We start from the raw sequence: 144179 nt of genomic DNA, 5'->3' as shown, positions 1-144179 counted from the left end.
TAGATAATAACCTAACAGCACACGACTCAAGCGCTCCGCCATAGGAATGGAATCAATCAAAAGGCCTTCTTCCCTAAACATCCTGAAGCCTAATGGCAGAGAAAACCTTTTGGAGGTACAGAATGTTCTACCATGTCCCATCTGATCCTGCGGGTGTGGTGGGATTTCTTGAGGAGAGTGCCGATCCACAACTTCAGATGTTTTTTATCAAAGAAGCATTTGGTTCTGGTATGCTCAGCAGGCCTTTGAATCAACAGTACAGATGCACGGCCTACTAGAGACTGGCAAAGTTTGCTTTTTGAATGTTTAATTTCTTTGTAGTAATAATACTTAACCATGTGAAAGACAAAAAAAACATGGACAGATGCTCTCCTGTGGCTTAATGGTCTAAGCCAGGGGTGCACAGCTCCAGTCCTATGGCCAGTGTCCAACACATTTTAGTGGTTTCCCAACTCAAGCATGTTTGATCTCCGGCTATGCCACAGCCATCCGTAGCTGGAAATACAAAAAAGCACCAAAAACACCCCTCCCCATCACTCACTGTGATTCTGGCCAACATAGGTGCCTGTTAGTTGACACGACAGAATGAGCACACACTGTTCTCATTTAAGCATGATAAGCTCCCCAGTGCAGTTTGGATAATATGTGTGTCAACTATGAGAATTTTTGGACTAAGGACAAAAGACTTATTAGGACTGCAGTAAATTGACTGTAACGTTGTCAAAACAATCTAACACAGGCCAAGTTTACAGAAAGGCGTGATGGTGTGCTCGTCAGCATTGTCCAACCAGCAAGTCTGCCCATGAGCATTGATAAAAAGTAAGTGTAACACTTTACCATTCAGTACTGTTCATATGGCTATATGACACTTACATAAGCTTGCCATGGCAACTGATATAACCCTACATAAATGTTTATTCCTATAGGCATCATCTGTCATAAAGGCTACTTTAGCTAACTGATCAAAATTGGCAAATATAATCTTTATTCCGTATGATGTCCATTGGCAAAAGCATTTATACATATTCACGTAGTGTTATGTTAGTTGTCATGACAAGCTTATGTGAATTCTCATTACGAGATTTTGTCTGCTCAGATGATACTATGCAGTAATATTTTCAGTTGAAAACATTAAAACTTACAAATACATACAGATGATTTATTTCCCTTTTTACATGCGCCTTATTCGAAATACCTTATAAAATAAGAAATACTAAGATAGTTAGCATGTCCACTTCCATCGCTAATGCTTACTACACAGATCATTTGAAACAGCGGTGCTTACTTAAGCAACAAACACATTAAGCGTCGTTATCATGGCAGCACACATGTTTCTTTAATACGACTGTTTTGAAAAGTACCGAAAAAAGCAACCAAGCCTTGAACATGACTTCAATATATTGCTTTTAATCTTGGCAATTACCATAATCGAAAAAGTAGTTCCACCATCTAAAGCAGAGGCGGGGAACTCCAGATTCCTGTGTAGTTTGGTGATTTTCCTTCTCAAATGCACTAAATAAAACTCTGATAATTCCCTAGCTTCAGTGAACTAATTGTGATTGACTGTGACCTTTGAATCTCCACTCCTGATCTAGAATAAAGTGACCACTGCTGGTTAGTTAGCAACCTGTGATTAGTGGAATGATACAGGCATGACGAAAGAAATCAGGCAGCTGTTAGATATAAGAGTACAGGTAGAGCGCTCTTCAACAATCAGATCGCGTGGTCAGAACTAACAGTTGCATATTAGTCAGTACTAGGCCTGGGCGATGGAGTGATGTAATCGGGTATCATCAGTGACTGACATTGAAGTGACCTGATGATTATGCGTAAAAGGTGATAATCACCTTGGAAAGTGACAGAGAGCTAGACAGGACTGATTTCCTGTTAAACAGCTTGCTAAACATTGGGAAATTGAGTTTTTCTTTCCTTTGAGAAGTATGTGGTCAATAGAGAAAGAGGCGTTTATTAAGAAGCTGCTCGTTAGTTCTCTGCGCTACACATTGTACTGCTGGCTTTACCAACCCAACTGCTCTTCTCTTTCTACTCATTTTACTTTACATTAAGTTTAGCTCGAGAGCATGGAGCTGAAAAAAATGCCTACATGCTTGGGAACTTCAACTTGCTCCAGGGTGACTCACTGCAGTAAAACAAGCTGAAGTAACAGGTTATATTACCTTTAAACGGCTAGTTAGTTAGCTCCAGCCCTGAAACTTAGAAGAGAAGAAGTTCCTCTGATCCCTGTCTACAGCCAGGAAATGGTGCAATCAGTAATCCCATTTTTATTTTATTTTATTTTTATTATATTAATGCTATTTTCAGATATTGTCCAGGCCTACTCAGTACCACTGTTGTCCTCTATTCTAAACAGAAGCAACAAGTAAGCAAAATGGTTGAGCAGTAGTTTCAACCATTTGGCCAGGTCTCTGGGCGAGTGTAGGGGCCGAGTGGGTGACAGAATGATGTCAGGCTGACACTTCAGTCACCAGGGAGAATTCCTCACTGACATGCTGTACCAGAGCTGAAGTGTAACATCCTTCCTCCAGGATAAATAAAATGCTTGCTGACAAGTGGCAATAGATGAACGAACACTTCTTGGCAAAAGGTGAGGCTGCTGTGACGTTCACCGCTCCCCTGGAGCTTGACTTCTTGTGCCAAACTCCAGCGATACATTCTCTGTTTGTTTTTGTTAGCCTGACAGCAGGACAGTGTCGGGATTAACAAGTGTGGAGCCCGAAAGCACCCAGTCTGGAGATGGTTGTGCAACCAGGCAACTGCACCGAGTAATACACAGACACACAAGTGAGTGCTCCACAGGCAGTCCCTCAAGGACTCCCTGGAAGACAAACACAGTTCTGTATATGGTCAAGGGTTATGGGTAACGCTCCAAGTAGGTGCACCGGTGCCCATGTCAAACTTGTTTACAACGCAAATTAAAACCATCTATATTACACTGTTGGTACAGCCAGGCATGCCAGACCAAATGATATAAATGAAGACTTTTTGTTTAGTCGTTATATCCTATAGTTTAGTGAACAACTATGGAACCTTGTCCCACCAGATAGAGGAGAAAAGAAATGTGTTCCTCTCTTTCCGGCAGCAGTATGTCAACATTTTCACTTGTTATCTTAAAACATTGACTATGTTGGTAATTTGAATTAGTACTTTGAAATAATGACGTACGTTCTGTAATTGTTGACAGAGTATCTCAAAATAATGATTTAATGACTTGATATTTCAAAATTACTTACTTTCTCAAAATTTCAACTTAGTATCTTGAAATTGTGACTTAATACAATAATGAAATAATGACTAAGTTCTTAATATTTACAACTACTGATTACTTATCTCAAAAGTATCTCACAATTATGACTTTACATATCAAAATGTACATATCATCATTTCAACATAGTAAGCCAAAATGTCAAAATTTTGGCATAGTTAGTATTTCAAGATACAAAATCAAAAATGTAAAAAGTAATAACTTTGATATAGTGAGATATAGTCAATTTTATCAATACTATGTCAACATTCAAAAAAATAAGTCATTAATTCGAGATAGTAAGTTAAAGATTTTAAGAAAAGAAAATTATTCTAATATAATAAGTCATTATTATAACATAGTAAGTCATTATTTCTAGACAGCACGTCAAAATGTTGACATACTGCTGTCAGAAATAGCGAAGGAGGAAAAAAACAGCAGGTGATTTTTCAGTGGTGGGAATGGGAATCCAGAATCAAGAGCAGAAAGATTAAACATAATTCGCCCTTCAAAGTGAACTATACTTGCTGTGGGAATATATTAATGTATTGCCAACAGGAATGCCGCTTCAAACTGTCATCAGGACAGTGCTTGATTAAAGCTGTGTAACCAGGTCATTGGTTAGACTGACAGTACAGTTTGTGCTGAATTGTCTTGACGGAAGCTAGCTTTAGTCAATGTTTGCTAACAGGATTTTCTTCTCTAACATCCATATTCCTCTGTCAGTTAGCAAGGGATCAGGTGACCTAATGTCTCTGGCCCTTGGCCTACAGCACAGATGCTAACATCTTCACCAGCCGGAGCGTCTGCTATTACGTTTGCGTGTTGCAGATGCATTCAGGCCTGTGCTCAAACGTGCTCTCTAAGATTTATTGACCCAGAGGCCCTGTGCAGAACTGCAGAGAAGCCTGGGAGGCCAGTGTGAGGGAGGTGGAGGGAGTGTGCAGTGCGACGAGGCCACGAAATCGACAATGCTACCACTCACAACTTCCTTATGGTTTATTTTTTTATTAGTCTCATCCATTAGGACTTGGTAGTACAACTTGCTATAGAACCATAGGAGGTGACTAGTGTATGAAAAACAATAAGATTGAGGAGGTTGAGGTTGCAAGTGAGTGGCTAAGAGTGTTGCTAAGTAAAAAAATATGATCCGTTTTTACAGTACAGTAATAAAAGATGCAGGTGCATCTGTTAACTTTTGACATTCATTCAGTGTGTGATACTGGGTATGGGAAGCACATGCTGGGCAGCGACTGAAATGTTTAGTTTATTTACACCACAAATCAAGGAACCAAACAAGGTCCCTTAGAATGATTCCATAGAATAACCACCATACCATCACTACATCTGTTGTAAACATGCCTACTTACATTACAGTGGTGCCACTGTAGTCTCTAAAGCAAGATTTTTTGTCTAGAAAAAAAACCTTTCCGATGATGCGCCTTGAAGGTGGGAGGAACTACAACGGTGTTGGTGCAGTTACTTAAGGCTGGGCTGTTTAAATCACTTTATTTTTTCATGCTAGCTGACTAATGCAGAAAGAAGTCTGGTTAACTTTACTGCTGGGTAGCCAAACATTATAACTGTGATGGGGGGGGGCATATCTGCATAATACATTCTGGGTATTGTAGTAAGAGAACACTGGTAAACAAAACCACAAACAGCAATTATGAATTCTGTGAAATTAGAAACCATCTGAGAGACGTAAGGCTGCACAGAATACTGCATAATATGACAAATACTATTTGTTACTGTACCTGTTTTGTACCATGTAAGTTTTTTTGTTTTATCTAAAAACCAGTAACCAATTAGGACCTCGTTTTTGATTTGCATGTAATTTTTAGGCGTTTGGAGACCTCACTGGTGGAAATGTGTAACTGCACAGAACGTGTGGAAGAGCATTTTGTATTGTCAGTTGCGCTCCGGACCCCTTCCTCGAGTGGATGAATCCCATGACTGCGCACGTTTAAAGAGTATTCCACGAAAATTCAGTGAAAACTTGCTGAAGAATTTGTCTTTCAATTATGTAACTAAATGATCTATTACTTATCGTCATATCTTCATCAGTATTAAATTGATTTTGAATTTCAGGCCTAAAAATTGAGCCAGGCCTTCATTTTGTGCCTGTGCATGTGATTTTAATCAACCTTTAAGTAAACTCATTTGTAATGCAGCCGAGCATTATTAAAAAAATTACAAAGGATTGGAAGTAATAAAGATACATTTGTGAAAGCAAAAGTATAGCAATTCAACTAAAATAAGACTATGAATTATTATTAAAACAGTACAAAATAAAAAATAAAAAATTGGGAAACAGGTAAGATTAACAATCAAATAAAATAACTAAGCAGATTCATGTATAAATACAATATATAAAAATAAATAAAATCTAAACATAAATAAAACTGAGAAGGGTAAGAAAAAAGAACCAATGAAAAACACTAATTAAACAATAGCAGTGATGATAAAACAGTAATAATGAAGAAGAAGTCTAATTGGCTAAAATAAACTAAAAAAATAAACCAAAATCAACTAAAACCATTGCAGGCTGAGTGGAGAGATTAAAAGTTAGGGTCAAGTGACCATATCATACATGAAGACGTGACACGGTCCAAAAAAAACAGGCAACTCCTGTGACCCCAGCCTTGGCTTCTTCACAATACACCACAGTCTACTAATACACTTAGTACAATGCGATGTCATTTGAAGAAGTCAAGGTTTGGGTCACAGGAGTTGCCTGTACAAGGTGTTGATGGCCAGCCAAGCAGAAAGGACCTCCCCAGTTTAGCCATTAACATGCAGCCTTTGACCTCCCACCTCCGACCCACTGGAATGGAACCTTAATGGAGGCCAGACACCGAACCAGGGCAGTGGTGCGGCCCACTGGAAGGAGGGCTATCTTCAGCATTCGGTCACCCACTCGTTTTTCCACCCTTGTCAGTCTAGCAAGGAGAAGGAGAGAGGGAGAGGAAGTTTATACAGCCGACTTTGGAGGGCTGCAGGAGTACGGCTATTTATAAAACTAGCAATCCCTTGCTAAAATTAATAAATACGCACAATTGAAGGCATCCTGTTATTTTGTGGTCAGGACTGAGGAAGTTATTTTGTGGTACACTGATAATTTTGGTTAGAACACCAGGCTATAAATACTGTCAGCACTGCTCCCTCCCAGAGTTCCAAATGAAAATCCGGTGTTTAGGAAAACAACTGTGAGGGGTGGGGTAGGTGGGGGGGAGCTTTTCAAGCAGGACATTTTACTCTCTTGACTGAGAAATACAGGGAGCAAAGTTTGTGTACGGCTGACTATCCTGTCAGAGTCATTGTCACAACCAAACGAGAGAGGATCTTAGAAAACCAATGTGGTCACTGTGCAAATACTGCCAGGAAATAGTTTCAAGGGCACACTAATATTCCAGATGCTGCTGCATATAAACAACTGGAAAACAGCTCTGTGGAAATTCGATTTGGAGGCTGCACTGCGCAACAATGCTGCAATGTCTATCGCTTAAACATATCTCTGTTGGATACTGGCAGGGGCCACTGAAAGCAGTTTTTTGTGGACTACAATCCAGTGAAACGTTCCCTCAGTGTCTCAAAATGAGCTCTAGTTGAGTTACAAGACAGGGTAGTTAGCGTTAGTTAGGTGAGAGAAACTCTGGGTCAAGCTCTAATCAGCCCTTGCCCACCTGCCAGCCTTGTCCGCTGGTCATCGCCTGTCTCCGGACAGCCATCAAAGCGATTTGGAGTCACTCTTAGAGGTCATGTGTTCCCAGGGGAAACTCAAGTGGCATTTCCTACCGAGGGCAGTACCATAAAACCCAGACGAGGGGTAGAAGACACAGAACGGCTTTTATGGCTTAATGGACATTGTTTTACAATAACCTCCACCAAAGCCTCCACTCAGCACATCTCATGATGGGATCCTCCGCTTTTAGGCTTGACAGTAGGCCAAAATTTATGTACAAACTGGGTTGTTCCACTTAAAAAATGATATAAACTTTGCCCTCATGTTCTGCTAAATGATCTTCTCAGGTGAATTTTGATGGTACTATTTGACATAAATAAATGTTCCACATGGTTCTGGGTAAAATGTTTAATTGGTCTATGAGGAGCCTCTTTAAACTTAAAAGAAAGGTTCTTAACACTTGTACATCTCATTTTCCGAAAAGGTTCTTCAGACCATTTTTGGTACCATTATTTATATGCTTAAATAAAAATTTTAAAAATATCCGGGAAAATGCAAACTTTATTTGAATAGAAAGTAAAATTAAAGAAGTGCTTTTGTACTAGTAGATATGGAATAACACATTATTCCAAAAAGTCATCATGAGAGCTAATGGCCATGAGCTGAGGAAAAGGCTTTTTTTCTTCTGTGGTATGCAGGTTGCTTCCTATCCCACTAAATAACAAACCAATGTGACCAATAAAAAGTGAAGCGAAGTGCAAAAGCAATACTCATTACCACTTTAAATCTCTGAACAGCCCTCAGTTTGCATTATAGTTCAGCAGATGTAACAAATTAGCAATCCTCGGCATTCCAGCAAGAGGTAAAGTTGGTCTCTAAACATAAAGAGCCCCCATTCAATTCCGGTGGTTTCTTCCATGTCGTCACCAAGTCCGGGCCTCCGACGGAGCGGGCAGGCAGCAGGGGCCACCATGACCCCAGCCCGTTGCCGTGGGATATGAGCTGGAGCCAGCTTGGCTTGTTTAAGCCTTGTTTATGGCCTCTGAAAGGCAGGAAGTGCCGCTAGGGATTCCTGTCGGACCTGTCTTGTAGTTAATTTTACAGCCACATTTTATTTACTGATGGTTATGCCGGGGCCCTTGTCATTCATGGGGGAAACAAGCAGAGTCTGAGCTTGTTACCACCACCCCCCACCCTCTTCACTCCTTGAAATCCCTGTGTCTTCTAGTTTTCTGTCGGCAACCCCGTTTCAGTTATGATGTTATCATTACTTTCAATCAGCATGCTTGGCCCCAGTGGTTATCCTTGGGCATCAGAACCATTTGTTTATTCCTCTCATAATATAATTCCACAGAGGATGTTTTGATTTGCCACCAGGTCTGTTTCTGATTGGAGCTTGTAGAGGAGAGGGGCTGCAAACCGCTGCCCTGCATGTGAGAGAATGGAGGGAAGCCTGGGAGGCCGAGCTGGAAAGAGAATGATCAGCGTCATTAACGCTTAAAAGCCGCAGTTATCACCAGTGATAAAAGCATGCTGTAAATTTATATTAATGACGTCTCACTCATAGTGGCTTGAAACAAGTGGGGACATTCTGCTTAAAGTGCAGTTTCTAAACTTTTAATTGATACCACATTTGTGTTTGATACCATAGCTGTGGATTATTATTATTATTACTATTATTATTATTCTTCTTCTTATTATTATTACTAAATGTTATTGTTATTTGCAGTCAGAAAGATGGAAAAACCATCCAGTTTTTACATTCTCTGTCATTCCTGACACAAAAAAACTGATACAGAACGTAAATTAAATGTGAAAGTAATTTATACTGCCACTGAATATTATACAGAACCTCTACAGTTACCAGTCAAAACATTTTTCAGCATCAGGGAAAAAACTTAAAACATTTGTTTAACAGAAAATTACACCATGACTAACTATAATATTCTTCCTCTTTTGCCTTTATTACAGTTTCCAGCCTTTTCAGGAGGCTTGCTTTGAGTTTTTCTGAAGAAATCTGCAGGGATATTTTTTCCACATGTCCAAAGCTCAGTCTTAGAAACTGGTTGCCTTTACTTCTTCTCACAATCTAGGTAATGCCTAATGCATGGTTGTGAGAAAGTCCTAATTATTCTATATTCTTTAAAGATTTTCCGTTCCAAAACTCCCTTTTTTTAAAAGCTCTTTTATTTGACGTTCTCCTTCCTTATGCAAGTGGATCATTTAATGACTAAATTGTACTTAATCGCTGTTTACACTGGAAATTAAATAAATAAAAGGTGGTCTCTGACTTGCACAGCACGGTATAATTACATTATTACATTTTGCACAGTAAAGCAACAGTAACTGAATCTGTAAGGCTCAGTCACCACTGCTGATGTGTAGCAGTGCTCTAGAGATTCAGGATGGATTTTTTATAATATTTTTAACAAGATCCAATTATGCATTCTCCTTTAAGGACTGGTGGACACCACAGTGACACTCTGGTCCAGTATCAGCATATCGCTGCTGTCTGAACAAAACCTCGTATCTCCATTTTTGTCATTTTTCAGTTTTTGACATAATTTGAAAATGCCTGTTGCTCTTTACGTTGTCTGTGAATTTCAAGAATGGACCAAAAGAAACAGCCCAAAATTACTTGGAAAATGTCTGGTTCCATCAACTTACATTAACAGTAATGTAGGTTGTTTTTTTCTCCTGTAAAGTTACCGTCGATACGAGGTTTTGTTCTGACAACGGGGGTAAGTTCCTTTAATCATTACATCCAACAAATGAGGTTAAAATCTTATTTGCATCTATGAACCATGCTTTATTTATCTGTTTTATGCAAGTTATTTTTTCTTTTCTGGAGAGGGGCAGTGCTCCTTCATTCACGTGGCACTTGGCGCTATCCCAGGGTGCAATGCTTCAGGGCCATGTTTATGTGGCCGGGCAGCCCTCATGTGACAGATAAAGGCAGGCAGAGCAAACAGGAGCTGATATAGTGCACTGATAGAGTGTTCCTGCTCCTTCCGGTGTTGCATATTTGCCATCTGAAACAAGTAGGCTATAAGTGGTGTGTGAGTGTGTGTGTGTGTGTGTCTGTGTGTGTGTGTGTCTGTGGGGGTGGGTGGGTATCTGAGAGAATAGGTGGGAGAGAGAGATTATTTTGGCTATGTAATGGGGCCAGAGCTCTGCTGCACCAACCACCCTTTAACCTTAGAGCTGTAATTATTGTTCTTTCACTGCTATTTATGTAATTCCATAATGAATTACATGGTTATTTATATAACATCACATTTTCATTCATTTTCTATTGCGCATCAACAGGCTGAGGTCTGCATTTCTGCTTGATTTGCACTCAAAACAAGACTCACAAACACAAATGTGGCATCAGTTGAAAATTTGGAACCCAGACTTTTTACAGAATTTCTCTGCTTGTAAGAATAAGCTGCATTTAAGAAATAGTTCATATCATATTAGACAATGCTTTTGTTGTCACCGGCAATGACTGGGTTAATAAACCTGACTGCCGCTGAGGCCTGCCTGAACCTGAAGTACAAACATTGTCGAATACACATCAAAGAGCGTGCCAGGAGTCAAACTGTGACATTCAATGCCCTTTTCTACTCAAACGTATTGCCTGAAGAGGAGCTTTTCCACATCCAACGCAGCCATCAATCACATCGCCAGCAAAGACACCACTGATATTGGAGCTGCTGGTAGCCCATCAAATGGGAGCAGTTAATTAAGTGCCTTGAGTTGAAGTGTGGGCTAAAAACACTGGCCATCCACCTGAATAAGCATCAAGAGTCAGAGCAGAGGTGAGATATAGAGCGTCAGAAAAGGGGGAAGAGAGAGAGAAAGAGATGGACAGACCCAGACAGAGGCCTCATTCAAGGATTGAGTTACTCCACTCAAGGGAGGAAGCTGTCCTCTATCTTTCCAAATTCCAACTTCCAGTCTCCTTATACCTCGAGGACAGGAAAGAGAGGGGATGACAGCTGAGGCTGCTACTTAGTACTGTCTGTTACTTCACTGGATCTCAAGAACTCCAAAAAAGGCTTCATCTCCATTTCAAGTGATGATTTGGCCACAAATGCAGTAGATCAGCTAAGACATGTTTGAAGTCTGATGTTCACTTCTTTTGTTTTGAACTTGAGCTGGTGCTCCTCTGGAGTGCAATAAACATCTAATCAAATATCGGTTTGAAATATCGGTCAAATCTAAAGACCTGTCTGATGTTTTTTTTTTTTTTTTTACAAATGTCTGTCCATACTGATATGGTTCTCATCTCCTATGACTGATCCCAGAAAAGGTGAGCACTGAACAGTTCCAGCAAATCATCTAATATCAGATTCAGCTCAATCACACAGTCAGCTCCCCAAGAGCGAGTGTTGAAACCAGCCAGGCTGACATGTAGCTGGGACGGGCTTTTTGGCACGCAGCTCTAGGTAAAAGGGGATTTTCTTTCTTTCACACAGAACCAGCAGCACCTCCATCATCACAGCTCTCCACTCTTCCACATTCCATCCACCCTCAGTAGTGCGTGACAGCCAAGGCGTGAAGGCTAGGCACAAAACAACATGGTTGGTTTCACCGCAGAGAGATGCAGAGCGTGGCCTTTTGTGCCCCACAGCACTTGCAAAAGCCGGTGGCAGCAAGACGGCAGCTTTTCAAATCCCTATTACATTTAGAGCACTGGATGAACTTTTGTGGAGCATTGTGGAGTGATTTTGAAGATATGCTAGAAGGTGGATTCAGAGAAAACATAGCTGTGCTTTCAGTCTGTTATGGGCAAGTCTTTGTTTGACTGCTGAGGTACGAGAAGATATATCATCATTCTTTGAGTCTTCCTCATGAGTAATAACTCCTTGGCACCTACATTGATTTTTCAATAAACACTCCATTAAATAATTCCAAATTTATTGGGTCTTAAATGCATGTAAACACACACTTTCAGATATCATAGGCTGGGCTGGAGAGATTTACAATTTAGAACAGACAGTTCTGGCTTTAAAACCTGATTGGCTGAGCAACTTTCACAGCCATTGTGAAACACTACACAAACTCATAAACCAACCGAATTAATGCACCAAATTCTGAAGCATTGTGTTTAATGGAGACTATTCTTATCAAACTAGAATTGTTTATTGTGTTTATGGAATTAATATATCATATATTAATAATTATTATCATAGCATATCACACCCCTTAAAGTCAACGTGAATTGAAAATCCTGATGCATTTTCTTTCCCTACCATGACATCTTTCTTAGTGAACTATAGTATCTGATCTAGCAATGCTTTTCTTTTGACCATACTTTGGGGTGGGTAGTTTTCCCATTCACTGGTACATATAATCAAAATTCTTAGGACACTGAAGGAGGCGGACTTCGATTAAAGATAGACTAGAAAACAAGAAATTTGTCTTTCAAATGGTATGATTTGATTAATCATCCTTAATATGGTAAAAGGTAAATAAAAGCTAGTTTTTATATTAGGTTGACTTTTGCCAAATTACTGCAGCTGTCTCTTGTTGCTTAATGCCGTAGTATGTACTTATTTCTAAACATCCATTGTACACAAATGATTCTATAATGCCGTGTATGCGTTTTCTGCATTTGCCATTTCAGTGCAGCTCTAACACAGTGTGTCCATGAAAGAACCAAAGTTGAGCCAAGCCCAGCGGAAAGGTCTTGGTTCAGTGTGGGAAATTGGGAATGTGCAGTATGCCAGATTAGAGGAAATCTGTTGGCCCCTTCAACTCCGTCATTTTTTGCAAGAACAAAACAAGGAACTCTGCACGAGGAAGATGGAAGCCCTTCAGAAGAACATTTAATAAAATATATGATACGCGTCCCACTTTTATCGAACAGTGAGGTGAAGGTGAAGAAAACGGTTAGAGAGGCTGAGAAGCTTATTAGTATTAGGTAATTATAAGAGGCTCTGGTGATTCCCACATCTCTTGTTGTTCCTATCAAAATCCACCCCAGCAACAGTGTACTAATTACCATCTGAACATGCTGGCAATTCATGACAATAATTCATTCATATTTTGTAACATATTGGCAACATATATTTTCATATGGGTCTACACAGACTGACCACTAGCCCGGCACACTGACTGCACACGTAGACACTAAATGTCACAGAGTCAGCAGGAAGTGCTGACAATACAGAGCAGGCTGAAGGGGTTAAATGTGTTATTCATTCTTGCTCAGGGGAGAAAAAAGAGGAGAGAAGAAAAGGAGGGGTGGAGGGAAGGGGAGGCAAAAAAAAAAGAAGAAGACAAAGAAGTAGGCACAGCCCAGCCACCTGCCACATTCCCCGACAAGCATCGAGCCAGCGGAAGGAGCCATTTCTGCAGGAAGCCACAGCGGCTCAGGAGACTCTTAAACCCATTACAGCGGCCAGAGCCAGCACGCTTGACTAGAGCGTTTCAAAGCAGGAAAGAGCTTCAACCATAGCCCATTGAGGGGAGGGGAGAGAGAGAGAGTAAGAGAGAGAGAGAGAGAGAGAGAGAGAGAGAGAGAGAGAGAGAGAGAGAGAGAGAGAGAGAGAGAGAGAGAGAGAGAGAGAGTTGAATGCATTAAATAACAAGCATTACCACCAGCAGCAGGTTTCCTTACACCTGACTTCACCAAGAGATAGCAGTCAGACCTTCAAGCGGAAACCATTCACTGACTGGGTGGAGAGAGAGAGAGAGAGAGAGAGAGAGAGAGAGAGAGAGAGAGAGAGCGAGAGAGAGAGAGAGAGAGAGAGAGAGAGAGAGAGCAAGAGAGAGAGAGAGAGAGAGAGAGAGAGAGAGAGAGAGAGAGAGAGAGAGAGAGAGAGAGAGAGAGAGGACAGTGTGGCTAGCAGAAAGTGTAGGCGTAACCCTAAAACGAACGCAGTGACTGTAAATGGCTTTGAGTTTGGAATGATGCCAGCTCATGCATTTTACACTCTATTACTCTGACCCAGTTTCCCCAAACACAGTCCGCCCCATTCAGGTGCCAGCAGGGCTTTTTCTAAATATTTGGGGGTGCATCCACCCCACCATCCCACCACCCTGCCACCCACCACAATGATATTCTATAGTATGTAAGAATGAACAAGAAGGAATACATTATTAATTTTGATCACAAATATGATTTTAAAATTTTGATCTAAACCCCCAGGGAGCCTTAATCCATGTTTTCTTTCTAAGTAGGTTAATCTCACTTTTACAGGCTCACAGTGTACATGTATAAATTTCCAATATTCATTAAATGGTTGATGTACTTCAACAACATTCTGTAAACTGTAAAATAATCTTGGGTATAACTTACATTAGCAGGACCCTCACCAATCACAAGGCTCACGTGGGCTGTTCCACCTACACAGCTTTAACAAAACTGTGTCCCCCATAGTTTTTCTGTGTCAGAGTCAAAAAACCTAACTGAGAAAAAGCTAACCATCAAGCGAAAGCAAACCTAGCAAGCAAATCTGAGCTATCAAGCTAGCTCTTCTGTCTGTCTACTGTCTGTTCTTCATTCAATTGTTTATTTGTCCATCTGTCAGTTTATATATCCATCTGTTCATTTATTAATTCATTCGCTCAACAGGCCTCACTATGCACATCAAGCAGTAAAAGTACATGAAAACCTTATAAGAGAACCTTATGAGACATGAACACAGTGGTGCCGCTGTTGTCAGAAGAAAACCTCGTGTTTCCAACATGGTAACTTTACAGGAGAAGGAAAAAACCTGCTTTACTTTTAATGTAAGTTAATGGATTTTGGGTTGTTTCTTTTGGTCATCACGGAATTTATATATATATATATATATATATATATATATATATATATATATATATATATATATATTGCAGTTTTTAAGTTTTAAGCTACTATTTTAGGCTGTCCTTTACAATTAAAATCATTGTGGGTTATTCCTCATTTCTGCTCTCATATGTTTAAGAGCTAAAGACAAAATGTATGTCTTCATAATATATTGCGCTTCCAATATCATGATTGACACAAGTTATAGTAAAAATGATTCTCACTCCGAGAAGTGCGAGAATCACAAGCAAAAATCGGGCCTGGGTGCATATTCAGCATATTGAAGGGTTCATATTCGAAAGCCGTGGTGAAAGGCAGAATGTCAGAATGGGCTTGTGGAAAAACAAGGCCCGGCATGGCGCACGGTCAGCGCAACCGCAGGCAGCATGTGTCCAGCTGAGGCCCACACACTCGGACCTGTCGAAATCCGTCAATCTCCAGGCTAACATCTCAGGGGCCCACTTGTGGCGCTGGCCTAAAATAAGATAACACAGCAAAACACAAACACAACGAAAATCAACACATACGGAGGGAAGCGGCGGAACTTTCCGTGGAAGCTGTGAAAACACATGGCTCTGGCATGTTTGAGAGACCCTCTTTTCCTTCTTGTTATTCTATGTGGGTTTTTTTTCTCTCCATGTCATTGGCCTTCACTTCCAGCCATTAAAAGCCACTCCAAAAACTCAAGCTTTAACTTTTAAGATTATTACCTTCTCCCATTTACCACCCCTCTAGACTTACATCAAGGGGGGGTTGCGTGGGTAGGAAGGACTTGCTGTGCTGCCTCCCTCCACCTTTTTCCATGGCAGGAGGGAACAATATAATCATTCTGCTTCACACCGAGGGCACTACCAATTAGGCCCAGCCTTCAGTCCCTAGTATGCATCTGCCACTCTCTTAAAAACCTTAAGAATGTCAAAAGGAACAAAAGGCAAGCCTGTCCTATAGCCTCCTTCTGCTAAAACTGCAACCCAGGTGTTTCAAGCTAGTGCTAGCAATAGCTAGGCTCTAGATTTTTCTCGTCTCTTGGTTCCTCTCCTCCTCCACTGCCTTGCTCCCCTGCTCCGCCTCCAGCACCTGCGTCCCTCCGGAGGGGGAGGTTCTGGAGAGGAAGCCCTGCAGGCATCTCCCAGATGGTTCCCAAATTGCACCTTCATTATGCTCCCCCGCCCTCGTTCCTGCTCGCCAGTGCACCGCTGCTGCTTCCTCCCTAGGCCGCCACACCTCACGCTGATGGAAGGAGCCAGCATTGGAGACGCCTAGCTTTACTCTCTAGCCTGCACACTGACAGCTCCAACAGCAGAGGGCTTGGCTGTAGACTGACAAGCCTAGGAGCAAGTATCGGTAACGTATTAAACAATCATTTGTAAACGTGCTGACTCTGCATGAGCATTGTAAGACTTTATCTTCTTAAACCTTTAAACAGTTTAAAGGAACCAGTAGGTGGGCCCATATTTCAGTTCACACATTTTGTGAAGGAGGGGTGGAGGCGTGGCTGCTATGCAGGGGGATTCCATCAAACATCCAAATTGGCAAAAGAGAAAAGAACCTATTCTTTTTAAGTATGTCTTTTCTGTGCTACCCAGCAAATACTACCATACTAAATACTGTGCTCAGAATTGTAATGGCACCACCTGTGGTGTACTAATGTAATGTATGTAGTACAGTATATGTGGTTTGACACTGGTTGCAGATGCAGACTGCACCTTCCAGGCCAATGAAAACCCCTACTTGCCCATATGAAAGTGTGTGTGTGTGTATATGTGATAGGCCTGGGACACAACAAGACAGTGTTTAAGAACTATGTCCAACTGACGATCTCCTTCTGTCAGCTCGCCACAGATACAATTTGCACATAGTCTCTTGGCGACTTCCTTGGCGGCATCCAGAAAATTTTGCTACTGCTCCTGTCCGCCCCCTCCCTTCCAACTGCTACTCTCCAACACCGGAAGATTGTGGAGGAGTTGATGAGAGGAAAGGCAACTGGGAACGAGCAGTAATAAGGGAAATGGGACAGCTCATCCACTTCAATATCATTATATCCTATGTCCTATCCTACACTGTTCGCTCACGAGCCAATCACAGTTACTACGCATGGCCAGCACGCTTAAACTTGTGCATGGCCTTCTACTGCATGTTCTTCATTTGGTTTCAAGTGAGACCAAAAGAAACAAAGCACATAATGAAAAACACATATTGTCCAGTCTCTCTGGATGTGCATGCAGTGATGTCACTTTGAGTTCTGTAAAAGACTTCCTGGGTAGCGTACACTTGTGTATCCTCTATTGGAAGTCGCTTTGACAGGCGTTTAGAGTAGCTTTTCTTGTCCCCTCCAGTACTTGAACAGCTGGTAAGATGACATCACAAAATCAGTTTTGGGGTCATCGGTAGGAAAAAGCAATAAATTGGAGGGTTTCTGAATGCAGCCTCAATAGCAGAAGCTGGCTGTACCCTAAGACTGGAGAGCTGCAGTGGATACAGTGAAGAATATATAGTTTGAATCTATTATAAACTTCAAATGTCTGTGTCTAATCTAAACCTAGTGTGTAAAAATGAAAGTAAACCACTATTAGCTTGGTGGGTAAAAAGGCTACTTAAAAGTGATCATTTGTACAGTAAAAAGAATGAGTATCCCATGCTCATTTGCAGGTTTGTGTGTTACCAGAGAGCCTTCTCATGCCTGTTGTTTATAACAATATTAATGCTTTTCTTGTTGGGAATATGATTGCTAAATACACTGTAGTTTGTAAATATGATGCTCTTCTCTTTGTGTGTCCTCTAGCTACATTGCTTTCATCCATGCTTTCATTTTTCTCCTCATTCGACCTCTTTTATGGCCAACTACTGACACCAATGTAGCATGCTCAATCAGGCATAAAAGTGATAACAAGGGCTGACTAGTCAACATGCACACTGAACTGATTATAAGTGACAATCAACCACCAACGCCTGGAAGTCGAGAGTCAGCTTGTCCTGGGACCTGAGAGAGCAAGAGAGGATTGGAATGGTACTTTATCTACTTAAACAAATGGAGTACATTTAAAGTGAGAAGTTTTAACCTCCAGTAGACATTACCAACTGCACAACGGAGCACAAAAACAGCCCAAATCTGGAAGCAGCCTTACTGCTTACACTACACCACATTGCTTGCTTTCAATCTATAGTCTTGTAAACATTGCGCAATCTTTCACCTGATCTTGGCATAAGGCTTCAAACAAAACTTGTTTAGATCTGACCTTCCTGCCTGGACAGTTCATATTCATATTTGTAAGTGGCCCATATGTGTCTTTAGATGGAACACACCTCTGCCCTGACAGGACCTATATTTGCTTATTTTACATTAGCCACTGCCAATACACTGCTGACACTGGATGATATGTACAGTGATATGTTAACTTGTCTTATATCTGGAAAAAAAAGATTAGTCTTTAAAGTGAATGTAATAGTGCCTGTCTCATAAAAATAAACAAAAGCCGTATCTAACACAGAACAGAAACAGAAAACAGAATCTGGAAAGATTTCTGTAGTGATTTCATTTAGCAATACTGATCCATGTCTTCTATTTCTCAACCTGGCTGTGATCATTTTTGGACGTCATGCTCTTGGCAGAACTCTACTAGCCCTCCTCCATTTTCCTGGTCCACACAATGTGAAGTGGCCTTCACCATAACCTGTATCGCTCCCTGTATTATCATAGGCTATTTCTCATCACGGTTCTTACTGCTTGTTACAGACGTGCTCATGTTACAATATTTATCACAGAAAATCGCTTCTAAAAAAATCCCTAAATGGTTCTCAGCTTTGATATAAGGTTTTAAGAAAATGTTTTGAGGGCCCATTTCATAGATAAATGAATGTGGAAGTAATATGGAAACTCTGTTGAAGTTTCAAAATGTACCCTTTACTCCCTAATCTATCCGGTCCACATGTGGAAACTAAGCTGTAAACACAGCCTGTCTTGAGTTCATAGTTTCTGTGATGTCACAAGAACTGGCACATTTATATATATCAGTAACAAAAACAGCCTGTTTAATTCTGAGACATAGAGAGGTTGGAAAATGTTCGTGTACATATGAAATTATGACTACTTTTGAGGGAAAACATAAAATCTAAAAATCTGTAGGTTGTAGGCCCTTTAATTGGTAAGCAAAATTTACATTACGGCTACATTGAAAGGCCCTTTGGCGAACCAAATATAGCTGTTCCATGTAGGGGCCGACCAGATAATCAGTTAGCCAGATAATTAGTTAATATGACAACCCACAGTTGTATTGGTAACTGGTAATATACAACCAGTTTTTGGGTCAAGATTTGCCCACTACTATTGTAAATACTACTAGTCTTGTATTACAGTTGATGCTCACCTGTGGAGTGGCAGTACAGCCAAACATTGGTTGGAAAGAAAGGCGCTATTCCATGAAAAGAATCTGACTAACTTAAAGTCTGCTGATTCTTTTGCTTAGATGCTGTTTACATTCTGAATGGCGACCACTGAGAATCATTTTAATTTGACAATCACTGTAACATTATTACATTATTGGACTGGCGACCTGCCCAGGGTGTATCCTGCCTTCCACCCAATGACCGCTGGAATAGACTCCAGCACAACCCCAACGCGACCGAGAGGGAGTAGCGGCTTAGAAAATGTGTGTGTGTGTGTGTGTGTGTGTGTGTGTGTGTGTGTGTGTATGTGTGTGTGTGTGTGTGTGTGTGTGCAACATTACTTTGTCAGTTGCCTATTTGAATAATTGAGCAAAAGCTATCATATAGAGCCTAGCTATAGTATTTCATACTTTTCATACCGTCATGTCCGTCCCATGTTAATTCACTGATGTTTAATTAAAAACACTACCTAGAATGTACTTTATTAGGTCCACCTAACTGTACCTACACTCACTGGCCTTTTAATATGGTACACCTACTAATCACTGATTAAACTACATAGTATGTTGCTAGGATGAAGACTGAGATTTAACTGTAGTATACGCGATAATCTTTTGTACAATTTCAGCCTTTTTCAGTGTCAACTTTTGACATTTACAGTTCAACATCAGAAGCTGACTCTGAGAGAATCTTGCACCAACTTTTTTTTCACTTGCAACCTCCTGGTAACATTTGCTGTAGATGCAAAAATGTAACTGAAAAAAAAATCATGGCTAAAATCATAAAGTGTGCACACATCCTTAGAAGCACTTAGAAGTGCAGGATGTGAGACGACTTACTCCTGTATAGTGCAGAGATGACATCACATGCAAAAGTGCACTATTTTGACAGAAGGTTCACTGGAAGTGCAGTCATTGGAATTTGAATTAAAGTGATTGTGATTATTAATGCCAACAGACATAACTCATTAGGCAGCAATAGACATCCTTGTGTAATTGTTCATATAATAGGGTTATGCCTCCCAATGAGAATATTGTGCCCTTTGCCACAAGCTGTCATGACATATTAGGTCAGCTACCAACTCATTTTTATAACTGCCTTATAAAGTCCATAGTAAGCTCTATGAGACTAGAGAAGACGATAGATCCCCAGGCTTAGTTTGTGTGGGCCACTAGGATGATATAGTCTCTGGTCAGTGGTAAGTTATTGCAGAGGAATTTGGGCCGAAAAAAAGATCTATAGGTTCCATATGTAACTCCAGCTGTAAGCTGCTTTCCTGGAAAGGACAGCAGAGTGAATGCTAATGCTAAGCTAATGCTTATGTCTTCCAACCTTTGAGAGCTTCATTACAAACCCAGTTCCAAAAATGTTGGGACGGTATTTAAAATGCAGCTATTAACTTCATTGATTTTTGTTAATATTCCACATTTGACGCCTGTAACGCATTCCAAAAATGTTGGGACAAAGGTAAACAGGTGAGTAGGTAACAGGCGACGCTATCATGAAAGTGTATAAAAGGAGCATTCAAGAAAGGCTCAGTCCTCACTTGTGGGGAACTGCATAAACAAACAGACCAACAGCTTAAGTGCAAGCTTTCTCAAGGCATGATTGCAAGGAATTTAGAGATTTCACCACCTGCAGTCCATAACAGTATGGAGATTCTGGATGAACTTCAATGCATAAAGAGCAAAGCCCGAAAACCAGTATTAAATGCCCATTAACTTCGATCCCTCAGATGGCACTGCATTAAAAACTGACATGCATCTGCAATGAATATAACCACATGGACTCGGGAATAAATCAGGAAAACCTTGTCAATAAACAGTTCTTCACTGCAACTACAAACCCAAGTGAAGACTCTACTGCGCAAAGCAGAAAACATCAAACCAACATCCAATAATGCTTCCAACTCCTCTCGGCCAAAGCTCACCTGAGATGAATGGACTCAAAGTGGAAGTCCGCTTTTCAAGTTATTTTTGGGAATAATGGACATCATGTTCTCCGGCTCAAAGAGGAAAAAGGTCCATCCCGACTGTTACCAATGCAAAGTTCAAAATCCAGTGTCTGTGATGGTGTGGGGGTGTATTTGTGCCAATGGCGTGGGTAAATTTGTGAAGCCACCATTAATACTGAGGGGAACATACACAGTTTGGAGCAACGTATGCTGCCATCTAGATGAGGTCTTTTTCAGGGACTTCCCTGCTTGTTTTAGCAAGACAATACCAAGCCACATTCTGCACATGTTACAACAGCATGGCTGTGTAGTTAGAGAATGCAAGTGTTAGACTGACCTGCCTGCAGTCTAGATGTATCTCCCAATGAAAATCCGTGCTGTATTATGAGATGAATTATATGAGAACAGAAACCCTGCACTGGTGAGCAGCTGGTGCATTATATCAAGCAAGAATGGGAAAATAGTGTAACACAGTGGTAAACATTTCCCTCTCCCAACTGTTCTGTAACACGCTGCAAACATTTGGAATATATATACACACCTTTTTGTTCATTTTATCAGTTACACTTGCCATATAGTTTACTTTGTAATTCTACAATTACAGATTGTATTACAGCAGCACTGCTGTGTCTGATCCACTCGTACCAGTATAACACACACTAACACATCAGTGTCACTGCAGTGCTGAGAATAATCCACCACCCAAATAATATCTGCTCTGTAGTGGTCTTGATCATTGAAAAACAAGTTAAAAGGGGGCTAATATGCAGAGAAACAGATGGACTACATCTTTATTCTGATATGTATAAATCAATATGATGTGCATGAGTGATCTGCAGAAACTTTTGAAAATGAAGTAATATACCTCCCTGACTGATTCCAATGGTTATTGTATATACTACATTTACATCATTGCATCATTATGTTTGCTCTTGTTATTAACTGACTTACAGCCCTTTCGCTCCATCCTTTTGTTGGATGTATTTCTGGTTGTTGTGTGCTGTCTTCTTGGCCAGGGCTCACCTGTAAAATAGATGTTAATCTCAATGTGACTACTGTCTATTATCTCAAAGTACATCTGGCACAGTTATGGGCCACAGTCATGACAACATTATTTGTTACTAAGCTACCACAATACATCTATAATTTTTATAACCTGCCTGTAGAACTATTCTCATCTCTTGTTCTTCACTAAGCTTAAAGTGGTAATTCAGCAAAAAGTCAAATTTATCCAGTTTGCCTCAAATGTTGCAGATCAGCTGATATGTGTTTGGTTTCTGAAGTATGCTTTTTCATTTTTTTCAAAGGAGCTAATGCACCAGTTGTACCAACTTTACTAGTAAGCATTGCCTAAATCATCACACACAAGCCTCAAAATGTTAAAAGATAAAGATTTTGGCCTAAAATGTATTTTTGTATCCATTCATAGCAAAAAGGTGCTGTAAAGCAAAATAATCCCCAAAGAAAATTGATTTTTTTTCTGATTTACTAATATTTTAAAATGATCTACATCACATATAAAGGCTCTAAAGGCGTTTATAGATTGACTGATCATTTTGGATAGTACATAAAATAGTGACTCCTGGTTCCTATCAACACCACTAAATAAATCAGAGTCACAAACGTTCTCTACAGCACTCCATTTCACATCAAACCACTCTGAATAACATTGTTTACATTTCAGTGCTTGCAATAAGCAGACTACTCTTTAAGTACTCTCAAATACACTTGCTTATGTTGTTTCTGATATTGTTATCCTACTGTTGTTTTCAGCTATGCAACATGCATATTAGCCACCTAGCGCCAGTGGAAACTAATTTACCAAACATGTTTTGCTGGATTGACCATGTTTGAAGTAAAATAATACTGTGTAAATCTGATTTTTCATTGAACTATTCCCACCCAGTGTCTGCGGATCCATATTCTAAATGCATCCTGTTCAGTATTCCATATAAACCTCTGTATTCTAATGTATTCTGGATGACGCACTGTGGCTTCCTGTCCTGCCAGCATGCAGTGGAAGGGGGAGCCCAAGCTCTGAAGGGGGAGCCAGGCGAGAGCGAGTGATTAGAGCATGGGGCGTTGAGCAGAGATCCCGTGGCTGGCAGAGAAGGCCCACGGTGGGAGGAGAGTATGAGTCACCGGCTGTCCCGGAGACTTCAGTGATTCCGCATGACGCCTGAGCCTAAAAGCACTGATACAGCCATGTAGAAGCTCTGCAGTCGCGGTTAAGACACGGTTCCAAGTGATATCAACTGAGAGGACCCGAGAAGGATGCAGGCACACTGCTTGGATATCACATGCAGTGGTGTACCACTCACAACATTGACTCACAGGGTCCAGGCAAATTGACAATTCAGATGTTATGTTAAAAAGTCAGAGCCCAGTGCTAGACAGACTCCACATTCTGCAGTGTTTTTCACACCTTCTTGACCATTTCCAATTCAGGAAGGGCTTGTTAGGTAGCTGATTAGTTAGTCTACAAAACTGGAGGTCTGCCTGTTAGCACTAAATCTGAAACCCAAACCTGCTCTCATGCACTAGCAGAGAATGACTATTGCAGACACGGTTTTAGGGAACGATTCTAAACACAAACTACAATGTCACGTATTAATAAGTTTCTCATAATTAGGAGATGCTGAGTCATTATGAGAATTATGAGAAAGTCAGATGCTAAGTGATCATTTTGAGATGTAAGTCATTTTAATATCGTAAGTCTTTAGTACGAGATACTAAGTCAATTATGAGAATGCAAGATTATGTAGCTCAATAATTATACAGAAATACATAATTATGAGTCAAATTTATGAAAACAAAACATTTCTCCATACTATGAGATCATTACTCATTACTATAAGTTCATAAATCATAATTACGACATGCGCTGCTTTCATGGTTTTTTTTTGTTTTTTTTAATCCATCATTCTGTACCTCATAGCAGTATGCCACCAACAATGGCATGAAGCCACGCAAGCATTGCCATGGTGACAGCATTACCAGTAAAACTGGATGGCTATCTGAGGAGAGTTTTAGCACTGTCGATTGTTTATTTGAGGAATAGGCTGAAGCTCTGCACTCTTCTGTTTTGTAATTCAACAACAAGACTTTTTGGCATCCACGGCTTCAAAAAAATCAACATCCAGTTTGATTCACTGCTGCAGTCGATGGCAAAAGTTGGGAAAATTGAGCCAGCTCTATTGAAAACAATGGAATATCAAGTGTGCCGTCAACATGGGAACACAAAATAAATCAGAATTATGTGACAGGATCTCATTATTGTGAGATAACAAGTCATTATTTTGAGATGTTAAGTCGTAATTATGACATACTAATTCATAATTATGATATAGGATCTCACTATTGTGAGATAGTAAGTCATTATTATGAGATACTAAATACTTATGAGATAAATCACGATTATGAGATATCACCTCACTATTATGAGATGGCAAGTTATAATTATGAGATGATATGTCATAAGACATACGTCATATTTATGGGACACGTTTTCATTATTATGACTTACTAAATTTTTTCAGTGGTGGGAACAGACTTTCATAATAGAGAGCTAGAGAAAGAGATCCCGCAACAGAGAAAATACATAAGATTATCCAGAATTTATGTAGGTAAACTTTTCAAATGAAAACAAACCTACAACAAAAAAAAAAATCACAGGAGCCCAACATGATCACAGCGCTGTATGTAAAAAATCTGACCAAACCTGGTCGGAAACCGACCAGCAATATTTTGCTGGGCTCTGTTGGGCTTGGGTTTGGTAGCAGAGCGAAAACAGCAGGGCTACTCCAGGACCACGGCTTGGTACCTTGCCTGGGCACTTGAACTTACACTGACAATATTCCAGCAAAGGCATATTCACAAATATACCATCTTGGTCATTTCAGTTGACGATATGCATTGGAACTCGAATACTTAGTTAACCAGTCAAGGTGTGATTATTTGAATACTGCAGTCACTGTTCAGGTGATCGTTCTGGTTCATTGCTGACTAACAATTCAGTGAAATTCATTTAGCATTGGTAGCACTAAACTTTTAACATCTTTAGCACTAAGCTAACTTGGTGACTGAATAGACATTCAGTCAACATTTTAGTAACACTTGCATCTGCCCCTTTCAATAAAAATGAAACTTAAAGCCTGTAACTGTAGATTTTTGAAGGAATTAGCCTGTAAGGCTTTTAGCAGGTCAGCCTACTTGAATGTTGTATGTTTTTCATGAAAGAAATAAAGCATAATACTTTGAATATGATGGCATGATAATTTATTTTATTGGTAATGTGTGGCAAAGCTAAGTAGCTAACAGGGTGCATTGTGGGAACTTTCAGGGGACAAAAGTTCTAGTGCACTACAATGATTTTTGGGACATTCTAGAAAATGGCAGCTTCCCTGGGCAGCACCCTAAATACTGGGGGCTCCTTGAGACACATCCTAAGCCTACAGCTGAACATTAATGTGCCCTACGCCTTTTTTGGCTGGCTTCTCCTTGCCTGTGATAAACCAGATATCCATTCATTACTCGGATTAATTAATTAATCACAGACACTTGAATATCAAAACTCGTCAGCATGCACATCCCTAATCGCAACACTGCTATTTTTATAAGATCATTTGTAAACACCAACTGCTCTTTACACTGTGTGCATGATGCATGCACCAATACAAATGGTCCACACTTACTAAAACTGTTAACATATACTGGTCTGAAAGTTTTTTTCCTTTGTCTACAAAGTTACTATTTCAAAGATATAAGGTTTCCTCATGACAGCGATTAAATCAAGCATCAACTTAAAATATACATTCTTGATAAATGAGCTGTGTTGATAGTTTGCCTGATGATAACGTTTAGCCAGCTTCATGTAACTTATTGGGCTTTCACAGTAGTGTAGAATAGTTCGACTGATGGTTCGCCCCCTGATTAATTGTCAAAACGAATCAGTAGCTCACTCGATTGCTAATATAATTCATAGTGACAGCCCTACATTGCGATACTGTAGTTCATAAGTAACAGAAGTGTGCTACATTCTACTCAGGCTGAGTCCTAGTTTTCAGTAGAGACCCCCAGCCACCTTCTCTTCTTCTCGTCTCTCTTCTTCTCAGAGTGGTATTGGTTAGATCATCGCAAGGCCATAAGCTGTGCAGGCGGCTAATTATAGGCCACGCTGTGGAGCCGAGGGCCGGATGTGACAGCATGCAGTGCGTGTGAGTGAGAGAGAGAAGGAGCGAGAGAGAAAAAGAGAGAAAGAGAGAGAAATCATGCTTTGCGAGAATGTTTAGCAGGGCTGGCAGCAGGGCCCCTCCCACAGAGTACTGCAGCACTGAGTCATTCAGGATCAAGGCAGAGCCAGCCAGGGTCTGCACACGCAAACACATTCCTCCAGCCCAGCACTGGCGCTCACACGCACACACATATAGAGCTACGGCTCTCCACCATACTAACTGACATACAGAACATATGCTGGAGAGTCACTCACAAAAAGCACAAACAAACGAAATGTGGTACAGTCATTAATATTCCTGACACACTGGACGCAGTCCCACTAAAACATTAACCTGGTATGAGGACATGTTTCTATCAGGGGACGAGATCATTGTTATCACCTAGCAACTGGTTGTTAATGAAAGGATATACATTACAGTGAGAGAATGCTTGCCATTCAGGGTAGGTTGAAGGGCCTGAAAGTATTTTATATAGCATTTAATGTTATTTGGCATGTAATATTGTGCACTGTTTCCCTCTGCCTCATCAATTTGGGAGAATTCATGATTCATGACCTCTTGTGCAGTCTTCTCTCACTACAATACCCAGCATGCGTTATGCAAATATATGAGACCCCTAACTAGCATAGCCACTGATCTAGAGGCTAATAAATACAGTGGACTTGTGATGCTGGGGTTGCCACCTCAGCACTGTAAAATTCCTTGACACTCGATCTGTGGCTTGTTTGTTTTTTTTTTACTAAATTCAGCAGACAGTTAGCTGTGCTCATGACGCAGTCAAAGGTAGATAGATGACGATTCAGCTACATAACCTAATCCTCCCCATTAGCACTGGAGTGAATGTGTCGCCAGCAGGGCACCTTTCCCAAACAACTGTCACTACATTGAGGGAAGTCTGGAATAATCAAACCCTCTCTTTGTATACAAACGGTTTGACTGGATTACAAGAAGCAGTTCATGAGAAATATACTAACATATGAAAATGTCTGGCAATATTAACATATGTATATGTAGGTGTGTGCAGCGCTACAACATTAGTTACTAGAGTGGGTTTAAAGTGAGGTTACTGGGATATCCATAAAAACATTCATAAAAAATGGCGATTACACACATATTCAACCCAAAATGGATGCCAGAAATCAATTTTATCCTTTCAGGCAGAGAAAAATACACCAAACTGAGGTAAGGTAAGCTATCTAAGTAGCCAGGAAGCTAACTTGCTAACTTAGCTACCTTTCTGCTTGTTGTCCTCTTGAATTATATTTTATCGTTTTCGGTGCTAAAGTAATCCAAGCTGTCCATTAGAATGATTTGAAGACAGATTCCACAATTAGCTCTATGACTGCAACAGCATCTTCAGCTTCCCAGCAGTAACATAGCCATCTCTAAGTGGCGCTTCCATCCTGGAGTGAAGGGAAAACTCTGCTAAAACTCCTCAGAACAATCCTGCAATGAGAACGACAGTGGCAATAAATTAGAATTACTGGGCTAAGAAATGGAAGAAAGGTGTTATTTATTTTTACATACAACCCCAATTCCAATGAAGTTGGGACGTTGTATAAAACATAAATAATGCGATGATTTGAAAATCCTATTCAACCTATATTCAATTGAATACACTACAAAGGCAAGATATTTAAAGTTCAAACAGATAAACTTTATTGTTTTTTGCAAATATTCACTCATTTTGAATTTGATGCCTGCAACACGTTCCAAAGAAGTTGGGGCAGGGGCGTGTTTACCACTGTGTTACATCTCCTTTCCTTTAAACAACACTCAATAAGCATTTGGGAACTGAGGACACTAATTGTTGAAGCTTTGTAGGTGGAATTCTTTCCCATTCTTGCTTGATGTACAACTTCAGATGTTCAACAGTTCGGGGTCTCCGTTGTCGTATTTTGTGCTTCATAATGTGCCACACATTTTCAATGGGAGACAGGTCTGGACTGCAGGCAGGCCAGTCTAGTACCCGCACTCTTTAACTACGAAGCCACGCTGTTGTAACACGTGCAGAATGTGGCTTAGCATAATCTTGCTGAAATAAGCAGGACGTCCCTGAAAAAGACGTTACTTGGATGGCAGCATATGTTGCTCCAAAACCTGCATGTACCTTTCAGCATTAATGGTGCCTTCACAGATGTGCAAGTTACCCATGCCATGGGCACTAACACCCCCCCATACCATCAGAGATGCTGGCTTTTGAACTTTGCGCTGATAATATTCCGGACAGTCCTTTTCCTCTTTGGCCCGGAGGACACGACGTCCATGATTTCCAAAAAAATTTGAAATGTGGACTCGTCAGACCACAGGACACTTTTCCACTTTGCGTCAGTCCGTCTCAGGTGAGCTCTGGCCCAGAGAAGCCGGCGGCGTTTCTGGGTGTTGTTGATATATGGCTTTTGCTTTGCATGGCAGAGTTTTAACTTGCACTTATAGATGGAGCGACAAACTGCGTTCACTGACAGTGGTTTTCTGAAGCGTTCCTGAGCCCATGTGGTTAATATCCGTTACAGAATGATGTCGGTTTTTAATGCAGTGCTGCCTGAGGGATCGAAGGTCACGGGCATTCAGTGTTGGTTTTCTGCCTTGCTGCTTATTTGCAGAGATTTCTCCAGATTCTCTGAATCTTTTGATGATATTATGGACTGTAGATGATGAAATCCCTAAAATCCCTGCAATTGCATGTTGAGAAACGTTGTTCTTAAACTGTTGTTGCTCACACAGGTGTTCACAAAGTGGTGAACCTCGCCTCATCCTTGCTTGTGAATGACTGAGCCTTTCAGGGATGCTCCCTTTATACCCCGTCATGACACTCACCTGTTTCCAGTTAACCTGTTCACCTGTGGAATGTTCCAAACAGGTGTTTTTTGAGCATTCCTCAACTTTCCCAGTCTTTCACTGCCCCTGTCCCAACTTCTTTGGAACGTGTTGCAGGCATCAAACTCAATATGAGTGAATATTTGCAAAAAACAATAAAGTTTATCCATTTGAACATTAAATATCTCGTCTTTGTAGTGTATTCAATTGAATCTAGGTTGAAAAGGATTTGCAAATCATTGTATTCTGCTTTTATTTATGTTTTACACAATGTCCCAACTTCATTGGAATTGGGGTTGTATAAAATATATCATGAAAGTTGTGGTCCTCAAGAGTCATGTCACTGGTGTTAATGCATTAAAAAAATCTCTTATTTTGAAATAACAATCACACTGATGACATCACTTGGCTTCCTTTTACCTATTTTCTGAGGATCTCTGAAGAAAAGCACATGGTAAGTCTACTGTGTCTTTACAGCTATTTTACAGAAATTGTATCATTTAGCTCATGATTTCATATGAAACTTATAGCTGACATCACTGGTTCGACCTACATTAATCTCAGGTCATTATGAAAATGGAATACAAATGGATTAAATTACATATTTTATTAGATTTTCCATCATTGAAAACATGTGGTTTGCTCTGTAGTAGCCTTTTTGTAAAATGTATTTTTCATTTAAATTGTCAATGGTGTTACTGTCTCTGTAACACCAGTGACACCTAGGGATAGATAGAAAAGTGGACATTTCCGCAGAAGGATCCATGTGCTATGTATACCAGGCGGCCTAACCGGAACATTTGACAGACATAGCAACACTAACTAAGAGAGGACTCTTGCAGAATTTTGCAAATGTTCAATTATCAGCCCCAAAGCTAGTTTACTTTTATTAAAGCTCCCACCTTCAAGACAGAAGGGGGTCTTTAAACAGGAGAATCAGTCTGGAGACCACTGTACGAGGTGCACATTTTTATAACAAAGCATTTTATTTTGGTTTTATTTTATTTTGTACAGCTGATGTACAAGAAACCGGGACTCATCAGAGCAACTGACCTTCTACATTTGCTCCAAGGTCCAGATGTAGGTGCTTTCAGTGCTGGGCATGGGTTAGCATGGGCACTCTGAACTCTTGTGTTATGACATATTTCTCCTGTCCGTAGCCCTTGTGTTGGTTTGGACCAGACAGGATTTTCTTCATTGCCTTCACACATCAATGAACCTTGGGCATCCAACACCCTGTCGCTGGTGTGTGGTTTGTCCCTGCGTGCACCGCTTACAGTAGGTACTCTTCACTGCTGGCTGTGGACGCCCCACAAGCCTTACTGATTAGGAGATGCTCCAAGCCAATCATCTGCCTATAACAATTTGGCCTTTATCAAAGTCTTCACACCTGCCTATTTTGCAAAACATCCAACATCAAATACGACAACTGGCTGTTCCCTTACCATCTAATATACAGTGGGGCAAAAAAGTATTTAGTCAGCTACTGATTGTGCAAGTTCTCCTACTTAGAAAGATGAGAGACGTCTGTAATTTTCATCATAGGTACACTTCAACTATGAGAGACAAAATGAGAAACAAAATCCAGGAAATCACATTGTAGGATTTTTAAAGAATTTATTTGTAAATTATGGTGGAAAATAATTATTTGGTCACCCACAAAAAAGCAAGAGTTCTGGCTCTCACAGATCTGTAACTTCTTCTTTAAGAAGCTCTTCTGTCCTCCACTCGTTACCTGTATTAATGGCACCTGTTTGACCTTGTTATCTGTATAAAAGACATCTGTCCACAGCTCAAACAGTCAGAATCCAAACTTAACCATGGCCAAGACCAAAGAGCTGTCGAAGGACACCAGGAAGAAAATTGTAGACCTGCACCAGGCTGGGAAGAGTGACTCTACAATAGGCAAGCAGGTTGGTGTGAATAAATCAACTGTGGGAGCAATTGTAAGAAAATGGAAGACATACAAGACCATTGATAATCTCCCTCGATCTGGGGTCCATGCAAGATCTCATCCCGTGGGGTCAAAATGATCATGAGAACGGTGAACAAAAATCGCAGAACTACATGGAGGGACCTGATGAATGACCTGCAGAGAGCTGGGACCAAAGTAACAAAGGCTACCATCAATAACACGCTACGCCGAGAGGGACTCAAATCCTGCAGTGCCAGGCGTGTCCCCCTGCTTAAGCCAGTACATGTCCAGGCCCATCTGAAGTTTGCCAGAGAGCATATGGATGATCCAGAAGAGGATTGGGAGAATATCATGTGGTCAGATGAAACCAAAATAGAACTTTCGTAAAAACTCAACTCGTCATGTTTGGAGGAAGAAGAATGCTGAGTTGCAACCATACCTACTTTGTTTTTCTGCAAAGGGGACAGGACGACTGATCCGTGTTAAGGGAAGAATGAACGGGGCCATGTATTGTGAGATTTTAAGCCAAAACTTCCTTCCATCAGTGAGAGCATTGAAGATGAAACCTGGCTGGGTCTTCCAGCATGACAATGATCCCAAACACACCGCTCGGGCAATGAAGGAGTGGCCGTAAAAGGCATTTCAAGGTCCTGGAGTGGCCTAGCCAGTCTCCAGACCTCAACCCCATAGAAAATTTGTGGAGGGAGTTGAAAGTCCATGTTGCCCAGTGACAGCCCCAAAACATCATTGCTCTAGAGGAGATCTGCAGGAGGAATGGGCCAAAATACCAGCTACAGTGTGTGCAAACCTGGTGAAGACTTGCAGGAAACGTTTGACCTCTGTCATTGCCAACAAAGGTTATGTTACAAAGTATTGAGTTGAACCATAATTTACAAATAAATTCTTTAAAAATCCTACAATGTGATTTCCTGGATTTTTTTTTATAGTTGAAGTGTACCTATGATGAAAATTACAGACGTCTCTCATCTTTCTAAGAAGGAGAACTTGCACAATCAGTGGCTGACTAAATACTTTTTTGCCCCACTGTATCCCAAATCATGAGTGCCATTGTTATGAGATAACGATATATATAATATTTGCTTCATCTGTGGGTGGTCATAATGATTTGGTTCATCCGTGTGTAAAGTCTTATTTCCAAGGCTTGAAATTTTGCACTGTGCATTTGGCATGAACAAAATTTTCCAGTGAACAGCGCACGCATTGTAGACATATTGATCACTCTGAATCATTATTCCCAGGATCATGTAAACACACAATACTGATGTGGGGGGCACTTATGTGGTCAGTCTCTCCCTCTCCCAGGGCGATGCATCAACACATATATAGCCTCTTATTCAGCTCCACTTGCTCATTCATGACTAAACCGGTGCACACACATTGTCATCCGTTGCAGCTCTTTGCCTCTGGGAGAAACGACCAACACTTGTGTCCACACACACACACACACACACACACACACACACACACACACTCCATACACACTAGTGTGTGATAAACAAATGCTGCCTACGTGTGTGACAAAGACTGAGATCAGCACTCAAGCTCATTTCAGCTCTATTCAGAGCAGCTGCCAAGGGAGCAAAGCGGCATCACTGGCTTTTTCCTCAATGAACGAGTGACGTGCCCCCTCTCCCCTCTCTCCCTCCCCTTCACTTCCCATAGGAAACAGTGCAGTCCATTCATAGGCCAGGTCAGCCAATCAGCTGGAAGGAGGAGAGTGCGTGGGCGCGCTGTGACGAATAGGTCACCTGTATTACATCACTGAGCTGTTGAAGTCTGCGGGGTGGGGGTGGTGGGGAGGGGGTAGTCAGAATCACTTTATTGGCCAAATACACTCGCATGCATGAGGAATCTGTCATGATGAAATCAGTGCCTATGATAACAGACATCACAGAAGGCAAATAGGCATAGTAAATACAAAAGGTATCACGAATATATAATATGTCTAAAAGGTAATGTACCAGTCCAGGGTTTCAACAGTGTCTCAGATGACATGTCACTATAGCAGGTACAAATGTTCAAGCATTCGGTTGAAATAGATTGATGGATGCTGCTATGCGTACCATATTAGGCATATGTGGTAGGTGGGCCATGACAAACGTGCATGCAAGGTGTGCAAAATATAGAGAATTAAAGCTCCCCCATCCCCACACCACCCATCTCTCTCTCTCTCTCTCTCTCTCTCTCTCTCTCTCTCTCTCTCTCTATTTCTCTAGTATGAGTCAGAGGCAGGCTGATTCCCTTGATGCACTGCGGAAGCGTAGCGTGACGTCTCCCTCCTCTTGCTTGGTGTGTGTGTGTGTGTGTGTGTGTGTGTGCTGGGAGGATGGAGGGGGTGGGGATGAATGAGCCTCTCAGCAGCCAATCACAAGCCGGACTCGCTTCCATTCATGATGCTCATCTCCCATTCATGAAAAGACGAATGTGCAGCCAGATAGATGGGCGAGCTGTTCTATGCTTCATTCTCCACTGTCATATGTAATACAGCAACGGCACCATAGAAACAGCAACATCAGACCACAGTGCTGGTCTGTTTCAATGCTTTCCAGCTCTTGTCTCTGCATATATTGGTGGTTTCTCTCTACTAATATACTTGAACAGATTCTGGCTGTTTATGTGCCACATGCAGCTGTACAATGATTTTTCTTATCAGCAGAAATATCAAATATACAATAGAAAATATTGCTCTAAAATGAAACAGATGTACAGTGAATATAATCCAGCTACATAGCAAATTGACTTAGACATGCTCCACCCTTAAATGAGTTCTTTTGTAACAACTGTAAGCTACAAAAAACACAAAAACTAAGTAACATTTTTTCATTTTTTGACATAATTTGAAAAGATCCACTGTCTTTTACATAATATGGAAGTTTCGTCATTTATGGGCTGGTTCAAAATTGCTTAGATTTTTTTTTTTTACTTTTACTACAAGTTAAGGACGTTTTCTCCTTCTGAAAAGTTACCATATTGGAGTGATGATATGTAAATGCAGAGTGATTATGATGGTGTATTATAATAATAATACTGTAACCGTGTCGCAGCGTAGCATTCTATTCTGGAAGCTCAGCATTATGTGGTGAATATAAACTCCAACCTAAATGTATTAGGGTTAAGTATATGAAGTAGAATGTATTACATAGAGTACATACAGAACTGATAGTTGTGGTTCTAGAGTCGGATTGGCTGAGCCACATTTAGCCCACATAGGACTGCATACAGCAATTGACTTCTGTGTTCTGTAAATGACTGGCCCATTCATGCTCCACCCACAAATGCATTCTTTCCTAGCGACGGTTGCCAGGTTGGACAAGCTTCACAGAACGTCAACAAAAACTCCAAATGTAAAACTGCAACACATTTTGTTTACAGTTCAATGCTATGCTACCGAGCTACACTGTGTTGAAACGAGACGTGTCGCTTGGAAATAAGAACAACCAATTTGCCACAATGCTAATAAGCTTGATTACATGACAAACGAAAGCCTACATCCGATGTACATCCCTCACGACACGACCTTTAAGCATGGTTTCAAATAATATTGCAGAACAACTTGAGTGCAGTTGTGCTCTACATTTCCTCTTTAGGTCAAATGGGATTTCTTCTGCAAAGCTTGCCCAACTCCACAACACCCACTGTGAAAGAGCACATTTGGGGACAGAGGATGGACAAGTCGATTAACAAGGCATCGTGCTTTGACCACTTAAAGCAGAGAAACGTTTTTTTTTGTAAGGTTCTGCTGGAGAGAACTAATAGCAAAAATGAAGGGTGAAAAAACTAAGCAAAGCGCCAAAGGCGCGTGATGGATGTGATGAACGGAGGGATGAGGGAGAGAAAGAGCGGAAGACGGTGGCTCTGAGTGTCCTCCAGCAACAGCAGTCTGAGGATGAGTCACCAGCCGCCTGGCCGTCACGCCGGGGAAAACGGCCCGCCCTCACCACGGTAACCGTCCAGCCAGAGTCCTCCCACTGTTCAACTGACCTTATCAGCACAGAGGCAGCTACAACCCCCAATACTCACACGCACACACATCAAAACATTGAAGGACACGGGGAGGGGAAGAGAGCTGGATGAGTCATAGAATTGGAAGTGACGCCCTAAGCCCCCCCCCCCCCCCCCCCCCCCCCCCCCCCCCCCCCCTCCACCACCACCACCACTACCACCACCACCACCATCATCACCACCACACATACACACACCTTCTCACCCGAACACTGTACCAACGTTTCCTTTCCGACCTTCCTTCATCACACACATTCAACATGGCATGGCGCATAGGAAGCCTTTAACTGGATTTTAAGATGGTGGTTTGTGTGTGTTTTGGGGGTTGGTAAGCAGCAGTGTGTGTGTGTGTGTGTGTGTGTGTGTGTGTTGTTATTAAATGCTAAGTGCTTCCCCCAGGAAGTCACACCAGGAAGGGGAATGAGGGCGGCTTCACACCTCAAATGGAGCACACAAACACGCAGCGGCGCGAAAAGGAAAGAACAGGAGGCGCGTTGCAGGCCGGAAAGCTGCGTCACACACTCTGTAGATGAGCCTTTATGAAAAACACTGCAGATGGCTGTTACAATAAAAGCATAACACTTTCATTAAGACATCAAACCACAGAAGGACATGTGTGATTTAACACACGACGGTGTTGTTAAGCAGTCAATCTATCCATGTCTATAGGCATCCTTTCACAGCTACTGCTGGACAAACGCAGTCGGATCAACAAAGTTGAATTCTGATGCTTCCAGTTGAAAAGCAAGTATGCTATGTGTGTTAAACTCAGTGAATAAACTGTAGAGGTGTGATCTCTGTAGATGATGCGGTAACTTATTTTAACTTAGAAAATGAACAAGGGCTGCTCAAACGTTTACATATGACTGTATTGGCTTACATCAAACTGAAAGTGCATTTAGTGCTGAGAATAAGGGGATAATCCAAGTATATAGTGATGGGCCTCAGATAAATTTCTTGAAAAACTCTTTTTTTTTTTGAAGAGCACAATTTTACAGTAACTGGTCACTCATGTAGTCTTAGACGAAATCTCATTGTAGAAATCACAAAGACTGTTATGTTTGCAAGACTTTTAAAAGCATCTGCATTGGTATTCAGATACAAGTCTTTATAATAGGGATGCAAATTTTGGCGAATTCCTTTGATTAAGATTATCAACCGGCAATAATCAGCGATCAACTGTTTACCAGCAAGCCCAAAATGGAGGACACAACCCATCAAAATATCAGTTTTAAAACTAGTAGGTCCAGTTCTAAAGTCTCACTGGCTGAGCCAGGTTCTAACTCATTCTAAAACATTGAACTGTGGAGAATGGTGCTGATAAGTGGGGCCAGGCATAAGCATGTACACTCTCAGAAATAAAGGCCTGAAACTGTCACTGGGGCGGTACCCCTCTTGTCTCTGGGGTGGTACCCTCCAAGGTACATCTCAGTATCTTTAATTAGGGAACATAGCTGTACCATAATCCACTGAAATGATATTTTCTAAGCTGTACTGACTCCACACAGCCTGTCTCGTCTCCAGGCTTTTTATTTTACTGCTCTGGTTTAAAACATTAGGTTATGAAAAAGTGTGTAATTGTACTTCTCCACTGGGAGAAACTTACATACGGTTCACAATTGGACCCTAAAACCTCTGTTGTACCTTTTGAGGGTACATTTACATTGATTGTACCTTGATTAACAAAAAATGTACCTGCAGTGTACCTTTATTTCTAACAGTGTATGTGAAGTGATACGGCCTGAAACCGTATTAAACATAACCTATATAAGAGCAGTGGTGGGCCAAAGACTAAAATGTGATGAAATGACTGTAGGCCCCCGCGACCCTGACGGAGAAGCGGCTTAGAAAATGGATGGATGGATGGATGGATGACTGTAGGCTACTGAAAGTTGTGTATCCTAAAGTTCTAAAGTTAGATTCACCCCTCATGAGTAGCCCAAGTTAGACCGAACATGAACGCTATGACTGGGTGCTGCTTTGGCTCAGTGTACCTCAGTAGCTTTGGAAAGCAGTTGCCATCCACTATGTCCTTCTCAGTAATTTTGCACACGCGTGTGTGATTTCCTCACCGATATTTTTCACTATTGTGCATCGCAACAGCTTACTGCTTGTGGAAGTTTGCCTTAGATATGGTGCATCATTGTAGTAATCATTGTTTATGGTGCATCATTGTTTGTATTCCCAAAAAGTCATCAAGAAAATCATTATTTTTAGTGGCGTGCTCAGGTTTTCAGTGAGAAACTTTTCAGAACTATAGCCAATTCACAAAAACATTCCTCTACTTGAACAACTAACCTGCCTATTGAAATACAAACTGCTGTTTGTTGTACAAGGACAAAAAAAAATCACATTTTTTACCAACAGCATTGATTCATTTTTGGTTTATTTGTTAGTTAATGCCCACGACCCTGAGGGAGAAGTGGCTTGGAAAAGGTGTGTGTGTGTGTGTGTGTGTGTGTGTTAGTTAATGGTTAATCAGTTCATCATTCACATCCCTACTTTCTATTCTTTGAGATCAGAACTAAAAGAAAATCCGTGGCTGGCCCTCACTACTGGACTAAGCTTTACAGGACTTTAAAAGAAAACCTTTTCAACATAATGATACTTTTTTACTAAATTGTGTTTCTGTAAAATGGGTCATACGTGTTCAACGCTCAGTTATATCCTACAGTAGGCAGTACAGGAGAGATAATATTGGTCCCTGCATAACCCATTGAGGAATCAGGTCAGACGAGTCCTTTTGCTTTGCAGACAGGTAGAGAGATGTGACTGTTAAAAACAAGGTCTTGCATAACAGATGGAAGACAAAGATAGCTTTCAGTCCCTTCACAATAGATCATATAGAGCAGCAAAATCAGAAAATTGACAACAGCGTGGGGTATACAGCCAAATGCAGCATGTGGGTACATTGTGGAATCAGCTTAACGTGCTCTAGACTTTTGTCTCAAGTTTAAAAACCTATACAAAACTTTATCATAACGCTGATTATGCTATATTTGTACATACTGCTTTGGGTTTCATTATGCTGCTTTTCATGACGATACTTCAGCATTCGAATACTGTCTAAATAAATGGTTTTACCCATCATAAAAAATGAGCATGGTGAGTAGAGAGTACAATAGACATAAACACAATTTTTAAGCAGCTTTTCCTCCTGGGCCCTGGGTGGTGCTGGAGCCTATTCCAGTGCTCACTGGGCAGAAGGCAGGAAACACCCTGGATAGGTCACCAGTCCATCACAGGGAAGTACAATAAACAGTACCATGCATCTGAGAAAGTTCTATGTAACGCTGTTTATCTGGAAAGTAAGAATTTATTTGTTAAAAAAAAGAAAAAAAGAAAAACACTAACATTAGAATTAATACAAATAATCAATACATTGTGATTTGATGCATGTTAGCTTAACCATTTCTAAACCTCTCCTCCAGGAAGTCCAGTATTTGAAGCCACTATCCTTCAGCAGCATGATTCTTCTAGGTTCTTATAGGCCCAAGTGCAAAAAAATGATAATACAGATACATATAGAAACTTACAGCCTTACTAAACTCCGCTAAAGCCTGAGTAGACTGATAAATCAATGTGATGAGCCATTTATTAATCTCAGCATTATCACTCATAAGAAAGATGTTAGAAGTGAAGTTTTCTTAGTAGCTGACGTGTTCATGAGTGACAAGCTTAGCACTGATGTTCTACTGTTTCATGGCAGGTTTCATACATCAACTGAACTTCGTGTAGCTACCTGCTTTTTTTTTTTGCAAAAATAAATTTGCATTTGTTATTGGGAGACGGCAAAGTATTTGCTTGTTTCATGAGATGGCAGCATGATTACGGGAACAGCTGTGGACAAAAGCCAACAAAGGTTGAGAATTCGGCAACTTCATTTGAATAAATGATTAACAGAGGAAAACCACCATTCAGTGAGGAAGTGTAAATAAAATGTACATAAAAATAACATTAAATATAAATTGCAACAGCATTTTTTCCTATGTAACATATTTTGAATATTACTTATGTATTGTAATGGAACACATTACTGAATTCGTTTAAAATTCAAGCCATCACTATTTTTACAAAGTATTCTGCCCAACACTTGCAGTACAAAACATTTCACTGAATTTTGAAAGTAGACAGTAACTATGAGCCTCTAGTTTATCACAGCATTAAATAGGCTACACTAGATATAAAAGGCCAGCTTTATTTGACAACAATGAGGCAAATGGGTAAGACAATGCTTCCTGTTCATCCACTCTACAGTAACATCGATTGCTCAATCCCACGTCTAACTGTCACAAAGAACAGACATTTCAGCCAACAGTTGCAACACCAGAGACTTTAATAGCAATGACTTATTTACAGGCACGTACATGTGTACATCCATCTGCATTCGAAGGCTGTCCGCAATGTTGTTTGGGGAAAACAAAGGGTACAAAAGAGCCGCTTCCTACTCCACAGATGATCCCCCTCTGTGACAAGAGCAGACAAGTCACGCACACACATACAAAAAAAGTGCACGAATAAACCGCAGGAGATCAAAGAGGCCCTACGGTGGTCATGTTGAAAAAAAGGTGGGAGATATGTCCCGAATGAGGGTGTATTCACCTAATCAAAGGAGAACTCAATTACACAATGCTTGAAGAAAGAATGGCATGAGAGGAAACTGTTTAACCTGCTCTGATGGCAAAAACAGGGGTTTTCTTCACAGCAGGGAGGGAAAAAAAAAAGTGTGCTCCTGCTTGTCCTCTTTACCGAACCAAACATGGGCTTTGATGCACATTCCTTCATACTGTCCAAAAACAAAAAATAAATAAAAAATAAGGAAAACCAAAAAAGCCCTTATCTGTCCCGCTAACCAGGCCCATCATAAAGTGTGCTCTGAAGATATCCCTTTGATGAAGGATGATATGGGCCTCAACTTAAACAAAGAAAGAGTATTTACAGCGTATTTTAGTTTAGTAGCTCTAATCTCATTACCAAGCCTGTAGAACATATGTACAAAGCATTCCATAATATGCACTCCGCCGTTTGCTGGAGGGTTTATAGGGCTTTTCTCGTGTTTAAAATAAATATATAGACAATAAAAGCACATACTGCTCGAACCACATCAAATGGAACATTTTAAAAAGAGCAACTTTAATTTCATGTCATGTAGAGAGAAAGACAGAAAGCAAGAGAGAAAGCGTGAAAGAGAAAGAAAAGCGCTGCTTTAAATTCAATTCATCCAATGTTACCATTCACAAGTATCCTTTCCTTTTTGTGAATGGTGACCAACAGCGACTGGCTGTTTCCATGTCAAACGTCATCGAAGGGGAAAAAAAAAAAAAGAGAAAAAGAAAAGAAAGGAAAAGAAAAACAAGACTGCCCCCTATTGGTTAACAGGGCACAGTGCATGCCAGTATTACAAATACATCATAAGGCATTAACATACGTATCACGGACTTGATTGCAAAACGCACTTGACGTCAAACCACTAATGATTTTTGCACGGTTACAGAGTTTTCAGCATCCACAAGTTTACAACTAGAAACATAGAAAGAGTTTATCGCTGACCGCCAACAGAGCGGCACTATTCAAAACAGGAGGTGGGGTGGGGGGTTGTTAAATGGTAAAATCACTGCCCTTACATCATGCCGAAAGAAAACTTCGGCCTTCCTTTGAGATTTGTAGATTACAGATGGAAGAGTTTTTATTTTTCTCTTTTTTCTTTAAATATGCATCCCCCACTGTGTCCGTGGCTCAGCGCCGGCCAGGAATCCAGGATCAGTTTCCAGTAAGCAGCTAGAGAAGACAAGAATCCGTCATCATTCATGCACTTCTATGACTGAAGCTCAAATACACTTGCATCCTACACTTCGCTCCCAAGCTTCCTCAGCTGCTTTAATGCTAACGGTAGCGATCTCCTTAGATCACTACGTTTTCATGGCAGAGAGTATTAAATAAAAGCATTTTTACTTAGAACATCAAAACTATTGAGTACTAAATGTTTACAATCCAATGCTACTATACGTACAGAAGGCTCCAGAACATGAACCTTTAATAGATGAAGAGAACTCTTGTTCGAGGGAGAGTAGAAAAGGGGTCTGCCATTTTGCGAATCTTGGCGTAGTTGATGAAGCCCCTGAGGAAGAGCAGGAAACCTGGAGGACATGGAAATGCATTATGGAGGCTGTACTCCAGTCCAAACAACTGCACAATCACCACAAATAAACAATGATAATCACCACATGAGGAGCAGCCAAACACAAAGATAAGCAACCAGATGTAGTGTTTTAAAAACACACGCTAGCAGTCAAAAACAGGTATAGAGTAAAGATGTGACGTAAATATTTCATATTTCAAAACACTATTCTTTTTTGTGTAGGACACCCAAGGCCAAGACTTAATCCACTTACCAAGAACCAGGAACACCCACCACAGCCAATACTGGCCATCAAAATAGCCAGGAAAGTATGTAGAAAACTGGAAACACAAAGAAAGAACAGTTAAATCCCATCGAGTTCCCCCTTTTTAATGAGGTCCACATCTTACCGTTTCCTCCGATTTTATTTTGTGCCCCTGAGCTCCCCACTTAGGACATTACTGTTGGTTTATGTACCACAAACATCCTTAACTCACTTTAAACAAACATTTTCCAACCTAATTATCCTTCAGAATTAAACAGGCTGTTTTTGTTACTATGCCTTTGGGACCTATATACAAACGTTCTCTGTTCTGATTGGCTGCCCTGTATTCGGCATCTTATAACTACAATGTAAACAGACTGGCAATTTGTGTAGGCAGATAATGTGGATATACGTAAATGATTTCGTTTTCTTAACATCACAAAAACAATGAATTCAAACAGACTGTTTTTGCAGCTCAGATTCCATGCACACTGAAACATTAATAAAGTTTACATTCTACATCAAAATTTGGTTTTACCCTTTAATGTACTGTTCTATGCACTAACAGCAGGGAGATTTCACTTTGTGAAAAGTTATGAAAAGTCAGATAAATGTGGATAAATTCAGGAAATTGTCATACCCGGACAATCAGGATCCACTTGATGAGGGACAGGCCGAAGCCAGAGATGGCACCGTAACGGCCGGCCGCCGAGGTGGTGAGGCAGAACGACAGGAAGAAGCCGATCCAGTTGAAGAGGAATGCCACTGGGAAAAGACAGAAATTAAGGATCACCAACAGCTCATGTGCCATGCACAAAACATTGCAATGCCCTAGCATATCTGATTCAAGCTGAAACCACACCTAAATCACAGTAGAACAGCTTTGAGAATATGAAAAGCAAGGAATTGATGCAAGATTAGCAAGACTACACAGGTTTTCAGTTCAGATACTCCTTCAAAGTACAGTACAAAAAGTCAATCTTTTGGCCAGATCTGATTTGATTTAGGGCAGCAATTATATACATTATAGTCAGTAGTAGTAGTTTTTGGGTGAAATGTGTGCTTCTAAAGTAGGATAAAACACAAAGCATTCTCTCCCATAGAAACGCACAGGGCAAAGACCAAAATTCCTTATATACCACTAATGCAGTGACACAGTAACTCTACAACAGCTGTATCTCCATTGCATACTACCTCAAATTGCGTATAATCTCATAATTTGCCTGCAACTATTTTACTGATACTCATTTCTCTGAATGCTGTGAGTAGTCATGCGGTTGTATAGGTCATCACTTTCCTCCATCTCAGGCAAGAAACAAGAAGCATAAGGAATATATTGGTCTTATGACCTCTATATAAATATTGTAAATGGTGTAAATAATTATATTGCCTATGCTCATAGTTTACTTTAACATTATTGTTTGTCTGCACACACGGCATATGAAAAGCTAGACAGCTGGAAGCCATGTCTTGTTTCTCATTCTCCACACTTCACATTTAAACCATATGTTATTGACCCCACTTTCACCCTAGATCGCCTATGGGGTTAAATACCAGAATACTAGAGCTTAAGGTGGGCTATATGGCAAATTTACAATATTACCATAGTTCAATATATTTTCTTGATGCACAATATGCAGCACATTTCAGTTTTCCTAAGGTTTGGTAAGTCAGAACAGACAGAAAAAAAAGAACTATTTAAAAATACTATCAAAAGCTATGAATACAAGATTTTTTTTTATGTTTCACAAACTGTGCTGCACGAAATCCACTTACAATGAAATATGTTCTGTTTGTAAAGACACATGTTGATCAGTGCCCTTTTAGCCTGGCTGACATCTGCGATATGCTCAGAAAAGCATATTGTGAATTAATGAGCTGTAAATTATCATTATGATGACACGTTCATAAGTAACATAACCCAAGGACATACTTGCAGTTATACACGTTGATTTTGAACCTGAAAATTGGTTTGTGTGCCCAAAAGACTATGGGAGATCATTTTTGTATTTTCTCTTACTTTAGAAATATGCATTTCTCTCTCTCACACACACACACAAACACACACAAAAGTATTGTAATTAGGCCTCGAGTTAATGTATCACAAAGATGAACTGTAGCTCCATTTCCTGGCTAGTGTAAAGCCATTTCCTGAATCGAGCAAAATCTTCATTCAGAATGTCTTGTAGTCCAGGAACAGATTTACTTACAATCCCAGAAGACCCTGAATATTACCTGCTAACATGTCAAGGAGGACAGGATGTACTACTGTCTGTCAGGAGCATTTTATTGTCTACTTACTGAAGAAAGTCAACATGAAAATGCCATCATTGCCTATTCGCAACTGGTCTGCGTCCTCAAAATCATCCCTGGCCACAAAGTCCTCATCCTGCAGGAAATGTGGAAAATTAGGAGTTAGCGATATAAACTACTGAATGCAAAGGGGACAGGAACTCTGTGGGATCTTTTTATAACACAAAAAGGTAACAGAACGTCCACATCATAATAAAGGGTCAGATTTCACTTGGTGCATCATTTTGTGGCCTGGACCTATATTCTCTAGACAAGAGGACCACAAAACACAAGAAACAGGCTCGCTTTGTAAGCATTGACAAAACAAAGTCAAGCAAGAAACTCTCCAAACACCAATCCTCCTCTTTCTTGTTTCTCAGAAGTCTATGACCTCAATGGATCCTCAAGAAGCCAAATATTGCAAACTTTCAAAGAGGTACCACAAAAGGGTTCTTTGAGTGAAGCCACAGAAGAGCCACTTTTGGTTCCCTGATAAACCATGTCTGAAAAAAAGATTTACGATGAACTTTTTAAAGACATTCAAATAACAAGAGGTTCTAAATCAGGTTGAGGGACCTTCAACTGTTCAGAAATCCTGCCCTCCAGGACTGAACTTCCTCACCTCCGTTTTATAGCATCCCACAAAGGACCGTTTTTGATACTCTTATGACATCACACCAAAAAATCTTTCATACACCAGTGGTTTTCAAAACCGTCCTCAGGGAACCCAAGATTGTCCAGATTTTTGCTCCAATACAACATATTGAGCAAAAGGTATGGACTGTCGGGGGATGTCCCAGGAACAGTTTGAGAACCACTGGCATACATCTGACTGGTCAATAGTAGAAAATGGGTTCACATTTACCAGAAATTCTGTTTACCCTAACAATCTAGCCCTAAGTTCATTAACTTTGTCATTGGCTTGGGAATTTACAATCAATGTAGCAGAATCAAATCAGACTTTTTATCTGTCATTTTATATGTTTTAATGTTCTGAGGCAAACATCTCATGGAGGACTGTTTTTATTGGCTTGACTGGGGTCACAGAGAAATCAAGTGATCCCCATACTTCCTTTTCCACAGGAATACTTACCAACATGGCAATCTGCACAAAATTTATTTATCTTGGTTATTATTCCAGTTAATTATATAGTAGGCAAAAGACGCTGGAATCTTTACTTACATGTGAGGGTACAGTCCATAAAAATGATAAATGACAGATTCAGATGGAACGAAACTCGCTAAGAAGCACCAGTAGTAATTCCTCCCCCCCCATTTCCATTACCTTTAGACAGCCAACCTCCTGAGGACCAAATTATGCCTCAATTCCCAATGACTAACCAAGCACCAAGCATACACTCCAAGAGGGTAAGGATTTGATTCACCACCAAGGAAACTACGTATGACTGTGCAGGAGCTATGTTTATCACAAGTTCTAATTACTGTTCAAAACGGAGACTGCCAGCTGTCTCCTGTACTCATTTTTGGCATTCAACAGTGCCCATCAAACCTCATCACATGGCACCTACCAACAAAGACTCCAGGAGCAACATTTTCATGGTCTGTCTGAGACAATGGTCTCAGTTTTCATTACATGGAATGTCTTGATTTGAGAGAGTAATCTTTTTGAATAGAATGTTACAGTGCATATCAAAGGTTTACAGGCTTTCAAGTATAAATAATCCACAAGTGTAAAAATTTATTTTAGCATCTATCTGAACACCCTGCCTTTCAACCATGAAAGCTGACGCCTGGGGCCTCTCCAAGAAGGATGCCACCTGTACAGTTTGACACACTCCCACTCTTGTTACTGTACCTCCAGTGCACGAGTTACATCATCAAAAGTGTCCAGACGTTCCCTGTGCTGTGCGCAAGCAGTGAATGTGGGGAGGTTTAAAAAAAGAACAAACAGGGACAAAGGGAAGTACAAACGTATGAAATAGGGCTGCACGATAGGGACAAATCCGTGATTCTAATGCTACATATTGTGACTGCGCTGCGTACAAAACACTTTGGTGAATCAACAATATGACACGGTAAAGACTGGCTATTATTTTCACCAAAATAATTTACTTTCGTTGAATTAAATTAATATCTTAAGTCAATAAAACACCCAACTAACAGGAACTGGTTAGAATATCATCTGGTAAAAAAAATCATTGCGAGCTTGTCGCAAACTGCAGCCTTCCGCAATATCAGCACTGCAAAGGCCAATAAGCAATACACTGTGCAGCCTTAATACTAAAACAAAAACCTAGTTACTGAATCAGGAATATGTCTCAAACTTGTGTCTAAGTCTTGGCTATGGATACTATGGACAGTTTTGTTATGCTAGCTACAGCTTTAAATGGAGAGTTGCGGTACTTACTCGTCCTGCCACCAGAGGAACAGAAGCCTCTGCCTTGCTTCTCTCAGCCTCATCATATGATGGCAGTGATGTGGCTACGTTGTAAGAGGGAGGCTTAGGGAATGCAGCATCATCTTTGTAATCAAAATATGCTAGAAGGGAGATAAATAAACATACAAAAAATGTATACAATTTTAATACTTAATACAACAGTCCTCTTACTGGCCTAATTTTAGGCTAATATTTGCAGGTTTCAGATAAAAGTGTTACCCATTCATGTTTATTATGAAGGTGGATAACATAGTTTTGACCTCCACAGTAATTTCTGCCTATGTACGTTTAATATTTAAAAAAAAAAAAAAAAAACACACACAACAAAAGAGCAGACACCTGATGTATATCAATAATTCACTTTTTAAAGTTAATCGCAAATTATTAAGTGATTAAGTGATACTTTTTAATCCCACAAACGGGGAAATTCCATCTCTGCATTTAACCCATCCATGAAGTGAAACACCACATGCACACTAGTGAATAGACACACACACACACTAGGGGGCAGTGAGCACACTTGCCCAGAGCAGTGGGCAGCCCTATCCACGGCGCCCGGGGAGCAATTGGGGATTAGATGTCTTGCTCAAGGACACCTCAGTCATGTGCTGTCGGCCCTGGTGATTGAACCAGCAACCTTCTGGTCACAGGGCCAGTTCCCTAACCTCCAGCCCACGACTGCCCCATTATTATTATTATTGTTTTGTTAGTTTATGTCCCTAGACATATTAAGCAAGATTCACCATATCATACCATTTAAAAGACAAAATTCTTGTTCTCTTGTAATCTGCAGTAAAATATAATGACCGCTGCCCAGCTCCAAGACTTTTGCTATTTTGTATATTATGCAATAATATAATTTTTCACCATCCCCACCTATAGTCAAGTGAAACTGGTCAACCACTTAAGAGACCCTCCCTGATATCTAGTTTCAATAACTCAAAAGAAAAACAGCTTCTGATTTTGATTTGGAGACGTCCGATTTCAAAATTTTATTATACGATAAGCACACATACCTGCATTATCCGAGGCGATGCTGCTGTAAGGGGGTGGAGCATCATTAGCCACCTGAGCTCCCTCTTCTGGCTCCTCTTCATTGGTCAACTTCATTTGTGGGGGGGAAAAACAGCTTAATTGTTGACATGCATTTTTTGGCATTCATCCCCTAGAAGGCAGCAAGCTTAGAACGATGAACAGTCAGTGGTCTTTTTTTTTTTTTACATTCATTACTTTTACCTGAGACTGAAAATCAACAATGATGCACTGATAAAAAATTCTGTCTTTTATTATTATCATTCACCTTTGGCCATAGGAATTCCTTGGTGAAGTGGTCTTTCTAACAACATAACAAGAAAACTTTGCTTTTATTCATGATGAGTATAATCTTTAGAGGCGTTTCCCCAAAACCTTACAGCACTACATGAGCAAGATCTCTATAATTAATTAATTAATTAATTACTATTTATTCTTCTATTCATTCTGTAATCTCGCGGTGCTCATTTCTTTTAAACGCTGTTCTACATGCTTCTGTGTCATGTAATATAATAGGCCCTACATATACAACACGGCGTCGGGCATATTGAGTTACACGGGATCCACTACAACCGCTGATTCAATTAACAGCTTTAAAGGGGATTAGCTGCAAAGGCACCACCACTGTAGTGTGGGCCTGTTTCTAATAACTAGGGCACCCCTTTCACAATCATGTATAGCACACAACACTGTTCATTTTTCCACAGTCAGGCGTGAACATGTCTTTTTCCAGCCTTAAGCATCTCTGACACATCAACGGCGTTTGCAAGGCAAGTAACGCTAAGCTGACTCAGGAAACGAGCATGGAAAGATTAACAAGAACTGAAACCAAAATGTCAGCGAACGAAAATGCTCTGCTAAACAAATTCAACAAGCAGCGGGAAACAGGCCAGGTCAACCCGATATAACGTCTAGCTGATCCTGGGGAAAAAGTAGTTAGCGTTAGCACGAGTTAAACTGGCTGGCTGCGTGAACGAGGCGAGTCTGACCAAACTAACGGAGGTCCGCTAAGCTGGCTAGCGCTTCGACTAGAGAACACAAACACCCACAAAACGCAGACACTTCGCGTCCTAGCCCATCAACGTGAACGTTCAGTAAGTTACAGCGTGTTCCGGAAAACAACCAGGGACAAAGTGTGTTACATTACAGTAAACAGTAGCTCTTCCCGTGTGTGGTCGTTTAAAATGACCTGCGACGCGACCCAAAACAATAAGGCCTTGAATCGGAGCGACCATCCTCGGTGTTTCCTGGAAGCGCTCCCGCCGCTGACGACTCTGAGGCGAATCAGTTTTCACTCAGTCACCGACAACATTACCTCTCACTCACCTGCTGATATCTGCCGCTCGATTCTGCCATCCCCGAGGAGCTTGACAAGCGGAGGAGGACTGAATTCAGAACCCAAACAAATCCGTCCACAAAATGTCTGTATAAAATTATATAACCTAACTTTGTGTTCCCACGTCCGCCTCTCGGTCCTCTCGCACTTCCCGTGATGTCAGTTACACAGCAGCGCCACCACACGCCGAACCACTGATGGAAATATCTGTTAAAGGAACAGCCCGGCGTGCTCCAGAAATTGTTTTTTTTCCAGTTGTCAGTTTTGTGTCAGTGATTTTGTGTCTTCTAAACGCCGAAACAAAGAAAAAGCCCCTAGGCTTCACGGGCCCACAGTGAAACTACCGTTAGACTAACACGGCGCTCAAGCGGCGACGGAATGTTCTCTCATATCTGAGCTGTTGTTTCCATGTTTGTGGTAAAAAACACGCGCCTAGTCTCATAACTCGCCTGGGACTCTTTCACTGTCCTGCACATTTGAACACATTTGACATTTTTTGGCATTTGGCTGACGCTCTTATCCAGAGCGACTTACAGTTTGGTCATTTTACACAGGGAGGCCAAGGTGGTGTTAGGAGTCTTGCCCAAGGACTCCTATTGGTATAGTGAAGGGTTCCTGCCCTGGTGGGGGATTGAACACCAGTCTACAGCGTAGAAGGCAGAGGTGTTAACCATTACACTCTCCCAACCACATTATAGAATACAGTAGTTAACTTAGATATTAATGTACTCCATCACAGGCTGAGGAGCACTGATTACTACAAAACTACCAGGTAAATAATAGTTTAATGCAGAGGTGCCCAGTCCTGGTCCCGGAGACCTACTACCCTGCAGAGTTCAGTTCCAACCCCAACCTAACACACCTGGACCAGATAATGAAGGTTTTAGGGGCATCTGAACATTAGAGCCAGGTGTGCTGGATTTGAAAACTCCAGGGTGGGAGATCTCCAGGACCAAGGCTGGGCACACCTGATTTAAAGGAACACTTTGGCCAAAATGAAAAACGAAGCCATCTGTTGTAAACCTGCTTAACCTGGTCACTGTGCTGCACAGACGCTGCAGTGAGATTTTCTGGGTTAATTACCAGTTTTGACTATTTTAAAACCTACTTCTTTGAGGTGGGTTTCATTTTGTTGTTTTTCATTAGCCGGTGAGTGCAGAAGAAATGCAGATAGTTAATGTTACACACAGGAATCTTATAGTATACTTATTTATGTTATAAAATTATTATTACAGTGAGAGAATGGAGTACTTAAAGGACAGAGCCCTGCTGAAAAAAACAGTACCGACCAGCATGAAGTCTGTGCTGGTTTATGTTGGTCTAATGCGGATTTAACTGGTTTAATCAACATGCAAGCCATGGAAAACAACATATGCTGGTTTTGCTGGTATCCATGCTGGTTGTTCTAACAGGAAAATGACAAATGAGATGTAGAAGCTAAAGGCTAAAGTTAGTCATGTAGCTGGCGACTCAGCTTGTTTGCTATTAAGCTGTTTCACTTCACTGTGAGAAATAGCAAATAATGCAATACTGATACCCATCAATAGTGATGTGCCATCACACACTGGAAAATAACAATTTCACAGTATTTATTGTTTTCTATTTTGGATAAAAATATAAAAACAATACTCATAGCCCTTAGCTATGAATTTTTTTCTCATCGTTCTGGTATCTCACAAGGACGGGGTAAGTGGTTCCTATGTGCTTCTGGTTGTAGTGGTGGCAGACGATCTCCACGTCGTAAAGGCTGAAGGACACTCGGACGCGCTCGTTGGGAGAGGTAAGGAAACACAGTGTGTAGAGGGCAAACTCAAACTCGGGGCTGACACCGATAAAAATGCTGCCTTTGGGTTTGATTCCGTTCTTCCAGCTGAACTGCAGAGCCAAGATGTGTTTGTTCTCATCTGGCTGCAAAAGACCGACATCACACATGAGTGGACATTACATGTTTTGGAGGCAGTGCAGGGCAACAATATCCAAGCCATCAATACAACAATATACAACAATATACACGTCCAGTCAAGCATAGAGTTGCTGTCAGAATTGAAAACCCATCTCAAACTAGACTTTCGCTTTGAATGACCCATATTCTGTGCACCAGCGGGTGAGGGAAAAATAATACTAACCAAAAATATCACCCACTCCCACACCCTCACTTCATCAAGTGAAATGCTTAGCTAGCTCAGAGGCCTTCCGTTAAGCCTTTCAGATAAATCTCACAGTAAGAAAGGAAATGCTCTTATGGTTTCACATTGACTTCATATACTACCACAGCTCCTAAATTGGTCAGACTGATACAAATACGTTTTTATATCTTATTGGATGGTGTTGTTCCTGGATGGTGAGGAATTAACAGCTCAAAATATGAAGACCTGGAAAGTGTAGCTTGTAACTGGCATTTCAAACTAGAATCTTTCCAGGCCACAGCTCTGCGGAGTTTTCCCTCTTCTAAATGTCCAGTCACGCTAGCGTTTGTAAGCAAACTTTTGAAAATGTAATTATATTCATTTTATTGTCATTTAGTGCAATGAGACATTCTGTGTCGCAGAACTTTGACAAACCAACTCGCATCCTCAACCAACAGCATTACTGCTTTAGTGTTGACCTCTGAGGCAACGAGGCTTCATATAGCAGCACTGAATATCCAAATGGGAGGAAACACTAATTTAACCAGTATCTAAGCATTTCTTCCTTTCATTACTTTTGTGATTTTAATGCTTGTGGTAGGTTATGTTAACCAGCTTTGTTACCCGCAGCTGCATTTATGGACTACTGGCAACAACCACGCCAGTTATCTATATATTTTTGCTAAAGATCAGCTTCAGATGTCTGGTTCCTGTCACTACCACTGTGAACAATTCTGACTTGGGAAGTTTCTCTGTATCAGAGCATTTCACATAAAACCAATTTGGAAGTCCCCTTTAACATTTGAATTTTGCCATCTTTCAAATTCAGCAGTGACATTTTGTTACTGAGTACAAATGCATATTAGGTGAACAGCATTTTGCATTAGCATTTTGACACCATTATTTCATAATCACATCAAACACATTAATCCAGTTTGAGGAGCATCCAAAGTAAGCACATCTCTGTGTAAATGAAATATCAATAGCAGTATACCAAACAGCATGTATGAATGGGAAATTGAAATTCCTTTTTTGCATGTTACATTTTCATTTTAATTCTAATAATGATATGTTACCATCCACAGCAAAGAAGCACAGCATTACAGTTTTGGGCAGAATACACTCCGTCTCCTGAACACAGCCAAACGCTCAATTCATCTCATGAGGGTCATGCTAATCAGCTCATGAAGTGAATCAGGTGAGTTTAATGCGGACAAACATTAAACTCTGTAGAGCTGTGGCCTGGAAGGAAACTGCTCTGACACTCCTGGCTTATACTGTGCATATACTCGCAAATTCTTGCAAAGGCAAACGGATTCTCCTGATTACTGGTATATTCATTTCTCGCAATTCAACATCTCTGAGTTAGTTGTCATTCTCAGCCTCTGAAGCAGGGCCTTATCTGTAGTATCAGAAACTTACCTGGGGGGAGTTTGCATTTACGCTGTAGCCTTTGTAGTCGATGTGTCCGAGCTTCTCTTGCAAATACAACTGAATCCAGTTGTGGAAACCAATGACGGTACGTCCACCCCTGGTTTCACCCACAAAGACGTGCTCAAACCCTGAAGAGTCTGGTCTTGAGAAGAAAGAGGTGAACAGAATGAATGAGTTTGTCCGTATATGATATTATAATGTCAGATCAAAATATTCATTCAATTTGTTGCTTTTATTCTTTTGAATAAATGTTAAGAGCGTTTTTCCTTCTGAAAATGTACCATTCTGGAGATACAAGGTTTGGTCTGACAGCAATAACGCACTCTTTCGAATTGCTGTAGGTCACAGTTGTAAAATCCCACATGGCCACAGAACAGCATTAAATGTGGAATTTTAACAGTTGATACTCAGTTATAATTGATAATAATGGTAATAATCCATGAAGTATGCCCTCACTATATGGCAAGACTAAAATTCTCAGCCTAGGCCTATCACAATCCTGAAAATATAGTTGATGATTAATGACCATATCGCTGCTGTCAGAACAAAACCTTGTATCTCCATTTTTGTAGATTTTCAGATTTTGATATAATATGAACAAGCATCTTGGCTTTTATATTGTGTGTAAATTTCATGAAGGAAATTTAACGGCCAAAAATGACTTGGAAAAAACTCTGGTTCCATTGACTTACATTGAAAGTAATGCATGTTTTTTCCTTCTCCTGTAAAGTTACCGTTTTGGAGATACGAGGTTTTGTTGCAACAGCAACGATATACATAATCACAATAAAAAATTGATTGTCTTTTTTGATTATTTGTTTGCAGCAGTTAAAGTACAACCCTAAATGGGATAAATTGGCCGATTAGCGATCTTGCCTCCTAGCTGTTGATACTTAGTAGGTTTTTATCTGATGGCATCAACAGCTAAAACTCAAATAAACAAACATCACTCACTGCTGCCCTCTAAAGGTGCTGTAGCACCTTTCAGAAGTTGGAGATTTTGCTGTTTTCCTGACGTCCATCAGGTGCCAGAATAAATATGGTTTCTGCTTTGTTTATTTGCTTGTACTTCACTGTTGGCAGAACAAAACCTTGTATCTCCAAAATGGTAACTTTACAGGAGAAGGAAAAACATACTTTAGATTTAATGTAAGTCAATGGAACCAGACATTTTACTAAGTCATTTTTGGCCATTTCTTTTGGTTCATTCATCATGAAATTTACACACAGTGTAAAGGGCAACAGGTATTTTCAAAGTCTCAAAAACTGGAAAATGACAAAAATGGCAGCGACTTGATTCATGCAGTTAGATAAAAGTGTAAACAATTCACATTCTGTTTATTGCGTCATAAACTTAAAATAATGGTGGTCAGCTTAAATAGTTACAATCAGCTTGAATAATTGTGATAAAACAAATATGTAATAATTGTTTTTAAACAGAACATCTATATTCCACTACTACTGATGTACTGTTAAAAACTTTTAGGATGAGGAAAAATTAGTTATTATTTAATGTTTCATATACTGCACTGAACTAAATCCACTTAATTATGCTCTTTGTAATGAGATGCTGCAGTTGGTCACTGTTATTTAAGCTCTAATGAAATCCACAGATATACTCACAATGTGCTCAGAAAAGAATATTGTAACAATGTCATGTCATTTTTTAATGATACCAATAAAAATCCTCATGTGTCTTATTATGGAAACAATGATAAACACAAACTGGAAATGGCTTGGGATGGATATTTAGACTTCTATATGTACTTGCTGGATCCTCTCCTGGCGTACAGCTCAAACCAGATGCGGTACAGCTGCTCTTTGAACTGCGTCATGTCCTCTGGAGAAAGCTTCTTGGCCACTAGATGTTTATGGACAATCTGAGGCAGATTACGAGAAGAAACATAAGAAAAGACAAGATTTCAACATGATAAAAACAGGCTTCTGTTTCTTGTAGTGCAGATACAAACGAATCTGTTAATGTAATGTTACTGTACATGGCTGTGAATATGAATTTTCCTTAAGGCTGCTCTATGCAAGTTGTTTTTTGTTATAGTCATTTAAAAGTCATAGGCAGGGTTGGATATCACAGTTTTCTGGACCACGCCATGTGTCCTTACATAGTAACGGCACTCGCACAGACTCAAAAAGAAGCTCCGGCTCGATGTTTAGGCCTCAAATGCAAAATCAGCATTACACCGATCAAGATATGATAATAGTATAATTCACCTACACCCTTGGAGAACACACCATTCACCAAGTTTCAACTGAACTCTTCTTAAATACTACTAATGTACTCGCCAACATCAGATTCATTTTCCTTGCCTTTTTGATTGGGGATCTTTACAATTGCTTTAGCCACCAACACTAACCTTGTAACCTAGTTATTACCTTCATTGCAGGAGTTTTCACCATGGAGTCCAGAAACTTGTGATTCTCTGCCTCCTCTTCTGGGGTCACAACCTCTGGCACACCAGTATCGCTCTCATAATTGTCCAGAAGGGAGATAAAGGCTGAAAAATCACAATAATATCATGCAAAGGTGTTTTTTACTTTATTACTATTTCTCTGTCATTATAATCAGTATAATTCTTCAAGATGTGAGACACATAATTTAGCTTCTTGTGTCCTGCTAATAATAACTTTCAAATACTTTCAACAGCTCAGACGCCACACTGAACTGACCGAACGTGTATTCTGAAGGGCCCAAATCATGAAAAACTGATTTTTCCTCATCGTTTTGAAATAAGTTCAACGTAGTATGTAAACACTGTTAGGTTTCTAAATGTATAATTCACTCCCCACTCCATATAGTCCATACATGCAAACTAAGCTGCAAAAGCACCCTGTCCAGAATTTCCTGATTTTTGATGCCATGAAAACCATGCCAACCTATTCAGCCTATACAAGTTTAGCCCTGCCCATTCATACAGTCTCTGGCCTGGACTGCTTTTTGAATGAGACGTAATACAGAGCAACCAATCTGGGCAGAGCTTATTTACACATATCAGCAGTAGGAAAAAAATTCTAAGGAATAAAGAGAGGCTGGAAAAATAATTATGATTGTTTTTGGTTACAAAGGCATAAGTGGATGCCAGGGTGGAAATTAAAAACAAGAAAAATGTTAATATTTCGACTCTTTTATTAGAGAGCTACAAAAAACCCAACTTGGTCATTCCTCATATTAGATAAGGAACATCCGTTTTAGGCCAGTTGTTATGGTCAATAAATGGAAAAACATGTAAAGTTAGCCAAGAACTTCTTACCCAAGAACGTCTCCTTTTTGAAAATGCTTTCGTCAACGTATGTGAACAAAGGCAATCCAGCTGCGTCATTACCATCATTCATTAGTGACAGGTTACCAGCTTTGCCCTGTGAGAAACAAAGGAGAAACAGAGGAGGTTACAACGCTACAATACTTACTATGACCAGCCACATGAGCTAAAGATGGTGAATTTTGATTACAGGCTGACTTTAAAGCTGCAGCTGCGTTTTTTTTTGCTATAAAAGAAGTAACAACATGCTAATATATGCCCATATATATCTTTATATATTAACGTCACTCAAAAAGAAAGTCCTGCTGAATGTTTAGGCCTAAAAACGCAAAATCAACATGAATTCTCTTTGTGTACTCTTTCAACACGCTCACAATCATCAGATTCATTCGCTTGGAGAAGGGGTCTCTAAAGCACAACCATAGTTACAAACGTTCATGCAACATGCATGCAATTGCACATTTCCACCAGAGAGGTCCCCAAATCCCTAAAAATTATATAGTGCAGCTTTATAAGGGATAATAAACCTTCAGACGGACTAATATCTGCTAAAATCCATCATGTTGTATCAACAAAACCTGGCTCCCTATTGACTAGGTTAAGATTAAGATCATCTTAAGTGGTAGAGAGAGTGTTCAGTGTGATGCTCTCTCCACCATTTGAGAATGAGCTAAGATGCTTTTGAGATACCCAGTCCAGGACTGTTCCCAAGTGCCTTGTTAGTTCAATGATTTAGAAAACCCATGATCTTTAGCCCAGAAGATGTCTGTGAGGTTTGTTAAGCAAACAGTGTCAACAAGACGCTGGCCTGACAATAAAAGCTCTTGCTATTGTTATTATTTGTTTTTATCTAAAAAGATTTCTACGCTAAATAAGCACAATAGTTCAGTCTCCCTGACCTGATGACCTTAGTGTAAATGAACATTCAACAGGCAACAGATGAAGGCTGGACAAGGCATGGTAAAGCAAGGATACTGTAGCAGGCAAAACAAGCAACAAACATGTTCAATAATCACCATTTTTAAATGGTTTCCACAAGACGAAGAAAAAAAAACGGGAGGTTATTACTTGCAGAGATATGCGATAGTCCGTCCCAGGCCTCAGGCGATTGATGTCGTTGTCCCAAAGCTTCTGCACCATAGCTGAGAGCTCTCGGTCACTTTCAATCATGGTGGGTATCCAAGAGGGTCTCTATAGATGCCAAGAGGAATCTGTCAAGCTGAGAAACCAAATGAAGTTCTGTCAATACACAATCAAAACACTACAGGTTTCCTAACCAAGGAACCTAAGTTAATAGAGAAGACCAATCAGGGCGGCTTTTCCAAATACTGCAATTTGCTTGTTTCACAATGAGTCCTTTAATCCATTTTAGCAAAAGCCAATTTTTGAATGTTTCTCAACTTTTAAAAAGTGTTAGAATCAACACAACAAATTCCACTGATTTTTAAAAAAAATTCACATACATTTCATTTTACAGAATAACTTTCTGTAAAGTAGATTTTAGAGGCAATAAGCTTTTCAGACATCTGGTTCCCATCACCACCAGTGTGAACAGTTCTGACTCCAGAAAGCTGCGACTTTGTGTACATCTTAACCATTTAATTGTGCAGAAATTTCACCCTTTAATCAATTTAGTCCATTTAAAACCTATTTGTGTTGAAACCTCCATCAGTATTTGAGTACGGCTGAGCTGCTGCTCCATAAGCCACTGCACAGCTCCAAATGCACCCACCTCGATCTGCGCGCGAGTGATGTAAGCGGACGCTTGTGGCTGACCGAGGAGCAGGTGAACGATGACAGCAGGGTGGTCTAGGTAGCGGTCCAGGCGTGTAGGCTGGGTGGGAAAGACATTGCTGCACCCTCCTACAGCACGAGGCCGCAGCACCGAGAGGGCCCATTCGAAAGGGTTAGCCCATGTCAGCAACTCTAGCTAAAGGGATTATAGTGTTTGTGAATGTGCCACTACAATGAGGATGGGGAGGTCTTTGTACCTTTTTTTTTTTAACCACCAGTGCACATTGTGTCTGTGTGTTATCGCTTCCCAAACCCCCATTACTACAGCCTATGGGTGGGCAATATGAAGATATGTTATCATTATCATAATAAATGATGTCACTCAGTACTTTTCTGAGTATCATGGTATCATCAGGACTACAACACTGAAACGCTGCATAGTTGATAAAATAAAATACATGTAAAAATAAATTAAAAAGACAGATTTTTAACAATGACAGTGTCAACAACCACTGGATTAAGTTAACCTGTATAAACTGCACATTAACAGAATGATTGGATATGGACTCGTCACTGTTATTTTCACCAGTTCTGTGGTGAACCTGGCAGACCTCAGGAAAAAAGCCCAAAACATGGTGATGTATACTATATATTGTGAAAGCGTCTGCGAGTATTACGATGTTATGTTGTTGCCATTACTGTTACTATAGCCAACTTATAGCCAAGTCCTCAGCAGACAAACAAGGGCTGGACATTTTATGATACGTGTTTCATACACAGGCAGCATTAACTTCATCATACTTAAGAAACTCCTCTTCCACAGAAAATGTGATTCGGTTATGTCTACGGCTCGTTTTATAGAAGGTAAACTGTCGGTAAAAATGCCTGTCGAGGCTCATTCGGACGGGACTAAAATCACTGAGAAACGCTGTTAATAATCACGTTACCCACCTCCTCACGGAAAACTAATCCCAGATTAGCTCGAAGCTCAACTGAGCTCGCCAGGCTAGTTTTCACCCCGTGGTTAGCTTCCTTTCACTGAGCTTCTCTCACTTGAACACAGAGAGACTGTAAGGGAGCAACGGTCAGCTAAAGCTGTGTGGGCGCTTAACGTCCATGAGCTTTGTCACAGGTAAGATTACTGCTTATGTTAACTTCACCCAAGATTAGGCCCGGTTTACTCTAAACCCAACAAATGTGACTGCGGCTGACTGTCACACAGCCGGAGAACCACTGAAAGGAGCAGATGTAAATAAAGTCACTCAGAGTGGTTTAATGTGAACCGCTCACAATGGAGGTGATGATGGGAACCAGATGTCTAAAGCGTTTAATGCAGCTGAAAGGCACCTCACAGGTTATTACACGAAAGGGTAACAAATACATTGAACAACGCCTGAGACATTGTTTGACGATAATTTAGATTTTCTTAACCCATTCACAGTGGAAAGATACCTGCAGGGCTTTGTAAGACATAATAGTCAAAAATTGACCCGTTTTACCTTTTATCAACATTACACATGAGCACTCACATAAAGGTTGTTTTGGATAGCAAATAAAATGGCTATATGTGAGATTCCTGGTCTGTATCTTCTGTACTACTGTACAGAAATTTGACTCTGTAGATTCACAGAATCTACAGTACACTACTTACCATTAAAACACTCTGAATGACTTTGATTATTGCTCCACCCTGATTGGTCCAGGAGCGGTCACCAATCTGTACCTGTGAACTTGACCTGCACCAGAACAGTTAAAGAAATCTAATTTTTAAAAATTTCTGTAAAAGTCAATCATTGATATTTTTATTCAGAGTGGTTTGACGTGAAATACTGCATTGTAGTTGGTAAACTCAGGTTTCTTTACAGGGGTGATGACAGGAACCAGGGGTTGTGTCTACAACACAAACACAGCCATTTTATTTACTGTCCAAAACATTCGCATGTATTCAGAGTTTTTACACGTAATGTTAAAAGTGATAAAATGTAGTAAATCTGGGGGAAAAAAGGTTTGATTTTAAGAAGGAAATCTCTGCCATGAACGGATTTAAAAAAGTACGTTTTGGGCCACAACATCTCAAAAGTATCATAGAACAATGTCTCAGATGTCAGACATTCAAGGCCATTCATTACATTTACATTTATGGCATTTGGCTGACGCTCTTATCCAGAGCGACTTACAATTTGATTGTTTTACACAGGTAGGCGAAGGTGGTGCTAGGAGTCTTGCCCAAGGACTCTTATTGGTATAGTGTAGGGTGCTTACCCAGGCGGGGGATTGAACGCCAGTCTACAGCGTAGAAGGCAATGGTGTTACCCACTATACTACACTACACTAACCACCACCATTCATGTAATAACTTTATGTGAGGGAACTTTTAGAGGAGGATGTCTGGTTCCCATTACCAGTACTGTCTAAAAATCTGGGCCAGTTTCTCTAAAACGAAGCATTTCACTTTCTCAACCATTAAAAAATGCAGAAATTCTTACGAAATGGTGAAATTCCCCATTAAATTGCCACTGTGATGCAGACTGAACCAAGTTTCATGTTACCTAGTAGCTAAGCAGTAACCCCTGCTTTGCGAAATACACCCCAGACGGTCAACCCTATCAAGCACATTGACTGCATCGCTACCTACTGATAACAAAGCTAGTCCACCTGCAGCACATTCTTCAGGCCTTAAAGCATGAAAAAGCCAGTTATTTGGTGTTGAGATTTCAGTTTACTGTAGCATGTACAGAACACTTCCAAACACAAGACTAGCTTGAGATTTGTTTTGTTTGTTTATGAATGAATAGTTCTACACAGGTCATTAACAGAAACTTTAAGTGGAACATAAACCTACTCAACAAAGCTTTATGAAAGCCCCCCCCAAAAGAATATTACTGAGGTCAAAATTAATTCCATAATTGTACCAAACATGGTAACTCATGCATGACAATGAGGTGTATTTCAGAATACACCCCAAAGAAATGACAAGAAACTCTTATGCAAGTCTTAACCTTGTAAACAGGCCATAATCAAATCCATCTAGCTTCCTTCAAGATGACTTGCTTCAGTGATACAGGAGAACCACGTGATCAAAAATAGTGAAATTGTTCCTTTTAGGGGATGCCAATTTTTAAAAAAAATATTCATCACGGCCCTTTCTAAGCATGAAAATACAGACAGGTCTTCAAGAAGACCCTCTAAAAAATCTTTCCAACACAGAACACAAGCATCACTTTGCTTGTTAGCCTTGATATGATGATGATTATAAGTCTCCTTCACCAGCAAATATATCCTGATCTTCATTTCTGGCTGTATGGTACATTTTGAAAGACTTGTTTGAGTAAAAACAAAAAATAAATAGTGATGGGATGCTCTCCTTAGGCCACTAAGAGCCACACAGCAGGTAGATAAAGTGCTCTGGGTGAAGTGCATTCAGAATGGTGGGCTACAAGCTGTTTTCACTCGTCTTCATCACTGAAAAATTCATCATCTTCTTCTACCCCTTGGAACAATCTAGAAAGCAAATAAAATGTATTATGAACTTGAGAAAAACATCTATCCCTGATGCAATATTAAAGAAAAACAAACTATAACCCTCTACACACATTTCAACCAACTCTAGTTAAAGTTATGGGTGTCTAAACCAGTGGTCTCCAAATTGATCATTAGCCCCCCAGCAGTCTGCATTTTTACAGGATAAATGGTCATGAACAACTAGCTGAAGGTTGGAAAAAGACTGGGAAGCTCAAAAGTGGTAACGTATATGATGATGGTGCACATTTTAATTTCTACTGCTGGTCTCATTTTAAGTAAGTCACAAAGCCTGACTGACAAACTCATTCACATGCATTTGTTTCTTTGTTGTTTGTTTTTTTGGGTTTTTTTTACACTTTTTATGTTAATTTATAAAAGAATGAGTTAACGACAGTATAATTGCCAATACAATTCAATCACAGAAAAGGTTTCCATAGGCTGGTTTCATGAACTAAACTGCAATGTCAATAATGTTTCACCCACAGACACCAATATGCACATTAAATAAATAAAAAAAAAACAGAATAATCAAAGAGTACATCTACTCGCTGGGCCTGTGTTCCTTAGCTAGCAGTTCACAGTAAGTCTTTAGCCTGATGCTAAAAATGTCCAGCAGTCAGTCAAGACCCTCTCAGTAAGGAAATTTATAATTGACATTAGTTTGTCATCCATGGCCTGTAGGTGGAGCCATTCAGCAGCGTTTGTATGCACTTGTAAAAAAAAATTCTGTGTTTCAAAAAAGTTTATTTCTTGTAGCACCACCCTCGTAACAAACCCCTGGGACCCCCCTGGATATCGATCCCTAGGTTAAAATCTCCTGCAATAGGATATTAGACGTCTCCCTTATCATTATAACTGCCTCCTTGCTCATTACTTCATCAACTTCAGCCAAGATAGAAGCCTAAAACATAGAATCTAGAAGAAACAAGACCGTGGAAATGCCTGAATGCCTGAAAATGTTGGATTTTTAAATTTAAGTAAATGCTGGATTTTTGCCCTATGATCTTCCCTACTGTATTGTATAGCACAGTGTCAGTTTTGTGAGATTTTATAGAGAGTCCAGAGGCACATACTGATTGAAGCAGGCCATGTTGGGGTTGTTGAAGTGTTTATAAGGGTTGACTCTGGAGAGAGGTGCCAGGCAGATCCAACAGAAGTACTGATGGCAAGAAGAGCAGGTCATCTTATTACAGCCCTGTGTCTTCTGCAGAGTCAGGAGAACAAAGAGGAACTCAAAAAACAGTTTACAGTAGGGTTAGTGGGATAATACAGGGCCATATTTATCAAGGCTTTCAAATGTAGGTCCACCAAAACGGAGCTCCCCAACAGTTCATTTGAACCTGAATTAAATAGCACACAAAAGGAAATGTGATCATGGATCAGTCAATAAATAAATATGGGCTACAGTCATTAATAGTTAGAAGTCATAGTTATCAATGACAATAGCAAAAGCATTTTGCAATTTGATAATTTCTCACTTGTAGCTTATGGGGACTATTGGAGAAAGTCTGAACATTCATATATGATATAAAAAAGGAGGAGATATTTTATTGTGATCTGAATTTGATGAAGAGTAACCATGGCCGTAGTCCTGTTTTGAAAACTATCCTTTATGTTTTTGCCATGTTTGTTTTTACTGTTTGATAACAAACTATCAGTACAGAGAAGTGCAGACTTGAATCTGTTAAAACAACATTCTATTTAAATAATTACATAATGTAAACTGATTTTATACAAATTGACAATACTCTAGAGACGTTAACAACATACACTATATTGCCAAAAGTATTCGCTCGTCTGCTTTCACACGCATATGAACTTGAGTGACATCCCATTAATATGACATTAATATGACGTCGGCCCACCCTTTGGAGCTATAACTGCTTCAACGGCTTACCACAAGGTTTAGGAGTGTGTTTATGGGAATTTTTGACCATTCTTTTAGAAGCGCATTTGTGAGGTCAGACACTGATGTTGGACAAGAAGGCCTGGCTCACAGTCTCCGCTCTAATTCATCCCAAAGGTGTTCTCTCAGGTTGAGGTCAGGAATCTGTGCAGGCCAGTGAAGTTCTTCCACATCAAACTCGCTCATCCGTGTCCTTATGGACCTTGCTTTGTGCACTGGTGTGCAGTCATGTTGGAACAGGAAGGGGCTGCCCCCAAACTGTTACCACAACGTCGAGAGCATGAAATTGTCCAAAATCTCTTCGTCTCCTGAAGCATTAAGAGCTCCTTTCACTGGAACACTGGAAGGGGCCAAGCCCAACTCCTGAAAAACAACCCCACACCATAATCCCCCCTCCACCAAACTTTACACTTGGCACAATGCAGTCAGACAAGTACCGCTCTCCTGGTAATCACCAAACCCAGACTCGTCCAAAAGATTGCCAGTTGGAGAAGCGTGATTCATCACCCCCAGAGAACACATCTCCACTGCTCTAGAGTCCAGTGGTGGTGCTTGGGCCACCTGAATTCAGTGATTTTGATTGGTGAGTGAATATTTTGGAAATATAGTGTAGCTCTTTTCAAATATTATTCACTTGTAATAAATGGCAAACAGTAATTCCAGTTACTAGTCAAAAAGTTGGCAAAGTCTAATCAAACTGGAGTTCAGTTCAACCTAATTGTTTTCAGTCAAGTTATATGCAATTCTTGCTTAGTAGGGCTGGACAATGACAATACATACCATTATAATATATTACACAACAATGCAACACTGTACATATCATAGACACCATCAGTACTTGTGAACAGTACGGACCAACTGCATGTTTCATTATAAAGAGAGAAAAAATTGTCCTGTTTAACTGGATTTAGTGAACCATATTGAATAGAAATTACTCAGTTCAAGGTTTTGGGTAATAGTTTTTTTTTAATGTAACATCACTGGTGCTTTTCTCTCTATTCCAACTGATCAGATGTCTGAACAAATAAATATCGTGATACGCTGAAAATATCTTAGAGGATCGTGATATTTTTGCTATTTCACCAACCTACTACTTACAGCACATGTCCAGACCTGATTCAGCTCATCAGCTAATTAGCAAGGCCATCATGAACTGAATTCAGAGTATTAGATAAGGGTAAACACTAATCTCAGCAGCACTTTGGCCTGTAAGGTCAACAGTTTGACATGCCTGGTTTAGAGTCATTTTTTATGTTGGAATGTTCTCCTCTAGACTGTGAGCACTGCTGAAACTCTTCCCTGGTGATGGCAAAGCTACTTAGAGTGCACCCTTATCAGTAGACAGCGAACACAGACATATCTTGTATATTACATCTACTGTATTAGTCTTGGTTTTAACTAACCTGGATGTGAGTGCCACAGCAAGGGCAATTTTTTGAGTTCTCCTCCAGCCACTGCCTGCTGAAGGACTCCTCCACTGCATGCTGGATGACCTGCTTCCCATAACGCTGCTCCAGAAATCTCTGCTCCTCCTTGCTGGCAGACAGGTATTCTTCCTGCAGGTTGCGGAGCTCATCTAGGAATGACAAACAGAATTCATGAAAGGCTCAAAAACGGCTAATTATTGTACTGCTTAATTAACATATGCTGATTCTGCATATACTATCAGACCCACACAGCAGCACTTAGTACAGGGCATGTTTTCAGTTCAGTTATCTGGACCACCACCACTAGCTAGTATCACTTCAGAAGCTATTTAAAATCTCTATTTCAATGGGAGGGTTACAGTCACCAAATCTCTTAAGCAGCTAGGTTTCAGCCTGCACTACTATGAATGATTAAACAGCCTTTTTAATTATTTAATTTGAATTTTATATTTGATAAGATAAAATAAGAAACTCAGGAAGCTTGAGTTTATTAACTTTAATTAATATTTAAGTAATATCACCTGACAGCATGATACTATATGTTTAAAAATACTGTGGTACTGAATTTTATCAGTAACCATCCAGCACTAATTTAACACATATACAGCTGTTTAGAGGAAAAGACCTGCACATCTAAATTATAATTTAATAGTTAAATATTATTAGCAAATAAGTCAAAATTAAGTTTAACTGGATTAACTGCCAGTGAAATCTACACCATGTACAGATATCTAGGTTTAACACTGACCTCTAAGAACAAATCTGTCATTTTGCTTAACACATTGTTTCATAATTTCAGAGCCTACATATTTTATTTTGACTCCTCAGTCATGCTGTCAAATGCAAACATCCTTTGGTTTTGTTTGTAAAGAGTAGTTTAGCATCTCACCATAAAACACAACACAGATGCGTTGTACATGCATGCACATCATGATGAAGTGGACATTGTTATCCGTTTCATTAAATTTAAGTTAAGTGATACTTTATTAATCCCACAAACGGAGAAATTCCACCTCAGCATTTAACCCATCCGTGAAGTCAAACACCACATACACACTAGTGAATACACAAACACTAGGGGGCAGTGAGCACACTTGCCCAGAGCGGTGGGCAGCCCTATCCACGGTGCCCGGGGAGCAATTGGGGGTTAGGTGTCTTGCTCAAGGACACCTCAGTCATGGACTGTCAGTGCTGGTGATTGAACTGGCGATCTTCTGGTCACAGGGCCAGCTCCCTAACCTCCAGCCCATGACTGCCCCCACTTAGCTCCATATGAATCAAAATCAACCAAGTTAATACTGACAAAGACACATTTATTTAGCCAGTGAAGCAAGTTATCTGAGGGTCAGTTTGGGAGTAGGGTTGCAACGGTATGAGATTTTCACGGTATGATAACCGTGCATTTTAATACCGTGGTATACCGTGGAACCGGTTACCGCTGCAACCCTAATCTGAGCCTGTGTGCGTGTCTGACCAACTACTGTTGTAAACGTCCGTTTTACTGCCAAGTTAATATAACCAGAGACTGCAGAAAGAGGGGACTATCTATTTTATACATGATCCTCACAATAGAGGCACGTCAGATTTTAAATATAAACTCATGCAAATTAATGGCGTCTTTCACGTTGAGTCCGACTCCGGAAAAATCCAAATTAGTCTGTGAGGACCTGAACACGGACACGCGCATCCACCACAGCACGCGCTTCATAGCCACGGGCATAACGTTACTTCCAGCACCTGCATGCTCATAGTTCGGATGACTCAGCACTTTTGCGGCGCTTAACGCGTGGGCTGTGCACGAATACAAAGATAGGTTTTATAGTCGAAATTTCACGCATTTAGGGTCGGACTGAAATTATAAACGAGCACAGCGGGGTGGTGTTCTCGGAGATGGGAGAACAGGTTAGAGGTATTCCCTCCTTTAGCTGCCACTTTCCTGCCACATTGATTACAAATCGGATTCCCATCCTCGCGTGCATTTGGCGGGTATCCGAAGTAGTCCCACACTGCTGACTTTAGTTTAGCCTTTTTTTTAGGGGGACGGAGATTTGTTAAGTCTGTGGCACTCTCTGCCATTCTCACTGCTGTGCGCTTGTGTGACTGAAACGGAGCGGAGCTGCGCATGCGCGGGTGAGTTTCTGAGCTGGGTTGTGTTTTACCGGTAATGAGCAAATGCCCACGGTATGATAACCGTGCATTTTAATACCGTGGTATACCGTGGAACCGGTTACCGCTGCAACCCTATTTGGGAGGGAGCAATTTTTCATAGTATGGGAAGGTAATGTATTTATTAGGCTGCCATAGTGATTTAGTCAGCCTAAATCTGCAATGTCAGTGACTTTCAAAGCAGTTTTTACAGTACTTAAGAGAGGGATGAAACAAGAGTCAGTTCACAATTTTGAGCACCCAGAGTACAATGAAGACTGTATAAGATGTGGAAAAACACAAGATATAAAATATAAGGGGAAAAAAAACACATGCTTCCATGGAAATCCTGGAAAAGTCATGACCGTATGAGCTACGTATACAATAAATATATGTAGTACGGTGTAAGAAGATGGTGTGCCCAGTGCTAATTGGTACAGTTAGATATGTTAGCCTCAAAGCTCCTGTGAAAAACAACAGAAACAATGGCTGATCAACTGCATTTTGGGTACGAGGAAAATCTCATTTGTCACCGAATTATAAATTTAAAGCTGAATGTCAAAGCAACATCCCAGGCTCAAGCAACATGCACAACTTATCACCATGTAATGTGCACTGGCTGTGCCTTACCAACTGTGGGCAAGCAGCAGGACAGACCATGGTAAGCGCGCTTGCACAGGGTGCAGAAGGCGTAGCGGCAGGAAGGACAGAGGCCCATGGTGGTGTCCGGCTCCAACATCACGGCCATGCAGCACGACTTGCGCGGACAGTACACCACATCTGCCATCCGGTCCAGGCTGGACTGCAGGAGAAGGCGGTCGTAGCGGGCAAAATCATCCTCACCTACCAGCAGCTTCACCTGTTATTGAGGCATTCTCACATCAGGTATATCATATCCATTCACATTACAAGCCTATTGCTCAATCAGATCCAACTGATATGCCTTAATGGTTCACATTTGTGTTTATAAGTTGACCATATCTGTATCTGACACACAGGCATTAAATCAAGTTAGCTTTTGCTGACATGCCTGCTCCCCACACTGGATGATGTGAAACAAAGCGATGCGATGTAGTGCAGTAAAGCAAGAGGTTGGTTTGTTTGTTAGTTAAACAAACAAACAAATACATAAGGAAGCAAGCATACAGGGCCAGACACCTTCAGTTTAGTGAGCGCAGTAGGGTTGTACAGGGATATTTGAATATATACATATCCAAGCGCAGCTCTTTTAAGTAATAGGTTACTTAATCAGGTAATGGTATGAAGCACATTAAGTTTAGGATAAAAATTCTATAAATTGTGAATTACCTTGTCATTTTTAGACTGGGGATTAAGATGTGGAACCACAGACAATGTGTGCACACAAGCAGCTGATATCAGCCTTGATGTTAAAAGGGAATTTCACAAGTTAATAATTAATTTTTGTTTGTTTAACAAACTCATTCTGAATGGTTCAATGCAAAATGGTTCATTATACAGAAACTTCTGGTTATGGCAAGTTGTGGTAAGGGGTCACAATGTAAATGGACCTTATTTATTTACTATTCAAAACCAGTTAATCTAAACATCTTCTGAATGCTAACGTGTGATGTCAACTGTCGATAGTAAAACAGCGTTGAAAAAGTTTTATTATGGTAGGCGTAAGTATTTATAACGTTTTTTGTGTAATAATATGGTGAAGTTTTTAGAGTCTTTAAACCCTTTGGGCACCTGGTTCCTATCACTACCACTGCCAACAATTCTGACTGTAGGATGTTTCATAACTTTCTCTAAAACTTTCTCTTGGAGCGTTTCACATCAATCCACTATGAATGACTTTTCAGCTGAATAACGCATACGTTTTGAAGAAAGGGATGAAGAAAAGGGAATTGCCCTTTTAACAGAAATGGCTACTTCTAAGCAGGCCTAGCTATATACAACTGTAAATGGAAAAAAGAAAGGTGAAAAATTTAAGAAGATAAAAGTAAAGTCACTGTTTCGTAGGTTAAGCGGTAGTATGCGAAAATCACATACTCCTAAAATATAACATCAAGATCAAATCAAAAGATCACAATTTCTCTCATCACAATCTAAAATTTCCTTGTTGGAATATTTCAATACTTTTAATGTATCCGGGAGTTAAGAAAACGTGAATATTCAAACAAAAAAAAAGATTATAATGGCCTTTAAGCTCTAATCTTATTCTTTGTTAGCACCTGAACAATTTGGGATATAATCTGGACATTTAACTAATACAAACTGTTTTAAAATGGTGTTCCACTTGACACACACAAGCAGGCAGGCAGGCACTCAGCTATTAGAGAATACCTGTGAAGGTGTAGCCACAGAGGTGCACTTTGGTTCAGGGCAGTTAAGGCACTGAACTTTGCCATCTCGGATCTGGATCTCAAAGTACTCCTTCATGCAGGCCTTGCAGTATACATGCTGGCACTCCTTGAAGAGCGTGCAGCTGGAGCCCAACTTCTCCGAGAAGCAGATACTGCAGCAGAAGACCTTCCCATCAAAAACCTTCTGCCGTTGCGCTTCGTCAAAGTCTAGCAGCTGAGGTAGTACATCAGTGTGAAGGTCAACTTCCAGGACAGCTCGAGGGTCCAGCTCCGGATGCTTCCTCTTCTCTCCGACTGCGCCTTCTGCCGTCTTTGCAGTGGCCTCACTCCTGCAGCGGTCAGACTGAGGCTGGCTGCTGCCTCCACTGGGGACCTCCAGAGGAGACTGAAGTCCCAGAAAGTCAAGTGCCTCCTCTTTGAGGAACTGGATCCAGGTGAAGAGCACCACACTGCCTTGATTCTCCTGCCATAGCTCGTCCAGCCGCTTGCACAGAGCCGTGAGCTGATGGAAGGATAAAGGACAGAAAAAAAAAGAATGAAAAATTGACAATGGAAATATTTGTTGATTTTTTACAGTCAACATTAGTGATTCTCATTATTATAATGATATCAAGCATTTTTACATAAAGTTTCTGTTTTCAATAAAATGATTACCTGTTATTTGTCAAAGTGGTATGAGTAGCAAAAGCCTGATCTTTCAACAATTACTACTTAAGAACATTTACTGGTTAGATGAGACGCCTAGGGAGAAGTTGTCTAGCCATTCAGTCACAACAGTACAAACTACTGGGACAGCAAGGTAACCAGGTATTCTCACTGAGAATTTTGTACAATAAATAAAGGACACATATCCTCTGCAGTGTGGAACTACTTCACTTTTACTTTGTGTTCTACACAAAGTGATAAAGATTGTGTATTACACCACACTATTCAATAATCATCCATACAGAATAACATGGAAATTGCAATGAGACATACTGTCCAGCCCAAACACAAATAACCACCTTAAGTGTACTCAGTTAACCAAAAATGAGCTGATCAATGAAAGATCTGAACATTTGTCCTCACCTGTAGCCTTGAAAGCCATTTGGAGCTCAAGGTAAAAACTGGTGCTGAAGAGGAAGGATAATGAACCGGGAGCTCGAAACTCAGCACCAGAGGAGGCAGAAAGGACACGTCATACTCCATGCAGTTCTCCCCTGCCCAGGGAAATCAAAATAAACTCAGTTCAGTGGGATTGGAAAATGGCTATCATGTTCAAACACTAGAGTGAGCTGAATGTCATGCCACCTTTGACCAGCAACTTGAAGTCAGGGGGAAGCTCAAGACACAGATGGATCTCGCCTTCCCGGCCCGACTCAGCTCGCCGAAACTCTTCTTCATCGTAAATACTCGCTAGGGCCAGCAGTTCATCCTCTTGGGCTTCCTGATCCCCTGACATTTGAACATTCCTGAAGGACCAAAAGACGTGATTTTACCTGTGGTACCATGTACACTCAACTACCTTGGTAACCTAACACAACAGAGTCCAGCACTAGACCATACTTACGCGATTACAAAGGAGAAATGCAGTGGCATGTCAAGGAATTAGCAGAGTAAAATGAAGAGAGCCTGGCTTTGTGTAATGAGACCTTCATAAGGTCACAACACATGCAATCAGAAATTAACCAATATACAGACAGCAGTTGCTGAAAATGCATTATATCACATTATATCACAGCCTTTTGTTCTGCCATATCATGCAGCTCTATATATAATATGTGTGTGTGTGTGTGTACACACTACATTGCCAAAAGTATTCACATTGAAAAGTATTCACACACTACATTGCCAAAAGTGTGTGTGTGTGTGTGTGTGTGTGTGTGTGTGTGTGTGTGTGTATATACATTCAGGAGTTCCAATCACTTCCATGACCACAGGTGTATAAATCCAAGCACCCCGGCATGCAGACTGCTCAGTGAATTCCAGCATGGTACTGTGACAAAATGCCACCTGTGCAACAAGTCCAGTCGTAAAATTTCCTAACTACTAAATAGTCCACAGTCAACTGTCAGTGGAATTCTAACAAAGTGGTAGCGATTGGGAATGACAGCAACTCAGTCGTAAAGTGGTAGGCTACGTAAAATGACAGAGCAGTGTCAGCAGATGCTGAGGCGCATAGTGCGCAGAGGTCGCCAACTTTCTGCAGTCAATCGCTACAGACCTCCAAACTTCATGTGGCCTTCGGATCAGCTCAAGCACAGCATAGAGAGCTTCATGGAACGGGTTTCCATGGTCGAGCAGCTGCATCCAAGCCTTGCATCACCAAGCACAAGGCAAAGTGTTGAATGCAGTGGAGACGTGTTCTCTACAGCAACAAATCACGCTTCTCCATCTGGCAATGTGATGGACGAGTCTGGGTTTGGTGATTACCAGGAGAACGGTACTTGTCTGACTGCATTGTGCCAAGTGTAAAGTTTGGTGGAGGGGGGATTATGGTGCGGGGTTGTTTTTCAGGAGTTGGGCTCGGCCCCTTAATTCTAGTGAAAGGAACACTTAATGCTTCAGGAGACGAAGAGATTTTGGACAATTTCATGCTCCCAACTTTGTGGGAACATTTTGGGGATGGCGCCTTCCTGTTCCAGCATTACTGCACACCAGTGCACAAAGCAAGGTCCATAAGGACATGGATGAGCGAGTTTGATGTGGAAGAACTTCACTGGCCTGCACAGATTCCTGACCTCAACCTGAGAGAACACCTTTGGGATGAATTAGAGCGGAGACTGTGAGCCATGGCCTTCTTGTCCAACATCAGTGTCTGACCTCACAAATGCGCTTCTAAAAGAATGGTCAAAAATTCCCATAAACACACTCCTAAACCTTGTGGAAAGCCTTCCCAGAAGAGTTGAAGCTGTTATAGCTACAAAGGGTGGGCCAACATCATATTAATGGGATGTCACTCAAGTTCATATGCGTGTGAAAGCAGACAAGCGAATACTTTTGGCAATATAGTGTATACACACACACACACACACACACACACATACACAGCCTAATGTTGTGACTACTGAATCTTTGAAAATGATTTCCAGCTTGTTGTTCCAACCCTTTTGTGCTCTACACAGCCATTTTTTCAAGGTTCTATATAGAACCTTGTACAACACATGCATCAGGCTACAGAACCTCATACCAAGAACCATTTAAACAAGAAATGATTCTATACAGAACTCATGGTTCTAAACAGAACCACTTCTAGAGAGTACAGAAAGGCCCTGCAGTTCATGTGAACCAACCGTGGTAGGTGGTAAAGTCAGCGAACAGCACACAATCAGAGAAGGTCTCGATGAACCTACATTTCATATGAAGAGTAACAGTAACGTAAAAACAGAAGTGACATGCCGATTACAGATCACCCTCATAAGAGGTTACAGAAGAATAGCACACATGGCCAACTTATGAGCTGTAGAGGGAGTTAGTTAACTAGATTTATCCGGCATGTTAGCTAGTTAGCATAGCTAGCCAGGTGGCTAGGTTCACCACTGTAAATAAGCTGATGAAATGGGCTGTAACGCTGGCTTAGCTTCATCTATCATGACAGTTTGATGGTTCAAACATCCAGAAAATGAGCTGACCTTAAATAACCACTATCGTAGTGTCAATTATCAATGTAGTTAACCAGCTATATAGCTTCTGGAAACAATGCTAGCGCACTGCAGACAGAAACATGTAGGAATAAAGCTGTTAAAGCTAACGCAGCTCGCCAGGTTAACCAACGCCAACTAAACTTCAGCTCATGCTAGCGGAGCTAGTTAAACAGCCTCCAGCCGTTCGGCTGTTATTCTATATGATATGAAAAACAAAGCAGTGTGAAACTGTCGTGGCAAACGTACCTACAGTTCAGCAAACTAATACAGCAGGGAAGTCAGAAGCTGAAGACATGAAGTCAGCCCGGTCGGACAGAGGCGCTGGGCACAGGGAGGGAAGAGAGGAAGGAGGAGCTGTTGCTGCTGCTGTCGCTCCAGCACTGACACCGCCTGACGCTTACAGATCGATATTACTAACGTTATTACTGAAAAAGGAAAGTCACTGTTCTTCATTTTCTTATTCGTATTCTTTTTATTATTGTAAAAAAACGTAAATGGTACTCCTCCTACAGCTTTGTGATAACGAACACATTTTGCAGTATAGTAGGACCGAGATTTCTGCTTGTGCTTTTTGGGACAGATCAGGGTTTCATACAGCCTCCGGTTTTTTTCCTCATAGGAAATGAATGGCGCACATTCAAATCTAGCAACAACACGTAATGTCACAATGGACATCTCTCACACAGACACCAGTACACAGTACACACAGATTCACACATACACCCAAATGCATAGTTATAACAGCAAAATACTGGATTTAAGGTAGCAGTGGATTTAAGGTACCAATGTATTTAAGGTTTCAGCCGATATAAGGTTGCAGTGGATTCATGGTCCCGATGTATTTTACATTTAAGTGGATTTCAGGTAACAGTGGCTTTAAGGTTTCAGTGGATTTAAGGTACTACATCTTTAACACACACTACAGCCATCAAACCACATCAGTTTATGAAGTTTAAGTAACTGACTTTAAGTAGCCAACTTAATGTTCATTCACAAATTTTCCTCTTCAAGTTATTATTGAATTATCGTCCTCAGTCCCGAGTCTGGACCTTAAAAACAGTGTTTTGTTATAAAAATATACTAAAAATACATCGCACAAGAATGATTTTTTTGTTTACCGGGAAGCATATAATATTCAGTGTCCAGTACACTGGAAAAATTAACATATTTATTATTATCAACACAAACTACAAAGAAAGCACTGAAACTTTCCTGTGTATTCACTGTATGTGCAGTTACATGAAATGGTGTCTGCGCTCTTGGAAGTACCTGGACTCCTGCATGAACAGCTCATAAAATGGTTGGTTAGTGTAGTGGTTAACACCTCTGCCTTCTATGCTGTAGACTGGGGTTCAATCCCCCACCAGGGTAAGCATCCTGCGCTATACCAATAAGGGTCCTTGGGCAAGACTCCTAACACCACCTCTGCCTACCTGTGTAAAAATGAAAAAAATGTAAAAACAATCACATTGTAAGTCGCTCTGGATAAGAGTGTCAGCCAAATGCTGTAAATGTAAAATATGAAATAAATGGCTCATAAAATATGAAATAAATTTGAACAAGAAACCGGCCAATGAGAAGTTGACTTCAGCCTTGTAAAAACAGAGAGCCATTTTACAAGAAACTATTACACTTTTGGAAAAGCTTCCTGCTGGAGATGCAAGAAAACCAGCTATAGCTAAGCTAACCCTTAAAGCAGTGCAAAGTAAGTGCATTTTTGTTTATATATTTATTAACCTATACCAACACATTAACACGTACTGAGACATATTTACAGTCAAGATGGCAAAATGAACATAAAATATTGTGGCTCCCAAGGTGGTTTGTTTTTTGCTGAAAGGACAAAATGGCTCTTCTTGACATTTGGTCTACACTAAAGTCTGAGTAGACTGATAAATCAAGGTGATGAGCTAATTATTAATATCAGTGTTACTGAATTCTTTAGAGCGACGATCAAACCAATAACCTCCTCAGTAGTGGGCACTTTTGCAAGTGACATGTTTAGCATTGGTGTACTGTACTGCTGTACAAAGGATTATGAGAGCAACAGAGAACTAAAGTGGAGGATGCTAAAAAAAAGTTGAGAGTTTTTGAAACTTCATTTAAACGATAAGCAAAATTTTCATGAAACACATTAAGAGAAGACTTACTTTAAGAGAAGCTGTCGAACAGCAGGGAACAGTGTAAAGCAAAAAAAAAAACAAATATTTGTACAAAGTACCTTATAAATATGTACTCTAAATGTACTTTCTAATGTTACGTTTTATGCATGGTAATAGGATGTGTTACTGAATACTTGTATGACAGTATATTTAGTATTTAGTCATCACAAATTTTTAAAGTATTTTGTCCAACTTGGCTACATTTCAGCATGGATGAAATGATGCTAAAGGAGACTGAGTCCGGTACATGTTTACTGTGGAAACATTATGGCCTGGTTGGAGATAAATCAGATAATCTGATAAAAAGCGCATGTAGTGTTTTTAGTATTAATAAAAGCACTTTCGGTATTACTAGTATTAGATCAAAAAGAAAACCATGTGTGAAGGTCTATAACTTGTGTGATGTGGTGGGCGGAGCCAAACGAAGGATTTCATTGGAAAAACATGAAATAACCTCATTAATAACATTCACTTTTCTAAACAGCTGACATTATCAGCATAACAGTTTGGGAGAAAAGTGGAATCTTTGAATGTTTACATGAATTTCCGAAGGCATTTCCCACCTTGGCTTGAATGGTGGCGTGTGCTTAGAGTATTAGTTTGTGCAAAAGCCTCTGATCAGTGGATCAAATCCACCTGAGAGCCTGATCTGAACGTGTTTCAATGGAAGGAAATAAGATTTTAAAAAATCAGACCTTTCTGTAAAAAGGCGTTCACGTAATTTTACAAGCTTCAGTTGGAGAAGTGACACAGCAAAAGTGCAGAATTTTCATTTTTCTGTTTTAAATTTTTCAACTTATTTTTTAACCAGGTTTAAATGAAAAAGCACCAGATATTCAATATAGACTCAGACTTTTAGACCCCACTGCATATGGACACTTCTAATTAATAAATTAAGCTATTGTAATGTATTGTATTGGTGCAGCCATTACTGACAGCTCGTATAACCTCCACAGAAAAGCACTGCCAGTAGGATGGGTTGCTCCAGAGCAGCCACACATGCCTAATACCAAGTGTTGGCTAAAGCTCTCCAGCATTGTGCTGTAGAGCTGTGGAACTGCAATCTCTGGCATGGTACAGCTTCATACATATGTAGGAGGAGTCCGAGTTACGTTTATGATGCAGAACTCATGATTCAACACTTTTCTGGCTGAATGCAATCAAATCTTCAGAGCAATTTTCCAACATCTAATGTAAAGCCTTTCCTGAGGAGTAGAGGCAGTTACTTGCTTCCCAAAAAGGCACTGGTTGAGCAGGCATCTACAAACATTTGGCCACAAGAGTGTAGGTCATAGAACAAGGTTTTTCCACATGTCTAACAGCTGGAACACTAATGTGCTGCAGAGTGGAACGTTTCTTGTTAGTACAGGAGGTGATGCTCCATTTATGTTACACTGGACATTCATCCTCATCCTGTTTGTAAACAAAAGCTCCTGGAAAAAGTAAAGCTCCCCAGAAGTAGTAGTCAATAATCCTTCTGAATCCTTTATTTCACCTCAGCTAAATGGAAAGCATAAATATTCTGCAAACCAAACCACTATGTACAACTGTTTTCTTTTTCACACGGAAAAGCTCTGGAAAAAAAGAAGAGAAACTGTACTGCCTCTTACAGGGTTTGTAGTAGATTTCTGCCTCCAAAAAAGCTGTATCAGGCATTTCAAACAATTCCCATATATGTGTACCAAAATTAATGATTTATTATCTTCTTTTTTTTTTTTTTGTCAGTGGAGCAAAAACCCAAACTTGGTCTCCACCATCCAGACTGCCAGAAGAGTAGAAATACAAAAACTCCAGGGATATTCCAGAAAGCAATCACACTTGCAAGCCTCAGCCACAAAGTGATGTGCTTTGTACAATGAAATACTGCATAACAGTAACATACATCTACTGTAAACAAACAGTGGACATTTAATACCGCCTGCAACTACTATTCATTTTGGTCGACTACTACTGTACTCCACTTCAGTGCTTCCATACTTCACTTTGACTTTTCGGAGTGAAAAGAACCCCAAGTGACATCAAATTCGAAGAAACATCCTAAAACCCAAGAGATTCCTCAAACAAAAGACAAAAGAAAAAAAAAACAAAAAAAAAAACATAACATTATGTTTAATTTTTAATTTGCTGCCCCCTCCACCTTCCAAAAATGGGAACCACAACTGGGGTTGATGGTTCACAGCGATACAGACCAAATTCGCATCTTCCACTCAATTTTTCTCTTTAATGTGAAGAGACAGCCCAACGGAGGTAAGTGCAATCGTTTTTTTTATACAGCAAAACAAAAGCAAAAGAAACAGGCCATACATGGCAAGTTCAAGAGTATTTGCAGGAGTAGGCAGACAGTGTCATGAAAAAAAAAAAAGAACAATCAGGCTGAGATGCTAACTTTAGTTTGTTTCAGTCATGTTTTGGAGGCATGAGAGAGGTGGGTTGAGAGAACGTTGGAACAGGGAGGGAGCAGAGGCTTGACTAAGAAAATTAGTCAATGTCCATTTCTGGCAGTTTGGCCTCTGCTGATTCTGGTGCAGGCTGGTCCTTCTCAGGGCTGTTGGGCTGAGCCTCTGAGCCCTCCTGTCCGTTTACTGGACCATTCTGCTCAGGTGCCTTCTCTTCCTGGGGTGGTTCCACTTTGGGCTTGGGTTTGGAGACAGTGGGGTTGCAAGCAGAATACAGTTCCTGAACAGAACATAAAGTGTTTAGAAATCAGGACACAAACCTTAAAAAAAAAAAAATCTTTGGCCAACAATGAAAAGCAAAAGCAGAAATATTCAAATGATCACATGAATCCTTGAATAGCAGTTCTGCTAGAGCTGAGACTATTAATTTTTCCTAACATTTTGAATATTCAAAAAAGCTAAAGGCTTAAGAAATGTTTTACCATAACTGAACTGAAATAAAAACTCATTATTTTTCTTATTGGTGCTATTATTTTTGTTTTTTTCTTGCATTTTGTGTTATTGTAACAATTGTATTTATTTTTAACTTTAATAAAACTTTAAATCACTACAAGGTAATGAAAAAAGATCACTGACAAATTTGCAGGTTGCACTAAAATACTAAACCAGGGATCCTGCCCTATCTGCCATTCCTGAAGTGTGTGGCTCTTTAACCATCGTCTTAAAAATGATGGATATCATCATTTATAAATCATCAGCGAACACCAGAGTGATCAAACTTTATACTAAGGGTTGAAGACGTGATTAATAGATTCACTAGTCAGCGCTGTGGGCGACAATTAACTAGGACCAAGACAATGCCTGAAATTGCAGTGAGCAGGCAGGAGGAGAAAACAAAGAATATTACTGCTGAACAAAAAGACCGAAGTACTTTATTAGTGTGAAAATAGTACAAGATTAAACCAATTCCACTGCCAGGTGTGCTAAATTGCAGACGCATAAGGCAAACTTGGGCAAGTTTTGAGAACTGCCATCTCAAGAACGAAAAGTTCTTTCACTGACAAGCAAAGCTGAAAGACTTATGTATAGAGATGCAACTGCCGAGAAAGCTGGTGCACTGAAGTGAGGACTACAAGGAGCCAGTTTAAACTCTGAGGGCTGTGGTGGAAGAATTTATATCAGTTTGTATACTATGTTATACTTTATTAATCCCACAAACGGGGAAATTTCACCTCCACACACACACACACACACACACACACTTGCCCAGCGCAGTGGGCAGCCCCATCCACAGCACCCAGGGAGCAATTGAGGGTTAGGTGTCTTGCCGTGTCAAGGACACCTCACTCGTGGACTGTCGGCGCGAGGGATTGAACTGGCAACCTTCCGGTCACAGGGCCAGTTCCCTAACCTCCAGCCAATGACTGCCCTATGGGCAGAGTGCCTGGGGCTGAAACTTACTGAAATTTTAATAAAAAATAAAAATAAAATAAAAAATATTTTTTGCTTAATTTTAAATGTTTCCCCAAAGTAGTGTATGAGTTAATAAAAGAAGTAATTGTGTTGATTATGCTAAGAGGTTTTCAGTTGAATTTGTCAAATTTTACTGAACATTCGTTGCAGCCCTACTTGACAAGAATCTAACACTTACCTTTGTTTTGGCTTGAATCTCACAAGCTTTGACCACCGGCTCCACTGTAAGACTTTGTTTGCTCTGCAGGTTCATTTTGCTGTTCATCCAGGCCATGGTGTCGTTTACCTGCTTTTCTACTTTCATAACCTCCAACTCTTCCAAATGGTCATACAGCTCATCCTTTATTTATTTAAAAGGGATGAAGAGACAAATGAGTGGTAAATCTTTTCTCTCTTAAAGCCTTAGTCAATTGCATTCAACCATGTAGAAATAAGATTACCTTTGCCTTGTAAGCTTCTATAATCTTCATATACTGCTGAATTTGCTTCCCAAGATCCTCGAAAGCTTTTGGTCTCTCCTCTGCTTCTATTGCTCTTTCCTGAATGGGCTGTCCCAGTTTCTGTGAACAAATCAATGAGCTGTCTTTCTTTGTTTTCTATATCTAAAGAACACTCTTAGTTTTGATCAAACCAGTATATTTATATTTACCTTCAGCTCTGCCAATTTATCAATGTACACTTGCTTCTGTTGGTCCTCTCCTTCTTCATACAGCCAGTTTTCTGTGTCCTCAAGTTTGAGAGAGAAAGCATCTCGATCCTGAACAAACAAGACATAGATTAATTCCTTAGGATCACCTGTCGTGACTAAGCAACAGCATTGAGTTTTCTACATGCTACCTAGAAAACATCTGTTTTCTAGGTAGCAATGTTCAAATGAGATCTTCAGCAGTATAATCGATGTATCCATAAATATGGTTTCAGGACTCACTGCCTCACTGACAAACTTCTCCAGCGCTCCATGCAGTTTATCCCTCATCTCATACACATACTCCTCCACACCATTCTTGGCATCGTTCCTCTCCTTCTCCAGTTTATCCTGCATGATCATCTTGCCCTGAGGAGACGAAAACAGTAGATTGGCAATAGCAGTTATGGAGATCATACAACACTTTCAATGCACAAAATGATAGGACCGGTCACAAACTGGTCCCAAAATGGGAAAGTAGATATGTAGTCCTGGACAAAACAACGACAATAATACACAATGTAAAATGTGTAACATACAGTATAAAATGACATAGTAAAAGGAAGCAAAATCTGGCAATACAAGGTTCCTTTTCACGTGCATGATATATAGCCCAGTCTTATGAGAGGAGTTTGTATCTGTCCTGTGGCAAAATAATTTGTGGCCAGAAAATTGTATGCCTCCAACAGCTGTTTGTGTAGTAACATGTTTTACCTCATTCTCCACAAAAAGATTGAGCATGTCATTAGCCAGCTGCCAATGTAGGCTGTTCTCTATAGGCAAGTCCACCGTCTTTGTCTTAACTTTGGGTTTCTTGGCTTGTGGAGGCTGGTCGGTCTTCTTTTCCTGTTTGTTGTCCTCAGCTGAAGTCTGAAAGAGATTCAGCTCACTTCAGTCATCCTACATACCTTGTTTTAAATGGCAGAACAATTCAAACCAGTTCAAGCTACATAATACATGCTTAGCTGTTTTTTAGTTATGGTGTCAAGTTTGAGTAATATGCCGAGTAATAATTGGGCAGTCGTGGGCTGAAGGTTAGGGATCAGCCCTGTGACCGGAAGGTTGCCAGTTCGATCCCCTTGGTTGACAGTCCATGACTGAAGTGCCCTTGAGCAAGGCACCTAACCCCCAATTGCTTCTCACTGCTCCGGGCAAGTGTGCTCACTGCCCCCTAGTGTGTGTGTGTGTGTGTTCACTAGTGTGCATGTATGTGGGTGTTTCACTGAACGGATGGGTTAAATGCAGAGGTCTAATTTCACAGTGTGCAAACACAGTGACAAATGGTTCTAAATTCTTCTGTAAAGTATTTTATTTCTAGTCCTTAAAGAATCAAAGTAATATTAATCTGACATTAACAGACCAACTCGGACTACATAGGCTGTATTTGTGTCACACCATCTGTGTTGGCCCCTGGCTCATGTTTAAAGATTATACCACAAAATTGTGGGTTAATCAAAAGGAGAACAAACACCTTCAGTCAAAAATACATCACTGGTTGGTTTGAGACCACCAGACCCAATTAAAAACTAGAGTAACGGGGGGGGGACTGAAACTGCCACTGAACAGCACATTTCAAATGAAGTGGTAATCTTATTTATTCCATTTCTGAGAGCATGGGGGTTGCCATGGGAGAAAATGGGGGCTGTTCCTGTGTATTATATCTATGCATTTAAATCAATCAATGAATGAGTTTTAGTCACCTCCATGTCCTCTGTGTCAGATTTTTTATCTGTGTTCTCTTTTGGCCCATCAGTCTGGCTCTTCTGGTCCTCTTGGTCCACCTGCATTTTGTTCTTCAAAAAGCACAAACAAACTTTTTAATACACATGAATATTACAGACAATATGACAAACAGGGAAAAAAAAGAAGAAAACCAGCACAAGCCTGCTCTGCTATGCTTTATTTACTCAACTGTGTCCAGACATGCCTTCCCTGCGTCTTAGCACAATTAATACTTATATGGTGAGCAGCACAGACATCAATGAGAGGTGGATAAAGCCATAGTTAATTTCCATATAATGAGAGGGTGTTACCTCTTCATCTTTGGTAGCCGTGTCAGTCTCCATGGGCTCCTCTCCCTCGGCAGATTTTAAGACCTCCACCAGAGAGGCGCTGGACACACTGAAGACACCGTGGATGTTGACCCGCACTTTCACCTTCACTTTAGAACTTTCACCTGATGCCTGCGGCACCACTTTCTGGATCATGAACTGACCTGTTGACATTGGTGGGAAAGAACGTCAGTACTGCTGCACTTATTTTTATTGTACTTCACTGTGTATTGTAGTTTATTTGTATTGTTTGTTATTGTATTGCATTAAATGAGTTCTGCATTCAACTGTTTCTTTTTCTCTTGGTGTCTGCAGTGACTTTGTTTCTAGCAGTCTCTGAGCTCAGGACTGTCTTTTACTCTAAGCTATTGGTAACTAGAAAAGATACTTTCTCTAGAGTGACAAAGCACTTCTTGTAAGTCGCTCTGGATAAGAGCGTCTGCTAAATGCTGTAAATGTACTGCCCTGTTTCTCACCGTTCTGACAGTCTGACAGAAAATGTCCATGTTTAATGAATGCAAATAAACTTCCTATCATCATTAAGCAACCACTTCAAGGAGGGAAAAGTATATTTCCACCTCAGCAGAATTGAAATGCTGTGTAAAATATTTAAGAATGTAAATATTTCAGTAGGCCTCTTCAAATAGACAGATTTGGGTTAGTTTTCATCACTGCATGAAACAATTTTAGACACAAAACACATGGCAGCTTTGTTGTTAGGTTGTGCTCAGGGGAGAAGCAAATCATTTCTAGAACAATGTACCTATAGTGGGATCTGGATATGGCAGCTCCTTTGGATTGTTGTAGTAGGCTTCCAAGGAGAAGGGCTCCTTACGGTAGAAAGTCAACACTTTAGAGAAGGGTGCCTGATGGTTCTTTGGGAACACCTCACAATCACTGTAAGTATAAGAGATGAGAAATTTAAAGATAAAAATAAACCAATTAAAGCTGTCTTTTCTACGCTGCTAATAAATTTTATAATAAACAGACCTCAATCCTTCCTCGGCTGCTGAGTTCCATTTAAGCGAGATGGGGTAGGGAACCACGTCTGTGATGGAAAATTCACGCACTTTGAAGGCAGGTGACAGGATTGCGCACTGAGAAAAAGAAGCACATCAGAATGAGTTTACTTCATCACCAAGAAACACTGGAAGTTGCTGCTACTGAGCAGTCAGAGAAGAACAAGCCACACATTTATCAACTGATGGCATGCTTAACACATACAGAGCCTGTTCAGTTCATTCTGGAAAAATCCTGCACTACAAAACAAGACTAATAAAAAGATATATACTGATACTGAAATAGTCATCACCCCTAAAAAAAAGCAGCTCTCCATGAAAGATTCCCTTAAAACCAATCTGATTGATGTCGGAAAGATATTTCCTTTTAAATGGGGAGTCTGTGTTCAGGGCACTACGAGTAAAGAAGAATGAACCAGCACCCTACGGAGGAGTGTATGACTTGACAAGACACATACCTGTAGTGCACAGCCTCTGGCCACTGCTTCATCCGCATTCAGTGTCATACTAAGCTCCTTCCCAAAGAATTTGCTGATTCGCTCTTTAATGGCAGGAATCCTGGAGGCACCGCCTATGATCTCTACTGCATAGATATCCTCTTTCTTTAGCTCTGGGAAGAGATTATTATAGAAGAGATTACAAAAGTGGTCTGTTCAAGTTCCCGCTGACAAAACACTCAAGACAGGTGGAAGCAGTATGGACATGCTTCTACTCACTGGCCTGTTCCATGACACTGCGTAGGGGACCCTCCACTTTGGCCAGCAGCCCCGCACACATCTCCTCAAACTGGCCTCTGGAACAAGAATGTCATTGGGCTATTTTTAGTTACATCTTTCAGACCAAAGCAGTTGCTTACATCATGATGCACATGCAGTGATGAACACAAACATATCCATCGGCCCTAGTCAGGGCCCGAATTAGCCTGCATAACTGTCTAAACTTAGTGATGATGAGGGGTTGCCAGGAGACTGACCTATTGAGTTTACTGCTGACGTCGATGTCGTTCATGAAGCACTCAATATTGAGCGGTAGATCTGAGGAGTTTGCACTCATGAGCTTTTTCAGCTTTTCACACTCCTGGTATAGGCGCACCAGCGCACGGGGCTTTGAGCGCACATCTAGCTTGTACTTCTTGGCAAAGTCATCACAGAAGTGCTGAACCAGCATCTCGTCAAAGTCTTTGCCACCAAGCTCAGAGTCAAACGCAGAGGCAAGAATCTGGAGGGATTGAGACAAACTAATTATACTGGTTTTAAAACCTAACATGCAAAAGCACACAAAACACAACGAGGTAGAGAGAAATAACTACTGACTGGATGGAGGAGGAACCCCCCCCCGCCAGCCAACTAACTAACTAACTAACTAACTAACTAACTAACTAACTGACTAACTAACTAACTAACTAACCAACTAACTAACCAACTAACTAACTAACTAACTAACTAACTAACCAACTAACTAACCAACCAACTAACCAACCAACTAACCAACCAACTAACTAACCAACTAACTAACCAACTAACCAACTAACTAACTAACTAACTAACTAACTAACTAACTAACTAACTAACTAACTGGGTTTTAAATAAAAATAAATACCTGGCATTCCCCTTACCTTCAATTTCCCCTTGTTAAAGGCACAGGCAGACACCTGATAACCAGCATGGCCTACATCCACAAACACAACTGTCCTAGGCTTCTCCTCAGCAGCTGGCAGGTCCTGCTTGTAGATACCATATGCCAGAGTAACTGCAACAAAAGTGATTATATGTCAAATATATGAATATAATTTAAATATGCCAGTCACAATGAATGCAACATGGGGCATTTTAGAGAAAGGTACCTGCAGTGGTCTCATTCATGAGTCGCAGGCAGTTGAGGCCTGCAATCTGTGCAGCATCCATAACTGATCTTCTCTCCGCATCTGTGAAGAAGCTGGGAACCTGGGAGGGGGGGGGGGAAGTGCTTTAGCCTTTTTACTTAGCCACAAACTGTATTAACACCAGAACAAAAAGCAGAACCCAGTTAATGACAGTTTATATACTTTGGCACAAAAGAAAAAATCCCTGACAAAACACAGTTAGGTTTACAAGGTAACTTCACAACACACAAGACATTAAATTAAGTATGCCTATCAGTAAAGCACGTACAGAAATTACGCAGTCTGCCACTGGTTTTTTGAGTGCAGCCTCAGCTGTCTCTTTTAGTTTGGTGAGCAGCATGGCGGTGACTTGCTCAATACTGAACACTTTCTCCTCCTCCATGTACATGACCTGGTGGATTAGACAAACAGAAAATTAAGCAGATCTTTAAACATATGCAAAATAAAGCATTTGGGTATAGACAGCAGGTCAATTACTTGGTCATTCAAACCAATATGACAGGTTTAGCTTAATTTACCTTGATGCCAGTAGTCCCCGTGGGCATCTGAGCGAGGTCATAGACCAAGCTTGACTTTGCTGACTGAACATATGGGTCAGAGAATGCCCTGCCATGGAATCGCTTAAAGCCTTGCACAGTGTTCTTGCAGTTTGTAACCACCTTGTTACAAAAGAAAGTAAATGATTAATTAAAATAAATGGCTTTCATAAAGAAGGAGACCGCTTATAGTTTAAACCCTAAAAACTGAATGAATATTTACCTGGCTCTTGGCAGCTGCACCTATTGCTCGATTTCGAGGTCCAAAAGACACGAATGCCCTTAAAAGAGTTTCATAAAATTAGAAAGATGACAACTTATTATGGTCCCACTTCCACAGAAGCTGCATACAAGTACAAGCTTACACTAGTATTAAAGCAATCTACATTACAATCTACTGTAGCCTTCAGTTCATTTTTTACAGTGACAATTTCTATAATTAAGAAGACAATCTTCTCTCTGACACTGAAAGAGGCACGAACTTTAAAATTAAACTACAACTAGAAGCAGCCAAACAAGACCTTAGGACTTTAATAAGCAATTAAAATGAGTTCAATTCATAATAGTCCACTTAGGAGAGTGCGTTTGAAAAAACTCCCAGTAAACAAAACAGCATCAAGCTTAAATTGACAGCAAGCAGTTGGCAACATCGCTCCTCATATAGAGTCCAAGGGTGACATTTAGGAGTATGACAAATCACTCTAAAGACTAAAAAGTGACTGGTTGATCCAATACACAAACACAACTATCCATATTTAGACTTCTTGCCATCACCATAATGTGTTTCATACAGTATCTCAGGTAACGCAATAAATATGCTTATGATCTACCTGATTGTGAATGAGAAAACATGGTAAATGTGTTGGGTGCATACACTTATCAAATAATATTAGAGAGGAATCGCACTGCATCAACATTACAAAGACTGTCGAATCGTTTTGTTAATAACCATCATGTACAGTGCTTAAAGAAGTATTGCACCAATTATTCAAAATGTGTTTATTGCAATCCATGATTATGTATGAATCATTCAGATTGGTCTGATGTAAAATTGTTCATTTTCAGAGAAACTTGCCAACCTTGTCTGTACAGTGTACAGTGGTGGTATTAGGAACCGGGAAGTCCAGATGTCTACAGTGCATATATAGCTATGTCACGTACTATCCTAAGCCACTAGCAAACCTACACACGTCTTCAGTGTTATTTTATGTAACACTGATGATGGTAAAAAGTTTTAGGACTAAAGTTAACTGACTGAAATACATTTAAGACCCAAACTTTATCACAAAACTACTGTAAGCAATGTCTCAGACATCAGGCAGTGAACTCCTAGCCATTTCAGGTAAACTCCATGAGGGAGCTTTTAAAGGCGTTAAACTCCTCAGTCGACTGGTTCCCTTCACCACCACTTTGAACAACTCTGACTCTTTTTCTTTCACTAGAACAACGCATTTGAAAGCGCTATGAATGATTCTGTTGACATTAACCACTTAATTATGCAAGAATTTTGAAAAATCGGTGGCGTTCCCCTTTAAGCCTAAGGTTTACGGCTCTAGTATCATAGCAACACAAAGACAGCAAAGCTGCATCCCCCCCAGTGGGCAACACAAGCTCAGAGTGCAGATTCCTTATCTGTACATTCACAGCAGTGTCATTAAATGCAGAGCAGCGTAAAAATGAACACATCTGAAGACCCCATGTGGTTTAAATCAGACCTAAACAGGCGCCCCCCGTTAAAATATCACCATGTCTGAGCGCTTCTGACAGGTCGACTCTGCCTTTCCAGTCTCACATAACGAGATGACAGAAGTGACCGGTTGAGATTCTCGGCTAAGGTTTTATTTTCGTTCTCACTCAGAGCGACTTGACGAGGTCGTCAGTGTAAATGTAACGTTACTCAAAACTAATCTGTAACGTTACGGAGAACCTGTTATAGGTTAGTTAGCTGACCGTGCAGTCCGGGTCTACCATGTTAAGGGGGGGTTTGTGAGGACTTTACTGTATGAATTAGTAGTTTAAGGTGTCACCTCCCGACTGGGCTCCAAAAATTGCTAGAATTTTCTTGCCGGCAGACGGTGGTGTCGTCATGCGGCTCGCCAACCCACATTAGCTTAGCACGTAGCAGCGCAGCAACGCTGTTAACGCAGAACACCAACTTCTCCAAGCACCAGCCTACTGCTAGGCTAGCTAGCTGACCGTTAAAGTCTGATCAGATAAAGAGCAGCAAGCTGGTAACAATGTGATAATTCACTCGTTTTAAAAAGGCAGATGGGCAAAATAAAGCGCTAGCGAGCATGAGGTTTAACTCAGCCATGTGTACGCGGTACATTTCAGGACATAACTAACGTTAGCCGGGTCGCTTGTTCTTTCAGTAAACACTTCACCGAAACAGAATTACAGCGCCTGTCCGAAACCGCCAAAGACACGTTAACTAGCTCTCGCATCGACCGGTAAAAAACGGGCTACCGTTAAGACTCTGTTAGCCGCAGATTTGCTCAGACAGGTTAAGCACCGCTCTCTAGGCCGCAGTCTTACAACATATCCAAGTTACTGCTCATTAAAACTGACCTCGAACACAGCCGTTAAAGAAAGCGACTGGACAGCACCAACACACTACCTGTAGACGTAATTACTTAATAAAAGGTACTTACGGTGTACATCTGTCGCTGTACTCATTCGCTATGGTCTCTATTCCGCCGGCTCTGGCCACGGCAACGTAACAGCTCTGAAATCCCACATCAAACCCCACCACTGACATTTTCAACGTAAATTGTGTGAACCAAGTTGCGACCCAGCAGCGACTCGAAGCGTCTTCCTAAAACGACGGACTCGAAGAAACGCGAAGTCAGTCTCTAAAAAGCGCATAAAAATCGGAGAATCGGCTTCAGCTCCTCTCGCTTCTCCGTACCGCTCCACTGACCGCAGTACAGCCGTGCGCACCGGCCACAGGAACACGCAGCCGAGTTCACGCTGATTTTCGGGAGTTTATCGCGAGAGTTCGTGCTTCTAGATTGCTCTCGAGCTTTCCTCGCGCTCGCTAACGAAAGCGGCCAATAGGAGCGGCGCGCGTTCACGACGTCGAAAATTCAGCCAAACTCCGGAGGTTTCGAGAACAGCAGGAACGGCGGAGTTAAAAAGGGGAAACACACCCGCTCTCCAGGTTCTCAGCAGAACTGAAGGGGAATCTTAAAGAAATTAGCACAATAGTTGCTGTGTGAACAAAGTCGTTCAGAGTGGTTTGATGTGAAACGGCTCGTTCAGAGAAAGTTAACTACAGATTCAGATTTCTTCACAGTGGTGGTGAAAAGCACCATGTTTACAACACAAATGCAGCCATTTTATTTGCTATTCAAACAACACCAGTGAATCTCCCGGTCCTCTGAGCTTTTATATGTAATGCTGATGATATAAAAAAAAAAAGTTTTCTTTGGGTGTCTATTTTGCCACGCAGCACCCTGCATGCACCCCTCTGCCATGCATGACGTACAACAGACAGATCAACACGACGGTTTAGTCTGAAACTTTATCACAAAACAGGGCAGTGTGTTCATAACCATTTGGTGTAATAACAATACGTAAGGGAGTTTTCAGAGGCATCAGACGTCTGGTTCCTATCACCTCCACTGTGAACAATTCCGACTCTACGTTTCTCTAGAAGGGAAAACCGCTCTGAATGAGTTTGTTTACATCTCAACCACTTGATTATGCAGAAAGTTTGGAAAATTGGTGTTTTTTCTTTAAATCAGTGGTAAAAGTTCCCCATTCAGTTATTATGATGGAAAGAAGTCGTTCAGTGTGTTGATGTGAGAGTATATAAAGTCAGAATTGTTCACAGGGGTGATGATGAGAACCAGGCGTTTAACTTGTTTAATGCTTCTTAGGTTTCCTCTCAGAAAGTTATTACATGCAGCAGTGATGAATATACTACCTAATTCCTGAGACATTGTTTTACAATAGTATTAAGACTAAGGTTTGGCCTAAAACATATTTTTATATGTTGTTACAAGGCAAAATAGAACCCAAAGAAAGCCTTTGATTCAGATTTACCACTATTTTACCAATAGTAATATTACATTTAACAACATATGTAGGTTCAGATAGCCTAATCAAATGTGGAAATGTAAACAAAGTCATTCAGAGCGGTTTGATGGCTCATTGTACAGAGACCGATACATTCTGATTTCTTTACAGTGGTGCTGATAGGAACCAGGGGTTGCAATGTCTGCAATACAAATAATGCCATTTTATTTCCTACCCAAATGACCAGTGAACCTACATATACCGCAGCAAACACTGTGATTCCTCAGAAAATTGTGACAGTTATCTGACATTTTGACAACGTAGTAGCAACGTTGTCAGTACGTTTGTCCCAACCTCCCAGAATCCACATGAGTTCCATTATGTTATGCAAGGAACTCGATCAATTTTTGCTAAGCTGCCAGTAAGTAGTCATAATGCCACATGACAACAGCACTGAAGAATAATGTGACAACCTTGTCCGAATAACATAAACAGCAACACCCTTTTGACAACGTTGTAGCAGCATTGTGAGTAAGCAGACACTGTTGTGGCGTGTGTGTTTTTGCTGGGGTGTCTTCTGATTTTTACACGTAATGGCGCTGATGGTCAAATCGTGGTAAATCTGAGAAAAAAGACGTTTTCTTTGGGTTTTTTCCCCCTGCATGAATTCATTCATCGTTCTGGCATGTCCAGCTTGCAGAACATGTTCTAGGGCAGAACTTTTGTCTCAGACATCAGGCACCGTCAAGCACACCCACCAGATTTAATGTAGTTACTTTCTGTTGGGGACTAAACACTTCAGACATCTGGTTTCTATCCTCACCACTCAACAATTCTGACTGTTTCTCTAGAACAGAGCATTTCACATCAAAGCACTCTAAAATGACTTTGTTTACATCTTAACAGTTTAATGATACAGACATTTTGAAATAGCAGCCGAATTCCCCTTTAAGAAACTAGCTTGGAATTTGCCAAAGAGGGCAGTAAATCTCACACCCTTTGCTCTCTGTTTTTAAGGCTGTTTAAAATGTAGTCAGCAGGCCCTTTGGCTTTGTTTTCCCACTCTACCCACCTGACCCAGCCCCTGAGGAGCGTGTTAATTAGCTCAGAAGCTGAATAAGGTGTGCTGTATGAGGCAAGGCACAAAAGCATGAGTAGTGCGGGGTCTTCAGGACTTCAGGATTCTCTTAAAGGGGAATTCAAAATATTTACTAAATGAATATTAATAATTATACATTTGTTCATTTTTTGTTTTTCTCTGACTTCAATTCATAGAATTCGTTTAGGTTTATGTGCTTTAAAATACACACACACACACACACACACACACACACACACACACACACACACACATTTACATACATACAGAGTGACTTACAAGAAGAGAAAGTATCTTTGCTAGTTACCAACAGCTTAGAGAAAAGAGTCCTGAGCTCAGATACTGCTAGAAACAGAAAGTCACTGTAGATACAGAGAGAAAAAGGAACAGAGTTGAACACAGAACTCTGTGCCATTCAATACAATACAATAAACTACAATACAATAAACTACAATACAATAAACTACAATACACAGTGCAATACAATAAACTACAATACAATAAACTACAATACAATGAACTACAATACAATAAACTACAATACAATGAACTACAATACAATAAACTACAATACACAGTGCAATACAATAAACTACAATACAATTAACTACAATACAATAAACTACAATACAATAAACTACAACACACAGTGCAATACAGTATAAGTGCAGCTTATAATTCAGTGCTCATTCTAAGCACATTCAAATACATCTTCTAAGCCCCGTCTCCTTCTGGGCCGCGGCGCTGCTGGAGCCTGTCCCAGCTGTCACTGGGCGACAGGCGGGGTGCACCCTGGACAGGCATGGACGCTTTAAAATAACTCACTTTAATTACAAGTTTATGAAGTTTATGAAAAATTCGTGCCATAGTCCACGTTTTTGCTGACCGGCGCTAGGCTACTCTGCTCAAATGCAGCTGTGTTCAAAAGTGTAAACACCCCTCTGATCCGCCTCTGACACAGACCGACTGCTCACCTGTTGGCCTCCTGTCCAGCAGGCGGCGCACCTTAAAGCCAGAGAAGCAGACTCCGCACAGACGCATCCAGCATGGCGACGCCTATGCACAGATTAATTGCCCGCAGACAAGCGTAAGTTCTTTTAGGTTTTCTAAAGTCCGCCTAGCTGTCTGTGTGCTTCGCTGTGAGCTTTTCGAGGCCGGCAGCCTCTCTGCAGTGCTGAGATCTCCTCAGACAGACCGAGGCTCTGAAACTCTGAGCGCAGCGCTCCGCCCGCCTGTCCGACTCGGCGCAGCGGCGGGTTCAGCGCTCGTGCTCGCCCGCTGGTCCGGTCACCGTTCAGCTCAGGTCACTTCAGCCTGCCGGTCAGACTCCCACCACGCGGCTCTGCCGTGTTTCGGCTCTGTCCACCGTGAACGTTTGGCTAGAAGCTGACTAGCCGCCAGACCTGTGACGCAATCGCGCGGACGACCGTTTGATGTTCATATTTCATCACCGGGTTGTTCGGTTCGGTTCTGTTCACTCGGCGAGCGGTTCGGATCCGCCTGCGCTTTCATGCGTCCCATCACTGGCCACTTTATTAGGTACCCTGCTTTGTAGCTGCACCCTAGAAAAAAAGAGGCTTCAAGGGTTTTTACTAAAGGCGGTGGTTCACAACAGTGAAAGAGCCCCTTTTGGTACTGCATAGAATCCTTATTAAAAAGGTTCTGTAGAAGACACATTCTCCACCAGTCTAAAGAACCACTTCATGCAAATCCCAGTTCAAGCGTGAAATGCTTCTGTGTAGAACTCCTGGTTCTCAATAGAACCGCTGTCCTTCTTCATAAAACCCACTCGTTGTCATGAAGATCCTGACCTTCACCCGTGTTTTCTTATTTTTAGGATTTGTTCTTGGGTGAGCGTGTAGACACTCGAGCGAAAAATGTGAGCACAATTCTGGGGTTTGAACACACGACTTTTTCTTAGAACAAGAACAAATTTAAGAAATAAACCTTTTCATGTTTTTGAGTTCCCAATGTCGAGATCATCAACATCTGCTTCTAATGCGCAATCGGACAGGCTTTCCTTATTCCATCCATCATAGGTCAGAACTACTGGGCTAAGGGTATAACCATACACTCACCATTCAGGTTTTTCTTAGCATTTTAAATGAAGAGAAATTATTACTATGATCATGTGTTGAACAGCTTACTAGTGACCCTAGAGTGCTGCAGTACAGGTGTGAGTTCTTAATTAGTGCTGATCTTTTGCAGCTTTGCAACTTTAGTGTTTAATCACTGCAATTGCATTATATGGCTTAAAGGGAAATTCTGTAAAATTCAATCATTAAGATATGTACAAAGTTATTTGGGGTGGCTTGATGTGAATCGGTTTGTTGTTAAGAAACATACAGGCTCTATGTACAAAGAGATATATTTCTTTTACAGTGGTGGTGATAGGAGGGGGTCACAGTGTCTGCAGCACAAACAGACCTTTTGTTTACTATCCTAAATGCCAGTGAATCTGGGTCTTTATATGTAGTGCTAATAAACAATTTCAGTAAAAAGTAGCTTTTATTGGCATTGACGTCTGGTTCCTAGAACTATCACTGTGAATGATTTTGGCTTGGTAAGTCTCTAGAATAGATCGTTCCACATTGGTTCCACAAAATGTTAACTTTACAGGAGAAGGAAAAAACATGCATTACTTGGAATGTAAGTCAATGGAACCAGAGTTTTTTCCAAAAGATATGAGGTTTTAATTCGACAACAGCGATGTGCTCAACGTGTGTGTACCTAATAAAGTGAACAGTGAGTGTAAATCTGTGTTCTAACCCCCAGTGTATAATTTGGCGTTATACACTGTGTTTACATCTCACCATTGTTTTTTATTTTTTGCTCATTTTGTGTTAACTTATTGTCCTTTTATGGCAATTTTATGTTGATTTCTCATTATAATCTCATCCTCTGACCACAGGGAAGCAAACAAGCAGCATGTTCGCTGCCAGAAGTGCCTGGAGTATGGACACTGGTCCTATGAGTGCACCGGTAAAAGAAAGTACCTTTACAGGCCGTCAAGGACGGCAGAGATGAAGAAGAAGCTTAAAGAAGTGGAGAATAAAGACCTCAGTGTTGCAGGGTAAGTACTGTGGTCCTATCAGTGGCAGCCCCAAGCTCCAAGTGTAGACTTGCTCCATAGATTGGTAGTAGCAACAAGTTCTACTAAATTGTGCCTTTTTTAAGGCAGTCCAGTTTGCCTGAGTGGTGAAGACAAAATGAATTTTTTTAACTGTTTTTGTAAAAAGCTAGTGCTAGTAAAAGGTTGGACCCCCTTTTGCCTTCAGAACTGCCTTAATTCCTTATGGCAGACTTTCAACAAGGTGTTGGAAACATTCCCCAGAGATTTTGGTTGGTTATTTGAGTTACTGTCGCCTTTCTATCATCTCGAACCAGTCTGCCCATTCTCCTCTGACCTCTTACATCAACAAGGCATTTTCGTCCACACAACTGCTGATCGCTGGATATTTTCTCTTTTTCGGACCGTTCTCTATAAACCCTGGAGATGGCTGTGTGTGAAAATCCCAGTAGATCAGCAGTTTCTGAAATACTCAGACCAGCCTGTCTGGCACCAACAACCATGTCACGTTCAAAGACACTTAAATCGCCTTTCTTCCCCTTTCTGATGCTCGGTTTGCACTTCAGCTTGACCACCTCTAAATGCATTGAGTTGCAGCCATGTGATTGGCTGATTAGCTATTTGTGTTAATAAGCAACTGAACAGCTACCTGTACCTAATAAAGTGGCTGGTGAGTGTATATTTGCACAGTATCCCAGTGTAACCTAAAAAAAAATTAAATAATCAAATATCAGTTTTAAATATCAGCTGTTCTTTTTTTGGTACTGATATGATTCCAAATTCATTGTGTGTGCTTATTAATAAGACCTTAAAATATGTTTTGGAAAAATAAATTTGTGGTGATAAACTCTTCAGATGTCTGATTCTAATACTTAATGCATAGAAAATTATTACATAAAAATATATTTTAGGCCAAAATCCCAAAATCTTCATTGTAAAACATCTCAGGCATCAGTCAAAACATTTGTATTTTTTTTTTAAGTCAAATCATGGCAGAGAGGTGCATGCAGGATGTACTAAGGCTAAATGATATCTAAGGTAAACATTTTTCAGATATCTCACTATTTAACCATTATCAACATTACATATTAAGAACTCAGAAGACACGTGAGGTTCACTGGTCATTTTGGATAGTAAATACAAAGGCTACATTTGTAACGTACACTTGGCCACTTCTGGTTCCCATCACCACCACTGTAAGGAAATCAATAAGTAAGTTTCTTTACAAAGCACCTCTTCACACCAGACACTCTAAATGACTCTCAATTACTGAATTATGCAATTATGCATAATGAAATTATGAAAAATAGGTAGAATTCCCCTGTAACATTTGTTAAATTCATGTGAAAATGGGAACTGATATTGGAAGCAGATGGAGTGTGCCGCAAACAGTGCCATCTACAGACCTTATGGTGTTACATTTAAGCACAAAATACCCCTCCCTCACTTAACCCAGTCCATTTATAAGTGTTGTATTTTTCCTGTAGTCAATTAATTATTGTATCTAATGTTTTCACAACTAAACTTTAAATCTTATGATGTCACTTCTAACCCCTGATTTCTGTACATTTGTCTTAGACATGGACCAGTAACACTAAGTGAAAAGAAGACAAAGAAGAAGAGGTACAGTATTATTACAATACAGATACAGTATCCACCAAACTTTACACTTGGCACAATGCAGTCAGACAAGTACCGTTCTCCTGGTAACCATCAAACCCAGACTCGTCCAACAGATTGCCAGATGGAGAAGCGTGATTAGTCACTCCAGACAACACGTCTCCACTGCTCTAGAGTCCAGTAGCGACACTTTGCATTGAGCTTAGTGATGTAAGGCTTGGATGCAGCTGCTCAACCATGGAAACTCATTCCATGAAGCTCTCTATGCACCGTTCTTGAGCTAATCTGAAGGCCACATGAAGTTTGGAGGTCTGCTGCGATTGACAAAGTTGGCGACCTCTGCGCACTATGCGCCTCAGCATCCGTTGACCCTGCTCTGTCATTTTACATGCCCTACCAGTTCATGGCTGAGTTGCTGTCGTTCCCAATCGCTTCCACTTTGTTTTAATACAGTATAAGACAGTTGACTGTGGAATATTTAGTTTTGAGGAAATTTCACGACTGGACTCGTCAATGCAAGTCTGTTCACCGAACCAAATACATTAAAAGGCCCATATAATCGAAAAACAAATTGTCCTCAAAAAGGTTTTGGTTTTGTTAAACTCATTCTTGGTGGGGACGTACATGCTGGGAACTGTAAGGAAAAATAGTTCAGCTTAGCTGTTTGTGAATAAAATGCATTTGCATTGTAGACATTGTGATCTCTGGTTTCTATCACCACCACTGTGACGAAGTCAGTATGTTTCTCTACAAAGTGTTTCACATCAAAACACTCTGAATGATCATTACATCTCAAAATCAAGACTGGATAACAGAAGCAAAACGAGTTAGCTAACAAAACACTTGTTCACAGAATTTTTTTCTGTTAAGAGGTAATGTTGTGTGTGGTAAAAAAAACATTTCTCACACGACACATCTAATTGCTTAATTTGAGTTTTTTGAGGGGACTTTTTGTCTATGTTAACTTGCATTACATCATTGGCCTAGAGACAGGCTTGTTGTCCATCACACAGTGTTGCAAATCACCCCCTACTTTGAGCTCTGCTATCACGAGGCTTTGGATTGGTTCGTAAATTCGTTCCCATAATCCCTAACAAGTCTACATTCCCATCCACATTTAACCCACTCGTTTAATTTCTCACGGTTGTCTGCAGACGTTCTTATTATGAGATCACATCCGGCACAATGAGATTAGGAGACGTGTTGACATTGTTGTCTGTCGTAATCGACCGTATGCTGCAGTTGTGACGCATGTCTGGAGTATCCCTTTAAAACAGGCTGATAAAGATAAAAGGCTCTGATGCAACATCTGTTTCTGATCTTACAGCAGCACTAAGATATATTTATCCCATGATGCTCTGGGCTAAATATGATCCATTATCTTGCAGCAATCTGTCTGCTGTTCTGTTTCAGGACCAAGTCTTCTAGCGGTTCCAGCAGCAGCAGCGGTAGTGACTCAGAAAGCTCCTCTAGTGACTCTTCCTCAGACAGCAGCGACTCATCCAGCTCCTCCTCCTCTTCCTCTGAGGATGATGACAGCAGTAGCAGTGACAGCGAAGACTCCTCCAGCTCCTCCTCCTCGTCCTCCTCCAGCTCCGGCTCTGACTCAGACTCGTCCAGTGGCAGCAGCTCTGACCAGGGGCCTCCCAAAAAAAGGAAAAAGAAGAAATAAATGACAGACCGGTCTGCGTTTTTCAGTTGAGAGCTGGTATATTATACTCTGATTGTACTGGTGGTGGGCGGGGGTGGAATCCCTATTCAAGTTCCAATTCCCATCCATTCCTCATCTCCTTTCCTCCACTGCTGCAAATTCTTCAAGTCTCCATGGAAAGCAGTGGCCATAAAGGGAAGGAAATGAAGACTGGATGGCTCGCCTACAGTGAAGAACTGGGTTACTGCTTCTGTTGTTAAACGTTTTGTTTATTTTTTCCCCCCAAAAAAACATTTTTTTTCCCCCTTAAATCTACAGAATTGCAGGAGTATTTTTTTTTCTTTCTTTTTTTTTTCTCCCCTTGAACTTTTTCCTTCACTGTCCTCTCAACAGCCATTACAATAGGCTTTTTCTATGTGTAGCAGAGCTCATCTGTTCCTGTTTTGCTGAAACTGAAGTGGAGGTTGTATTTAAAAATCAAATGACATGTAAAAAGAACTATGGAAATTGCTGTACGCTTGGTCCTGCCACAGGAAGATGGACTTTAGAACATGGAAATGTTTTACCTAATGTGACCGCCTGAAATAAATAGTACATGTTTTGTTTTGTTTTTTTTAACAAACTTGTTTTGAGCAGATGTCAGATTTTCATTTTGGAGCGGAAACTGAAGCATATTAATGTGTCTCTATTAACAAGAACTTGTTCAAACACGGCACAATTTGACTGATAGATTATTATCTCGCCGTATGATGTTGGTGGTGTTTCCATCAAGATAATTTGACAGTGGTGCAGTAAACAGAAGATGTAACACGTATACAGTAAGTACATCATACAATATACAAAATACAGTAAAGGAGAAAATGTAAACTTTGTCAATGAGTTCTAACAAACAATGGAAATTTAAAAAAACAGACTGAAGTGATTTATGCTACTCCAAAAAAATGAATGATTCATGAATATTCTGACATTCACTAATGTCACACATTGATGTAAGACTTTACATATAAATGTTGTTTACCTCTGGCCCATTTACAAAGCTCTAAGGTGTGTTTCAGTCTGGACTACTTTTTGAATGAGCCATAATACAGAGCAGCCAATCCGAACAGGGCTCATTTACATATATCACAGACTCAGGGAGAGCATACAAACTCCCCACAGAGGGGACCCTGGACTCCCGGCCAAGAAATCTAATCCAGACCTTTTTTGCTGTGAGGCAGCAGACCTACCCACCGTACCAGTGTGCTTCTCCTCGGTATCATCATCATTATTGTTATTGCAGTGCTCATAACAGCACTGTTTTATAGAAAGCGATAGCTTTCAACATTTAACTGGTAAGAGCACATTATTATTATTATTATTATTAGGCATGAAAAACAAATCAGGTCTGAGTGTAACTGTTGAGCGGTAAAAATTCACAAACCCCAATACATACAACACTCATCAAGATCGCTATAAATGTTGCTGAACTGTAGCTTTATAATGAAAATCTTAGAGTATTTCTGGGACAATATACCAAAGGGGAGCTTTTTCCTCTAGTCTGGGTGGAGTAACATTTTCACAAACAAATAATTCAAAATCATATATTGTATATAACTTTCCTTAAATAACTATACAAATACATAGATCACTATAATCAAATGAGAAAAAGCAGATAATCTGACCCCAATGGTCTTCCAAGGGGAAAGAATCCCAGAATTGCTGTCATCCAAATGCAATTTCAGAATCATTTTGAGCATCTTACCCTGGTGGGCTTCATCCCCAGGTATCCCTACCAGAGAATGTGTAGTAAATAATGTATTCCAGGTACCTCAAACACTAGAGGTTGCTCTCAAGCAAGTCTAAAATGAAAAGGTCAATACGGATCAGTTCAGCAAAATTATAGTTTGTACATGCTAAAACAAATTTATTCACTACATGAACACAAATCAGCAAGAACATTTAACACCACTGATATATTTTCCAGCGCTAATTCCAGTTATGAGAGTTTAAAAGGACATGAACCGCTTTATTCAGCCGATGGACTGTTCCGCTCACCAACCACTCAGTAGCAGTATCACCAACCAATCAGCACTCAGTAGCAGTAATACTTAGTATTCAGCTCTCTGTAGCAGTATCACCAACCAATCAGCACTCAGTAGCAGCAATGCTTAGTATTCAGCTCTCTGTAGCAGTATCACCAACCAATCAGCGCTCAGTAGCTGTAATGCTTAGTATTCAGCTCTCTGTAGCAATATCACCAACCAATCAGCACTCAGTAGCAGTAATGCTTAGTATTCAGCTCTCTGTAGCAATATCACCAACCAATCAGCACTCAGTAGCAGTAATACTTAGTATTCAGCTCTCTGTAGCAGTATCACCAACCAATCAGCACTCAGTAGCAGTAATGCTTAGTATTCAGCTCTCTGTAGCAGTATCACCAACCAATCAGCACTCAGTAGCTGTAATGCTTAGTATTCAGCTCTCTGTAGCAGTATCACCAACCAATCAGCACTCAGTAGCAATATCACCAACCAATCAGCACTCAGTAGCAGTAATGCTTAGTATTCAGCTCTCTGTAGCAGTATCACCAACCAATCAGCACTCAGTAGCTGTAATGCTTAGTATTCAGCTCTCTGTAGCAGTATCACCAACCAATCAGCACTCAGTAGCAATATCACCGACCTATCAGCACTCAGTAGCAGTAATGCTTAGTATTCAGCTCTCTGTAGCAGTATCACCAACCAATCAGCACTCAGTAGCTGTAATGCTTAGTATTCAGCTCTCTGTAGCAGTATCACCAACCAATCAGCACTCAGTAGCAGTAATGCTTAGTATTCAGCTCTCTTTAGCAGTATCACCAACCAATTAGCACTCAGTAGCTGTAATGCTTAGTATTCAGCTCTCTGTAGCAATATAACCAACCAATCAGCACTCAGTAGCTGTAATGCTTAGTATTCAGCTCTCTGTAGCAATATAACCAACCAATCAGCACTCAGTAGCTGTAATGCTTAGTATTCAGCTCTCTGTAGCAATATAACCAACCAATCAGCACTCAGTAGCTGTAATGCTTAGTATTCAGCTCTCTGTAGCAATATCACCAACCAATCAGGACTCAGTAGCTGTAATGCTTAGTATTCAGCTCTCTGTAGCAATATAACCAACCAATCAGCACTCAGTAGCAGTAATACTTAGTATTCAGCTCTCTGTAGCAATATAACCAACCAATCAGCACTGAGTAGCAGTAATGCTTAGTATTCAGCTCTCTGTAGCAGTATCACCAACCAATCAGGACTCAGTAGCTGTAATGCTTAGTATTCAGCTCTCTGTAGCAATATAACCAACCAATCAGCACTCAGTAGCTGTAATGCTTAGTATTCAGCTCTCTGTAGCAATATAACCAACCAATCAGCACTCAGTCGCAATATCACAAACCAATCAGCACTCAGTAGCTGTAATGCTTAGTATTCAGCTCTCAGTAACAGTATCACAAACCAGTAACAGTAATGCCAGTGCCCTACTGCCTAAAATCCGTTTGCTGTAAAAAGGAAACACACAGATAAGTTTACTTTGCTGTTTTTTTTTTTGTGAAACACATTCTTCTACTTTCTAAAATTAAAGGTCGGTCATGGGCAAATGGTTAGACACTATTTTAACTTTTCGTTTTTATAAATTCATCGTCGTCCATTGAGGACTCTCTCGCGGGCGCCCTCTGGCGTTTTGCAGTCATGTTTTTGTATTAATATTACTATTGTAGTAATAAGAAGCGGCCAGGCTCCCCTGAAACCGGCCCAGACCCCGCTGCGTTACGAAGGTACAGCTAGACTGAAACAAACTGAAGTGGTCTGAGAAAGTCTAGATAGAGTCTGTGGTCAGGTCTAGGACCAACCTGAATCACCGGGAGAAAGACCAACGCCCGACTTAGATCAGTGGGAAACACACAGCGCCACCGTGTGGTGTGCGACGACATTTCCAATTCACCTGCTCTCCCTTTAGCTCCTCAAACCATTTCACATGTGTTCAAAGACAGCAGCAGCCAGCTGTATTTACACGTGCTATGCTCAGAATTAACAGCAAGACGCTGAACACGGTAAAGTAGTTTTAGTAGGGACTAAAACTCACTTTGTGCACATTTCTCGCCTGCTAACACAGGTGGGTAGAGCAGTCTAAACTCGAGTGAAAATGCTGTGTTATAACGGAGTAATGACTCGGGCACAGTTTGAGCAGAATGAGTTCAGACGCGACATGTGGAACTTCTTAATGGGATGTTTTTAGGCAATATTCATGTCTGTTTGGTATTATTTTGGCCAACAATAAAAACTAAATGACAGCAAAGCAATCGATATACAGAATTCGCTCATATCGTTCGTGTGTTACTGTTTTCATCTTTCTTTGACATGACTGTACTTTGTGACTCTATTTGGAGAATCGCATTGTACGTGCAAGCAGGAGGTGAGAATCAAGTGGACTTGAACTGGGAATCAACGTCAAACTGAATCGAATGTCCCATATCGTTTCAACAGTTCAAAGGAGTCGGTTCTTTAAACTGAATCGAACGTTCCCTCACAGAAGGTAGCTGCGTCGAAAGAATCGGTTCGCTGTACTGAATCAAACTTCCTGTCTCTAAATGGAACTACCCTCGTCTTCGTTCTGGTCACGTGATTCGCTAGTTCAGTTTCCACATCTCGGCCGCTCCAACATCCACTCTGGACAAAATGGGCTTGAGATATTTGGAAAATTTGTCAGACAAAACCATGGCGTGTAAACGCCCTTCAGACTCATGGCTTACTTAGGCGAAGCGGGCTAACCACATTTTTTCTACAGTTTTAGGTTATTGTTTTTTTATTTTTGTTATTATCACCGGTGACATGAATTAGGGCGCTCCGTGTGTTAGAAAGTGGAAAAAAGACAAAGAGAAAAAGGCTTTCAGTAGCTACAATGGTTTGGGCCTGAAAGAGACAAGAGGTAAGCGAAAAAAACATTATCGCTCAAACGTTAAACTTTCCAGCGTTAAGCACTGGGCACCTGTAACAATATGTGTAACTTCAGAGAGCGACCTGCAATTTCTTTCATGAAGAATTAATCCAGAAGCTAGTGGGACTGTTAGCCACCGCAGCTAGCTAGCGTTAGCTCCCTGTTCTGAGTTCATCTCTCTGCTGTAGCCGCTCTTAGCGGTAGCCGGCTGGCTAACTAACCTAGCTTACAGGCTCAGGCACAACTCGGTGAAGATAAACAAAACGGCGGCGCAGTGGTGCTTGTTTACACGTTTAAGTGGCATATGCCAGCTCTTTATATGTGTGTAATTATATTTACACCTTTGATACATTTCTAATTAACATTATTTCGAGCTGGTTATGCTGTCACTAATGTTAGCTAGCTAGCTAAGCTGTCTGTCCGTTAAATGAAAGCTTCCTTGTTGGTCAGGTCAGATTGTGTTGGTTATTTTTTCACGCTTTGTCGTCAAAATTGCATACATTTAAAACCCACACGATTTTTCGCAATTTATACATGAGAGAAATCCTATATACTCTAGTTTAAATGACATATTTTGGCTAGGCCTAGCTAGCTGTTCAGTCAGCTAGCCGTTATGAAAAAATGCACCTCACTCTCGAGCTTTCCGTGGAAAACCACGAAAGTTGTGTTATTTATGGCTTTGATATTATTTTATTAGAGAGGTGATGGGCCGTTCTGGCTGTTTATGCACTTGGGCAGCTGCCACTTTGTGCACAGTTCAGTGTTCAGCACTGAAAAAGATGCTTTGTTCTCCTCTTCACGTTAGTTTTCAGACTGATTAGCTTGTATACTAAGTTTACTGTGTGATTCACAACTTTTGGCCTTTTCCTATCTTCTTGAGACAGTTGACACTCTACTCATGCTCCTGGCTTTAGTGCTGAGGGACTTTAGGTAGACAGGTAGTGTCAACACTGCCACCCTCTAATACCTGTTTTTCTGCGCAGTGTTCTTGCCATGCGAAGAGGCTGGCAGTGTGGCACATAGCCAGCTAACCATTTCAGTTTTCAGACCGTTAACAGTTTCAGTGTTGAGACTACTGGTGCATGTGTGGCTTGTTGTCCTTGTTGCCAACTTTGCCACAGAGAGTTTCGGTTACCCTCTTTATGGCTGTTATGTAGCAGTCAGGGCAAGGTCATTTTTAATCTGTTCTTCTGATGGCACTTTCCTTTCGTTTTTTTGAAACACGCTCCATGCTCTTGCTTGTGGTTGACCTTTGAAGTTAATTCACAATCTAATCTGAAATTGCGCTGTCATATCAGTTAACCATCCATTTGGCAGCTTCCTTTCCACACTCGGGAGACCATTTTAAAGTTGAGCTCAAGAGGGGAGGGGCAGCCGGCGGAGGACGTTTTGCTGCATAATTAGCCAACTCGCTCATGCACTGCCCCTAGGCTGCTGCCAGGCATAGCCTAATCTGTGTGGCACAGACAGTAAGACTTACACTTCTTGATTTGAACTAGGGCAGACCTTCTGGTGCTTATATAACGTGCACGCACACACGCACACTTCATCTTCACGAGTGGATGACTTCGCTTGGAGGAGGATGTGTGCATCCTGTACACATTATAATTGCTTAAGGCCTAACTGTGGCCAAATGTCAGTAACTGCGGTGACAGCAGTTGTTTTCTGGAAGGCATCCGCTTTTGAACACAGGATTGCCTGTTCATAAACAGTGTTTCAAGTCATCCTTGCAGTACTTCCTGTTTTAGTTTCACTCTGGCGTCAGTTAACTGTTTCCTCTGTCGCTCTTTGTGATAATGAAGGCTGTGCTCAGTCGCCAGCGTACCGTTTGACATTTAGTCTTCCCATCAAAACATTACGTAAAACCTTACATAAGCAGCAGCCGTAAAATGATTTGGGTTAGAGCTTTTTACCCTGCCTGACCACTAACATCAAGCTATTTCTTGACATTTCACAAGGGGGAGGTCCTTGCAAGCCCTGCGTCTGTCTCCACTTCTGTTACAGTTAGGAAATGGAGCTGAAAACCAGCGATGGTTTATGTAAGAGCAGTTGTTCTGCTCAGCGAGATGTCTTGCTAATCTAATCGAAGCATTTCTCAGTGCGTCCTCTGGCTATTTGCATGGTATCTTGTGATGGGAAAAAAAAAAGATTTGCAAGGGGAAGGTCACCATGCATACCTGATCAGGGTATATAATGTAAGGGCAGAGTTGAGATGGCTGTTGTCAAAAAGATTATTTTATGGTTTTAGAAAGGAGTAATGTGAAGCAGCATTATTAACTGAATGATTTTTTTTAGCCTGGCTAGTTCAAGGAAGTGGAATGCAGAACAAATAATTCACAGCTTTTCTCACAATAGTAGCGCCGGGTTCAGTTTAGTACAGTAACTTTTGCTTTGAGTCAGCAATAGAAGGACTTTGTTGCTAAAGTGTGAATATGAAGTAGCTTAGAGTAGTGTGGAACACATTTCCTCTATCAGAAGTTGCAGAAGGAAATTTCTGGACCAGATTAACGTGGTATACGTGCCAGAAAGTAATTTCCTGTATTAGAGGTGTTGTCTTTAAAAAATAGGGCATCTGAAGGACAGATTTTGCCCAGGGTCTCTGGGGAAATGCCTTTGCGTTTAACTAACAGTTTCACATCTAGAGTGTACAAAGCATCTTCGCAGGATATGTGTGGATTTTCACACAACACACTTTGTGTGAGGAGAGATGTTATAAATGGTCAATGTAGATGTTGTGGCTCAGCAGTAAAATATGACAAAAATTTAACAAAGCTTTCTGGCTGATATACTCAAAGGGTTATTTGTGTAGCGGCTTTAATGCTGGCATTTAATCGGAAGTCATCTGTCCCAGTTCTGATCTGTTTTCATTAATAGTGATTTCCTCATTCGTATTTCTGACCGTGGAAGATGGTGAACCTACCAGGTGTTTTTACCTGACTTTTATTTACATGTTGCACAATAGCAGATGTCTTCATTTAAATCACTTTGAGAATCATGGGCCGCACAACTAGAACTACAGCATTCTTATGAATAAACAAATTGGCAGCAAACCTTCCATTTGCTTATTAATTCCTACTGAGTTTGAAGTTAAGTTGAAGTGTGTGTCATTAATAGTGGGGAGGAAAAGTTTTTACTGTAGCTAGTGAAAGGAATGGCAAATGCAACATTCACCTCAGAAGTAGTAGATCAGAAAAGACCTGTTTGGTGTTTGCTTCTTTACTTTAGTGCTGGAGCAACAAGCCTAATACACGCTAGGTGTCAATAGGCACCCGAGTCTTTTCAGAAAATACATCCCCAACACTTCGTTCAGCCTATATCCACGTCTTCGTTAAGACTGTAGCATGGTTTAGCTCTCAGCAGAACTATGAACTGTAAAAATGAACAAAACTTTATCATGTAGGTGTGAGCTGGCAGTAGCTGTTTTAGACAACAGACGTTGTGCCGAATTCTGATGTCTGCGCCGAATCCTGCTCCACTTCATGTTCACATGCGTCACCTGGACATGTGGATTTTAGACTACGCTTGTGATTTCTGTTGTGTTAAAAAATCTTTATCTTCACTCTGATAACTGAAGGTTAACAGTTGTTTGTAAAATTAATAACAGAAATTGCAAATGTAATCTGAGATCTCAGAATTCAGAACAGCATTTCGTTTGAAATGTATCCTTAAATTAACATTTTCTATGATTGATTTATAAAAGGACAATGTTCAGTTGTATACCTGAATGCCAGTAGTACACCAGGACTGTCATTCATACATGACGTTAAAAATGTAGAAATCTACTTTTACTTCAACAGTTTTTACATACAGTCATTTTAGTCAAATCTACTAAGTAGTAGGGTGAATTTTGGCTTTTGGTGTTTAGCAACGTTATCCACGTAGCTCCAGCTGCAAACTCAAAAAAGCAACATTTGGATGACAAATTGGCTGACTGACTGCAACATGACTAAGTGGAAAATTGTTTACATTAGATTTTTTTCCCACAGAACCAAACTGTGAAATGGCCATTGTGTTCCACACCAGGAAGTCAGGTAGTTTTAGCCCCAGAAAATGAACGGGACTTGTAGTGCTGTGTTGAGGCAAACGGTTTGTAAAACATGATGATGCTGTGGTGCTACATAATGCTACATAACTGGGCAACAGATTTGAATTTTACTTTGTTTTACCTTAGACAGCATTACGATATCGTCTGTTGTTTGGACAATATGGTAATTTATTGAAATTCACTGAAGGGTCTGTGTCGCAGGTTTCAGCATGTTTCAAATTTAGTAGAACTTATAGTGCAGCTTCAAATTAGCATTATTCATTGCATTATTCAGACTGACCAAATAGATCCAAGGTAAAATGATCTGCTTTGCAACTAGGTGCAGTTGTTCTGCCCTTGACTGAGACATATTGCATCATGCAACACGCCAGGGATGCGTGCCAGCGTTTACCCAGCAGGTGTGTGTGTGTGTGTGTGTGTGTGTGTGTGTGTGTGTGTGTGTGTGTGTGTGTGTACACACGTGTCCACAAAACCAAACAACTATGTTTTGATGGGGGGACAAAGGCTAACTAGACAGTGTGTTCACTGAGTTCTTCTTTATTAACTGGAATGACGGGGAATGTTAGGCTAGGTGAGAGTTCGGGGGAATTCAGGATGATTCCCATATTGCAGTGGATTGCCTCAGTGTGATGTGAGCGCTGGTTATTTTAGGAGGATTTCCCCAGTTCCTACTGTGGCTCTGGCAGAAAACAGGCACTGCTCCTTTAAGAAATTTACGCTGGCTGTGCTGCTTCAGACTCCAGTCTCAGAGAGAGGCTGTGTGCGGTGAGCCATGCTGTGATTGGTCAAGCTCCACTCTGAACTGTGACATCACAAGGCGGACCCACTCGCTGGCATAAAATAACATCTCCTTATATGGAAAGAGGTGGACTGCACCATTTCTTTCCACCAGAGAGGGAAACCTCTTTTAATCAGTCAAACCACTTTAAATCTATCAGCTTGGCGTCCAGTGACTTAAACCTGTCATTAGTCACTTCTCTTCACAGATCAGTGATTTCTTGATTTTTTTTTTTTCTAGAGCCTGTAGTGAACGTAGTGAACACTTTGCTAAAGTAGAACCTGAAACTTCCTTCTTGTCAAGTATTCGTTTTGAGCAGCAGATCCTTTATCAGAAATAAGACTGAGTCTATTCCTTGAATAAGTATTTCTCACTGAAGGAACCTTCTGTGTCCAGCCTTGATTGTACTGTCCCTTGACAATGCTCCCCCTATGTCCTGAAGAATAGCATCTTCCACAGACAGCCTGTAACCTCCCCTCCCTAAGTCAGATTTATCTCAACTGCTAGGAAATACACCACCGTCGATTGAAGTGCCTGTACTGCAGATTACAAAGTGATTGGAATCAACCAAGAGGGGCAAACAAGAGCACCACCAGAGCACCTGGAGTTTGAACCTTAATCTGCTTCCAATGGTTCATTTCTTGTGGCTATGGCCTCTCAGTCAGGGTAAGCAGTAGTGCTAGTTTCTGCTTAGTAACTTCAGTACTATTGTTGACAGTTGTGGACCTACTGACAACCAAACACATCCCCAATTTTTTGAGATCGAAGGAACGGCAGGAAACATAAAAAGTCAACGCTGGCGAAGTCTTCATTTATTGTTGCTTTGATTCTGGGTTTAATCTGACTGCTGCTCTTTTGTGATTGTGTTTATAGCAGTGGAATAATCTAGAGAGATACCGCAGGTCAGTCACATACTGTAATTGGTGTCAGTTTCTTGTGCAGAGATCAACTTTAGTCATAGACTAAAAATATTTTTTGTTGAAGAATCAGTGACGGAACTAAATCACATTTGGAGGCGAAGGCTTTCTGCAACATAGACTTTCCATAAAATATCATCTTAAGGTTGTCTTATTACAGTGAAATCAATGTTTCCTTCTGCTCTGTGATAAGAGAGTACTGCTCTCTACGACATGTGCGCAAATAAACGTCTGAGTAATATGGCATGAGTTTCCAAATAACTTTAATGTTTGGCAACTTCTCTTTGTCAATTTGTTCAATTTTTTTGGCTGTATTTCACAATACAAGAACAGCAAGACTGATTATTATAGCTCAAGATTCGCTGTAGGAACGTTACATCTGTTTACTGTTATCTGGATCAGTCCACAGGTATCTGCTGCCTTCTGTCATGTTTTGTGGTAATAGCTGGGCCTAATGGAATCACCTGATCAGTCATGATTTTTCTATTTGCAAATACCTTATTTACTCTGCAAATGCGTTTATGTTGTAATTTATCGCATTTATTTTTTTATTAGAAAAAAAATGAACCACCTCAAACCAGCATTCAGACTTTCAGTTCAATATTCAATATTTTCCATCAATGCTATTTCCATCAAATATTTTTATTTGATATGTCAGCATTACGTAAGTGGAAACCCAGCTACTGAGATGATTTCTGTTTCCTATCACTGGTGTGTCACTTTAAGACTGTCAGCTGAAGCTGCTTTATGATGATCCACCGAACCGGCTAGAAGTTCACAACTTGATTTCTAAATTTCTGGATGTTCAGCCTTTAGTAATTACCAGTACTGAAACTACTGAAAGAGGGGAGGCCCTCTCGGGTATGAATCACTGAACCGTACACATGTTTAATGAGCACTGTTTCTCCAAATTCTTTTAAATGCATGCAGACACAGCAGAGAAAGGAGGACTTCAGTCTGTCTGATTCAGTAGACCCATGATTGCCATTAATAAAATTATTTGCTGAAGACGGCTGTAAGTGGGTTGAGATTGGTTGTTTATCAAGCCGCTGCCCAGTACAAATGTGGTTTGGGTATCTTTGTCTTGCAAAACAGCTGACCATCAACACAGTATTCACATGCTGTTCTTTCCATTGCCCTCTACTGAGAGAAGTCAGGCATGGGCTTCATTCTACCCTCTTTTTTAAGTTTCAAGCCAACCCCCCTCAGCACATCTTCAGAAGTGAGGTTAGGCTGAGTTCTTTCAGCAGATGTTCAAACGTCCTCCTCTTTACATTGAAGAATTGCCATCAGGCTTTGAAGTTGATCTAATCAATAATAAGAGTGACTTGACTCTTGATGTTTAATCTGGTCTATTGGTGCCCGTTGGTGGTTCATTTACCATCGATTATCCTGTAGTAGGTTCAAAAAGGACAAATTATATGAGAGAATCGCTGGTTGTCCAGCTTATTTTTGCTGTTGGCCCACCCTTGTGGGTAGTTGTGTTGTTTATGCAGTCATTAGATTACAGTCGTGACAACATTACGTTGACTGTTGTCTTTCTAATGTTAATATAGGTGTTATGCTGTAGGTCTGTAACCCTAGTCTCCTTAGATTTATTGAGAATATCAGAGTGTAGGTTTTTAATAAGTCAACATAGTTGCCAAATTGCAGTATAAGCTTGTAAGCTGTGGTCCAATCCTTGACTCAGTTTGTGTTAATTTCATTAAGAATTAAAGAGAATGTTTTATTCATTCGATCTAGGCCCAAACATGTTTATGCAGAGGCATGGAACTTACTGTAATGTTGTGGTAGCTTGGGTAGCAAGAAATCCCTACCTTCCTGAATAACTTCCTGTCTACATGACCAACAAACTCTCTAGATAATTGTGTGTGTCAGCAGACGGCAGCATGGCAGTAGCGTTTGTCCCAAACAGAGCACTTAACACTTGTATCTGATCTACCTCTGGGCTCTCCAGTCACTGTGCCACACTAACCTTCTTGCTTATCAGCCCCTGAATCTAACCAAGAGAGTGATTAAAACCTGCCGGACTATTGTGTCAGTCATCTTAAATTCCCTGCGTTTTAAGTTGTCTCCCTAGATCGTGTATTAGTCATTGTGTCACAGAACATACAATTTCCCCTGGCTAGCCTACTTACCTGAAATGAATCTCATGTTACATGTAGGCCAAATGATCAAACAACACTTTCTTTTAAGGGACACTGCTACATAGAGTATTGTGTTACCGTCTTAAAGAGGAATTCTAAATTTCTGCTTATCTCAGTCATTGAGATGTACACAAAGTCATTCAAGGTGGTTTTATGAGGAATGGCACATTGTAGACAAACATATTGACTGCGATTTCTTTACAGTGGTGGTGATAGGAACCTATTCTATGACTCTTACCACAAAACAATTTCTGACACGTTCATATGCCCTCTTGGGTGAAACTTCACACGTAAGCGGTTGGGGCTGACAAGCAGCAGTAAAAATCTGTAATGCTGTATTTCATGGAAAGGCAGTAGTAGTGGATGCAAACATTACATAGAAATATGGAAGGAACTGCTGCTCTTTTGGTGCAGTGTTAGCCGGGCCTTTGTGTGCACCAGCTCTGTTGGCTGTGCACCTCCATTGGTCAGTTGCATCACACAACAGCAGTGTCTTGTGGGCTTTTGCTTCAACAAAGTGGACAAATCTGCAGCTTAAATGCTGCTACTGACAGCCTGAATGACTAATATTTCCTAAACCTCAGCAATTTCTGACACCCGGAGATGCAAACATGAGATGGATGTGAAACATTTAGCGCTACTGTTGCCATTTAGCCAGAGAAGCTGCTGTGTGCATGCTTGTGCAGACCGTTTTTTGGCTTTAAATAATTGACAGTGTTCAATTTTGGCTTTAAATATTTTGTGCAATAATTATATTTACCAGTTGCTTGGTTTGTTAAATATGGTTATGTATTTGTTATTTATTATAAAAGTAGTAAATGCTAATTACATATAGAAAATAAACAAAAACGGGTGGTGGCAAAGAACACCTCTTTTACCAAAATATAACATTTAAAAATTGTAACTATATCAGGTTTCTGGATTCTAACTTACCTAATTTATGTACATTCCAAAACAATCAATGGACCCACATGCCATCAGAGTTCTTATACGTAATGTTGATAAGAGTAAAATAGTGGTAAGTCATATAAAGCCTGTACCTCTCCACCATGAATGAGCAAAAACTTCATCTCAAAACTATCATAAAACAATGCCTCAGACATCAAGCAACATGTTCATAAATATGTTAAAATCACTCTGAATGACTTGTTTACATCGTAACCATTGAATTATGCAGAAAGTATCGGAAATCTGAGACGTCCTCTTTCAGTGACTGAGAACTGAGCGTTAAATCTTCACTTTTTGTGGTAGTTTTAAACTCCGTGATGCATAGAAGAATTATATCAGTGGCTTTTTATGGCTTTCAGGAATTGAATGGGTTGTCTAAATCAGTTCAGCGACAGCAAATGGGAACTAATCACCAAGTGTTGTTCTCAGAACAAGTAAAAGGAAAGCTTAGTAATATTCAAAAATCCGGTTTTGACCTTGGAATCAAAATCTTGTTCTTCAGACCATTCAACCACCCCATTCAGAAGTCCTCTAGTTTTTGCCATTGTTGCTCACATGTAAGAGAGTAGCTTGGGTTCAAATGTGGACCAAGGCTTTAGAAAGCTGCTTTTTTTCCCTCAGTTCCAACGCTTAGTGACTGTGTCTCTGTTGTTAGCAACATGAACCGTGAAGACCGGAATGTGCTCCGTATGAAAGAAAGAGAAAGGAGAAATCAAGAAATCCAGCAGGGAGGAGAGGCCTTTCCATCCAACTCCCCTCTCTTTCCTGAACCTTATAAAGTTGTAAGTTCCTTATTTTACTTCTTTTCTATTTGTTCTTTAGTTTGTTGAAACTTGGTTTTCTTTATTATATTAATTATTTGCCAGTCGTAATCTTTAGCAAAAGCCTGTTTAAATTCAGCTGCACTGCTCACTTCTTGACAGTCAAAACATTCTGAGGTAAGTAGACTCTAAATGCTGGAGTTGCAGAGTTTTAGTGCACGTCTGTTGCTGACTGACCTAAAATGGCTGTTGGCAAAGCACAAAAAAACCTAGAGCCTTGCACTTGAGATTCAATTTCACCCTCTCTGTAACATACATTCCTTCAGCTAGTCTTGAAGAATGCTATTAACGCTAGTCCCCATTGTCCCTTCAAATTCCTGAATGGCACTTGTCTGTCTTTGCAGACTGGGTACTTCATGACTTTATTTTTTATTTTTCTAAATGCTGACAGTAGATAGTGGTCTAAAATGTGTGTTTGAGATCTACTGTACGTACTTTCTTTTTTTTTTTTTTTTTTTTTGTTGAATAATCAAGCTAGTTAAAATAAATAATACACTCTTACAAATAGAGGCTACAGAATTTTTTTTAAACCAATCAACTGAAAGATTCTTTAAGAAACCAAAAGCAGCTCTTCTATGACAAATAACCCTTTTGGGCACCTTTGGTTTTTTTTTGTTTGTTTTTTTGTGCTTTTTTTTTTGCTTTTTTAAAGTGTAGCAACATGATTTAACTGAAACATGCTCACCTTTCAGTGAAATTAGATATAGTCTCTGGCTACCAGCAGACAGTAAAGAGGATTTTAGCCTTCCCCTAACTAATCTTTTGCTGCTAAGCAGCTTTACACAGAGCTAAGAGCTTGCTTTACCTAGGTGGGGAATTCGTATAAGATTTACCTGGAAGTGCATGTGAACAGGAAAGGGAATAATATGGGAGTAAGAGGGGGTGGGCAATATGGCAAAAGTAGAATATATAATAATGCTTTTCATGATACACATAATTAAAAAAAGACCAAAAGACCCACAGTGGCCCATGTATTATGAAATAATTAATTACATATTAATACTATAAAAATGACAAGTACAATGATTTTTGTTCAGCATGCCACATACTGTTGTGCAGGAAGTCCAGATAACCAGGATCAATTATGGTCTTTTTGTAATGAAACATGGAATTAGTCAGCATTTTTTCACCATATTCACCATATGTTCAATAAAGCACACTAATTCAAAAACTCTTTGAGAGATTGGACGTGCAACAAATGTATTTTTTCTGACATCTAATAAGTTGATACAGACGAAAAATAAATGGTACAGCCACATTTTTAAAAAATTACTGTTAATGAAAATTGATTTGTTGGCACTTATGATTTAAATCTAATTATGCTGTCTTTGTAAAGAAACGTGCTGTTGGTCAGTGTGTAAGTACTGATAATATCGACAGTATACCCAGAAAAGCGTGATCTAACATTTCTAATCATTGTGATAAATTACATTGCTATATCGTAATGCCCACTCTGCTGTGATCGCCTATCAGGATGATAATATTGTCATATTAGCCACCCCTATGGAGTAATGTGGAAATATTATAGCAGTGAAAGAGGAGACATGCTGTGCCCTGTGCAGTGGTAAAATGTGCAGTTGTGAAGTTTAGCAGTTTGGAAAACCCCAACCTTCAACTTATTTATCAGGTTTTGAAACCAGGTTTTCAGATTTAGCATATTTGATGGTGATTTTAGTAGATATGGAGGTGTAAAAGAAGGAGAAAATGTCAAGTGCAGTTGTAAACAGTCTTGTCAGGCCAACCAGAGGCTCCTTTGTGATGTTAGATGCATGTAATTATGGTGTCTGCTTCATTGTATTTTTAAATTAACTCGGTTTCTTAGTGGTCACTGTAAACTATGCATCCTGGTTAGAAAACAACAGAACCGCAGCCTCTTTGGCAATAGAATGATAGTTTTCTCCTATGATCTCATCTTTTTACCCTCCTGGTTTAAGGACATTTCAAAAGATTATTAAATTATACATTAGTGAGATGATGTGGCTGCTTAAGTTAACTAAACTGTTTGAGAGTTTTCTAAGTCAGTGCCATATTTCAGTGTCTCACTTGTGTAATTCTCCATAGCATTTCATTTGCTGCTATGTAATTTGTCCTGAATGCAATTGTTTTCCCTTGGACATTGTCCCAAACATATTAACACAAGAAGAAACATCACATTTCTTCTCTCTCTCTCTCTCTCTCTCTCTCTCTCTCTCTCTCTGCCTCTGCCTCTCTCTCTCTCTCTGCCTCTCTCTCTCTGCAGTCCAAGACAGAAGATAAACTTTCGAGTCGCATCCAGAGCATGCTAGGAAACTACGACGAGATGAAAGAAACCATCGGTGAACCTCCTCTGTCTAAGCTCATGCCCAAAGCCTCCGGCTCTTCCACTTCGGAGGAGAAGTCTATGTACAGTGAAACACGAGGGGGAGGCGGTCAGAGCCAGAGTCAGGGCAACAAATGGACTCCTGTGGGCCCGGCCTCTGGAGCCTCTTCCTCGTCTTCATCCAAGTCCCAGAACCGCTCCAGCTCGGGCATGCAGAGCAGCCACAGCAGTAGCCAACGTAGCGGCTCCGGTGGCAGCAGCCAAAGGCATGAACGTGACTTCAGCAGCAGCAGTAGCAGCAGCAAGAAGTCAAGCAAGCATGAGCACAAGTCACACGCCACCTCCAGCCCAGCTAAGGGCACTTTGAACTCCAGTAGCCACTCGCGCTCGCTAACGGCCGAGCACCACGGTAAGGAGCGCTATCGATCCAAATCGCCCAGAGACCGTGAGGCCAACTGGGACTCTCCTTCTAGGGTGCACTCTTCCTCCTCTTCTTCGTCGTTCCCCAGTGGCCAGCATTCCAGCCAGACTTTCCCTCCCTCGCTCATGTCCAAGCCTGGCTCCATGCTGCAGAAACCCACAGCCTATGTGAGGCCCATGGACGGCCAGGAAACGGCTGAGCCCAAGACCTCCTCCGAATCCTACGGGAGCCAGTCCCACAGCAGCAGCATGGGGGACATGAAGGGCAACGGCAAAGCATCACTCACCAAGCTCAAGATTCCAGCACCAGTAGAGGTTAGGCTTTTTTTGTTGTTGTTGATCAGTCCTCCACAGGTTTGCATCCTTATCATTCATAAGGATTATGAGGTCAAACATTTAATTAATATTTTTAATATACATAAATCATGGAACTCGTTTAGTTGGATTTGTCGCAACACTATGTATAGTGTCCTTGAGAGCCTCAGGGCTAAAACTTTAGCCTAGTTAAAGTTAACCTAGTGGCCTTAACTGATATTTGGTAAGTGTTATGGGGCATTTTGTCAACTAAATGTCTGCATAATGCAAAGGGTTATGATGCAAACAAAGTAGTTCAGAGTGGTTTGCTGTGAAATACTCAGTTTTAGAGGAACTCAGTCATTAGAAGTGTTTAGAGTGGTATTGATAGGAACATCTGAAGAGCTTAAATGCTCTAAATGCTTCCTGTGAGAGTTATTCATGAAATGGTTATAAATATGCTGCCTTGAGACAAAGTGTTGGTCTAAAATGCATGTAAAATATGATGAAAACAAGACAAAATGGTCCCCAATGAAGATTTATTTTTTACATTTTCACCTCAACCCGTTTTCTACAATCACAGTAAAGAAATCAGAATAGTAAGTATCTCTGTAGTGAATCCTCTGTAGTGAATTTCAACAGGGAAGCTTTGGGAATCAGAATTGTTCACAGTGGCAGAGACAAGAACCAGGTTCAATGTCTCTTAGATCTCCCTTACAGAAAGTCATTTCATGAAATGATTATGAATTGACTGCCTGGTGTCTTAGACATTGTTTTATGATTGTTTTTAGGAGGATTTGGTCTAAAATGTTGTTGTTTTTTTTGTTGTTTTTTTGTTTAAATCCATTCATGGAAATTTGCATACAAAATAGTCCCCAGAGAAAACTTTTTCAGATTTACTACTTTTTAACCATCATTAGCATTACATACAAAAACTCAAAAGACAAGTAGACAAGAAGGTTCCTATCACTATTACTGTTAAAAACTTTTACTTAAATTGCACAGTAGTAACCAGAAAGAGGTACATTCAGTTATATAATGAAAGCTGAGGATTGAGCCTTTATGAAGGGCCTCTGGGGTTTATTGCGCTGGGTACTGTTCTCTTTTCTCTTCACTTTATTTGTAAATTCTTTGATGCTTACTGACGGCATTTGATTTGGTAGGGATCCATGACAGGAGACCCAAGCTGCGTTGATGAGATTTTAAAGGTAAATACAGGACTTTGTTCATCTCTGCTCATCAGTAATTAATTTACTAATTTAATTGCTTTACTTTGAGACAGGTTTGTTTTTCCCTTACCAGGTTCTATGGAACTCATCTTTTTTTTTTGTCTCTCTCTCTCTCTTTATCTCTGTCTCTCAGGAAATGACTCAGTCCTGGCCTCCTCCACTTACAGCCATTCATACTCCCTGCAAGACAGAGCCTTCAAAGTTCCCCTTCCCCACTAAGGTCAGACATCGCTGCAGGCATCCAGCACACTGCCTGGACTTTAGAACGACTGCCATATGCTGTCGTCTTTGTATAATTTCTTCATGTACATCACTGTAGCAGGTAATTTTAGAGCACTTAGTGAGCTGTTGCAGTTCTAGGAAAATGACTCATCGTTGTGTCAGCTTGTCTGATCAGGCTCTTGGAGGCTGATGGATGTTAAGTTGCATTACTGTTGTAAAAGACTCTGTAGGGATTGTTTACAATCAGATAATGTACCATAACATGTCTATGCCGTGTCTACTTAGAATTCCTGAATAATATTGCTACTGTTACCATTACTTTTTCTGAGTCTCCACAAAACTGTTTTTTTTTTTTTTTGGTTACAGGATGCCCAGCACACAAGTTTTGGAGGACTCAGTAAGTATTTGGTATTTTCTTTAATGCAGTCCAGCCAAAATACAAGACTGGTCATAGGTCATTTTGTGATATCAAGATAAGATACTTTTTTTATTGCTGTGGTAAGTTATCACTGCTTGGTTAAACTTTTTTTTTCTCACTGGTGCACTGATCTTTCACCATCTTTCACCTCTCAGAAAAATGCATCTCAGGGAAGGGCACATCCACCAGTCAGCAGTCTAAGGCATGCGATGGTGACCAGAACAAGTGAGTTATTCATTTCTGAATCTAGACTAATAAGTGCATATGGTCAAGAGGGTTTCAGTATTATCTGTTTAAGATTCAGACACTAGAGTTTAGACTTGTGGTTTGATGGAAAAACATGAGATTCATGTTATGTACCTGTGCTTCAGCATGCTGCACGATGATCTGAAACTTAGCAGCAGCGAAGACAGTGATGGAGAACAAGACTCTGCCAAAAGGAACCCCTCAGCAAGGTACTAGAGTAGCAGTTCAGCAAGCCACAGGCTTGTATCTATGTGAATGAACACATGAAGTTGCCTATAAAAACTTTTGTGATTCTGCCAAGACATAATTGGTGTCTGAAGTTTTGTTCTTTAGCTCCAGACTTTTTTCAGAACTGTTCCATGAATGTCCCAAAAAATAAAGTCAGCTGCCCTAAAGTGAAAATTCTCCATCCAAAATATAGAACTTTGTTCTTATTTATTTTTCTTTAAAAATTTTTCTCAGTCATATTATGAATTCACAAAAACGATATTTCAGATAGTAAAACATGGAATACACAGAACACATGCACATATGTATTGCACAAATATTGCTTTAAGTCGTCATAATGCAGCTGTGCAGGTGGTTTGGTGTGATATCAGCAAGGAGTCAGACAGTTGGTACTAAATATGGCAGAAGAAAAGCAGCAGTTGATTTTAATGTTTATGCTTTAGAGGAGACTGGGATGTTTGTGTATCTATGTTTTTTTGTTTTTTTTTCAGTCTGTAATTAAGTCATGTCTGATCCCTGCTTGTTCTTTGTTTGTGTGCTGTTGTTTCATTAGTAATAACAGTAATAATAACAGTGAAGTAGCTGAGCGGGAAGACTCCAGCAGTCACAGCGGCTCAGAGAGCAGCTCTGGATCAGAGAGTGAGAGCGAGAGCAGCTCCACTGACAGCGAGACCAATGAACAATCCTGCGTACCCTCACCTGAGGTGAGAAATGCATGTAAACATATTTATAGTGCTTTAAACCTAGTCCATAGTCATAAAAAACCTTCCCCGTAGTCTGTTTCCCACCTCTTATTCCCTCCATTGTTTTATTTCTGGCTTCAGACTTTGCTTCAGAATATGTGTGCGCAGTGCAGAGATAGCAAATGTGTCTTGAAGTCTGTGAACATGGAAGATAATTTTCTAGTTACATTGGCTGACCAGGCACCACTATTTTGTGTCTCAATCAGTTATTTCAAGTTTTGTGTTTTAAAGGAATACCTTCTTATTTTCCCTACCAGCGCGAACAGCCTCCAGCCAACAAGTGGCAATTGGACAACTGGTTGTCAAAGATGGAGGATCGCGAGGCCAACACAGGCCGAGGCTACGGCAGCCAGGGCCCCAAAGACTCCACCCCTACCCCAGGACGGGACCTGCGGGCTCCCCAGAAGGGTTCAGAGAGTGGCCGGGGCCGGCAGAAATCCCCTGCTCAAAGTGAGGGTGGTGGAACCAGCCAGCGGCGATTTGTTGGGAAAAAGCAGCCCAAGAAGCCAGAGAAGCCGCCTGTGGTGGAGGAGCCGAAAGGTGGCCTGAAGGTGGAGAGTGAACCTCCGCCTGAGATTCCACAGCACCGTGCTCGGGCACCCAACAAAGGCCCACGCAAACCTAACATTAGGAAGGATCCCAAATCGTCGTCATCTCCCAGGGCAACACAGGACAAGCGCAAGGCAAAGGCACAAGGCAAGACAGTGCAAAAGTCGCGGGAATTTGTGGACACAGAGTCGTCTTCCTCAGAATCAGAGGGTGAGGAGAGCGCCCCTTCATCCTCACAAACGCCAAAATATGTGCCTGTTTGTGTCTTCTCGCCCATTGAGAACACGGAGCTGTTGTCACCGTTAAGCGATCCAGACGAGAGGCCGCCACCCCCCAGACAGCTTCTGGTGACCATTGACCTGAGCCTCCTGAGTCGAGTGCCCGGCCGACTGTACAAGGACATTGAAGTGAAAGTGGAGAGGGACTCAACTGGAGAAAGCAAGGATTTCCAGAAGCAGTCAGGGGAGAAGGGAGCCAGCAAGGGCAAGAGGAAACATAAGGTAACTGGACTTGAGTTTACATTAAGGGCAACAGATTCAATGCAGTGTTGAAGAAAATGAATGACTGAAATGGTGTAACAAGTGTTGTATCACAAAGATGAACTGAAACCACAAAATATGAAATAATTGAAACAGGAACTTCTAGTTATTGTTTAGAGCCTTGGTGTCAGTTGTTTACAAATTAAAGTTACTGGGAGTGCTGACAATAGAGACAGCTTATGAGTTCAGGGGTTTGTATTGTTTATTGCTCAGTTGCTCTATTTCTAAATGTCACTGCATTGCACAAGGACGTGCCAAACCAGCCAGTGTTGCACAGGCATGACGCACTGGATTTTTCTAGGCCGCAGTTCTACAGAAATGGGCATTTTCCCTTCGAACGCCCTGAATTCAATTCATTGCCTTGCTAATTAGCTGATGAGATGACATAAATGTGGTGAAAACAAAAAAATGAAAGCCGAACAAGTGAACTGATTTTGTCACATTAAAATTGTCAAATCAAATTCACAATTTGTCGAGACCAGTTAGTACTCTTTATAGATAATGTTGATTGGTACTGCTAGCTTTAATTAGTAAAATTAAAATTAGTGACTTTGGTTAAACTGGTGCTTTAGTTGTACATCCCTCTAACTTTAATGATTACATTGGCTTATAGAATGACGATGATGGCGTTAAACCAGATAACAAGAAATCCAGGCAGGAAGAGAAGCCTTCACATCATAAACCAAATAAGGAGTAAGTGCGTCTTTATTTCCTGTTCTAAAATCAGTCACTATAAATGACACCTTCCAAAGTTTTATTTACTACTGTTTTATTTCCTTCACTTCATTTTAAAATCAGTTTTAACAAAATTGAAATGTTACACTTTATTCAATCCTGTATTAATCCAATTTCCATTCTCTGTAGGTCTTCAAAGCGGAGTGTGGACAAGGAGAAAGACCCTGTGCCCTCTCCCTCAATGGCCCTGCAGCGGACGCCAAAGTCGGAACACCAGGGCCGCAAACGTACAGCCAGCCAGTCATCCACCTCGCTGCCAAGCAGTGCCAGCAGCAAAGAAAGTGGCAAGAGCAGCTCCAGCTCCAAGCACCGAAAAGGCGAGGACAAACAAAGCCGCAGCAGCAGGGAAACCAAGGTATGTGTGTCTGTGTGTGTGTGTGTGTGTGTGTGTGTGTGTGTGTGTGTGTGTGTGTGTGTGTGTGTGTGTGTGTGTGTCTTTTCCTTGTTTTTCTGTGATTAACACTGAGTTTATCTGAACATCATGCTTAGCATTGTGGGGCCAGATGTGATAATATTACGGAACTTCACTTCTAGGAATGTCTCATATTAAATTTTTAATGCTGGTTTATGACAAACTGTGACAAAAACATGACAAAAAGGGTACATCCCGTCTAATACATGACCCTAAATTACTTTAGACCCTGCTCTTTTAAGTTAAGTGATACTTTTTAAATCCCACAAACGGGGAAATTCCACGTCCGCATTTAACCCATCCGTGAAGTGAAACACCACATACACACTAGTGAATACACACACACTAGGGGGCAGTGAGCACACTTGCGGTAGGCAGCCCTATCCACGGCACCCGGCGAGCAGTTGGGGGTTAGGTGTCTTGTTCAAGGACCCCTCAGTCACGTACTGTCGGCACTGGGGATCGAACCGGCAACCTTCCAGTCACAGGGCCGGTTCCCTAACCTGTAGCCCATTTCAAAAGCAAAATGTTTTTGTTAGCTAAAAGAACTGTTTTTCCCTTGCATGTTAGTGTCATCTTCTATGCTTTGAAATTCAAACTCAGTTTGTTCCCACCCTAATAAGTATATGTTCCCACCCGCATTGAATTCAGAATTTCTTATGAATGACTTTCTTGTTACAAGTTTATATCTGCCACTGCTAAACTGCATCACACTGGAATTGATCCATTCTCACTTGAGCAATAACATAAATCTTCAAATGTGAATGACCTCTAGAATTACTCTCATGCTCATTTCCCCTTTCCAGGAGAAGATCCCTAAGATGGAGAATCAGCTGGCTGTACCTCCTCTTTCCTCTGACAGTTCAAAGAGATCGAGACTGCTCTTTGAGGACAGGTAATACAAGGCTTCTCTGCGGTTGCATAAACCACTGTGTAAGATACTGCAGAAACAGCCTTTTTTAATAAAAGTCCTTGAGACACATGCTGTGCATGTGCGTGTGTAAGACTGTTGGCTGAATCGTACAGATGCAGTAGACAGCAGCACTTGTTGTTTTGGCTTGGTACTGCAGCACTTGTGGAGAGAAGAAAAATCTTTGTACACTTGTAAAAATAAAGGTGCCACAAAGGCAAACCATTCATTGGTTCTTTTATGATGTGGCACAAAGAACCCTTTCTGGCTCCTTTAATTTCAGTAGTGTATTGGATGTTGCATTATATTTGATGTTACATTGTGTTACGGTGTGTTGCCACATCATTTGTGGTAGTTCTGTGGCTTGAGCATGTACAACCCCAATTCCACTGAAATAGGGACATTGTGTAAAACATAAATAAAACCAGAATGCGATGATTTGCAAATCCTTTTCAACCTACATTCAATTTAATACACTACAAAGACAAGATATTTAATGTTCAAACGGATAAACTTTATTGTTTTTTGCAAATATTCACTCATTGTGAATTTGATGCCTGCAACACGTTCCAAAGAAGTTGGGACAGGGGCAACAAAAGACTGGGAAAGTTGAGGAATGCTCAAAAAACACCTGTTTAGAACATTCCACAGGTGAACAGTTTAATTGGAAACAGGTGAGTGTCATGATTGGGTATAAAGGGAGCATCCCTGTAAGGCTCAGTCGTTCACAAGTAAGGATGCGGCGAGGTTCACCACTTTGTGAACAACTGTGTGAGTAAATAGTCCAACAGTTTAAGAACAACGTTTCTCAACGTGTAATTGCAAGGAATTTAGGGATTTCATCATCTACAGTCCATAATATCATCAAAAGATTCAGAGAATCTGGAGAAATCTCTGCAAGTAAGCAGCAAGGCAGAAAACCAACATTGAATGCCCGTGAACTTCGATCCCTCAGGCAGCACTGCATTAAAAACCAACATCATTCTGTAACGGATATTAACCACATGGGCTCAGGAACGCTTCAGAAAACCATTGTCAGTGAACGCAGTTTGTCGCTCCATCTACAAGTGCAAGTTAAAACTCTGCCATGCAAAGCGAAAGCCATAATCAACAACACCCAGAAACACTGCCGGCTTCTCTGGGCCCGAGCTCATCTGAGATGCATCTGACGCAAAGTGGAAAAGTGTCCTGTGGTCTGACGATTCCACATTTCAAATTGTTTTTGGAAATCATGGACGTCGTGTCCTCCGGGCCTCCGGGAACGTGTTGCAGGCATCAAATTCAAAATGAGTGAATATTTGCAAAAAACAAAGTTTATCCGTTTGAACATTAAATATCTTGCCTTTGTAGTGTATTCAATTGAATATAGGTTGAAAAGGATTTGCAAATAATCATATTCTGTTTTTGTTCTGTCATATACTGTTTTACACAACGTCCCAGCTTCATTGGAATTGGGGTTGTATGTACAGCTGCAACTGCAAGAGATGATGAAATTGCAAATGCAGTTAGCAGCAGGGCTCTTAACCAGTTCAACAGATAACACAAAAGTTTTGTTAAGAACAAAAATGCAGCTGAAAACAACCATCCTTAGCTGTCTGGTAACAGTAACATTGTTCTTTGTTATATAATTTCTGTGTCATGTATATGGTATTTTATGTGCTATAGGCTATAGATTCTGTCACTAATCCCAACCAATAGGTAGACAATAGCCATGAATGTCCTCTGTGCTTTTCTGTACACTCTCATATGATTGTATCATATGTCGTGTATCATATCATGTGTCATGGTGCGAGAAACTGTTTGGTCAGCTACCATTTCTTTGCGATTTAAACAGGGAATTTGTTGACAATGTGTAACTTTTAGGAAAACACTAATATTTTAGTTCCAGTAGTGTGCATTCCACATAAAAGTAGCTAACATAAAAACCTCTGGTACATTTCATAGCAGTACAACTTACTGATTAACAAACAGTACAATTCTATGGCTTGTGTATTTGTGTTTTCTATACAATCAATACAAACACAACTACCAAGTCTAATAGCTTTCCAGACCTGCTATAGGCAATTAATGTATAATTAAATCTAGCACACAGCAATTGGACCTTCTTAGTCACTTCATAGCCTTCATAGTTGGATGATGCTGGTAACTTAAAATGCCTCGCACATTTGTTTGGCATTTTCAGGGTCCACTCTGCCGACCATTACCTCCAAGAGGCTAAGAAGCTGAAACACAATGCAGATGCTCTGGTAAGAACATGTTTATCCCTTACGCAAATCGCCACCTGTTGCTGTTAGGTAATCCACATTTCTGCTACTTCTGACTTTCTCTTGAGTAAGGAGCTAAACAGAGGAGCTTTCTTCACTCTAACCTAAGGCTTTTGTGTGATATTGTCATCAGTGCTGACAGGTGTGATGCTTTCTTTGTTTTTTCCTATTTGAAAAATAAGTACACTGAAGAAATATTAATTACTCTAGAGAATCTATAACTGCTTTTGCTCTGTGTTTAGAAACTTGTGAGCAGTTATGTATTTCTAGTTAATGTTTTTTCTTGATTCATATGACAAGCCAAATACAGTACTGTCCAAAAAATATACCATTCTTCATTTATCTAATTTCCAATCAGATTGGCCATTAAATAGAAGTTTCATTTTTTGGGGTCAGCAAAAAAAAAAGTTTAGCAGATATTTAAACAGAAGCCTCAACAACTAAATATAATATGAAGTTTCTGATTATTTAGTGTGTTCGCTCTTATTACTACAGCTTACATTCTTTTCAGGAGACTTGCTTTAATTTTTTCAAGGGGATATTTTCCACTCCAAAGTTTAGTCTTAGAAGTTGGTTGTATGTTCTGCTTCTCGCAAATCCATCTTGTGATTAATGGAAGTTTTGCCTGGAAATTAAAAAGTTAAATTTGCCATGATATATGCATACATCATTCTGCTGTTTTGGAGTGCTTGCTTGCTCTGGATTCTTTGCTCATTTATTCTTGTAAACCAAGAGTCAGGACACTTGTCCAAATATGTTACCATTCTGCTTTACAGATGGACAGGTTTGAAAAGGCTGTTTATTACCTTGATGCTGTGGTCTCCTTTATTGAATGTGGCAATGCCTTGGAGAAAAGCGCCCAGGAAGCCAAGTCTCCTTTCCCCATGTATGCTGAAACTGTGGAACTCATTAAGTAAGGGCTTTTTCTTTTTTTAAATTTTTCCTCCCCCATTTTTTTCTAGCACTGTGAGAGAGGGAGTGAGTGTGAGAGAGGGAGTGAGTGTGAGAGAGAGAGGGAGTGAGTGTGAGAGAGAGAGGGAGTGTGTGTGAGAGAGAGAAGGAGTGTGAGTGTGTGAGAGAGAGAAGGAGTGTGAGTGTGTGAGAGAGAGAGAAGGAGTGTGAGTGTGTGTGAGAGAGAGAAGGAGTGTGAGTGTGTGTGAGAGAGAGAAGGAGTGTGAGTGTGTGTGAGAGAGAGAAGGAGTGTGAGTGTGTGTGAGAGAGAGAAGGAGTGTGAGTGTGTGTGAGAGAGAGAAGGAGTGTGAGTGTGTGTGAGAGAGAGAAGGAGTGTGAGTGTGTGTGAGAGAGAGAAGGAGTGTGAGTGTGTGAGAGAGAGAAGGAGTGTGAGTGTGTGTGAGAGAGAAGGAGTGTGAGTGTGTGTGAGAGAGAAGGAGTGTGAGTGTGTGTGAGAGAGAAGGAGTGTGAGTGTGTGTGTGTGTGAGAGAGAAGGAGTGTGAGTGTGTGTGAGAGAGAAGGAGTGTGAGTGTGTGTGAGAGAAGGAGTGTGAGTGTGTGTGAGAGAGAGAAGGAGTGTGAGTGTGTGTGAGAGAGAGAAGGAGTGTGAGTGTGTGTGAGAGAGAAGGAGTGTGAGTGTGTGTGTGAGAGAGAGAAGGAGTGTGAGTGTGTGTGAGAGAGAGAAGGAGTGTGAGTGTGTGTGAGAGAGAGAAGGAGTGTGAGTGTGTGTGAGAGAGAGAAGGAGTGTGTGTGTGTGTGAGAGAGAAGGAGTGTGAGTGTGTGTGAGAGAGAAGGAGTGTGAGTGTGTGTGAGAGAGAAGGAGTGTGAGTGTGTGTGAGAGAGAAGGAGTGTGAGTGTGTGAGAGAGAGAAGGAGTGTGAGTGTGTGTGAGAGAGAGAGAGGAGTGTGAGTGTGTGTGAGAGAGAGAAGGAGTGTGTGTGAGAGAGAGAAGGAGTGTGTGTGAGTGTGAGAGAGAGAAGGAGTGTGTGTGTGTGTGTGAGAGAGAAGGAGTGTGAGTGTGTGTGAGAGAGAAGGAGTGTGAGTGTGTGTGAGAGAGAAGGAGTGTGAGTGTGTGTGAGAGAGAAGGAGTGTGAGTGTGTGAGAGAGAGAAGGAGTGTGAGTGTGTGTGAGAGAGAGAGAGGAGTGTGAGTGTGTGTGAGAGAGAAGGAGTGTGAGTGTGTGTGAGAGAGAGAGAGGAGTGTGAGTGTGTGTGAGAGAGAGAAGGAGTGTGTGTGAGAGAGAGAAGGAGTGTGTGTGAGTGTGAGAGAGAGAAGGAGTGTGAGTGTGTGTGAGAGAGAGAAGGAGTGTGAGTGTGTGTGAGAGAGAGAAGGAGTGTGAGTGTGTGAGAGAGAGAAGGAGTGTGAGTGTGTGTGAGAGAGAAGGAGTGTGAGTGTGTGTGAGAGAGAAGGAGTGTGAGTGTGTGTGTGTGTGAGAGAGAAGGAGTGTGAGTGTGTGTGAGAGAGAAGGAGTGTGAGTGTGTGTGAGAGAAGGAGTGTGAGTGTGTGTGAGAGAGAGAAGGAGTGTGAGTGTGTGTGAGAGAGAGAAGGAGTGTGAGTGTGTGTGAGAGAGAAGGAGTGTGAGTGTGTGTGTGAGAGAGAGAAGGAGTGTGAGTGTGTGTGAGAGAGAAGGAGTGTGAGTGTGTGTGAGAGAGAAGGAGTGTGAGTGTGTGAGAGAGAGAAGGAGTGTGAGTGTGTGTGAGAGAGAGAGAGGAGTGTGAGTGTGTGTGAGAGAGAAGGAGTGTGAGTGTGTGTGAGAGAGAAGGAGTGTGAGTGTGTGTGAGAGAGAAGGAGTGTGAGTGTGTGAGAGAGAGAAGGAGTGTGAGTGTGTGTGAGAGAGAGAGAGGAGTGTGAGTGTGTGTGAGAGAGAAGGAGTGTGAGTGTGTGTGAGAGAGAGAGAGGAGTGTGAGTGTGTGTGAGAGAGAGAAGGAGTGTGTGTGAGAGAGAGAAGGAGTGTGTGTGAGTGTGAGAGAGAGAAGGAGTGTGAGTGTGTGTGAGAGAGAGAAGGAGTGTGAGTGTGTGTGAGAGAGAGAAGGAGTGTGAGTGTGTGAGAGAGAGAAGGAGTGTGAGTGTGTGTGAGAGAGAAGGAGTGTGAGTGTGTGTGAGAGAGAAGGAGTGTGAGTGTGTGTGTGTGTGAGAGAGAAGGAGTGTGAGTGTGTGTGAGAGAGAAGGAGTGTGAGTGTGTGTGAGAGAAGGAGTGTGAGTGTGTGTGAGAGAGAGAAGGAGTGTGAGTGTGTGTGAGAGAGAGAAGGAGTGTGAGTGTGTGTGAGAGAGAAGGAGTGTGAGTGTGTGTGTGAGAGAGAGAAGGAGTGTGAGTGTGTGTGAGAGAGAGAAGGAGTGTGAGTGTGTGTGAGAGAGAGAAGGAGTGTGAGTGTGTGTGAGAGAGAGAAGGAGTGTGTGTGTGTGTGAGAGAGAAGGAGTGTGAGTGTGTGTGAGAGAGAAGGAGTGTGAGTGTGTGTGAGAGAGAAGGAGTGTGAGTGTGTGTGAGAGAGAAGGAGTGTGAGTGTGTGTGAGAGAGAAGGAGTGTGAGTGTGTGAGAGAGAGAAGGAGTGTGAGTGTGTGTGAGAGAGAGAGAGGAGTGTGAGTGTGTGTGAGAGAGAGAAGGAGTGTGTGTGAGAGAGAGAAGGAGTGTGTGTGAGTGTGAGAGAGAGAAGGAGTGTGTGTGTGTGTGTGAGAGAGAAGGAGTGTGAGTGTGTGTGAGAGAGAAGGAGTGTGAGTGTGTGTGAGAGAGAAGGAGTGTGAGTGTGTGTGAGAGAGAAGGAGTGTGAGTGTGTGAGAGAGAGAAGGAGTGTGAGTGTGTGTGAGAGAGAGAGAGGAGTGTGAGTGTGTGAGAGAGAGAAGGAGTGTGAGTGTGTGTGAGAGAGAGAGAGGAGTGTGAGTGTGTGTACACATTTTGGTTGTGATTTCATCTACAACCTCTAGGTGCCCTCTTTACACCATGTGATGTGTAGGAATGTTAATCTTCTGCTAAGGGAAGTCAGCATATCCTGTTTTCTCACGTGTGTGTGCGTGTGTGTGTGTGTGTGTGTGTGTGTGTGTATGTGTGTGTATTATTTTAGGTACACTATGAAATTAAAGAGCTATATGGCACCAGACGCTACCTCAGCAGACAAAAGGCTAGCCGTACTGTGGTAGGTGGACAGAACACTGATTGTACATTTTTATTTTCAATATGATTGCTTTACAGCCAAATTCAGCCTTTTTTATAACCTGAAGGTTCACTCTGTTTGGGTGAAATTAACTTCTGTTAACCAAAGTTGAAATCTAGATAACACTGATATATTTTTTTTTTCACTAGATTTTTCTGAGAACCATCTGTTTAGTTCCTTTCAGTTAATGAAAAATATGAGTTATTAACTGAACCCTGTGTTTGTACAGCCTAAGGTGTCAGTCTCTCCTCTACCTGAGACTTTTCAAACTGAGGAAGGAAAGTGCACTGAAGTATTCAAAGACGCTCACTGAACATTTGAAGGTAAGTATAAATTGCACTCTCAGGAGAAATGTGCAGTTAATATTTGGGGATTTTCTTAAGGTAAACAGGTCCTTAAAGGACAAGGAGCAACAGACAGCTCAGAGTAATTCATTTTCAGAAAGAATAAATGATTATGTGCAGTGATTGAAATTGTGTAATTTTCTGTTTCAGAATTCATTAAGTAATACTCAAGCTCCATCTCCTGGAATGGGAAAGTAAGAATTTTTTTCTTTCTCCAATGTGTAGAGACCCAAGTGTTTTAGTCTTCTGAAAGACTTTCAAATAGCAAGGCATTACTGATTTTGTGCTGATCTAAACGACAAATTGGTCAGTTAAATATTTTCATTCATTTCTTACTAGTCTTGCCTGTATTTATTTATTTTTTTTTAAATCTTGAAAGCCTCCTGGTCAGTTTTTCTTCTACATTTTTATAGCGTCTTAATATCTAATCACTTAAGTACCTGTAATCTGATTATTCTATTTTCCTTTTACTGTAAACGATTAGTTACCTTTTCTCTAGGTTTAAGTATACAATCCTATTACTTTCTAACCCTGATGATACAGTAGATCACATTGTATATCGTTACTGACTTGTAAGTAATGTTACAGTTATGTAACATCAGTCCTGCTGTCACGTGCACACACGCAAAAAAACACTGCTCTCTATATATATATATAATATTTTGATGAGGGAGGAAGTGTCACAGATTCATAAACAGAACTCTAATGCTGTTCTATTTCATCTTTGGGAAGTATAACAGTGCAGTGTTGTCATTGTCAGTTGGCCTTTAATCTGCTTTCTCTACCTCTATCCAGTAAAGCTGCCGGTATGCCGTCCCCAGTATCTCCTAAGCTGTCTCCCGGCAGTGCCGGCAGCTACTCCTCTAGCAGCTCCAGCCAGAGTGGAAGCTCCTCCGTAACCATCCCGCAGCGCATCCATCAGATGGCCGCCAGCTACGTGCAAGTCACCTCAAATTTCCTCTACGCTACTGAAGTATGGGACCAGGCTGAGCAGCTGGCCAAAGAGCAAAGAGGTAGGATGACCTAAATTAGAGTGAGTGGAATTTTGAACCGGACTTCACGTGATGTCACGTTACCCCAACATATCACCAAATACTGTGGTGACTTTTAATATGATAGACACTTAATACCATTCATTTAAACTTTTACTTAGCTGAAGTCCAGGGGGATCCACGTGAGGTGGGAGCCAGGTCGTTGATACCTGTAAAAGGGAAAAACGTAAGATTAAATACAGCTAGCTCAACAACTAAAACATGCATGTGTAAGGAAAGAAATGGCTGTTGCATTTCTGTAAGCAATTTAATGTGTGGATTGTTTATTCCATTGTCATCCCAGACTGGCTAATGGTGTGACCCAGAATTAAGGTGGGCGGGGCTACCAGTTTAAAAGGGAAGGGGGGCAATGGAGAAGGGAGAGAAGGATGTTTTAAGGAAGGTCTGTGTGGCTTTGCAGCCTCAGACCCTAAGTCACAGAATTGTTTTAGTTCTGTAGGTGACAAATGGCAGCCGGATGCTGATTGCGGAATCAGTGGGTTCATTTGATTATAGCTGTGTTTTTATTTTATTTTATTTTCTTTCCTTGCGAGTGTAAATACTTTGGTATGTAGAACTAAAATAAAACTGCAGAGCACTGTTAAATTGAGTTCTGTTGTCCAAGATCGTTGAATGGTGAGCCTCCAGACCACTCATTGACCACAGCACCATCAAAATGGCGACCACACTTACCACACCTCACTTTAGCAGAAGCATTCTTGGTATTGTTGGACGAGTACCAGAAAGCACATTTCCACAAAGAAAGCTTACAATTTGTTTCATTCTATTTGTTTCATTCTGTTTTGAACTGTTCTGTCAAAACAAGTTGAAGATATACGTGTGCTACTATTTATTATGATATGGATATAAAATACATTATCAGTCAATACCTTTAAGTAAGTATCACACTGGTAATACCACGGTAAACTGATTTAGGTACTATATCAGCGCTAGGAGGTAAAGTAGGGTGAATGCAGACCAGTCTAATAAGGACTGTCCGACCCAACCCTGACAGATTATTTGACAGATTATTTGACAGTTATTATATCTGAACCTGTCCAATACCTTGATAAGAATAAACAATGTTCCGTTTGTGTCAAAAAAGATTTTGCCTTACTCACTTTCCGTTTTTCTTGTTTTTGTCTTTTTAAAGAGTTCTTCACCGAGCTGGACAAGGTGATGGGCCCTCTGATCTTCAACACCAGCAGCATGACTGAACTGGTGCGTTACACGCGGCAGGGCCTCCACTGGCTACGGCTTGACGCAAAGCTCTCCTCATAAAGGCCTCACGTCCCCTCCCTCCCTCTCTCCCTCAAGCCTACTGGCCATGTTCCCCATCCGTGCTCCTGTACACCTACACAACACTCTCAAACTTAATCTGCCTCAGACATATCTGTGACACTGTGTCCATTTTCTACACCAGCTTGCCAAAAAAAAAAACAAAACAACACTGAGCTATTTGGAACGCCGTACCCCCCTCCTCGACGCTTATAAATATTCATGAGCGGGAAGGCAACCAAGTGCACATTTATCAAATGGACATTCTTAGGCTGCGTTAATCCTGTCCGCATCATTGAAAAGCCATTTTTTGTTGGTTTTCTAACTTGGCCTCAGTTTTGTTTTTTTTTTTGTTTTTTTCCTCTTACAGCTGTGAACAACCATGAACAATACTTTTGGACTTTTATGGCTTTTTTTTTTTTTTTTTTTTTTTAACCAAAGTACCTCCCTTTAACCAAAGGTGCTTTAAAAACAAAGGGGTTGTCCTTTTATCTTTTTTGTGCCTTGTATATGATATACAGGAAACTAGGAGATACAGTATCTTGTTTGTCCACAGGGGTTGGTCCTGGAACTAGGTTGTGACTTTGTACGAGGAGCGTGTGCCACAGGGTGAGGCTGGGGAATGCTGATGGACGTTAACAGTGATTCGAGAAAGCATTCCATTCGATGTACAGAACACAGTGTGGCTATGCCACATCGTAAAGAGACATCATTGCATGCACAAAATGTCATTTGTCTTCGCAGGCGCCAGGCCAGCCGATCATCAGGGTTTGGTGTGGCGGCCATCTTTAATGGTTCAACGTTGACACTGAACATGTCTGCATTTTTGTTTTTATTTATTTAATATAACGGCATCACCTTGTTGACCAATAGGACCTAAAACGTCATATCAAACTTTTTTTTTTTAATTCCCCCAGCCAGTTTGTCCAATGTTCCTCCAACTTTTCTGTAGTTTGTTGGTCATTTTCCAGATCATGAGTTTATCATTGAGCCTAACACAGTCGTTATCTTGTTCTCTCTGGCCAAGGCTTTTAGACTTTTTAGGGGACTCTCTTTAGCCATAGCTTTTATCTTCCTAAGCACAGGACTATTTTATGACTGCCGCTTAAGTACCTGGCCCAATATATATTTTATTTAGATACAGAAAATTAGCTTTGTTCAAAGTTGCATTTACACTCGCAGTTTTATTTTATTTTGGCTTGAGTACAGGGTTGTAATATGAGATATTGTATTTCTATTGTATATGAAAATGTCATATTTAAATATTTAATGTTGTTCTTGAGGTTCCCTTTATAGGTTCATAGTCATTTGTGTACTACAAATCATTTAAAGGAAAGAAGTCATCTAAGGAATATATTTATGATACTATTGAAATTTACAGTTTATATATACAATGCGCAGTATACTTGCAGATTAAGTTGTTTTAGTGCCCAGAAGAAATCGTATTGTACCATAGCGGTCTCATTTTGTCCAAAGTGTTTGCAGTAAGTGGGGCATCATAGACTAAAAGTGAAATATTATAAACCACTTTTGATGGTACAGTAATAGCGACAAAAGAAATGGATTCACATCTTATAAGATTGCAGTTCCTTGGTTCAGTCCGCAGTGTATTAAATGCTGGAAATCTACCATTTCTTGCACTAGAAACTTTTTTTATTTCATTGGCTCCCTGTTTTTTCTGTAGGGACAAACTGTTATTTCTTCTTGCACTCGTTCAGAGTAGAGTAAGAAATCTGTCTATGCAGATTTTTTTTTTGTTTGTTTCCTTTAACAGTCCTCACAACTAGCATGGGCAGTAGTTCAACAGCCAGTAAATTCAATGTCGTTTTATGTGTAACATCCACAAAGTATTGCACATTGACTTTAACTTTGGGTTTGGTTATGTTAAGGTAAATTCTTAAGGTAGTTTCTTCATATATATTTTATAAAGGGACAATTCTTAACAGATATTCTACGTTTGCCTCTTGTTTGTTGCACATGTGCTGAAAGTGCTTACTGCTTGGTCTAGATGGTAAATGACCTGAAGAATCCATGGTAATTTATAGCTGGATTTGGTGGTTCAGTTCACTTGCATTACTTACTTTAAGCATATTAGTAACATGCGTTGAGGCAAATATGGACTGTTATTGAAATGACCCTCTTTTTTCTTGTTATTTTCATAGAGATTGTAGACCATTACTCAGAGCCCATTGATCATACAGAGGCAGGGTTTTGTTGCTTGCATAATTATTGACTTATGCACTACTTTGATTTAAGTAGAGGTTCCAGGGTGAGAATAACTACAGGTGATTGATTCGTCACAGAAATATTCCTACGGCCTTCTCACCACACTTTATTTTATTATGTCCTTGGCATATTTTTTTTTTAGTATTATTTCTACCTTTTTTTTCTTACTGTATTTCACAGGACTGCTTTTAGATGAGTTTTATTTCCAGATGAAAATCAATGAATAATTCTCTTATTATAACTATAAACCAGGGTAAGACAAAAAAACTTTTTTCTGACATCCTATACAAAAGCAAAACACTTGCATGTTTCTATTTAAATACTACACTGTACAAATGTACATAATGTCTTTTAGGGTAAATTTTTATGGCAGTTTAACATTTGTATTAAGTTGTAAATAGAATGTGAATATTTTACGCCTTTTTCTTTTTCATTACCGAACTTTTCATTTCTGTATGTCACTGTGTGTTTTCATTTGTTTCCTTTCTTGTCACATCCATTACTGTACTACTCTGTTTTCTACAACCACATCACTGCGTGTTTTATCATTCAGATTCTTAGAAATGCTTAGTATGTTTTATGTACTATACGATGGAGTCGTCATTCGGTTGATATTCTTAGTCCGTTTCAATTCTGTCTAAATGAGATGTTGGCAGTTGACCCTAAGGAGGGGGCTGCTGTAGCCTGTGTTCTTCTGAGCTGTTTCTGTATGTTGAACTGGTCTCAATGTGTATATGTTGTACCCATTTTATGATTCTCAAAAGGCAGATTATCTTGGCGCAGACAGTTCAGTATAATCAAAATCAAGTTTAGTTTTTAAAGTATTAAGAAGAGATTGAAAAGTTTTTACATATATATTATGGATGCAATATGATTTATGATTTAAAGGTACTCTCATGAGCCTCGATTATCCTAACTTGTAATTTAAAAACATTTTTTTGTGAAGTGAGTATTACTGGATACTAATGGGTTTTACGAGTCTGTTGCGAATATTCTTTGTATTTTGCTGTATTGAGAATAAAATATATGATCATTGAAGGTCCTGTTTTTTTTTTTTTTTTTTGTTTTTTTAACCTCAAAGTATTAAAATGGTATCTTTTCATAGTATTTGTCACATATTCCATCTTAAAGCTGTTATTATAGCCACAAACTTCCATTCATTGTATATCTGTGGCTTTTTATGAATTTGACAAGGGCTAGGCCTCAAAATTTACTTCAACCAAGGGCCTAATCCCATTTCACCCCTTGCCCCTACCACTTAGCCCGTAGCCCTCCATTTTCACGTTCAAGAGTTGGAGTGTCCCAATTTTTGTGGGTTTTTTTTTTTTTAGAGGTACACTCCTGAGTGAGGTACATGGAAAAAGTGCAGATTTGATTGCAAATGATGAATCAGCAACAGTGCATGAAATCAAGCGCTGCCCTATCGGTACTTCATTTACAAATCATTTACATGAAGCACGCCCTAATTCATGTGTGACGCGTGTGCCGGTAGGGAGCCTATAAAACGGCAGCATTCAGCGGCTTGTGAGCCAATGGCTGTTCTCATAGGTGGAGTCTGCAGTTGAGCAGAGATGGCACTGCAGCCCCCAACTTACGTTTTCTTTTTTTACCTATCTGCATGTAATATACGTACATCCACTTTTGCACCGAGTTGCCATGTGCACACTTTGATATTATTTTCTGTTTTAATTCTTATTGGTTTTCCAGATTAAATTGATACACTTTTTGATCATTTAACTGCAACTCAAGCATTTTTTTTTTATTAAACTATTAAGAGTCAAGTTTGCACATATTCCTGCCAGACGTGAGTTTTATTGCAGTTTTATACAGACACGCTAAGCATGAAATTGAGTCGTTTTGCATGTCTTCATTTCACTGTCAGATGTGACCATTGCAAAACAACACTATATAAACAAAACTGAATCATATTAGAAATTAGAAGAGGTCCAGAATTTTCAGGAGAACTAGAAAAATCTTATTATTCTTATTATACACAGCCTGGTGCTTGTGTTGTGTAAAAACTGTTATTGATAGCGTACAAAACTATACTTCTCCATGGCTTAGCTATCTGTTATTTGTGTAAACTTGTGGCCTTCTATAATCCTCCTTCCTTGCTCCAGTTGAAGCTGCGGGCTTTCTGCTCATACCGAGAGTTAAGAAAGCTACAGCAGGTCAAAGGGCTTTTTGCTGCAGAGTTTAAAAAAATTGTGGAGCGCTCAGACACAATATAAGGTGATTTTTATCCTACAGTTGGGCCCAAAATCTTTATTTGTATAACTTTTGCTTAGTTTTAAAATCATGATACAACAAACATCAGCAATATAATATGTATTGGAGTATAGGGCATAAAGTATAATCCACATCTCAGATCAGTAACATCTTACTTTAAATGTTCACAGTGGATGCTTTATAGGTGCTCAACTTGGCTTGAACTGACATTCAAATAAATATCAATTAAATACAACTCGACTCTAAGTTGAGTGTAATAGATTCTCTTAAATTTAGCCCTAAGTCTAAAACTAACCTTCAAAGAAATTTACTGATATCAAAATTTCTTGCCAGCTTGCCAAGTCAGATTTTTTACGGTGGTGGTGATAGGAACCAGGGCTTACAATGTCTACAACATAGATATAACCATTTCATTTACTCCAGTGTGTGTTCTGAACTTCTATACATAATATTGATTGTAATAAAAGAAGGTTAATTCTAAAAAAAAAAAAAAAAAAGAACATGTTTTCTGTATAGGGATTATTTTACCACACAATACCATGCACGAATCTCTCTGCCATAGCTTTTGAAAAATATGTTTTAGGCCAAGTTTGTTTTATGTTTTATGTTTTACACCCCTTGATAGTGACTGTAATGACTTTTTTATGAGGGAGATTTTAGAGGCACTGGCCCTTATTTATCAAGCACCCCAGTTTAAGAGCGCTGATATAAGATCAAGCCTCTTCAGTCTATGTAGTTCTGTTCAATGCTATGTAAAAGGCATAAACTGACATCAGAATATATTTCAGTCTGAGATGTTTGGTAAAAATGGGCCATTAAATGCTACAAATGTCTGGTTCCCGTCACTGCCACTGTGAACGATTCTGACCGGAGCATTTCACATCAAACCACTCAGTGGACCAAATCAGTGAAATTTCCCTTTATCACCCCAAATTATCACCCCAAAAACGTAAACCTAGCTATCACTATTGATAATCAAATGACTTTCAGCAGAAAGTTGGTTAACAATAAAAGCATATGTGGAAAATCTATATGGGCCTTGTATAATAAAGTGACCCCTTCAGATCCTCTATAAAAATGCTTTGAAGACAAAAGCATTCTCCATGTATTTATATGTAAAGTTAGTTCATTTGGCTCAGGCGAGTGGGCTTACTCTTCTGAGCTATGACGAAAAAAGTGAGCATTGAATTCCAGTGAAAGCTGCTTGGCAGAGCCTGCATAACTGCTACACAGCATTACTGAAAGTAGTTAAAGCCCTTTGCATTGCTCTGCAGTGCAAATGCTCTTAAACTTAATTAGGTTTTTTCGGTTCACATTGGTTTGTAGAAACACACTTAGGCTATTGAACAACTCAGTGAGAGTTTGTTTTTGCTATTCTGCATAGTTTTAAGGGGTGCAGCGTAAAACGATGCGGCTGAGTGACATGTCAAATAGTTTGGCTGTATGTTGACGTTGCCTCAGGTGCTCTTTACTTTATTCTCTTTACTTAAGCTTCCTTAAGAAACGAGCCAAGACATAAAGCAAGTGTACGTTTGTAATCAAAAAACGACATCTATAACTATTTTGTCACAATAGTCAACAACTCAAACGTGCTAAAAATAAATAAATAAATAAATAAAAGCGATTTAAAACAAACACATTCATTTCAGGTTATATACACTAATTTTCAGGGCCTCAAATGTTTACACACACTTTGTGTTTGGTGGCCGTGTCTCTCAAGCGCTTAAACTGGAAGAGTTTAAAACACTTAAATGTGGAAGAGCCTTTTTTTCATTTCTCAAGTTCAAGTTCTCTTAATGATCATTTCTCAACATAACATTCACTCAGCACAGGCTTTAGTAGACATACCCATACACCTACTTATTCACGCAATTATCTGATCAGCCAATCATGTCGCAGCAGTGCAGTGCATAATACCATGCAAATACAGGCCAGCAGGCTCAGGTAATGTTCACAATAACCATCAGAATGGGGAACAAATTAGTGATTTTGAACGTGACATTATGGTTTTTGCCAGACAGGCTGGTTTGAGTATTTCTATAACTGCTAAACTCTTGGTATTTACACAAACAACAGTCCCTAAAGTTTATTCATACTGGCGCAATAAAGAAGCGGCAGTTCTGCAGATTGAAACAGCTTGTGATGAGAGAAGTCAATGGAGAAGGGCCAGACAGAAGGTTTGAGCTGACAGAAAGGCCAAGTTAATTGTATCTATCAACATTCATTCAATATACCTCAGTGGAACAAAGATGGATATGGAATGAACATCGAGATAAAAAAAAAACAAATACTCTAATTTATAAAATATTTTGTTCAGACAGAGTTCAGAGTTGGACTTTTGGGGTTGTTTGTAGCCTTGGCTATCCCCACCTGCTAAATAGACTGTTTACGTTTTTATTTAATGTATTTATGTTGTTGTTCTTCAGTTACAATGTGTGTATGTGTTTACTGTGCTATTTTGTGTCCAGCACAGAGTTAGAGCGAGTGTGTTTGTGTTTGGTGACCATCAGAGGAAAGAGTAGGGCTAGGAGTGACCTACCTCAATTTTTAGTTACTTTTCAAGTGGCATTGTTTACCCAGGCTCTCAATAAAAGAACATTTTTCATACAGAAATTATGGCCTCATCTGACTCTTCTGCACCATGTCAAATTATGTACATATTGAAGCTCCACCCATCTGTGATCACTCTGTCCAAGGGATCACTGTGTATACATACTGGTCACTTTATCAGAATTCCCTTCCTTCAAGCTCCACCTGGAGTTTATTAATGCCCATTTATTTATGCACTGTTTTTGTTGGCCATCCTCCACCCTTCAACAGCGACTTTCATTCAATATATATCAGTGTTCATTCCATATATATCAATGTTCATATTTATCAATGTTCATTTATATATATCAATGTTCATTTATATCAATGCTCATTTATATATATCAATGTTAATTCCATATTTATCAATGTTCATTTATATATACCAACGTTCATTTATAAATGTCAATGTTCATTTATATCAGTGTTCATTTATGCAAATCAATGTTCATTCTGTATATATCAATGCTCATTTATGTATATCAGTGTTGAGTCCATATTTATAAATGTTCATTTATATGTATCAATGTTCATTCCATATTGTTTTTTGGGGGGGAAAGAATAAAAGACCAATGCAGGATATTGGCCTTTTAAAAGAAAAAAGGCAATTTTAAATCCAAAGATCTGCAGTCAGATGAATTGGGGATACAAGGTGTGGACTGATGGCCTGTCCAGGGTGTTTCCTGCCTTCCGCCCAATGACCACTGGAATGAGCTTTAGAAGATAAATAAATCAGTATAAAAATAAAACATTCTTACCTTTTAACTGATTCATGAATGTGATTTGGCTGTCATTAAATGTTTACATTTCTGATTATTTGTATTTGTTGCTTTGTTCTTTGAAATTATAGCCTTTTAATGTTAACTCCATTAAGTACCAGCAGATATTACATCAGAGCCAGATTGCCTTAGTCAGGAAGCTTAAACTGGGCCATAATTGGATCGTCCAGCAGGACAGTGAACCAAAATGAACACAAAAATGGATCACTGAGCACGAAATCAAGGCTTTGCCATGGTCATCTGAATCCCATGACCTGAACACCTTAGAAAACCTGTGAGATGAGATTTTGGTTTTTGTGATTGTACTTTCAATAAAGGTTTGATTATGGTTAACATTTTGAATAAAATATCAAAATGATATGCAATAAAAAACGCTTTACAGCCTGTTCTGTTAAGTTAACACTAGTGAATACACACACACTAGGGGGCAGTGAGCGGTGGGCAGCCCTATCCACGGCGCCCGGGGAGCAATTGGGGGTTAGGTGTCTTGCTCAAGGACACCTCAGTCATGTGCTGTTGGCACACCCAAATCAATAAGACAGCAATATAGATGGGTAGTTAAGATAATAAAAGATAAATGATTAAAAAACATACAAGCAATAAAAATAATACAAATTAAATGATGACAAATGACAAAAAATAAATTGCTTATGATAAAACAGTGCTAATAAAGTGTTAATAAGTGTTAATAAAATAAAATGGAATTAAATAAATAAAATGTATCAACAGCAAAATGTTGAAAACAAAACAATTAAATAAACAGTGATCATGATGATGATGATGATGATAATGATGGGAGAGGGATCTGAGGTATGGGGGCTAAAAGAGGGATCTAAGGTATGGGGGGGCTAAAAGAGGGATCTGAGGTATGGGGGGCTAAAAGAGGGATCTGAGGAATGGGGGGGCTAAAAGAGGAATCTGAGGTATGGGGGGGCTAAAAGAGGGATCTGAGGTATGGGGGGCTAAAAGAGGGATCTGAGGAATGGGGGGGCTAAAAGAGGGATCTGAGGTATGGGGGCTAAAAGAGGGATCTGAGGTATGGGGGGCTAAAAGAGGGATCTGAGGTATGGGGGGGCTAAAAGAGGGATCTGAGGTATGGGGGGCTAAAAGAGGGATCTGAGGTATGGGGGGGCTAAAAGACGGATCTGAGGTATGGGGGCTAAAAGAGGGATCTGAGGTATGGGGGGCTAAAAGACGGATCTGAGGTATGGGGGCGTCCTGTTTCATAAACCAAAAGCGTTCTTGTCGAGGTAGAAAAGGGTTAAAGCCACTGAACTCTCAATGAATGTCAAGCACGCTGTACTTTCACCTTCCTAATGAGCCTCCGTTAGCCTCTGTGTGGCGCTGGCCCCGCCCCCTGCTCCCTCATTGGCTGCTTCGAGATCTACCTCGCGAGCTCTGCCCGCTGGAGGAGGTGAGCTGCGCTGAGGGGCGAGTTTCCTCCTGAGGGCTCAGCGCCGAGAGAAGTGCTTTCAGAAATGACTTATTTTCCTTCCTTCTCCTCAGACGTGATACTCGTGAGACCGGAGAGCTCTTGAACGGTGCCGGAATTCCAGCTAAGCGAAAGTGCAGGTGGGAAACGTTGGAGGCGTTTTGTTGAGAGGTTAACGGTTGGTTTTGTGTCGCTTTGTGTAAAAACATCAACACCAGAGTTTCGGTCCCTAACGGCTCACCGGCGGGCGGGCAGACCGCTTTAGAGCCGCTGGACCGAAAGGTGCAGTAAACCTGTACCGGTGTAAATGCCCTCCTAGGCGTTTAAACTCAGATATGTGGTTCAAGCTTAGGTTTTTCCTCTGAACACCGCCGAGGCGGGTTTTTGTAACAGGTGTCCTGAACTCTTACACAAGTAGCTGCTAGTCTCCTTAGTCTCTTTAGGCGCCCTTTGACCAGAGCGAGTAGAGCTGCCTGCTGAAGAAAGCTCAACTTCGCCAAACCTGTTTGTGTTCAGTTTCAGCTTGGCTGAGAAAATGTAGTATCTTTATTTTCTTCACAGCTCAGAGTACGAAGAAAGAGAATAACGAGGTTTTTTCTAGCAACAATTTAAACCGCCTAAAATTTGTGACTCAAGCTGGTGTGAATTTGGACACTTGGTGTTTGTTACTCTTACCTGTCGAAAGTGAGAGTAGCTGCTAGATCTTGTCTGTTCTGTCTGCTTGTTTTGCTGTGCTGCTTTTCTAACAAGGTGGTCTCCACAGAGTTCACTGAATTATTCAGTCGCGTCTGTATGTTTAATTCAAAGTTGGAAAAATGGCAAAATTGGGGGTGCATTGTTGGGAAGAAATTGGACACTGGGGTTTTGTCCTGGTGCTGAAACCCTATCACTTCACACTTAGTGTGAACACTGCCGCCCAGCGTCCTCAGTGTCAGCCACAGCAGACTGTGTGGACACACACACACGATTCCAGTTTCAGCTGGTCTCTTAAACAAACACCTCGCCAGTGCCTTCATGCAGGCTGCACACTTTTCAGATATGTCTGGTTAATGCATAGAACCAGTCAGTGGCTGATAAATGTAGCACCAGGCTTCACCAGAAGACAAGCACATCCAAGTATTCAGGCTTGAATACTGAATGCAGTGTGTCTCACTGCCAGTTCACAACCTCTGCGTTAAAACTTGTTCCGTCGAGGCTCTTGCGATTTGAAAATTGCACTTTTTTATAGAACCGATGAAGCCTCAGTACGCTAAGTAAAGTGTGTTCCTCTCATTCTTTTAGTGAAATTCAGAACCGTTGTTAATGGTTCAGCGGTTCTGATCAAATCTCAGCAAATTGGATTTTAAAATTGTCGACTGTCAGAGGAAACAATCAGCGATCAAGATATAAAGCAATTAATTATATAAAAAGTGCTGAAGGTGGATTGCAGAGCTGACTATAAAATGGTATCAGTACTGATCCAGTACATCGAATCAAACCTAATAAAGGTCCAGTGTATTTTGTGTAGTTCCATGAAGTATTGTTAGACCTTTTTCCAGTACAGTAACTGTGTTGAAGTATTGTTAGAAAACAACTTTGTGGAGCAGCATTTTGAAAAGAGATTTTTTCGTTAAAATAAATTGAAACATTGAGCTTAAGCTCATAGATTAAAATGTCAGAAAGGTTGTGAAGAACATACCTTCAGTCAGGTGGGTCTGAACTTTAACTGTTGTTTGACACATCAGCATGACATTTAGTCTGTTTATCACACATTAGCTGTTTTGACACAAACAGAGTGCCAGTCACACACATGCACACTCAGAATGAAACTTGAAAAATTAGTATTGTAAACAGTGTCTATTGTATTCCTAGTTACAGAGTCAGTAACTAGCATGGCAGTGAAGATTTTACCTGGACTGAATCGGCAGTGGATAGTTCGCAGTTTGTTTGATGGTAGTGTGTATTTGAAGTTCTCTCTCACAGTAAGACACAGAGGCTGATGAGTATATTCATAAAAAGTAAAAAGCACAAGTGAAAAGAAAGACCTCAGTGGCTGTCAGTGTGTTGCAATAATGAGATAAATTTCCAAAGAAAAAACATTATTTACACATTTATCTTCAATTTTACTGTGCTGCAGTAATGATAATTTGATCACTAAAACTGGAAATTGTTACCAAATAATTCATTTAAAATCAGTTAAATAATTCTGACTTGATTAGTAATGATTCAGCCAGACATCATTGGTTTGTATGTCTAAAAAAGTTTTAGTCATTTTCGTTTTTTCGAGTTGTGTCACACTACTTGTCATAATTGTGAGACTGACTCACAATTGATTGTTGACTGAGCTTCTGAGTACTGAGTTCAGGCATATTTGACACTAAGTATCGACATCTATAATGTTTTGTAGCTGTCGATATTTAGTAGCTCCTAACTGACAAAATGGCTGAAGCTCAAACGAACAGACATTGCTTACCACTGCACTATGAAAGTGTTATAACCCCAGCCAGAAGTCAGAATTTCTTATGAAGTCAGAAGTTAGCACTTCTGTTTTGTAAGACCAATGACACATTTCAACAAATGTGTTTTTCCGCATTATTTTATCTGCATGCATGGTGTCAGATAACAGTGCACCCAGTTCACATTCTGTGTGTCACGACATAAACAGCTGTAGAAAATAATTGCGGTCAGGCAAATATTGAGTAATTATGATAGGTTGAACTGTTATCGTTCTTCTTAATATTCTTTCTATGTCAGTTTCAAAATAATTGGCTAAAATCATAAGAGCTGTAATGGTCAACACCAGAATGCCAGAAGGATAAGTGGCTTAGGTAGTGTGTGTGTGTGTGTGTGTGTGTGTGTGTGTGTGTGTGTGTGTGTGTGTGTCTGTGTGTCTGTGTGTGTGTGTGTAATGGTCAACATTTGAAAGTGGTCAGTGCTCAGAATTTAACATGCCACATTAAGTAGCAGGTGCTCTGAATGAGCAGACACGTGTCACATGTTTTAGAATGAGGATTTTATGAATCTGATGATTTATGAATGTGATCTGTTACATTCCGTGTTTGTCTTTTAATGTAATCAATCAAGAATATTTATATTAGGATTGTAATCAGCAGGTGTCGACCCGAAATCACTCATTATCAGCACCAACATAGAATTCTCAGCACATTCCTACGGTCAAGAACTATGTAGTGTGATATAGTCATGGCCTATCAAATGTGGTTATAATTGTAGTTTAGTAACTTAGAAAACAATGGAAATTTCAGTTCTTTTGAATTTGAATTGGATGAATCTGATTGGTCATGTTTAAAATGGTTATTTTTGCTCACTCCTTACGTCTGACCTATTGTTGTGAGTAAACCGTGCATGTGCTCATTTTTCAAACAGGACATGCTGGCCCTACCTAGTGAGTAAACGGTGTCGAGTGTCCAACTGGTTAAAAATTGTCATTGTCAACATTTCAGGCTGGTGTAAGAGCAAACTGAACTAAAATGAACTCCATGTGGTCGGCATGAGCCTTTGCAGTGTTGAACGGACATTTTAGTTTGTGTTACAGCAGCATTTCATTTGCAGAGAGCAACAACCTGCTTGAGGAAGTCTGGTAAATGAATTGTTTATGTCAGCAGGTCCCAGAGAACTTGTTGCTCTGAGTGGCTTGACCTGCACTGGAATGTTATGGTGCATCATGTGAGAGCTGTGATTGGGCAGAGCTTTCTGTGGGTGCTCGTGATTGGCTGTGGTGGGATCTGAACGCTGCTGGGGATTCTGGCACTTTGCTTCCTTCTAGAGCAATCAAGCATGGAAAGGCTCTGTGCTAGGATTTGTTTGTTTGTACATATAAGATTATCTCATTAAAAGCACTGTATCATTTCACTTAGCAAAAGCGGTGACAATGTATATTCATGGCAGCTGAATAGAAGGAAACACATCTCACACCATAAAACTTCAAAAGGCTCTTTGAGGATTGTGAATACTGCTCTTGTGGTCATTACAACAAACTGTAACTTTGCAGCAACACCTGGCTTGAGACGGTTCAAACTCCGGTTGAATACCGATGTGGACCATTCTACCGAAATAGTTCTGCGGCCCCAGAATAAAAAGAAAAACTATTTTAAAAGAAAACAAGCTTTTATACCTTAGTTTATACCTAAATTTACAAGGAATATGTGATAAACTATTTAAGCCCTATTTAAACATTCATTTTTAATTTATTAACTTATTATTCAATGGATTGATTTATAGTAATAAGTTAAATATATACAAACTCGTTATCTATAGTGTACTTTCTGTTGAGAGGTGGCTAACCCAAACCTATACCCCTAAATTTCAACTTGTGATAATAATCCTTTTTTTCTGCATTTTTTCAGTGTTTTTTATGTTTTTGATTTTCTTTTAATGTCAATTTGAAAGATGAGTTTAATCATTTATAAAAAACTTTACTCAAATTTTTTACTCCCAGTTTTTTTTTTTTTTTGGTGACTACAGAAACACAGAGGTTTGGTCCATATTCAGAGCCTTATTTTAGCCGCAGCCCTGCATTTAAAGCAGTGAGTGAGACTGCATCCCTGTCCTTCTTGGCCACATGGTGAGCAGTTAGATCCCATTGTTTTAAAGTAAATGTGTTCTAAAGTCTGAAAATGAGTCCTTACCAAAACTTTTTGTGATTGAAAGAAAAACACAATAATTTTATGTGTGAACAGCTGTTTAAAGCTAAAGCTGTGTTAGCTAGCCATGAACTGGCTAGCGTTTTTGAGTTGTGTTCAACATTAGCTAAAATTGTCACTACTGAAACATTTAGTAGATGTACAGTAGTGCTATGATTGTTTTGGTTGTGACAAAATGGAATATTCAATCATTTGTTTTCATAAACATATTTGAAAGCAAAAATATTGAAGTCAGTTAAAAGTCCAAAAATGTTTTCAACTCTGACTTTGACTTAATTATATACAAAACTGAATTCATGAATCAGTCAGTCTTGCAGAAAAGTGAATAGGTGTTGTCAAACTGCCCTCTGCGGTAGCTCTCTGACTGCTGTGTGCAGTGCTACTAGCCATGTTACCTAACTGATGCATGCAGTGTTAAAAATTTGCAAACGAGCGCTACTAGCTGTGCAATTTAACTGCTGTATGCAGTCCTATTAACTGAGGATGCATGATGACATCTGATTCACATAGAAATCGGCAGATTGGCTTTTTAAAAGATTATTGGTATCAGAAAGTTCCTTGGACTTTACCATTATTTGAAAGTGATGTTTCATGAAAGATTTGTTGTACTCAGGAAGAGCAGAATGTTTAGGTGGAACTGGGTTACTGTGCTTAAAGGTCTGCTTTTGATTCGTTGTAGTGCATTTGTAAGCCTATAGAAAGTAGTCCAGAGCAAACTAACCACATCTTAGATGAAGCTGTCCAAATTAGCATTTTTGATAGGCCATACAAAACCTCAGTAGATCTTTAATAAAGAAAACTAATGCCGAAAAGCAATGCAAACTGTTTGTCACACGCCTTCGATGCATAAACATTTAACGCAATATGACCACATCACATAGAAACCATTCAGTAAATACCTGCGTTACGCTGATTTCTTTTAGAAATGTTTTCTGTTTTGGTATCGACATCAGGCCCTATTGGTAGACCCTAGAATTTCCATATGAGTGCATCCCATGTTATCTGATATGTTATGTTAACTGATATATGCAGTGCTAGTACCTGTGCTGGAATGCTAGCAGCACACTGTAAGACAGCGTACAGTCAGTGCTCATTAACATGATGAAACCTGGCAGATGCTAAGGTTTCGACCTTATTGCCCCTGATGAGAAGGTGTGTGTGATGAGCCGTCACCAGGCTACCGTTGTCACATTAGCTCATAAAAGAGGTATTTACATTACACTGTCATGTGGAAGCCTTTGGGTTTATCACATAATTACAGTATATTTGCAGGCCTGTGCTACAGACAGGAGAGTGTTGCTGTCAAAGATTGGGAAAACAGCACTATTGCTGCTTTACATTGACATTTGCTGTTATCAGTGGTTCTAGCTTTTCCCTTCCTTCTCCTTTCTCATGTTTTTTGTGTCTCTTTCTTTCTTTAGTCCTTCAGATATGCATTAGTGCCAGGTAACATAGGTCGGTGAATACAGTGGTACTGTTGCAATGCAGCAGGCTGAAGTTTCATGTGTTTTTTGCTGTATAGAACATCCCCCCTCCTTCTCCCTTCCTCTCTCACTTGAATAGAACAGAATACCTGCTCTAATGGGTGGTCTTTTTCATCAGTTGGAATCAAGAGAAGGATTGTAATGAACATAATGAGGTCTGGGGAGAACTTGCCACATGTTCCTTCATATTGCCACCATTAAGACCTTAATTGCAGCTATTATCTTATACAGTGTTCAGATTTTACCATAATGGCCTTTG

General features: G+C 40.4%; 7 protein-coding genes across 17 annotated transcripts in view; 3 read left to right on the top strand and 4 right to left on the bottom strand.

Annotated features, from left to right (window-relative positions):
• Window positions 1-39374: 39374 nt before the first annotated feature.
• ndfip1l (Nedd4 family interacting protein 1, like) lies at window positions 39375-48680 on the bottom strand. Of its 3 annotated transcripts, none has more exons than XM_017701122.2 (9): window positions 48488-48680; window positions 47146-47233; window positions 46100-46230; window positions 45548-45595; window positions 43741-43828; window positions 42080-42204; window positions 41449-41515; window positions 41067-41193; window positions 39375-40834 (listed from the first exon to the last, which is right to left on the bottom strand). In XM_017701122.2, exons 1-8 carry the CDS (start codon window positions 48515-48517, stop codon window positions 41090-41092), a joined length of 681 nt encoding a protein of 226 aa, XP_017556611.1. In that variant the 5' UTR covers window positions 48518-48680; the 3' UTR covers window positions 39375-40834; window positions 41067-41089. The 3 variants fall into 3 exon arrangements, with proteins under 3 accessions (XP_017556611.1, XP_017556612.1, XP_017556613.1); XM_017701123.2 differs by having other exon boundaries at window positions 41088-41193; XM_017701124.2 differs by lacking the exon at window positions 45548-45595 and having other exon boundaries at window positions 48488-48677.
• Window positions 48681-50069: 1389 nt separating this feature from the next.
• Window positions 50070-60200, bottom strand: endou2 (endonuclease, polyU-specific 2). 6 transcript variants are annotated; one of them, XM_037546119.1, is made up of 8 exons: window positions 58018-59268; window positions 57065-57262; window positions 56401-56551; window positions 55324-55429; window positions 54449-54570; window positions 53825-53937; window positions 52046-52199; window positions 50070-50405 (listed from the first exon to the last, which is right to left on the bottom strand). In XM_037546119.1, the coding sequence occupies exons 3-8, from the start codon at window positions 56500-56502 to the stop codon at window positions 50136-50138; spliced, it is 867 nt and encodes a 288-aa protein (XP_037402016.1). In that variant the 5' UTR covers window positions 56503-56551; window positions 57065-57262; window positions 58018-59268; the 3' UTR covers window positions 50070-50135. The 6 variants fall into 6 exon arrangements, with proteins under 6 accessions (XP_037402016.1, XP_017556616.1, XP_037402019.1 ...); XM_017701127.2 differs by lacking the exons at window positions 57065-57262; window positions 58018-59268 and adding an exon at window positions 60066-60200; XM_037546122.1 differs by lacking the exons at window positions 57065-57262; window positions 58018-59268 and adding an exon at window positions 60066-60196 and having other exon boundaries at window positions 56401-56523.
• On the bottom strand, window positions 59766-72386 carry rnf14 (ring finger protein 14). 2 transcript variants are annotated; one of them, XM_017701125.2, is made up of 8 exons: window positions 72263-72386; window positions 69684-69844; window positions 69462-69592; window positions 68374-68895; window positions 66697-66925; window positions 63898-64070; window positions 61662-61792; window positions 59766-60567 (listed from the first exon to the last, which is right to left on the bottom strand). In XM_017701125.2, exons 2-8 carry the CDS (start codon window positions 69832-69834, stop codon window positions 60513-60515), a joined length of 1392 nt encoding a protein of 463 aa, XP_017556614.1. In that variant the 5' UTR covers window positions 69835-69844; window positions 72263-72386; the 3' UTR covers window positions 59766-60512. The 2 variants fall into 2 exon arrangements, with proteins under 2 accessions (XP_017556614.1, XP_017556615.1); XM_017701126.2 differs by having other exon boundaries at window positions 72267-72371.
• Window positions 72387-75643: 3257 nt separating this feature from the next.
• Window positions 75644-86978, bottom strand: hspa4a (heat shock protein 4a). Its single transcript, XM_017701128.2, has 19 exons — window positions 86872-86978; window positions 84444-84501; window positions 84203-84343; window positions 83953-84075; window positions 83646-83745; window positions 83418-83551; window positions 82776-83020; window positions 82519-82595; window positions 82261-82412; window positions 81774-81880; window positions 81547-81680; window positions 80766-80947; window positions 80433-80525; window positions 79447-79602; window positions 78976-79101; window positions 78697-78804; window positions 78488-78607; window positions 78226-78387; window positions 75644-76854 (listed from the first exon to the last, which is right to left on the bottom strand). The coding sequence occupies exons 1-19, from the start codon at window positions 86976-86978 to the stop codon at window positions 76657-76659; spliced, it is 2523 nt and encodes an 840-aa protein (XP_017556617.1). The 3' UTR covers window positions 75644-76656.
• A 3355-nt stretch (window positions 86979-90333) lies between these two features.
• On the top strand, window positions 90334-96312 carry zcchc10 (zinc finger, CCHC domain containing 10). Its single transcript, XM_017701091.2, has 4 exons — window positions 90334-90426; window positions 92251-92412; window positions 93988-94032; window positions 95443-96312. The coding sequence occupies exons 1-4, from the start codon at window positions 90386-90388 to the stop codon at window positions 95699-95701; spliced, it is 507 nt and encodes a 168-aa protein (XP_017556580.1). The 5' UTR covers window positions 90334-90385; the 3' UTR covers window positions 95702-96312.
• A 4024-nt stretch (window positions 96313-100336) lies between these two features.
• On the top strand, window positions 100337-131805 carry aff4 (AF4/FMR2 family, member 4). 3 transcript variants are annotated; one of them, XM_017701131.2, is made up of 20 exons: window positions 100337-100621; window positions 110121-110247; window positions 112526-113320; window positions 114463-114507; window positions 114662-114748; window positions 115117-115147; window positions 115324-115393; window positions 115540-115623; window positions 116196-116346; window positions 116643-117434; window positions 118087-118166; window positions 118338-118563; window positions 119427-119515; window positions 121713-121776; window positions 122571-122707; window positions 125799-125870; window positions 126118-126211; window positions 126383-126426; window positions 127028-127245; window positions 128417-131805. In XM_017701131.2, the coding sequence occupies exons 2-20, from the start codon at window positions 110125-110127 to the stop codon at window positions 128542-128544; spliced, it is 3330 nt and encodes a 1109-aa protein (XP_017556620.1). In that variant the 5' UTR covers window positions 100337-100621; window positions 110121-110124; the 3' UTR covers window positions 128545-131805. The 3 variants fall into 3 exon arrangements, with proteins under 3 accessions (XP_017556620.1, XP_017556621.1, XP_017556619.1); XM_017701130.2 differs by lacking the exon at window positions 100337-100621 and adding an exon at window positions 105931-106119; XM_017701132.2 differs by lacking the exon at window positions 110121-110247.
• A 6006-nt stretch (window positions 131806-137811) lies between these two features.
• The window catches only part of shroom1 (shroom family member 1), a 29023-nt gene continuing 22655 nt past the window's right edge, over window positions 137812-144179 (top strand). Inside the window, exon 1 of the mRNA XM_017701133.2 lies at window positions 137812-137936. The gene's annotated coding sequence lies outside the window, so the exon portion shown is untranslated. The remainder of the gene's footprint in view (window positions 137937-144179) is intronic.

The sequence above is a fragment of the Pygocentrus nattereri genome, chromosome 16 (genome assembly GCF_015220715.1).
Source record: "Pygocentrus nattereri isolate fPygNat1 chromosome 16, fPygNat1.pri, whole genome shotgun sequence".
Lineage (NCBI taxonomy): Eukaryota > Metazoa > Chordata > Actinopteri > Characiformes > Serrasalmidae > Pygocentrus > Pygocentrus nattereri.
Note: the sequence above shows the minus strand (reverse complement) of the source record. Positions and strands in the feature narration are given on the sequence as shown.

Bases quoted from the DNA above. Each gene is read 5' to 3' on its own strand.
- ndfip1l (XM_017701122.2), bottom strand. From the start codon at position 48,517: ATGGCAGAATCGAGCGGCAGATATCAGCAG. The intron at 47,234-48,487 runs GTGAGTGAGAGG...CCACAAATGAAG, and splicing joins CGAGCGGCAGATATCAGCAG to TTGACCAATGAAGAGGAGCC. The intron at 46,231-47,145 runs GTATGTGTGCTT...TCTCCCTTCTAG, and splicing joins CATCGCCTCGGATAATGCAG to CATATTTTGATTACAAAGAT.
- endou2 (XM_037546123.1), bottom strand. The intron at 52,200-53,824 runs GTACATATAGAA...TTTCTTCTCAAG, and splicing joins GCCAGGAGAGGATCCAGCAA to ACCAGACTCTTCAGGGTTTG. The intron at 50,406-52,045 runs GTAAGTTTCTGA...GGTCTTTTGCAG, and splicing joins TAAATGCAAACTCCCCCCAG to CCAGATGAGAACAAACACAT.
- rnf14 (XM_017701125.2), bottom strand. From the start codon at position 69,834: ATGTCAGGGGATCAGGAAGCCCAAGAGGATGAACTGCTGGCCCTAGCG. The intron at 68,896-69,461 runs GTGAGGACAAAT...TCCTTCCATCAG, and splicing joins AATGGCTTTCAAGGCTACAG to CTCACGGCTCTGTGCAAGCG. The intron at 64,071-66,696 runs GTAAGGCACAGC...TGTCATTCCTAG, and splicing joins CTGCTGCTTGCCCACAGTTG to ATGAGCTCCGCAACCTGCAG.
- hspa4a (XM_017701128.2), bottom strand. From the start codon at position 86,978: ATGTCAGTGGTGGGGTTTGATGTGGGATTTCAGAGCTGTTACGTTGCC. The intron at 84,076-84,202 runs GTAAATTAAGCT...CTAATCCACCAG, and splicing joins CGGGGACTACTGGCATCAAG to GTCATGTACATGGAGGAGGA. The intron at 83,552-83,645 runs GTACCTTTCTCT...CTTTTGTTGCAG, and splicing joins CATGAATGAGACCACTGCAG to TTACTCTGGCATATGGTATC.
- zcchc10 (XM_017701091.2), top strand. From the start codon at position 90,386: ATGGCGACGCCTATGCACAGATTAATTGCCCGCAGACAAGC. The intron at 90,427-92,250 runs GTAAGTTCTTTT...CTCTGACCACAG, and splicing joins TTAATTGCCCGCAGACAAGC to GGAAGCAAACAAGCAGCATG. The intron at 94,033-95,442 runs GTACAGTATTAT...GTTCTGTTTCAG, and splicing joins AAGAAGACAAAGAAGAAGAG to GACCAAGTCTTCTAGCGGTT.
- aff4 (XM_017701130.2), top strand. The intron at 110,248-112,525 runs GTAAGTTCCTTA...CTCTCTCTGCAG, and splicing joins TTCCTGAACCTTATAAAGTT to TCCAAGACAGAAGATAAACT. The intron at 115,394-115,539 runs GTGAGTTATTCA...CCTGTGCTTCAG, and splicing joins TGCGATGGTGACCAGAACAA to CATGCTGCACGATGATCTGA.